We start from the raw sequence: 108,308 nt of genomic DNA, 5'->3' as shown, positions 1-108,308 counted from the left end.
CGCAAAGAGTTGGACACACTGAGTGACTGAACTGAACTGATCATGATTACTCCTGCATTTATGGAACTTGTACTGAAAAGGGAAGTTTTCCATTTACGAGGTGATGCTAGTTATATTAATAAAATCTACAGAAAGCTTTTATGAGACTAGTAAGTGGGATCATTTTTGTGAATACAGTGTAATATTTTCATTATTTTAGATTTCTTTTAAGATAATAACCCAGGTGAGAATGCTGGGTTAAAAAATATATATAAAATATAATAGTTTATATTAAATAAAAATATATAAAATATAAATTATATAGAAATATATATATTTATATACATAAATATCTATAATAAATATAAAATATAAATTATATAAATTTTATATATTAAAAATTATATAAACACAATATAATTATATAAATATAATAAATATAAAATAGAAATTATATGTATAATATAAAATAAAATACAAAATAAAATATATTAAAAAATATATGTTTAAATTATATATATGTAAATAGTTTATTTACATACCCCCTCATATTCCATGGACTGTTCTCAGTGCACAATTACCCCCAGTGGGAATTTCCATTTTTAATATGTAAGAAATGATTCTTCATTGTTTGAATTTGAATTTATGATTATGAAATAAAATAAAATCAATAGACACTTTTTATTCTAGGTTTGCTCTTTTATTTCTAATAAATTAAAGAATTTCTGTTCTTTATTCATTGTATCATTATGGTAGTGCTGTTTTCTCACCAATTTGCTGGTTGTTTTTTTATTTTGCTTTGTTTTAAATGTAAATATTTTCTCTAAGCTACTCTTTTGCCTTAAAAACCCTACTATTATTACTATTATTTTGCAGTATAATCTGTTGCTCTTTTTGTTTGTATTTACTTCTAAGCTTAGGAAGTTATTGCCTCAGAGATCTGGTAAAGTTCCATCTAACATGCTTTGTCATATAGTAAGAGATAAGGGAAAAAGCTTTTTTCTAAATTATCAAGTCATCATTGCTATACTATATAAAAAATACATTCTTCCTTTGTTGTCTTGTGATATATTTTATTATAAATTATTCCATATTTGTCTGTTTCTGGGCTATCCAATCTCTTTTACTGATGTAAATAATTCTTATAGATGTTTAAGTATGGAGTTTTTTTTTTTATTACACTTTAGAGTTTTTGTATGTGGATAGTAGATACGTGATGGATCAAAATATTATGAATTGATCTCAGGCAGAAGAATTGGGGCAAAATAGAAGAAACACTATTAATTTTTTTTTATTTCTTCAATATATGGAACGCTTCATGAATTTGCATGTCATCCTTGCACAGGGGCCATGCTAATCTTCTCTGTATCATTCCAATTTTAGTATATGTGCTGCCGAAACAAGCAGGAAGAAACATTATTTTATGTGGGTTTTTCTGAACACCTGGTTCTGTGTAGTTCTTGCAACATTTACTTAATATATTTCTTTCAGTGCTGCTTCAAATTTTATTTCAAAATTGACAGGGAAATTTTGAAAATAAATGATAAAATGAATAAATTGTATTTGCCTTTGTTAGAAGTGGAATTTAAGGAAAAATTCTGATGATTATGTTTATTTGGGCAGTCTCTTGATATTTATTTATTTACCTATCTATCTGTTTGTTTTATTTTTATTTGTGGTGAATAGTCTTTCCCCAGTAAGACTGCAGCTTTTTTGATTATGGAAGATATTCCTTTCCTTTCCATGGCACTTAGTACTGTGTTCTGTGTATTGACAAATATCTGAGCTTAATAGGAGGGTGGGGCCTTTGGCATAGATGTTATGTAAGGAATTGTCACCTTCTTTTAGAATCAGTCATCCCATGAAGTCAAGAGAGGCAGTAAGGCATAATGGGATAGGAAGTGTGTGTGGTAGGCCTGACTCCAACGCTGATTAATTACCTGTCTGTACCTCAGTTTCTTTATCAGTAGAATGAATCAGTTAGCTTAGTGGCCCCAAATGTCTTTCCCATGCTCATATCCTGTGATTCTTTCTATGAGATTTTACCACTAAGAATCCTTGTATCCACTTTGCCTTCTAAAATAAGCAAAATGGAAAAGACAAGATGAAAACCAGAGCTTAATTATAATTTTGCTGAAGTATAATTCTAGAGAACTATAGCCCTGATTTGAATTTTAACTCCATCACTTACTGTAAGCTGTGCAACCTTGGGAAGGTTGCTCCACCTCTGAATGTTTCCTTATTTGCAAAGTAGGGGTGATGAGATAGCAGAGTCTGCCTAATGGTATCCTTGTAAACACTAAATGAGATGATGCATCTAGATATTCACTCCCTCTCTAGTAAACATGAATATGAACTATGAAGATGATGAAGAGATTGGAGAACAGTTAGGTCTCAGACAAGCAGAAATTAGAAGAAGTAATTCGCAGAGCAAGTATTCATAGTAAGGGTAGGGTTGAGTTTGGTCTGTGTGTGAGCCCTGGAGAAGACGGCTCATTTAGACATTTACAAGCTGGAGGTAGCAATCTCTCAGTGGTTTTGGCTGGTGATGCCGCACGGGATGACAGAGCTGTTGTGTGGGGATCACATACCATTCAGCTGGATCATGTTGGTTATGGTGCCAGATTGGGCCCCAGCAAAGTCTGGGGAGGAAACAGAGATGCTGAAAAAAAGTTGTTTTTTTTTTTTAAATTGGCTGCTTCTGTGTCCTAAAGATCCTGTGTCTGCTTATCCAATACGTAGCTGGAGGGAAAGCAGGAAGGCTTGGTTTGAGCTGGCTGTGCCTGTGTCCCCGGGCAAGTTGTGTGAGAAGGGGACATAATGTCTGATGTGGGGCCTCTGCGTGCCAAACACAAGCGGGAGTGAGGGTCGGGTACATGTGGCCCTCAGTGTCCAGAGCCTCTTACTAACTCTTCTACCTTCCAGGGATGGTTCAGGCTCTTGCTATCATTTGTCAGGATCCCCTGAGAACTCACTCTGAGTATGGTGAGATGAGTGGGGAATATCGAATGAACTGACGGAAGTCTCCAGTCAGATGACAGAACTGAAGATGTAATCCGTGGTAGAGTCCTTCCTTAGAGTCCTTATTTTGGCTCCTGGGGCTAAAATTGTAAGGCTTGTAGAGTAAACCTAATATTAGAAGCTGCATCATCGTGTTTTTCTTTCCGATAATTACCATCTTTGCTTCTATTACTTGTAGCTAAGGATCATCTCTCTAGTCAAATCTTGCCAAAAAGCTCAGCCGTCGTGGTGAGTGGCCCCCCCAGGGTCCTCCAGCACGGCCCTCGAGGATCCCAGAGCCCAGGCACAGGTCTGTATCCACAGCCACCCTGTGGTAATCTTCAGCAGGTCCACGTGCAGGTGCTAGACTGAGGTAAGACGTTAACCTCAGAGGGTGGTGACAGGTTGTTGAATAAGAGAAATTCAACAGACATTTGAGCTCAGGTGTAAAAATTGGATTTCACCTTAGGAAGCGGGTATGTGTAGGTGTAACTTGCTTCAGAGTACTTGGAGAATGTTGATTTGAGAACAAAATACTGCTTCAGTAATCTTTTTCTTAGCTCTTGCAAAATCCTAGGTGTTGTCAGGTAGTCAAGGTCAGGGAAGATAAGGTGAGGGAGTTAACCAAACTGGATAATTTGCTGCCCTTTTAGGCATGTCAATAGGGAATATTTCCTATGGAATTGTTATTTAAGGTACTCCTAATTTGGATAAATATCTCCTTATGCTCTGGTTTTTTATGGACAAAGAATGAACTGTGTTTCCTATTTGGTTCATGATCTTAGATTATTAGAAAAGGTCAGTGATCACAACCGTGGGGAGGATTGGTTTAATCCTCCTCAATTTAACCACAGATTGAAGTTGAGAATTTAAAGACAGACTTGGTCAGGTGCTTAACAGGAAGGTTGAGGGCATTTAAATATCTCTGAAGTTTAGCTTTAAATTATACTCAGGGTAGCTCTGAGATTAGATACAGTGGGCTCTTAAGTAAAGGTAACTTGCCATCTGTGCAGGTAATTTATTAAGTTCAGTTTTCCCTCAGCTTATCTATCTCTTGACTTATTTTCCACTTCTCAGAGAGATTGAATTCAGAAGTCTTTTTATTCTGGAAGCCTTATGTAGAGACAGGCTTCTTTGATTGTGTGTGTGTTCTCTTTTTCCAAATAAAAACAAAGGGAAGGAGGGCAAGCAGTGGACACATTTAAAGCAGGCAGAACCTTTCATCTTTGTTCTTCACCTTAGTCTGCTTCATTGTCACCTGAGGCTTCATCCCTACTGATGCCATCTGATGCCCTTTGTGTGGGACATATATCGGGAGTAGGGTTGCCCAGAGGTAGGAGGCATAGGTCCCATTCCTAGGGGGTTATTCAAACTGAGAAGGCAGAACATAGGCTTAGAAAGAAAGATGATCTAAGATAACCCATGCTATTAATGCATTCTAAATGATTAATATAAGCAGTAAATGGTAGAGAATTTTAAAAATGACCGGGTCTTAGAAATCTGTTGTAAGATTCCTGCCCTCTGGAGGCTCAGTTATCAAGCTCTGGTGATCTTTTGAGATTCTTCTCCCTTGTTTAACCTTTAAAATGAAGAGCTGAGACTAGTTGATGATCGAGATGACTTTAGTTATGAGGTGACGGGGTTGTCTAACCTTTTGTGTTACCAAATAATGGTTAAGAGCCTGAACTCTGAAGTCAGAGTTTGGATCTTGGTTCTATATCCTATTAGCCATGTGACCTTGGATAAGTTATTTACCTATTGTGCTTCAGTTTCCTCATCTGTAAAATATGGATAATAATAGTACTATCTCAGAAGTTCGTTGTGAGGATTAAATTAATAAATATTTGTAAAAGCCATAGAACGTGCCTGACACATGGTAAATGCTATTTAAGTGCTGGTTAAATAAGAGAGTGTTAGTTGCTCAGTTGCTCACTCTTTTCGACCCCATGGACTGTAGTCCACCAGGCCCCTCTGTCCACGGGATTCTCCAGGCGAGAATACTGTGGGTAGTCATTGCCTTCTTCAGAGGATTGTCCCAACCCAGGAATCAAACCTGGGTATCCTGCAAATGCAGGCAGATTCTTTACCTTCTGAGCCACCAGAGAAACTATTTGCTCTTCCTGTTTTCCTGTCAAGACTTAAGACCTGGGATGGTGACCTTCCTTTGGTCAATTCTGAATCTTAGGAAGATGGCCGTCAACAAATATCCGTCTCTATTCCAAGCACAATTGACCCTATTAAAAACTGGTTTCTTATTCTAATCTAGCCTGTCCCTTCATAGCTCCATCCTCATGCTGGTACAGCAGAAGCAACAGCTGGATGAAAAACACCTCAGTTCTCTTTCTGTAAATCTCAGTTTCCTCGACAACAGGGTGATGATGGCGGTGCCAGCTTATCTACTCTGCCCGTAAAATACACAGCTTCATTATGAGGCCCGGATAATTTCAAGTCTATGTAAAAGTACTTGGAAACCTACCAAGTATGTTTTTATTAGGAAGCCCTAAATAAAATTATACATTTTAATAAGTGTGCAAATACTTATTAGTGTCATTATCTGAATAATTTCTGAGTATACCAGGCCTTCTGGACAAATACCTTCTGGTTTTACCTTGACAAATACCAGTTCCTTAGCTTTTTAGAATATATATAATATATAAACTGTTTTCATATTCACGCCAATTAATATGGAAATTAATTTTCAACATCTTTGGCCGTGAATGATGGTTGTGTACCTCTCCTGGTAAAAACAGTGACTTTCTTCTGAGGGGGGTACAACTTATATACTTGGCTGTTCACATTTATTTTAAAAACGTTTGCCTTGGAATAGTATTTCCCCAGGTTATTTTCTTCAGTTTTTATTTTTATCATCTCATTTGACAGTTGTGATGTGAGTGAGTCAGAGTGGAGAAACTTCATTTTTATATTTGTACTTGGCCTGATTGATTCATATTTCTCTCTAGGATGAGTAATATAATTTGCATTAATTCAAATGGGGAAATACCCACAAGGAAATTAAATTCTACATAAAGTTATATAGAAGTTCACTTCCTGCTTGTTGTATAACACATCTTTACTGTAATCCTGCTGTGAAGTGTGGGTTTTATAGATACACTGCCCCCCCCAACCTTTTTAGAAAATATAATTTTTGTTTCAGTGGGGAGTCAGAAGTATGCAGTTGGAATTAGCAAATGATGTTTCATTATAATTTATCCACTGCTTGATGTCTAGATCCACTGCCATTTTCCCATGTGGTTATTTTACAGACAAAATTTTATCATTTTCTACTTTTATTAATAAGAATACCCTAGAATCTGGCACTTCTTATATTCAATACAAATCTTTAATCTTATACTGAGGAACAATGCTTAAGTTTAATCAGAGTTAAAATAACCTACAAAATAGTTTCTTTTTAAAAAAATTTCTTTATTTTTGGTTGCCCTGAGTCTTCTTTTCTATGCACAGGCTTTCTCTAGTTGGGGCAAGTGGGGGCTACTCTTCATTGCAATACAAGGGCTTCTCATTATGGTGGTTTCTCTTGTTGCAGACCATAGGCTTTAGGTACGCGGGCTTCAGTAGTTGGGGCATACAGGCTCAGTAGTTTCGGCTTATGGGGCCCTAGAGCTTGGGCTCAATAGTTGTGGGGCACAGGCTTAGTTGCTCTGTGGCATGTGGAATTTTCCTGGATCAGGGATTGAACTTGTGTCCCTGCATTAGCAGGTGGATTCTTATCCACTGTGCCACCAGGGAAGTCCCAAAATAGTTTCTTGAAGTGGGGTCATGTGTACTCTGAAATTTAGAGAGTGTGTATTCTATAATTTCGCATATCATGTTTTGATAATTTTAGAATTTTGATAATTTACTTTTAGAACTTGCTTTCTAAATCTGGAAAACTTTTTGTTGTTGTTTTTGTAACAAACTGTAAATGGTTTACTTCTAAAACTAAGCAGATAAGGAAGTCTTAAGAGTCTGTACTTTTATGTGATAAACTTTTTATTTTTAGTCTTAGAAAATGAGCATTAGAGTATGAATTAACTTTTGTCCAGGCAGTCTTCCAGCTATAGCTTTCCTTGCCCTTTCCTTTAAGTCCCTCTTTATACACCCCATCATTCTTTGAAAGGATTTTTGTCTTTTTAAATGTATGCTGCCAGAGAAGCTGGATTCAGACTGGGGCACAGGTGCTGTCCAGAGAAGTGTAAGAGAAAGGCCACTGAGGTTGTGTGAATGAACTCATTCTCTCATTTTTATCAAAATGCTGTATTTGGTCCTATAGAAGTGATAGACATCTTTAAATGTAATTCATTTAATTCATTTATAATTCATTTTAAATAGACATCTTTAAATGTATAACAGAAAGCCTACTATTTTAGTAGTTAAGTGAGAATGGGACAAGAAGACATTCTCTCTCTTTTTTAATAGGTCAGTTTATTTTTCTATATTGGAAAAAATGGGCAAAAATGGAGACTGACAGATAGTATCTAAAAAACAAGCCCTCTTCTCCAAACCCTTGCATTGCCTTACCTGGACCATAAGAGCCTCTCAGCTGCAGTCTTCACCTGTGGTTCATGTGAATGCCCTTGCCTCTTCACCCTTCATCCCCCATCAGTTTCAGGAAAGGGTTCAGACTCCCAGAAGCGCCCTTTGCAGCTCCCACCAGGACCCCGCACCTGCCGAGGCAGAGGCAGGGTTTTGCTTAGTCATTCTCAGTCCGCCCGAATGTACACGTGCACTGAAGCCAGCCTCGGACGGACCACGCGCTTCCTGCTCTGGGTGTTCCAGCAGCCGGAAGCATCTCTAATTTAAGATGTTCTCCTCTTTGACGATTTCTGTGAACTCCAGGCGTAAGTGCCGGCCTTTTTCATTTTACTGCATGCGCTGGAGGAATGTGGTTCTGCACTTGTCTGAAGTATTAATAACAGGCTATTTGTAACTTGTATGTAAATGTAATTTTAAACTCTCTTTTATTCAGTAATTTCAAAGTTATTTAGCGGTAATTTTAAATCTTAGTGAAATGTAAGCACCTTGGAAACAACAAGCTCTGAACTTGACTCCAGACTCAGTGAACATGGCTTGGACAAGCGCTCACAATTTTTATCTGTAAAACTGCAACAGTGACACCAATTTTATAGCACTATTTAAAGAATTAAATAACTAATAAAATGCCCCCCAAAGTTATTTAGCATTATAAATTTGGCACATGTAACTCTTATTCTTCATGTAAAATTTTAAGTTTTTACCATTGTAATTTATGTAATCTTGCTCATATGACTTTTGTAACAGATTTGCTGGTTAAAAGTTACTTGACCAAAAAATAAATAATACTTTGACCATAGTAGGATGTGTTGTTTCCTCAGGTTTGCACATAATGTTTTGGAAACTTTAAGTATTCCAGTGCCTTTTTAAACATGGTTAGTACTAAGCCCATTTTATTGTGGAATAGACTGAGTCACTAAATATATAGAATATGTTTTATGAAGGCACACAGGTGAATCACTGAGGACAGAATAGAATGAACAGACTTCAAATACTCTTATTAAATATCTCACTGTCAACAGGGAGAATCTTGTTGGGTACATAAAAAAGACTAAAAAGTGTTCAAAGGAGAAGGCTGCTTGAGGAGGAAAGTAACAGAGAGGGTAAGAGACTCTACTGTTGGCTATAACTTTTTTTTTTTAACATTTCCCCTCTTGTTTTTCAACTTCTTCCAGGTAAAGAAGTTATTTAAATCTATATCTACTCCTTATTTTTTTGCTTGAACTTGGTCAGGTAGGTAAGATTCTGTTTAATATGTAAATTATATCTGCTGACTGTACATTTCATTTAATCTATTGCATCTGGCTTTTATTTTTCTTCCTTGAAGTTTTTGTTGTTCAGTAATCTCTTACCAGTTGATTCCTCTTACCTTTTAGTTCCATTTAGACAGGGCTTTCCACTAGGACCAATCCTATTTACCTTTAGTTTATTATAGTTTAGGTATTACTCTGAGTTTCCTATTGTTGGAATCATTATTTCTACTAACCTTGAGTCTAGTTACAAGTACAGTATATGCTAGTTTTATGGTAACTTTATTATTTTTGCAAATTTGCCTCCTTCCTGGAAAGTCATACCAAATAATATTTTTAACTAAATATAAATTGAGATGTATTCAGAAACTGTGGTAAGGACATGTAAAGACCAGTAGTGATAAAGATCCATGAAAGGGGCCGTTGGAAAATAGTTGCATATGGCTAGAAATCCCAAGGAAAGAAAGGTAGAGTGAAGTAGCCTCTTCCCAGGACCATGGTGCTCAGTTTTTTGTTTATGGGTCAGAAAATCCCAAAGACTCAGCAGTCAAGCATTATGAAGAATCTGATCAACTGCATAGCATCACCATTTCTGTTGTAAAAAGGGGATCCCTCCAGGTCAGGAAGTGTAGGTAGGTAACCTTCATTCCTAGTAGCTTCGGGAAGCAGTCCTAGGTATTTATAGTCTCAGGCCAGTCTCCAAAGGAATAAAATGGCAGAGAAGGGACTCAGCTAGAGAGAGACATGGTAATTAGGACAGAGAGCTCATTTCTAGGGTCAGGAGGTAGTGGTGGGGCAGAACACTATTACCTGATGCTTCTAAAGACGAAAATTCCCTGACACAGAACCAGATAATAGGCCACTTACTGAGTGCCTACTGTCTCACAGAGACTGTGTGGTTGTATACACAAAGTCACTAATACAGGAACTCTGCAAGGAAGTTATTACGTTACATTTCACACATGAGGAAATTGAGTCCCAGAGAGGTCAAGTAACTTCCCCCCAGATCATAAAAGTAGATCTGTAACTTGGACACAGGTCTGTGTAATTCCAAAGTCTGTGTTCTTTCCGTAATACCATGTTGTCTGTCTCTCCTGGCATGACCTTTCTGTTCCTCCATCAGGGAAGACTCTTGCCCCTAAACACTCCATAGTATATGAAAGGAAATCTCAGTAATTAAAATTTCATTTGGGCCAAAAAGTAGCCTTTTTTTTTTTTTTTTTTTTAATTTCTTTATTTCTATGCTGGGCCTTCAGTGATGTATGCGTGCCTCCTCTGGTTGAGGCTAGCGGGGGCTACTCTTTGTTGTGGTGCGCAGGTTTCCTTCCCACTGCAGTGGTTTCTCTTGTTGCGGAGCAGGGGCTGTAGGCACGGGGCTTCAGCAGTCGGGGCTCGTGGCTCTGATGTACGGGCTCAGTAGTTGTGGGGCACTGGCTCACTTGCTTCAAGGTGTGTGGGATTTTCTCTGCTCAGAGATCCAAGCCTGTGTCCCCTGCATTCTTAGCCACTGGACCACCAGGGAAGCCCCCAAAGTAGCCTTTTAAAAATAAAAGTTTTCTGGGAAAGTTAAGTCACTTGCAGCTTGGTGTGAATTAGAAAAAAAGTAATTACAGTAACAAGATAAAGCAAATGAACACATTAATTAAGGATGGGAAAAGAAGGGAGGTAACACTGAAAGTAGATGGGCAGGTTGGATGTACCAAGTGGTTAGGGGGCAGGAGTTGGAAGGCAGGGAGATTGGCGAGCGTGCCAAAAGGTGGATGGGGATCAGTTAAGGCAAGCTTCAACTACTTTGGAATTTTAATTCTGGAGCCACTAATCAGACAGAAGCTCTTTTCTTTTGTTGTATAAGTGGCAATAGATCTGTAGATCCCTGCTGGGAGTTCCCACTCACCCCTTGCTAAAGTCCTGTCTGAGAAAATCTGAAGTATGTGAATTGGGATATGTTGAAACTGTAATTTAAGAATGGGAACCTCTTACTGGATGGTCCTCTGTGTCCTCACTTGTTGATTTGTCACAAATTAAGAAGCTATTGTCCTCTTTTTCACAGTCTGGGCAGCTTGCAGGGACTAATCAGAATTTGTAAAGTCAGCAATTCTTAAAATGTGGTCTGCAGACCTCTGTTGGTGCCTGTGAACTCTGGTGGTCCTCAAGGTCAAAACTTTTTTCATAGTAATGTTGAGATGTTATTTACCATTTTTATGTTTTGACATTTTCATTGATAGTGCAAAGCAATAGTGGGTAAAACTGCTGATGGTTTAGCATGAATCAAACTAGGGATATCAAACTGTACTAGTTTATATCATATTCTTCACCACTACCACACACACAGTGAGAGAAATGTCAATTTTACTTAAGACTAGCCTTGATGGAGTCATAAGCATTATTAACTTTATTAAATCTCAACCCTTTGAGAATAGATCTTTTTAATATTCTGTGTGATGGGGAAAGTATGCATAAAGTATTCTGCTACATGAAGTATGATGATTTTCTCAAGGAGAAGACACTTATGCAATTAATAGTTTGAGTTACAAACTGAACTAGCAGCTTTTTTCATGGAACACAATATATACTTGAAAAAATAGCTGACAGTCAAACTATGGTTATCAAACTTGAGTACTTGGCAGACATTGGCCCCAAAATGAATAAAATGAGTCTGTCTCTTCAAGGATAACAATTGACAGTGTTTGTTGCCAATGGTAAAACTGAGCTTTCACATGAATATTAGAATTTGGGAAGTTGTATCTGCCATATGAACTCAGTAGCTTTTTAATACTTAAAGATTTTTCTGGGACTTACTGGTGGTCCAGTGGTTAAGACCGTACACATCCACTTCAGGGACTCTATGCCTGGTCAGGGAACTAAGATACTGCATGCAGCTTGGCCAAAAAAAAAAAAAAAGTGTAACAGGGAACTCTGCTCAATGTTATGTGGCAGCCTGGATGAGAGGAAAGTCTGGGGGAGAATGAATACATGTGTATGTGTGGCTGAAACTTTGAAGTTCACCTGCAACTATGACATCATTGATTGGCTATACCCCAAGACAAAAGAAAAAGTTTTAAAAAAGACTTTCTTGATGAGGTTAGTGGTACTATTTATGAATATAATTATTAAAAAAAAATATTCTGTGTTGAAATATGCCAACATCTGGAAGATTTGTGTAACTTAGTGAATGAATATTTTCTTAATGATCAATATATGACCTTACAAAGTCACTCATGGGTAACAGAGCCTTTCAAAGTGTAAGACCAATGGGTTTAAATGTGATAGAGCATAAAGACATCATCCACACAGTTTCTGATTCCACCTCGCATCTAACCTTTAATCAGTCACCATTCGTTGAGTTTTGGTGTAGTATCAAAAAAGAATATCCACAATTATCTAAAAAAATATATATTAAATATTTCTCATGTTTCCAACTACTTGTCTTTGTGAGGTTGAATTTTCTTCATACACTTCTTCCAAAACAACAGATATCACAATATAGTGAATGAAGAAGCAGATATGAGAATCATCTTTTTTTAAACCAGACACTCAAAAAAATAGCAGAAAATGTAAAATAATGCCAATCTTCTCATTATATTTAAGAAAATATAGTTATTTTAAATTAAAATATGTTAAGATGTAATGGGTTTATTATTATTAATTTTAAGAGAATAAATATTTTTTAAATGTTTTAATTTCTAAATTGAGTAGATATTGATAAATGTAACCTATATAAACAAAAATTCTTTGGGATCCTCAACAATTATTTAAGAAAGTAAAGGGGTATTGACGCCCAGAGTTTAAGGTCGTGTGTTCCAAGGCAAGGAGGAAGTGTGAGTGTTAATCCAGTCAGTCAATCTGGATTCTGTGAGACTTACTTGTCTGCAGCATAGGAGGAACACGGTCCAACATGTTGGGAAGGGGTGGGCTCAGAACCAGTCACATGGGAGAGTTATGTGATCTCGTTCATGTCTTCGAGAAGCTTGTGATTATGGAGCTGAAATTGCTGATGTGATCTCTTAAGTGCTGGTTTCAAAAGATATAGCTTCTTATCTGTTTCTGCTTGACCCCACGAAGAACCATAGGCATGCCTTTCACACTGGTCTTGGCTCCCGAACCCCTGAGTGCCTGAATTAAGAGTAGATTCTCAAATAATTCGAGGGCCAGTTGGTAGTCGGGGTATTTGGTATAGAATCAGATGGGTGCATTTATTCATCCAGCATGTTTCCTGAATGCTTGCCATGCCAGACTCTATACTAAGCGCTGGGAATACAGTAGGGAACCAGGCAGGTGTGTTATCTGTTCTTATGAAATTTACTTATTTTTATTTTCCCCAGAAGACGCCCTTAATCTTCCTTTAGAATTGAGGGCCTGTGGCAGCCAGTGCTGTGTACTGTCTAACTGGATTGGTAATAGAGTGAGTTCTGGTGTTTGCAGTACTATAAGCTCTCAAAGACAATCAAGAACGGAGGCTGTGCTGGCAGGGAGGATCCCCTGGAGAAGGGAATGGCAACCCTCTCCAGTATTCTTGCCTGGGAAATCCCATGGACAGAGGAGCCTGGTGGGCTGCAGTCTCTGGTGTTGAAAAGAACCCACCATGAGACTAACACTTTCACTTTTTTTTAGATGAATTAGGGGTGTTACTTGAGAACAACTGTCAAGGTGAACTCAGATCTATCAGGGTTGGTATTGGAGAGAGGCGCTCAGCATGGGCAGGCACGGCATTGGCATCTGTGTGTGGGCCGTGGGAATGGTCACAAATACCACCCTCCCTGTGCCAGAGGCTCATGCATGCTCTCCTGTTTCATCCTCAGAGTACTATCTGCGAGGTGGGTAGTGGTACCACCTTCATATGAAGAGGAAGCAAAGCCCAGAAAAGTATTGATAGAGAGGACAGCTGACTTGCTAGTTAACACATTGGTAATTCCTGACCCCTCCCGTCTACTTCCTCTGCCTCCCTCCTCAGAACCTTTCGTGACTCACCCATCCTGCCTTGTGCGTGGTGTTCATAGTACGGATATCATGATAGGTATTCCTAGATGTGAAGATGCTGTTGTAACCGGAGGTTGTGCAAGCTGCCACCGTGACAGCCGTACCTTGGCTCTTCCTGTGTGGGAGCTGCCACTCACAGGGCTCACTGATAGACGAAGTCTTACATCTTGGTCTCGGGTGTCTGCCCAGTGACTTTGATCTGTGTAGCAGACAACATCAAAGTAATCCTCTTAATTTGCTCTGGCAGCTGCTGCCATTCTTTAGCTATCCATGTAGAAAGCAGACATAAAGTCTGAGAGGACATGAGTGACAGTTTGCCACAAGTATGGATCTCGATGCTGTATGTTACTAGCCCAGGGGTTCTGAGATGCGTCACCCTTGTCTCTAGGCTGCTTACAGAAAGCATGGCTCTAATGCCTTTAGCAGAAGGGAGAGGAACTAACATTTGAGTTGTATTGATGAATTAGCATTCCCTTTTCATGCCAGTGTTTCACATCTCTCTCACTGAATCCTCACAATGACCTTGTGAGTCTGCTGGGTTTAATTCTGTTTTGCAAGTGAGGAAGCAGCTGCTCAGCATTTTAGTAGCTTGCTCACCATTGCTATGTCAAGCCTAGGCCTGTCTGGTTCCTCATGCACTTCTTCAGAGATGGCTTGCCTTTAACAAATAAAAGCCCCTTACAGGGACTTTCCTGGTGGTCCAGTGGTTAAGACTCAACGCTTCCAATGCAGGTGGTGTGGGTTTGATCCCTGGCTGAAGAACTAACATACCACATGCTGCCAAAAACAAACAAAAATAAAGCCAGCCCCTTACAGGCAGAGGTGCCCAGGCTAGTTCAGGTCTCACCACTTTGGTCCTGATGCTTATTTGTTCAGCAGATGTGTTTCGGGCACCTGTTTATGTGCCAAGCCCTGGGAGGAGAGGAGAGAATGAGGCACAGTATTGTTCTTTTTTTAAAAAATTTATAACATCCTTCTTTGTCTCTTGTAATCTTTTTTTACCATTTATTTATTTATGTTTATTCTTGGCTGCACTGGGTCTTCATTGCTGCATGCAGGTTTTCTCTGGTTGCAGTGATTGGGGCATCCTCTGTTGTGGTTTGCAGGCCTACCATTGCGGCGGCTTGTCTTGTTGGAGAGGACAGGTTCTGGGCGCTGGGCTCAGTAGTTGCAGCTCCTGGGCCCTAGAGCACACGGGCTTCAGCAGTTGTGGCCCACTGGCAAAGTTGCTCTTCGGCACGTGGGATCTTCCCAGATCGGGGCTCCAACCCCTGTCGCCTGCACTGGCAGACAGATTCTTAACCACTGGACCACCCAGGGAAGTCCCACAGTGTTGTTCTTTAAGGTCATTCTTCTCATTTGTTTCTATCTCCTTTCTGAAGACTGTGGAATCACAGAGTAGCTGTGATAGGGTGTTGGATAGGTGTTCTCCTGGTAGAAAAAAATAGGAAGGAATTCAAGGTCATAAACAAAAACAAGTCAGAAAACATCACGACTTGTTCATTTAGAATGACTATACTAAGGAGGGTCTGATGGAGAGAATGATGAGAGATTAAAGTGTGAAAGTAAAGAGACTTTATCATACAGGAAGTGGGGATCTATGGGAAGTTGTTTTGTTTTTTATGAATGAGGCTTAAATTTTATCTGCAGAAATGTTCATTTTAGAAAATTTAAGAGACTGCAGTATAATAAAATACAAAAATTACATATAGTTATATCCAGAGATAACCACTATTAACATTTTTTGTGTATCTCTTATGTATCCTGTGTACCGTTTTGTTATTAAAGTATTTTGCATGTTATTACAAGTTCTTAATAATTTCTCCATTGTTATACTCCATGTAATATTTTTATTTAGCTATTCCACTGTGGTTGGACATTTTCTGTTGCCAGTTTTTTTGCTATTATGGAATAAGAGGTTAGAAAATATTTTTCTTCAGACATAAAATTTTTGCTGAATATTTAGAATTATTTTCTTAGGATAGATTATTGTAATTAATTTCAGGGTCAGAGTATGAACATTTCTAAAGTTCTAGAGCTTTTTAAATAATGTGTATTAATTAGTAACTCCACAAGTTCAAGTGGGCCTTAGGAAGCATCACTATGAACAAAGCTAGTGGAGGTGATGAAATTCCAGTTTAGCTATTTCAAATCCTGGAAGATGATGCTGTGAAAGTGTTGCACTCAGTATGCCAGCAAATTTGGAAAACTCAACAGTGGCCACATGACTGGAAAAGGTCTGTTTTCATTCCAATCCCAGAGAAAGGCAATGCCAAAGAATGCTCAAACTACCACACAATTGCACTCATCTCACACCCTAGTGAAATAATGCTCAAAATTTTCCAAGCCAGGCTTCGGCAATATGTGAACCGTGAACTTCCAGATGTTCAAGCTGGTTTTAGAAAAGGCAGAGGAACCTGAGATCAAATTGCCAACATCCGCTGGATCATCAAAAAAGCAAGAGAGTTCCAGAAAAACATCTAGTTCTGCTTTATTGACTATGCCAAAGCCTTTGACTGTGTGGATCACAATAAACTGTGGAAAATTCTTCAAGAGATGGGAATACCAGACCACCTGACCTGCCTCTTGAGAAATCTGTATGCAGGTCAGGAGGCAACAGTTAGAACTGGATATGGAAAAACAGGCTAGTTTTTCCAAATCGGAAAAGGAGTATGTCAAGGCTGTATATTGTCACCTTGCTTATTTAACTTCTACACAGAGTACATCATGAGAAACGCTGGGCTGGGGGAAGCTCAAGCTGGAATCAAGATTGCCGGGAGAAATATCAATAACCTCAGATATGCAGATGACACCACCCTTATGGCAGAAAGTGAAGAAGAACTAAAGAGCCTCTTGATGAAAGTGAAAGAGGAGAGTGAAAAAGTTGGCTTGAGGCTCAACATTCAGGAAACTAAGATCATGGCATCCGGTCCCATCACTTCATGGCAAATAGATGGGGAGACAGTGGAAACAGTGGCTGACTTTATTTTTTCGGGCTCCAAAATCACTGCAGATGGTGACTGCAGCCATGAAATTAAAAGATGCTTGTTCCTTGGAAGAAAAGCTATGACCAACCTAGACAGCATATTAAAAAGCAGAGACATTACTTTGCCAACAAAGGTCTGTCTAGTCAAGGCTATGGTTTTTCCAGTAGTCATGTATGGATATGAGAGTTGGACTATAAAGAAAGCTGAGCGCCAAAGAATTGATGCTTTTGAACTGTAGTGTTGGAGAAGACTCTTGAGGGTCACTTGGACTGCAAGGAAATTGAGTCAATCCATCCTAAAGGAAATCAGTCCTGAATATTCATTGGAAGGACTGATACTGAAGCTGAAACTCCAATACTTTGGCCACCTGATGCGAAGAGCTGATTCATTTGAAAAGACCCTGATGCTGGGAAAGATTGAGGGCAGTAGGAGAAGGGGACAACAGAAGATGAGATGGTTGTATGGCATCACCGACTCAATGGACCTGGGTTTGGGTGGACTCTGGGAGTTGGTGATGGACAGGGAGGCCTGGTGTGCTGCGGTTCATGGGGTTGCAAGGAGTCGGACACGACTGAGCGACTGAACTGAATTAAACTGAACTGAACCATAAGTTCAATGAGTTTTCCCTGTACTTGGTATTAAGAAATAATATTAATAGTTTCTTTAAAATTCTTTTTTTGTTGCAATAACATAGTAATGATATTATATTGAATATCTCTTTTGTATGTGAGCTATCTTGTAGTTCCTTTTTTGTAAGTCTTTCATATTCTTTGCCATTTTTATTTAATTGAATTATTGGTCTTTTCCTATTGACTTGTAACTGTAGTATATGTGTAAAGAAAATTGGCTTTATATCTCTGATATGCTGAAATTGTAATACTGGTTTTGATTTAAAATTGAATGAAAAGCTAGGCTGAAAGTGTTGTGCTTAGAGATAAGTTGTTACAGATAGGTGGTGAGGGAGCAGTAGTATTCACTGTAATAAATACGTCACTTTTCCTTCAAAAAATTAGCTTTTGCCAATTTGAGGGATATAAATATGTCTTTATTTCGATCTGTATTTCTTTGATTATTAATGTGGCAAAAAATTCTCCATGTGTTTTATGATATTATCTGAATTGTCTGCTGATGTTTCTCAGGAAACCCTTATGTGGCAATTTCTATGGGCCACTGCTGTAAGCACTTCAGGCGGTAACTAATTTAGTCTTGTTGTTCTGTGAGATAAATATTACTGTTATCTCCATTTCACAGCTAAGGAGTTAAGACACGAAGACGTTAGAGAACTTGCTCAACGTCATACAGACAGTAAGTGATAGAGCTGGAGCTTGACACTAGGGAATGTCTCCAAAGGCCAGGCCTTGCCGAGCTGCTCTCTGATCTAACCTGTGCTTACGCTCTTATTGGTCATGGTTCTCCCACTAACTTCTATGCACACGCATGCACACACACACACACTCATGCACATCTCACACACCAGGGAAGTTTTTACTCCTGTATTAGCACTATTTTCATAAATAACCACTGCTTTGATTGGGCTGTTTATGTGTGCTCTGCTTTTATATAAATGGACCAAGAGGATGGAGGCTGATGGTTGTATAGAACTCACATCAGAATGCATACGTATATAACTTCTATTCAAGGAAATTTCTGTCTTGGAATGAATGCAAGTAGGGAAGCTGATTATCCATTTAAGAAAACAATGTACACAGTTTATAAAAAAGAATTTCTCTTTAAGTAGGAAGTAGAAAATGTATCTTTGTGTTATGCAAACCTGGGTTCCTATCATGGTGGGTGGCACAGCGTTACTCCTCTGAGTTGTTAGAATTAAATAAGATGTTTGTAATGCATCTAAACATGGTGTTTAATTAATGTCCTCTTCTTAATGTGCTGAGATATGAAAAGGATAGATTAAGCTTTTTATAAGGCAAGTAAATCTCTTTTTAATTGCCAGATATACATTCTTGTAAATCGTTGATTCTTTTTTGTTTTTAATAGTTGATTCTTTTAATTCTTTCAACAAATGTTGGAGGGCCTGCTCTTGTACATAAAAGATGTAAGTTCTGCCTTTCGTGGGCTCATGGTCTGTTGTGGCTCATCACTCATCACAAGTAGAGGACTCTGCTTCTCTGAGCTTTTGTTTCTTCATCTATGAAGTGAGGATGTAGTGAGGTTGTGTGTAAAATGCCCATACTGTTCCTGACACATAGTCAGTGCTTAGTAGTAGCTGCTAGTTCATGTAATATTATGCAGCCATTAAAAATGATTCATATAGAGTTTTTAATAATAGTAAGGGGAAATTTTCTGTACTATAATGATTAATGAAAAAATAGAGTTTAAAGTAGTGTTTATAGAATAGTCACATCTTGCTTCAAAAAGTATAGGAAAAGACTGGAAAGAAATGCACAAAATGGGAATAATCACTCTAATATTTGTGCATCTATCTTGCCATGCTCTAGGTACTGAGGTAACACAGGTGAATAAGTGCTGATTCTTCCTTAGGGGAACATTTTATTTATTCTGGGGGAACCTTTTAGTATGGCAGACAGATGATCACAGTTCAGTGTCGGCTGAAGGACAGGGAGAAGTCAGGCAAGCTGCCTTGACCTCTGCTGTGAAGAGAGGGGACAGTGGTTGTCGGTCACTGAGAAAGGGGACGGAGTTTAGACTAGCGAACATGATGACTTTTGTTTTGGACACATTGTGATTGTACAACGTGGATGTATATAGGCTCGTGGGTGTGTAAGTCTAGATGAGGAGGAGATAGAGATTTGGGAAGGTTTAATCGCCAGGTGAGGTTTGAGGCTGTGAGGATAGGTGGAGACACTCAGGGAAAGTTTGCAAAGTAAAGTGACAGTTAGGTCTTGATTACATACAGACGGTGAAATTTTGAATAATTTTGTTTTCTTCCTTTGCTTTATTCATTTTAAAAATTCCTACCATGTCAATGTGTTTCCTATAATGCAAAAGTAGTTTGATTAGAATAAGGTTTGGCCACGTGTGACAGCAGACCTAAAACAACAGTGGCTTAAAGTATATCTAAGCCTATTTCTCTGTCGCCTAAGAGAAGTTTAGATAGAAGCAGCACGTCCAGGGCTTAGATGGTACTCTATCGTGTTGGAGACAATACCGAGTCCTCCTGTCTTTTGTTCCACAGACCTGAGTGTTTGTCTTCTATCTCACGTCCCGAGATGAGTGCCCCAACTCCAGTCATCAGTTGGAAGAAGAGTTGAAGGACGACATGTCCTTTCCATTTGAGAACAATTTCTGAATCTTGCTCCTGACAGTTCGCTTACATCCTATAGGCCGTAACATAGTCACTTACTCATATATTTGTTCAAAGAAGATGGGGAAATGAAATCGTTATTTTGGGGAGCTAAAAATCAAGAATCTAGTTAGTGATACTAGTAACATCTAGGTTTTGCCTGTGGAAAAGCTGAGGTTGTTTGTCTGAAGGAATTAGTACAATAATTTCCATATAAAACATACATTAATCTCCTACTTCAATCATGAGGCACTATACTGAGGTCAAGTGGAAAATACTTCGTCTTCTTAGAAAGGCCAATGACCAAACATTGAACTAGAGGCCTAGTAAACTCACTTAATGGTTAACGTTGAACCCTGTCAAGATGAGTAGGTCATCTAGCTTCCTTTATTGCAACACAGCCTCAAGAGAGTTGCTGAGATTATTGAAAGATTAGGTGACAATTGTAAACCTGTAGATAAAAGAGTTCAGAAATACTTTGGTCTATCCTTAGAATGGAAAAGTTGGTCTTAATACATCTGAGGTTATAAATGAGATGTAGGTCACTTTTAATTCAAATCAGGCTCTGGAGTATTATTTGCCAATCAGGAAGATTCAAGTCTGCTTTATGGGTGACCACACACCTCCACCAATGGCTGGTCATCAACTGTCTTGGGATTAATAATGATAATAAAGTGTATAGTACTTATTTGATCTGTAAGATCTAAAAGCTGTTTACCACTGTTAAATAACACATGAGCCCTTGGCTGGTGGTGAGGGTGACTGATCTCTAGTCTTACAAGATGAAACGTATGAGGGACTTCCCTGGTGGTGCACTGATTCAGACTCTGTGCTGCCAGGACAATGGGGGAGGTTCACACCCTGATTGGGAAACTAAGATCCCACATGCTATGCAGCCAAAAAAAAAAATGAGACATCTGAGACTTGACTTCAGTAAAGCCTGTTCCTCCTGAGGTTCTGCTGGCCAGTTGTTTTCTAGGTTAAAAATGTTTTCTTTCCTCTAGAATTGAAATGGGACACCATAAGACCTAAAACAAATGGGGTGTAGGAAGGGAATGTTTGTGCTTGTTCTAGTGTCTGTACAGTATGCATGTATGTACATGTAATACAAAATGCATGTGCTATTTTTACTATTTTTTTTTTAAGTTCCTCATGTCTTTTCATTTCTTTTACTAAGTTGGTTGAGAAACTTATGTTTTTCTTCTACCAGGGAAAGAACAAGCTCTGAGCCATGAGAATGGATGACTATGAAAAATGACATGCTTAACTTTATACTGCTAATTAAAAGAATGATGGATAGGTTACCCCCTTGAATTAAGTTTTATACAGAGTCTAGTGTAACACATTTTATTTATTTATTTATTTTAGTGTAACACATTTTAAACAGTTACTGTGGGAAAATCCTTGCACTGAGGCCTTCCTAGATTTGTGCCATGCCTAAAGGACATAATGATGATAAAAACAACTCAAATATTGAATGTCTATACTACATTCTGTGGAGAAGGAAATGGCAACCCACTCCAGTACTTTTGCCTGGGAAATCCCATGAGAGAAGCCTGGCAGGCTACAGTCCATGGGGTCGCAAAGAGTCGGACACGACTGAGCGACTTTACTTCACTTACTTCATTCACTTCACCACATTCTGAGCCCTTTACATCTACTTACTCATCTAATTTCCACAACTGTGACATAAACTGCAGGTACTGGTTCTTTTTTTTAAAAAAAATCACCATTTACAGATCAGTAAACTGAGGCACACAAAGGTGATGGAACCTTCCTAAGGGCATGCCACTTGTCAGCAGAAATGCCAGGTTGTGTGGCGTCAGAGGAGGCTCTCATAGCTATTGCTCTGTACTGCTTGTCAGTAGAAAGCTGTCTGAGGCTACGGGACCAGCTCAGATATTCACAGAAGAGGAGACCGAGGCACATTTGAAGGCGGAAGTGCTTAAATATTAAATAGTCCTGGATACAAGAGAAGGAGGCGATGTTTAAGGGATGTTGTGTTCCCAGGTCCATTTGGAATTAGAATAGGTCATGGGGCTGTGGTAAAGGTGAGCTTTACTGTTAAATCTCTACCCTTCTGAGATTGGAAAGAAGTCTGGATATAGAGAGCTGCTGTGCAGAGGAGCTGTAGGAGGGAAAGTACTTTGTACCTGAGGACCTTGAACATTCAGGTGTGTGCTGGAACTGGTTCTTACTAGGTCAAGAGAACCACGGTTAAACATCCAGGAATTTTGCAAGCAGGTCGGTAGCTTGAAATCAGCCTAAGTGGGGGTTTTTATACCATGGAAATTGGCAAATGCTCCAAATAAGGGCTTCCCCCCACTACCATCCAAAGCTGGTTTCCCAGGACACCTTAGACTCTTTTCTCTACTTCACTAACATTTGAAAGCCTGCCATCCTACCAGTTGAATTCAAACCTCGAGTGAATGCCTGCCTGCTATGGGGAAGGCACTGAGCCAGGTAGTAGGGGTGCAAAAACCAGCCCCCGAGTGAAAAAGACTGTGGTGGGGAGAGAAGAACATGGGGCATGTGTCCTGGACTAGCTATCAGACCTTTGGCCACTCACTTATCCTTGGTTTACTCATCTGCAAATGGAGGTGATGATACATCTCCCAGAAGGTTATTAAGATGATTAATGAGAACATGACATGTGAAGCTCCCACCACAGAGGTGCTCAGTAAGCGACAGTTCTGAGAGTGGCAGCCACGTAAACAGAAAGCGTTAACGTAGCGACGTAAGAAATAAAGATGGAGTGACTAATGCCGTGTTTGATCAGAGAAGGCTTCACAGAGATTATGGTCCCCCAACCAGGATTTCAGAGTTTTCAAGGTAGATCTTTCATGGATGAATTCTGACCTGATTCTTGTCAGAAAATTCATCCTTTCTTTTGTCCCTAGAGCATGTTCCTTTTGCCTCTTTTTCAGCCCATACCTCACAATACATTACTGAATAGTAAGAGAAACAGTAGACTTAGAAGTAGGCACACCTAGATTTATATCCCAACTTCAGCACAACTGCTTTGTGACCTTTGACAAGATTCTTAACTTCCTGGAATTTCTGTTTCTTATTTTGTAATATGGTGTAATACTTGGATTATTGTGAGGATTAACTGAGAATGTAGGGGGCAGAGCCATATACTGAACTGCCTTGGGAACCCCAGACTGACCCTAGCATTTATTTTTTGTTTCATCTCCCCTTACATTTCTGCATTTCATGCAAAAACACGCCATTTCTTTTCTACTACTGTGTCTTTGTGATTCCCTCTGCCAAGAAAAATTCAGTTCATGAGGTAGAAGAGCATCATGGTAAGAGCCAAGGGCTAGGTATCAGCCTCAGCTCTGCCATTCATTAGCGAGGTGACCAGGGGAAGATGATTTTCGTCTCTGTGCCTCTGTTTTTTCAGTTGTCTGTAAAATGTCTGTATCTCACTCGTCAGATTATTGTGAGGATTAAATTAGCCATATAAAAACCCAAGTCTATGCCTGGTACATGGTAAGCACTGAAAATCTCTCAGGGCTTCATCCCACTCCGATTCCTACCACCTTTATTATTCCTCCAGGTATGATTCAAATATCACCTGCTTTGTGAAGTCTTCTTCAATTTTCCTACACCTTCATTCACTTGCCCTCTGTGAAGTTGATGGACCACCACATGTTCCAGGTACACTTCCTAGGCATATTGCAGGTGTTATTTTATCCAGATCACCCCATATGTTCTTATTTACTATCCCAGCCACCCTCTGGGGTTGATCAAATTTTCGAAGGTCAAATTCACCTTTATAAGAGGACTGAGAATCTTTGATAGCTGACCCTGTCACGTACAGACTCCCCCCTCCCCTTTTCCTCTTAGAAAAAGATTGAATCTACAAGTTAACTAGTCATATCCCTATTGTACAGATTGAATCTTTCAACAAATAATTATTTTTAAGTATTTATTTATTTGGCTGCACTGGATCTTAGTTGGGCACATGGGATCTTTAGTTGCAGCATGTGGGCTGTAGTTCCCTGGGCCCCCTGCACTGGGAGAACTGAGTTTTGGCCACTGGACCACCAGGGAAATCATTCAACAAATATTTATTGAGCAGTTACTAAGTGTGGGCACTGAATTAAGTGCTGGGAAGACTGTGGGGGACATAAATAATCTCTGCCATATGTGGCTATTTACATTTAAATTAATTAAAAATAAATGAAATTTAAAACTCACATCTGTACTTGTCATATTTTCTGAGCATTAAACAGGGAGAAATCAAATGGAGATGCTGGGAATTGAACCCAGGACCTCATACATGCAAAGCATGCGCTCTACCACTGAGCTACATCCCCAAGTGCTCTAGTTGTGTTTTATTTGCTCAATAACTACATGTGATAGTTGGACAGCGCTGATACAGAATATTTGCATCATCACAGAAAGTTCTATTGGACTAAGCTATTCCAGAGGGGAGGCTGACATTGATCAAATACCCATACATGAAAATATAACTGCACCTGTGGTAAGTACCAATCAGAAAGAATGCATGGTGACACAGCATTTCAGAGGGCAATTTGGCAAGACATGTTTGAACTAAGATTTGTTGAGTGAGTTAGCAAAGCCTATAGTTAGATTAATTAAAAAGATTGAACTTTCTTTGCTACATCTACTGTGGGAATGAACCATTCTCAGCAATCAGACTATTCCAGAAAATGCCAATGTTACTTTGAAGGGACGCACAGTTATTGTGAAGAGTCCTAAAGGCACCCTGTGGAGGGACTTCAATCACATCAATGTAGAGCTCAGTCTCCCTGGAAAGAAAAAGAAGGGGCTCCAGGTTGATAGATGGTGGGGAAATAGAAAAGAATTGGCGACTGTTTGCACTATTTGTAATCATGTACGGAACATGATCAAGTGTGTAACACTGGACTTCTGTTACATGATGAGGTCTGTGTGTGCTCGCTTCTCCATCTATGTCAAGAATGTTTCTCATGTTGAAATCCAAATTTGGGAAGGTTAAAAATACATCCCCTTGGGGTTCAGATGAAACAGGGTGTTGCTTGTTCAGTATCTCGAGCCCAGAAAGATGAGTTGATTCTTGAAGGAAACAACACTAAGCTTGTTTCAAAGCATTCAGCAAATGATAACAGGTAAAAACAAGGATATTAGGGACTTCCCTGGTGGTCTAGTGGCTAGGAATCCCTGCTCCCAATACAGGGGGCCTGGGTTTGATCTCTGGTCATGGAACTAGATACCCCCATGTCTCAACTAAGACCCAGCACAGTAAAAAAAAAATTATTATTATTTTAAACAAGCAAGGATATCAGAAAATTTTTGAATGGGATCTATGTTTCTGAAAAGGAACAGTCCAGCAAGCTGACAAATAAGATCTGAGTGGTCTGGCTATAGAAACAGCAAGATGCCAGATGGTTTTTCTGACTTATTTGTGATATTTAAAGATGCAATAAAAGCTCTTTTGATTTGGGGGGGGGGGGGGGGAGGTTGAAAAAAAAAGGCTAATGGCTAGGGCATAGAGATGGAGAGATTTGGGTGACTCTCTAAAGAGGTAGAAGGACCACAGAAGACCCTGTAGAAAAAGAGTGAGAAAGCTGAGAGGCTTAGTAACTTGACTCTAATCAGTGATAGAACCCAGATTTGACTTAAGTCTGTGCTGCATAATGGAGGTATATTCAAAGGACTTTACCTCTGTAATTTACAGATCTCATCTTGCTACTTTCCTCTTTGGAAATCACCAAATTTCCCTAGATTATTTCTTCAGCAAAAAATATGCTGTAATAATTTGCTTCTTAGACAAAACAAACCCAAAAAAAACCTTCCTACATCCCTCTTTAGCCACTTTCCCATTTTTTTTTCCTTCTTCTGTTTTTACAACAAAACTCCTTGAAAGAGTTGGCTATACTTATTACCTCCAGGTAGCTCAAGTGGTAAAGAACATGCCTGCCTGTGTAGGAGATGCAGGTGACTCAGGTTCAATTCCTAAGTCAGGAAGATCTCCTGGAGGAGAAAATGGCAATCCACTTCAGTACTCTTGCCTGGGAAATCCCATAGACAAAGGAGCCTGGTGTGGGCTGCAGTCCATGGGGTTGCAAAGCATGACTGAGTACACATGCATTACCTCCATGTCCTCTTTTGTTTTTTTCTGTTTCTTGTTGAACCTCCTCTACTTAGGCTTTCCTCCTCCCTCACACATCCTTATCATTTTCAATGAAGTCAGCAGTGACTTTGCTGACTCAATGCTTGTCTTGCAGGATTTCTTAGCAACACCTGATATAACTGATCTTCCTCCTTTTTGAAGCATGTCTTCCTTGGCTTTTGATTTACCACATTCTCTTGGTTTTCCTTCACTGCCCTCCAGTTCCTTCTCGGCCTCCTTTGCTGGACATGTCTCCTTTGCACTTTGCCAGGGCTCAGTCGTGGACTGTCTTCATTTCTCCAAATACATTAACTTACTAGGTAATTTCATGTAGTCCCATGATAGCTGATTTTATGGTACCCAGTTCTTTGATCAGACTCATACCAGTCTAGATGTTGCTGTGAAGGTGTTTTTTTTTTTTTTTTTTTTGACGTGATTAACATCAAAATCAATAGACTTTGAGTAAAGCAGATTACTCTCCATAAAGTAAGAAAGCTTCCTATAATCAGCTGAAGACCCTCCAAGAAAAGATTGAGGTCTCCTGCAGAGGAAAAAAAATTGGGCCTTCATGCTCAAGACTGCAACATTAAAGACTGCTGGAGTTTCCAGCCTGCTGGCCTATTGTATAGGTTTCAGACTTGCCAGCCCCGACATCCTGTGAGCCAAAAACATCTCTCTCTGTCTCTGTTGCTTTTGTTTCTCTGGAGAACCCGACGTTATATACAATTCTATATCCATGGCTTTAAATATCTTTTATATTTGACTTCCACTTTTTATTTCTAACCCTGACTTCTCCCTTGAATTCCAGATTTGCGTACCAAGTGCCTACTCAGAACTCTCTATGTGAATAGCAGCAGGTCTCAAACCACACCATGGATTTGTTCAGAACTGTTGCTTTCCATCTCGCCCATCTTTTCTCCTCCTCCTGAGCGTCCCGCTTTTAATTAAGGAGTACCCACATCTACCAGCTGAGGTCAACACCCTGGAGTCATCATTGATTTTTTTTCTTTCTTTTACATTCCTCATTCCATCCATTTGTAAAACTAATTAGCATTATCTTCAGATAACATAGTCTCACCTCACTAATGCAAACCTTTGTCATCTCAGCTTGTAGCACCACAATTTCCTGACTGGCCTGCGTTCCTCCACTCTTGAGCCTCTATCTTAGTCTGTTCTCCACACAGCAGAGCAATCCTGTAAGGGTGCAAATTAGATCATTTCTCTCTCCTCTCTTGTGACACTTTGGCTTCTTATCACATTAAGAATGAAATCCAAAGTCCTGACTATGGCCTTTGGGATCCGACCCCTGGCTACTTCTCTGACCTCCCTCCCTACCACTTTCTCCCTCACACATTGAGTTTTAGACACACTGGTTCCTTTGCAGATCCGCAGGCAAATCAGGCAGTCTCCCCATTTAGGAGTTTAGCATACCCTGTTTCCTCTGCTTAGAAAGATTTCCCTCTTAAGTCTTGCTCCTTCATTTCATTCTGGTCTCTGCCCGAGTGCCGAATATTTAGATCTTTCCTGACCGCTCTACCCTACTTTATTCTCAGGGTACAAAGAATTCTTTCCAAAAAGTTGTTTGTTTTTTCCCCTCCTGTGAGGGGAGCAGTGAAGTTAGGCTGGTAACTGCAGGGATTGGGCATATGGGGTCATGGGAGATTTAAAAAAATGGGAACACTACCGTGTGTTTGTGTGATGGTGGGAATGATCAGGTGGGAACAAAAAGCTGATGATGCCCGAGAAGAAGGCTAATTTGAGGAGTGAAATTATCGAAGATTGAGAAGTCAAGAAAACATGAAAATCTGAACACAAGTGGAGAGGTTGGCCTTCATTAAAACAAGGATGAAGGCAGGGAATATGCCAGCTTGGTGGTTGTGTTGGAAATAGGTGGGGGTTCTTTCTGGTTATACTATTTTCTTAAAGTAAAAAGCAGGTCATGAAACAATGGCAAAGTGTGGGTGTTGTTGACTTAAAGAAAAACACAAGAGTTGGAGTTTATTAAGTTTTATTCAGGATCTTACTGAGAACTATAGCCCAGAGACAGTGCTCATGATTTTTTTTTTTTTCCCTTTCGGCTAGGAAGTCAAGCATGTGTGTGTGTGCTTAGTTGCTCAGTCATGTCCGACTCTTTGCGACCCCATGGATTATAGCCTGCCAAGTTCCTCTGTACATGGGATTCTCCAGGCAGGAAGACAGGAGTGGGTTGCCATGCCCTTTTCCAGGGGATCTTCCCAATCCAGGAACTGAACCCAGGTCTCTTGCATTGTAGGCGGGAGCCACCACGGAAGCCCAGGAAGTCAAGCATACATCTTGATAAAAGATTACTTCTTATCACAAAGGACAGGTATCTCAACTTAATGAGTATGGGAAGATGCAAAAATCTGGGGTCACTGAAATTCTTCCTGAGACATGCCTCTAACTGTTTAAGGACCTGTTTATTCAAAGCATAGAATGCTTCATCCTGCTTCCATCCCGAATTCCTCTCACGTTTGTGGGCAGTTGAATTGGGTTGCAACTTAATCCTTACAGAACTGGGTGTTGAGTGTTGAGGAGGGGGAAATTTCCCAGTCTGACTCTCTTGAGTCCTTGTGGCTGGACTAATAATAAAATTGACACAAGACAGATTAACAGGAGAAAAAGAAACAAATTTTAATTCATGTCCATGGAGCACCCATAGAAATGGGATCCATGAAGTGGCCAAAGGAGGCAGCTTTTATATTTTTTAGACAAAGAAACAGTACCTTTGTGAGGAACTGATAGGACAAAGAAACTGAGGTTCTCGGTGCCCAATTAGTGGCAAATACAAACAGAATGTGGGCTTGGGGTATATTCAGTTCAGTTCAGTTCAGTTGCTGAGTCGTGTCCGAGTCTTTGTGACCCCATGGACTGCAGGACCAGGCCTCCCTGTCCATCACCAACTCTTGGAACTTGCTCAAACTCATGTCCATGGGTCGGTGATGCCCAAACAGGTTTGCTTCTATAGGCGTCCTGGCGCCACATTCCCTATCTTTGGTGATGAGGGTGTCCTTCTGCCTGCAGGTGCAGGAGTGGCTTACTTCTTGCCCTCAGAGAGGCAGAAAGGAGAGTCAGAGTGTCCTCCTCGCACGGGGGCCACTTCTTTATTTTTGCCGTGCTGTGTCTTCTTTGCTCTGCACGGGCTTTCTCTAGTTGCAGTGGGCGGGGGCTGCTCCAGTGTGCGGGTTTCTTCTTGCAGTGGTTTCTCTTGTTGCAGAGCACAGGCTCAAGGGCGCATGGGCTTCAGTAGTTGCAGCTCATGAGCTTAGTTGCCCCAAAGCATGTGGGATTTTCCCACATCAAGGACTGAACCCGTGTCCCTTGCATTGACAGGCAAATTCTTAACCACTGGACCACCAGGGAAATCCTGGGGCCATTTCTTAAGTAATTAGTTAAAAAAAAATCAGTGTTGAGGCACATTTTGGGGTGGCGTAACCTGGGCCCCAACTTGAGTAATGCTCTTTATTTTCTTTTGTTCACAGTGTGTTAGAGGTTTGGTATGAAAGAGTCACTCTGGAAATTGGGAAAACAAACATATCAGTGATACAAAGGACTGCTGGGCAGCTTTGGAGACACATTGAGATTAGTGGCCTTGACTTTAAAGTGAAATTACTTTTAATTTCTTTGTTTTCTCCAGCTGTGTTTTCTGGTTAAGTAGGGTACAGAGTATGTGGATATCTAGATTTAACAAGGGTGGCCCTTGCCAAGTCAGTACAATTGAGGACTTGGACCTTATTTGGAGGTTCCTAGAGAGCCACTGAAGGTGTGAACAGAGAAGATTTGAGAGTCAGAAAGGTGACTCCAGGTCTGTGTGTGTGTGTGTGTGTGAGAGAGAGAGAGAGAGAAAGGCTTATTGAGGAACGGTAGTTTAGTGCAATAGTACCCTTGATCAAATACTTATGTAGACCCATTAATAGTGTGCTTAGACAACAGCTCAGGAGCAGAGGGTCTTTTCCAGCATTTTCTGCACACTTACTATATATAACAGGTTCCAGGAGGGCACATTCAATCAAGCAAGGTTTTGCCTTCTCAAAACTCTGTTGGATTTAGATGGTTTGTGTAATTATTTTTAGGTGTTTGGGCACACCAGTTGGATACGACTGAGTGACTGAACTAAACTGAACTGAAGAGGGAAGGAGTGATAAACCCTCAGGTAGAAATCAGGCAAGCCCTCCCAGAGGAGGTGACATTTCAAATGAGCTTTGAGGGAGGAGGCCCTTAGGGAGGGAAGATAATTTTAGGCAGGAGGAATAACAGGAACCCAGTCAAGAGAGGCAAGATGTACCACTGGAACAAATGCTGCCTGATGAGAGGTGGGGGGCAATGAGGCTCTTTTCTCATTAACCAGCGACTAAATAGAACTAAGGCATTCTCTATTTCCCAACAAGGATAAGATACCTGGGCCTGGAATTGCAGCAAGAATCGTTTGAAAGCAAAGTGAAACTTTTTTAAATGGTGATTTAAAAAAAAAAAAAACATGAAAAGTAACTACATGGGGCCAGCTACTCTTGGGATTTGCGTTATTAATATAATCTGCTCACTTAAGAACAGTGTGAAGGGGACTTCCCTAGTGGTGTAGTGGTTGAAACTCTGTGCTTCCAGTACAGAGGGGCATGGGTTTGATCCCTGGTCAGGGAACTAAGATCTGCCTGCCATATGGCCAGACAAACAAAAAACAGTGTCAAGTTAAAAATGCCTTATCTAGCCTTTTCTGGTAATTCTGCCTGTCTGTCATATAAGTCAACCCTTATCACTTGCTTTTAGCACATTAAGTTAAATGATTTTAAAGTCCTTCTGTATCCTAAGATGTGCTTTTGAAATAAACTGTAGTTTCTGAAGATTTTTAAGAATTCAGAGTCATGACCCTGATTCATGGGTTGTTTTGTGTAGCTTGAATGAAACAAGGCAAATACATGGTTAATACAGAGCTCAACATCACAGCCAGGAGTAAATGTTATGTTTTCTCCCTTAATCCCAGCTTTCTTTCCTTCACATTTTCCATTCTTTGCTCTCTTAAGTCACCTTGTTTCCTGAACACTTATGTGCTAGATCTATCCTCTCTTCTCAGGACTCCAGAATTGTCGTGGTCCATGCGTGGGTTGGAGAAAAATTTCCAGACATTAGACAGAATGAGAGGGAAATAAAGTTTATTAGAGTGGGAGACTCTGTTAGAACAGCGGGCCAGCTCAAGCGAGAACTGACGTTGAACAGGGGTCCTTGGTCCACTTTTATACCCAGGTACAAGGAGTGGGACGGGGGTCTTGAGGGTCACTTGCTGATTGGATGAGGCACATATACTAGGTGGGGGGTGGAAGAGTAAGGCAAATACCTTCTCCCTGTGGCTCAGGAGGACCTGAAATCCATTAACAGTTACCACACGGGGGAGGGAAGGACGATAAGGGTCTGGTTTTTCTGTTCCTGTATTCCAAGACCCTCCTTGGTTTTATCTGCTCTTTGGTCTTTGGGTCACCGCAAGAATCAGGTGAGACATGCACATAAATAACCACCAAACAGAGAGAGTGTCAGTTTAGCGTCTCGTAGGGGAACAAAACTTGTCACCCAAAATGTGTCTCTTTGGTTTGAGGATTCTTTGGGGTCGATTATTTTTAAGAAACAAAACCTCAGGAAGAACTTTTTACCTTGTCCCCTTACCTGCCAACAGGGCCTATTCCAGGAAAAACAATTATCGTCATAGAAAAGTACAGTGTGAATTAGGTGTGGTAGACTGGGGGAATTCAGCAAGGCCTGTTTGGTTGAGGTTCTCTCTGGGTCCCACTGTGCCTGCGTGCGTGTGTTCTCAGTTGGTCCGACTCTTTGCAACCCCATGGACTGTTAGCCCGCCAGATTCCTCTGTCCATGAGATTCTTCAGGCAAGAATACTGGAGTGGGTTGCCATGCCCTCCTCCAGGGGATCTTCCCGACCCAAGGATCAACCCCAGGGATCAAACCCGCATTTTTTTTGTCTCCTGCATTGGCAGGTGGATTCTTTACCACTAAGCCACCTGGGAAACCTGAATGACCCAACAAATGTTTATCAGATATTTGCTCATTTTCTTCTTCCTGTAAATTTCCTTTCTTGCCTTTGAAGTCCCAAACCCTTTACCTCCTTCTTCTCTGGGACAGTATACAAGCTTCAACCTGCCTAACTTTTCCTTGGACCTCATATTCTCATGTTAATTTCGTAAGTGTGTAGTTAAATTTTATGTTCTCCTGTAATTTGTCTCATGACAATTTAATTCCTAGACCTCTAGAAAAACCTAGGAGACTGGAGAAAATGTTTTTTCCCCTCCCCTAAATGTATAGTGTGTGTGTGTGTGTGTGTGTGTGCATGCACACGTGTGCATACATTCAGAACCGGAGAGGCTTCACTAAGCCTCTGCCTTGCACTGGGAAAGGGACTCAAAGGAGCAAATTGTGGCTTCATGGATTCTTTAGAGACCCTCAACCCTTTCATCTGAGCGTGCTTCAGTCAGGCAGTAACCATATGGCACAGTGGGGAAGGTTATTTATTTATTCAGCAAATATTCATAGCCACCTACCAGTATCAGGTGCTGAGTAAGAACATGAGTAAGAGCAAGGAGGTATGAGAGAGTGGGGCTCACCTGGGCAGCTGGCTGCAGGTGGCTGCCACGGCTGGAGTTAAACATACTCTCAGTTTTCCTTAAGACAAACATGACAGACTGAAATCTGAGTGGGATAAGAAGAAGTACTACAAAGCGAAGTTACGCTTGGTAAGAATTTGTCACTTTTCAGAATTAGTCAGGATGGACTGGAAGTTTCTTTTAAAAGACACATCACTTCCTTTACAGAATCACCAGACTGACTAATCCATTACCGTAGGGTAATGGATCCCAAACTGCTGTTCACTAGAATCATTCAGGGAGTTTTAAAAAACCTCAGACGCCCAGGTCGCAGCCAATACCAATTATTAATACATCGGAATGTTTGGGAGTGTGTACCAGGTGTCAGAATTTTTTGAAGTTTCTTGCCGGATCACAATCGGTAACACAGTTCCAGAGTCACTGCCTGAGGGCATAGTCCAGTTCAGTTAAGGCACACTCTTTTGGTTCCGGTTCTACACATTCCTTAAGTTGCGTTTGCACCTTTTTTGGGTTGGGGGCGCTGTGAGCAGGAAGAGCATGGGCTGTCACCCAATTAGGAGATCCCACTTTGCTAAGCCCATCCGCGTAGGCGCCAGCGCTGCACGAGGAGTGGATTTTTGCTTTGTCATTCTGACTCTGGCGGTTTGCCCGCCCATTTAAGAGGAGGGCGTGGCTTCTCGGAGCCACTTGGAGCCCGCGGACCTTTCGCTCAGTTCGCTCCAGTCCCGCATTGCACCCGGAGCTGAAGGCTCTGGGACGTCCGGAGGACCGCCGGGTGTCCGAGGGCTCGCGTTCGTGTAAGCTTCGGGTTCACTGGAAACGGAGGAAGCCTGGAGCCCACGGGCGGTGAGCTCGCCGGGCCCAGAGCATCCTCCTGCCGGATGCCTTGGGGATGCAGGGGGAAGGGAGACGTTTGAAGGCGTGTCTGAGCAGGGGTGAGGCTTCTCTAAGGCGGGGGAGTTTTTGGCGTCGGTCATTGTTTCGCCCAGGTCGGTGAAAGCTTAGCGCGTCGGTAGGTGAGACCGGCCCTCTGTCGACTGGTAGTTTCCTGTCTCTAGCTTTTCTTTATAGGGACGGTTTGCAGAATATTGGAGAAAAATGGGGTTTTGTATCATTTCGTAGAGCACGAGTCTGGAAATGTAGGTGCAAATATGATGAATAGTTTAACAGCCTTGTCAGCCGTAAGCGAGTATAACAATTTAAGGATGCCTTTCGAGTAATCTTCACACCACTGAATCTTCAGAAATTGCGAGAGGTTGGCAAGTCGTCTGTGTCTCCGTGTGTGCAAGCGGGGAGACCACGCTCAGACTGCTGTGACTCCCCAGGCTGTTACAGGAGACGGCCAAGAGGAACGGGTGCTCATCTCACTGGATCAGGCCGGGTAGGCGTTTAAAGGCTACACTGCGCTGCCGGGTTTGAATCCTGGCTCAGCTGTTGAGTAGCTTGCTTGAGTTTGGGCAGGAAAGTGTTTCTGTGCCTCTTCCCTATCTGTGAAATGGACCTGATAAAACATATTATGAAACGGTAGTGGTGAATATCTAGTGTTGATATATGCAAAGCACGGCAGAATCGGTCCTGCTATTATTGTTATTATAAGACTGTACTTTTGGATGCTTGGGTGGTTTTTGTCTGATGAATGGACCTGATGTCAGGATAACTGGAGTCTATTTTTAATTCTCACTGACTCATTCTCTACCTGAGTTCATCCGTTTGCACCCAGGCTGTCATGTAGGGTGTTGCTTTATTATTTCAAGGCTCTTAAATAAAGGCACCCTCAGCGGGCAGAGTGTCCTTAATCTTGCCCCGTGGTTTCAGATTTCAAAGAAACTTTGGAATTTGGTTTTCTGCATGCTTTAGCGATGCAGAGTTCAAAGGAAGATGAAGTTGGGAGGTGTTTTTTTAATAAAAACTGAGGTAATTGTGCCTTAGCCTTCTTTATGAGGCTTTTCTGAATTCTGGACTTGCCGGGAAAGTCGGACGCGTATTTTAGCGAGACTTGTTTATCTTCGAGTCCGGCCGGAACCCGGGGGTTTGTGGCTGGCCGCGATGCCACGTTTCCAGGCCGCGTGCAGGTGCGCGGGTCCGAGACCCGAGCCGGCGCGCGGCCGTGGTCAAGGTCAGGGCCGGGCCGGGGCCGGGCGGTGGCCGGGGGGAGTGCAGTTGGGGACGCGGAAGCCCCGCCCTCGTCGCGCACTTCCCGCCGCGGCCCCGGGGCGGAAAGACTGACCGGCTCCGCTCTGCTTTTGTGCCACAGAGGACGGGCTGGGCCTCGAGGGAGCGCTGTCCGAACGGACCTCCAAAACCCTGTGAAACGGAGAAAGATAGGCCGCCATGGTCCGACCCTGAAGGTAGGTGGGGGACCTTAACGTCTCTTTCACCCGCCTGAACTGGGAACAAGCCCCCCGAGCCGGTCTCAGAGCCAGAGTGATTGTGAGCGAACCTCCAAAAGGAGCACATCCTTAGACAAACGACGGAGAAACGCGGGCGCCAGCTCACGTGTGAATCGACTTGGATGAGACACATTTCAGAACAGGGAAGCTTGGAAGGGCAGAGGGGCCTATTTTCATCCCCTTTCCTTCCTATTTCCCTCCCTCTCTCTTCCAGTAAATCTAAATAACTTTTTTTTTTTTTTAGCAGCAGTGTAAAACTGCTGAAAGTGAGTTGTTTAGAGAAGTACCGAGAAAAGTGGGTCTGGCAATGGTTATCTTTGTCCGACCCTATCATCTTCCTTTTTAATTCTTAGGGAGGGAAACCCAGAAACCCAAGTCTCAGGGGAGAGCAACCTCAGACTCCTGGAGTGAGTTCATTTCCCTGCAGTGATCTTTTTTCCAGCTCAGAGTTAACCTGGTAGAACCAAGGGAAAGAAAAAAATCCTTGCTTTGGGTGTTGGTGAGCTGGTGACAGCCCTCCCTTAGGCCCATCTACTGAGGGCTGGATGGGTCATGGCCTACCTCACTGGCCCAATGCTGGCGGGCAGGGTGCCCCTTTGGAGGGATATGCAACATGGATGGTGTTCTATTAACACATCAGGTGGGGGAGATACTCACAATCTTATCACCTTGATATATCTACTTTAATTTTTGCTGATTTTTTTTTTTGGTCGTCCTTGTTTAATTGTATTTGTAATTTTTAAGAAATGGAACTCATACTTGACCATTGCCGTCTTAAATAAGCTTGAGTTCTCAGTTTGACAGTGTATTTAGATATGTTTGCCTTCAGGATGACTGGAACAATTAATTTGCATTTTTATTTACTATCTTTTTTTCTAAAAGAATCATTTATTACCTTTTTGAAGAATGGGTACAGAAAATGGCGATAGACTTCAAAGACACAGTAAATAATGGAAAATAATTGAAATAAAAAAGGCTTTTGTTGTTTGTTGTTTAGTCACTTAGTCATGCCCTACTCTTTTTGCTTCCCCATGGACTGTAGCCTGCCAGGCTCCTCTGTCAGTGGGATTTCCCAGGCAAGAATACTGGAGTGGGTTGCGTTGCCATTTTCTCCTCCAGGGAATCTTCCTGACCCAGGGATCAAACCCATATCCCCCCAGTCTGCATTGGCAGGCAGATTGTTTACCACTGAGCCACCCCTAAAAAGGCTTTTAGCTTGATATAAAATATATTGTGTTACTCAGACCTTTATTTTGCAAGTAAAATGAAACAAAGTCCTATTAATATTCCTTTCTGTCTGATCTCCCTACTTGTGTCATAAATTTGCACTTAAAAAGCTGTATAGGCATTTGATCTTTATATCAATTCTATAGATAATCCTGGCTTTAATACCAATGGGAGTAAAAAGAACGTTTATGAATTTTTTAATAAGCTTTGCACCCACTTAATTGATAAGATCTGATGTTCTCAATTCTATATGATCATAGTTAATTTTAGCCATTTAATGAAGTGCAGTGCCATGAACAAAAAGCCTACTGCCAAATTATAATTAAAATTAAAAAAATTATTTAGCATATCTCTTCCAAGTAAACTTATCACTCTCCTTTGTATCATTTGATTTGTTTTTGGTTTTTAATGAGTACTAAAAAATGGAAGAAGACGGCTAGATAAGGACTACTGCTTTGAAATGTTTATGAATTTGCAGCAAATTGACCACATTTGGGGCTAAATGGTAAGTCCTGAAATTCTTAGGGAAAATTGGGTTTGAGTGGAGAAAGGCATTTATTTAGTGGAGAATTGAGTGCTTATGGGATTATTGCTCGGAGAAGGCAATGGCAACCCACTCCAGTGCTCTTGCCTGGAAAATCCCATAGATGGAGGAGCCTCATAGGCTGCAGTCCATGGGGTCGCTAAGAGTCGGATACAAGTGAGTGACTTCCCTTACGCTTTTCACTTTCATGCATTGGAGAAGGAAATGGCAACCCACTCCAGTGTTCTTGCCTGGAGAATCCCAGGGACGGGGGAGCCTGGTGGGCTTCCGTCTATGGGGTCACACAGAGTCGGACACGACTGAAGCAACTTAGCAGCAGCAGCAGGATCAGTGTTATATCCTAAAGTCCACACCTTAAAGGTTAAGATTTCCTGCTTTAATTGCAACCTAAACAATGAAGTGGGAGTTGATAAAAATGCCTGCTTTTCTTTTCTCCTCTTAATATTGTTTCTTCATTTGCCTTCCTTTCCCTCAGTAAACAGCAGCAGCACCAAAACCTGCCTTGCATTCACCGTGAACTGTAGGAGACCAGGGAGCAGGGTCCTACTGGAAGGACCTGATAAGTTTAGACTATGTGATAAAGGCTTTAAAGAAGTGTCTTTCAAAAAAACTGCAGTCACCTGGAATGCTTGTTAAACATTCATGCTGGGCTATATTCCTTGAACTCTCTGGAAGGGGCTAGGTTCTGCCTTTTAATTTATTTTAAACAAGCCCCCTCAGGTAATTCTTATGATATATATCTCGTTTTGAGATTTACTTTAATGTATGAGGTAGTTTGGTCAAGATTAGTTGCTAAATAATTAGAATTGAGGAAAACCAAACAAAAGATTATGACTTTAATACCCGGAAGGTATTTTAGTTAAATATTTTAGTATAAAGGTAAATATTTTAGTTCTTAAGAGCAAGTTTGCAAATTTTCTTACAGGAAATCTTATATGTAAATCAGCATCTCCTGGATTCCAGAGTTTTGAAACCACTTGTACAGAATGAATGCCTGTTGGTGGTGTTGAGAGGAAAAGCACAGCGAGTGGAAAAGCACTTGCTGGAATACGAAGGGCCAAACATAGTTAGCACTTAAGCAGTTTGAGAGAATAATCTGGGGAGATGAGACTAAAACTTGCAACATGGGACTTATTTTATTCCAGGCAGTAACAGGAGAGGTGACACGGAGCAGCGCTTTTTGAGGGACATCCAATGAATTATGGAACCAGTGTCGGGCAAGCTCAGAGATGATAGTGTGGTGGTCCGGCTGCAGGGCCTGGGGCGGGGGGCACTGAAATAGGCAGGTCTCCTTTCAAGCTGAACTTCTGAAGTTACCAGAAACCAGAAACTCCTGACTGAATGGACATCAGGAAATGGAGCGGTAATTTAATAACTCTGACTAGTCCACTTTCTTAATACTCTACTAAAAGGAGCAGAAAACTTGATTCTCTCTGAGACAATCCCTTCTGGGGAGATTAGTAATGTCTGTGCTTTTCAGCCTAATTAAGGTTGAGGCCTAAGGAGTGTTGAAGGACTGCTTTGACCCTGGTTTCTTAAGAAGGTAAGAGGTAAGGACTAACAATGTTTAGAAGGGGCATAGATTGTTCGCAGTGCAAATACATTTATCTGGCGCTGATTCTACAGTACAGTTTTTAGTAGCTGTGACTCTATAGTGAGACCCAATGCCTTCTCCCCTCGCTTTAACCAAGAGATGACTCAAACCTCTTCGCTGTCTGTCCTTGTACAATGGTGTCACTGTTCTGGTCCAGGCTTCAGATTTCTTTTCGCCTTTATGTTTTGTGTTCATTTCGCCAGGCCTGACTGTTTCCCACGTAGGTGCCTTCTGCCTCTGTTAACTCTTGCCCAGGCTGCTTCAGGTACTCACTGCCTCCTGCCTCTGTAGTCTCTAACTGGCTGCCTTCATCTCTCTTCCTGCCCTTCCTGTCCATCTGCTGCATAGTCATCTTCCTGACTGCTTGTTTGCTGCCCCCAGATCTGCATCCAGGATAGAGTGTACATTTCTTAATTTGGTTTTCTGTGTCCCCAGGGTTTGGCCCCAACCTGCTTTTCGGGTTGTCTCTTGCTCCGCTCTGTTGCCTATACTGGAAGCTTGTGGGAATACTGTCGCAGCTATAGTCCCTAACATTTCCCTCCTTTGGTCTGTTCTCTATTTCATTTCAAAAGTCATTTTCTGACTTTTCTTCCTGCTCAGGCCCATTTTTCCACCTGCCCACTTGGGTCAGAGTACAAGGCCAGATTTGCCTCTTTCCCCTCCTCTGTGCTTCCTCAGTACTCGCACAAATCCCCATCTCTGGGAATAGAGGAGTCCTGCCAATATCAAGAGTGAAGAGCTAGACTTATTCTTAGTGCCTGTGTTTCCAGATCTGTCTTAAGATCTCATCAGATATTTAAATGAGCATGCCTATCAATGAGAGTAGCTATCATGTATTGAATGTGTCTTCTGTGCTAGCTTCTAAATGCTGTGATCTCTAGTTGATTTAATCCTCATCCAGATGACAGGGTGGAGACCCTCAGAACTTAAGGAGTACGCCCAGACGACACAGCGGCAGAGCCAGGATGGAGCGCAGGGCTGTCTGTAAAGCTCACTGAACTGTTCTCACACTTCTGGCACTTGGCTTTGTGTTTCGTCTTTTGGGATGCGTGCCTGATCTCTTGGGTATGACTGTATGCTCATGACTCACGGCCGAGCCCATGCACATCTTGGTATTCCTAGCATAGTTCTGGCAAACTGGCGTTGGTGTGCAGCATACTTGCAGGCTGGAATTGCATTCCTCTGTGCCTACTACGTTGTACCTTCCTTTAGGACAAAAATGGTTTATTTTTGTGTCTTCCATGTGTTGTGTTAATACCTGGTATGCACTTAGTAAATACTTGTGGAATGAATGGTTGATGGCAGAGCCAGAGGACTGACTTTAGTGAGGGATTTAGCTATGAGGTGTCTGATTTTGTGGAAGTGGACTGTCTCTCTCAGCAATTATCCCCAGAATGGTTCAGGAGAGGTTCTAGGCAGCATATAATGCAGTTCAGACTTTTAAGGAGCTGTGTGATTGGAGCATTGTCCACTTAAACAATTTATGTAGCTGTGTCCAGGTCAACTGAGAAGAAAGTCACATTATGTCTATTCAGCTAATGCTTATTGAGCCCCTGTATTCTTGCTGTTGAGTTAGGCCCTGTCTTTGTCATCTGTAACATCTGTAGGGCAATGTATATATTTAAAAATACATTTGTCACCTGATGTTTGTAATACGGTTTTTTTTACAAAGAGTTATGGCCACTCTGTATGACAGAGAAGTCATCTGATGGGTGACATTTACAAATGAGGAAAGTCAAACTCTGAAGAAAGCACTACTTTTAACTCTGGCCTCAAGGGCTGAGTTTTTCCAAGGCTGCCTCCTTTAGAAGCCACACACCCAGTGCTTCCCTACCCCTAGTCTATCAAAATGATGTTCCTGGTCATTGCTGGCTTCTGAGATGTCCCAGGAGAGTTGATAATGGCTCTTATAGTGGAAAATGTTCTCTTTTCATCTCACAGCCTTGTTTATGTTAGTTGTTGGGGCTTGGCAAGTCAGCCAGTACTTGGTTTTCTGAAGTGTCAGTTAAATGTATGACTTTAAACCACAGAGCAAGGGCGGAGGTTTTATGTACTCTGAAGTATCTCAATGGGTGGGTCCAAGTTATTTTGTGGGACGTGACTGTCATTTTATCTTTTTACTTCAGCTAACAGTAAAGCATTATTTGAATAGAACAGTTATTCAAAGCCTGTTTTAGATACAGAGTATTTTCAAAGAATCTGCTGAAATCCATTTATAGAAAAATACACATAAAGAATTCTGCGTATAATTTCAGACTCACTTTGTGGCCCAGATTTAGAATATCTAGTAGAGTGGTTTATCTTTCAAAGTGCTATACACAACTGTCGCCTCAGTTGTGTCCAACTCTTTGCGACTTTATGGACTATAGCCCATCAGGCTCCTCTCTCCATGGGATTCTCCAAGCAACAATACTGAAGTGGGTTGCCATGCCCTCCTCCAGGGGTTCTTCCCAACCCAGGGATTGAACCTGCATTTTTTATGTCTCCTGAATTGACAGACGGGTTCTTTACCACTGGTGATACCTGGGAAGCTTAACTGAAGCCTTAGTAGGTTTTAAAATTTTATTATATAACAGATTTCACTGGTTTCATTATAGTGAGATATATTTCTGTTTTCCTCCTATTGATTCAGCCTTTAAAACATTTTTCTGTTCCTAAAACAATATCCAGGAGTGAAGCTACTGGTTTGTTACATTTTTTTCTGTTTAGTGTTTTAATGTTTATTAAACATTTGCTACCTTTGGGATAACTTTTTAATTTAAGTAACTACTCAGTAGTTGGGATAACTTTTTAATTTAAGTAACTACTCAGTAGTTGTAAATATTGTCAAATCTATTATGTAATTCTGATTCATTCAATACTTATAGTAGCTTTATGACAGAGTAGTAGTATTCATATTTTACAGATGAGGAGACCAGAGGCTGACAGGGTTAAGCAGCCTGTCTAAGGAAATGCTAATAGGTCATGATTGGCCTTCCCCCATGGCTCTAGTGGTGAAGAATCCACCTGCAATGCAGGAGACACAGGAAATGTGGGTTCAATCCCTGGGTAGGAAAGATCCCCTGGAGGAGGAAATGGCAACCCACTCCACTATTCTTGCCTGGAGAATCCCATGAACAGAGGAGCCTGGTGGGCTATAGTCCATAGGATTGAAAAGAGTAGGATATGACTGAGCACGCATGCCTTCCACATGATTGGAACCCAGCTTTGCCTCCTTCCACTGTCCATGGAGTTTTCAGAAGCTCATTTTAAAAACAGATAATCTGCCTTGATCATTGCAAAGTTTAATATGAACAGGCAAACAAAGCAAAAACTTACACCTAAAAACATAGCCTTAAAGGAGATGAAAATGAAAAAGAACGTGTATACAACACCCAGCTACTCCAGCAAATCAAACTAGGCCTTCAGCACGTCTCTTCACAGCTTATCCTGGCAGGATGAAGGGAGAAAAACTGCAAGAAGGAACAGGAAAGTATCAGGAGGTAGCTAATAGCAGGGTATCTTTTAGCATGCAGGACTAACCTGACTGGTTCCTGGCTTGGCTCAGAGGTCTCTTAGATATCTCTCTGTTATAGATTAATCAGGCAATAAAAACCCACTGGAAAAGATAGTGAATCCTGTATGACTTTTAAAATTTGACCATAGAGAGACCTGTAGCACACTGTAACATTCATCCATCCCATTAGGTTTGTGTTGAACACTGAGGGTTGTGGAAGGAGCTTAAGAATGCTTGGAACGAATGAATCTGAACTCCTAGCAAAGGGACTGAACAGTAACATTGGAGAAAAATATTGAAGAAAAGAAGAAAGGAAATAAAGGCCTTATGGAGCCTTTAGCAGCAACTCCGTTCTTCAGATGATCAGGGGAAATCATTAGATTTGAGATTTTTGCTTTGTAGCCACATCTAAACCTTGTGCTCTCAAGGCACATACCAAAAGGCAGACCATAATGCAAGTGTGACTTTCTGAGGATGCTATATGTTACGGAGGTTCTTAGGAGCAGGGATCTAGCAGAGAACAAATTTAGCACTGGAAATCACAACTTAATAACCTAATGCTTGTCTTGATATGTGCTGTTGCTCTGAGCAAGTTGTGTGGGCTGTTATCTCCTGAGAAATCCCTGTAAATGGTATTAGTAATACTTTATAAGTAGGTTGGGGAAATTCATTTACTTTTCTAAAGCATTTAAAAATTCTTTGATGAAAGGCTCTGTGTGGAGCAAATTGGTGCTAGCCTGTTTTCCATGCTCTGAGCTAGGGGTAGATAGACACCTTAGGGTGGGAGGATTGGCTTGTCTTTTGGAGTTCATCTATAAATTGCTTTTATTGAATTTAAAATAGATATCAGAAAGTCCCCAGAATATGGTTTAACTGTAAAACCAAACTTTTTGGGATTTGGAACTTGGGACTATGAGTTTTCACCAAAGATATAAAACAGGTTAAGTATTAGTTTGTACTTGGCCAGGCTTGGGGGTAAAATATGGCCCTTAGATGATCCTGGGCCCCAACTTTGTTTTCCTGTTGCTTTTTCTTCGTTTCAGAGAAATAAGCCTGAATTATGCAAAGCAGTCAACTTTCATTATCTATGTGTGAGATTTATTTCTTTGACTAGAAGAAGTTCATCTTTGCTGCCAAATAAGTTGCAGTAGGTTCTGGAACAAAGTTTTTCATCTACAATTACACATTGAAATGTGTCTACTCAAATATATCCATGTGAAAATAGCTTAGCTTGGAAGATTTACAAATAAGTTCTTGCTTTAGGGGAGCTAACAGTTTAATTTGTTGCTATTCAGTCACTAAGTCACCTTCAACTCTTTGCAACCCCATGGACTGCAGCACCCCTAGCTTCCCTGTCCTTCACTGTCTCCTGGAGTTTGCTCAAACTCATGTCATTGAGTCACTGATGCTATCCAACCATCTCATCCTCTTTGCCCCCTTTTCCTCCTGCCTTCAGTCTTTCCCAACATCAGGGTCTTTTCCAATGAGTCAGTTCTTCACATCAGGGGGCCAAAGTATTGGAGCCTCAGCTTCAGCATCAGTCCTTCCAATGAATATTCAGGGTTGATCTCCTTTAGGATGGACTGGTTTGATCTCCTTGTGTCCAAGGGACTCTCAAGAGTCTTCTCCAGTACCAGTTTGAAACCATCAATTCTTTGGCGCTTGTTTATGGTCGAACTCTCACATCCATACGTGACTACTGGAAAAACCATAGGTTTGACTATGCTTACCTTTGTTGGCAAAGTGATGTCTCTGCTTAATACGCTGCCTAGGTTTGTCACAGATTTTCTTCCAAGGAGCAAGCGTCTTTTTAAAAATTTTCATGGCTGCAGTCACTGTCCACAGTGATTTTGGAGCCCAAGAAAATAAAATCTGTCACTGTTTCCATTTTTTCCCCATTTGCCATGAAGTGATGGGACTGGATGCCATGGTCTTAGTTTTTTGAATGTTGGGTTTTAAGCCAGCTTTTTCCCTCTCTGCTTTTACCTTCAAGAGGCTCTTTAGTTCCTCTTTACTTTCTGCCTTTAGAGTGGTGTCATCTGCGTATCTGAGGTTGTTGATATTTCTCTCTGCAGTCTGATTCTAGCTTGTGAGTCATCCAGCCCGGCATTTTGTATGGTATACTCTGCATAAAAGTTGAATAAGCTTGGTGACAATATACAGCCTTGACCCACTCTTTCCCAATTTTGAACCAGTCCCATTGTTTGAACAGTCTAATAGAACAGGATGATATATATGTACAAATAACAGTAATGCGTCCTGTTTTTGAAAAACAGATGTTTCTTTCTGAATTTTAACCCTACTTTAAAAAAATAATGGTGAACAAAAATAGTAATATAACTATTTTTGAGTAACTTAATACTAGCCTTGCTGGCATATCGAGTGCAGCACTTTCACAGCATCATTTAGGATTTGAAATAGCTCAACTGGAATTCCATCACCTCCACTAGCTTTGTTCATTGTCACGCTACCTAAGGCCCACTTGTCGCTTGCTCCTTGGAAGAAAAGTTACGACCAACCTAGACAGCATATTGAAAAGCAGAGACATTACTTTGCCAACAAAGGTCCATCTAGTCAAGCTATGGTTTTTCCAGTTGTCATGTATGGATGTGAGAGTTGGACTGTAAAGAAAGCTGAGCGCCAAAGAATTGATCCTTTTGAACTGTGGTGTTGAAGAGTCTTGAGAGTGCCTTGAACTGCAAGGAGATCCAGCCGGTCCATCCTAAAGGAAATGAATCCTGAGTGTTCATTGGAAGGACTGATCTGAAGCTGAAACTCCAATACTTTGACCACCTGATGTGAAGAACTGACTCATTTGCAAAGACCCTGATGCTGGGAAAGATTGAAGGTGGTAGGAGAAGGGGAGGACAGAGAGAGGATGAGATGGTTGAATGACATCACCAACTCAATGGACATGAGTCTGAGTAAGTTGGTGATGGACAGGGAGGCCTGGTTTGCTGCAGTCCATGGGGTTGCAAAGAGTCAGACACGACTGAGCGACTGAACTGAACTGAATACTAGCCTTTGCTGTTCATGCATTTACAAGAAACTGTGCTCTCAGTCGTTTCAGCCCTGTCTGACTCTTTACAACCCCATGGACTTGTAGCCCACCAGGCTCCTCTGTGGGATTCTCCAGGCAAGAATACTGGAGTGGGTTGCCATTTCCTACTCCAAAACTGTGCGCTAAAGTCAAAGAAAAATGAACCTGTAAAGATGCATTGGAAGGAAGGTAGGGCAGATACTTGCGGATGCAGGAAACCAGAACTTGAGCTGCACTGAGGTGTTCTCTCTCCCTCTCCCTCCCCTCTTGTGACTAACGAGCTGAGTCCTTTCTCCAACTTTACATGATTCCCCCCGTGAACTAGTGGCAGTATTTTCCTACATAAATTTGTCTCGTGACTTAACAGCGTTCATGTTCATATCCTCCTAACAGATGGTGTTTAAAGTCTTCACAGGTTTCTCACCTTTTAGAGTTCAGATTTACTATCCACTCGGGTTGTGTGACCTGTACTTTTGCAGTCTTCCAAATAGTTCCTTGGCGGAGACCCTGTCTACTTTATTCTCGTACTCTTGGGTGCTGGAGAATCAGAGATCAGTTGCCTAACACTGGGGGACGGGGTAGGGGTGGGTAGGCAGTGCACCTTTGCGCCTGCGCCAGCCCGGACCCTGGCTTACCCGGTCACCCGCTCCCCTCCCCCATGGGGTAGGTTGGTGCGGATTTGGCTTTTGAAGGCCTTCAAAACACAATTTACATTTGTATAATGAAGACCGAGTTCCTAGCAACCACTTTGCAAGTGAATCTTGGGAGTTCAATCTTTCTGCAATGGAGATAGTGCAGGCCGCGATCCTTGGCTTTGTTAGCAGTTTGTAATTTAGCCAGATTTTATTTTTTAAAACAAAAACATCCCCCCACCCCATCTTTTAATGACAGTATGCTGCAGTATGTGACAGCCAGTGTTTTAAAGTACGGGGCGTTTAGTCTCCCCATAGTTTTGTCGTTAGCTTTTCCAAGCGATTCTTTGAAAGCTAGATGACAGTGTTAGTAAACGCCAAAATAACGGCTGTGGCTTGAGCCAGCCGGCGTTACTCCAGCGTGGCGGCGGACCGGCTTCTCGGCGGCGTTCTACGCGTGTTCGCGTTCTACGCAGCGGGGGTGCTTATGCGCTCACTGAGGGGGCGGGGCGCTAGGCCGCCGCTAGTGCGCATGGGCGGCGTCCTCCTCCGCCTTGGGGGACCCCTGCAGTTTACGTTGTTGTCCGGGACGTCGCGAAGACCGTTACCTGAGTGCCTCCCGTCGCCGACATGGCCGATGAAAATGGTTCCCTGAGGGAAGCCGACGAGACGAGAGCGCAACCGGCGGTGACCATCCCGGGTAGTGCGTACTCGCGGAAGCAGGTGGAGGAGGAGGAGGAGGAAGCTTTGAAGGTGGAAGCGGCAGCGACGTCTGATGCGGAATCTGATACCTCCTCTGACGACCTGAGCTGGGGGGAGGCCGACATCCACCCCAGCCTGCTGGAGCGGGTGGATGAGGAGAAATGCCGCAGTATCCGCAAGCAGTACCGGCAGCTCATCTATTGCGTCCAGCAGAACCGAGACGACATAGTGAACACGGCGAGCGACTCCTTAACCGAGGCTCTCGAGGAAGCCAATGTCCTGTTTGACGCAGTGAGTCGGACAAGAGAAGCGGCTCTAGACGCTCAGTTTCTTGTTTTGGCTTCTGATTTGGGTAAAGAAAAAGCAAAGCAGCTGAACTCTGACATGAACTTTTTTAATCAGGTGGCATTTTGTGACTTTCTGTTTATATTTGTGGGTCTAAATTGGATGGAAGATGATGGACATGATCCGTTGAACAACTGTGACGATAACATAGCTCTTTCCTTCTGGGAGACAGTGCAGAAGGAAGCGACATCGTGGATGTTACAAGCTGAAACATTCCACTTTGTTTTTGGCTCGTTCAAATCAGAGTCTGCCGCGCGAAAGCCGCGACTTGATCACCGGAGAAAAGTTCAGAAAATGGAAGAAAATGGGGATATGCCTACAAAGCTGAGGAAGCTGGATCTGAGTGGTAATCAAGAAGCCACAGAAAAAGAAGTAGAAAGAATCTTGGGATTGTTGCAAACGTACTTTCGAAAGTATCCTGATACTCCTGTGTCTTATTTTGAGTTTGTGATTGATCCACACTCTTTTTCTCGTACTGTGGAGAATATATTTTACGTTTCTTTCATTATAAGGGATGGTTTTGCAAGAATAAGGCTTGACCAAGACAGGCTGCCAATATTGGAGCCAATTAATATTAACCTAGCCGGTGAGGGAAATGATCCCAGTTTCCACAGCAGGAAACAGGGAGTTATATCTTTGAGTTTACAAGACTGGAAAAACATTGTGGCAACTTTCGAAATTTCAGAGGCTATGATCACAAACTCATACTAAAGATTTTTGTTCTTAGCACAGATGCGTTTTATTTTCTAAAGCATAGCGTCGTGGAGAGTAAAATCCAAACAGAAGCACTTACTGTATTTCTTGTGAAAAATATTTTCAAGAAAATAAGTTGTTTTACTGTGCGTTGTATTTTTCTTGGTAGTTTTATAAAGTTGTCATGATAAAGTTGTCACTGGCTGTTCATGGGAGAGATTTTTTGACTGCTTCTTAAGACTTTATCAATAAAAACTGAATTCCATAAAATAAAAAGTGTTTGATAATTTGAAAAAATGAGTTATGATGCTCTGAGATACTACATTGCTTTCTCTGCTACAGGGACCCAAGGCAATCCCATATGGGGCTCTTGACCAGGTTGGGGGAAAGAATGGGTGAAAAAAATGGTCAAGAAAGACTGTAGGGCAGTGCGTAAGTCATGTTAATCCTGTATTAAAAAAATTCAGATGCCATGCTTCATTTCAAAGAAGACTCATAAGATGAATGAGTGGGTGTCCTTGTTCTAAAGAATTTCTACTGTGATGTGGGCTTAACAAAAGTAGACTGACTTCTGTAATAGGTGCGCTATCACCTAAGTACTGTATGAGTAGGAATGGATCAAAGATCGGGCAGGGAAATATGGATGGTCAAATAGGTGACACTGTGGGAAGTTATGGCTCCAGAGAGATCTATATTTTTTTTTTTTTGAAAACTATTCTATCTGAATGTTATACTAGGCAAAAATTGATTTACCTCATCTGTTAGTGCCCTCTGTCAGATTATTTCAAACACAAAATCTAACATCCAGTTACAATCTTTATCTACTTGTTCTGTTTCTTTGGCCCCTAGTTTCCCTTTGTAATTTCTGCTAGTACACAGAGTGTTCCTCAGAATTGGTGATGTTTCATTATGTACTGGCCTTGAATATTTGTTCCCAACTCAATTTTGATTTCTTAATAGGACTTTGAATGCCTGGAAACTCTCCCTGTGTAAACTGAAATATCAGTATATGATTAATGTATCCAAATTTCCTTCACTTCATATAAAGCTCTAAAGGCTTTTGTTGTTGCTTGTATTAAGAATATAAATTACAACCTTATTTGGATGCTACTGCTGAAAATTTTGGTCTCTAAGGAAACAGTTTTTGAAGGTGTAGTGAGCATCCTTGCAAGCTGTTTTTCTTGATCTCTGTAGAAACAGTCTTTGGTAGTAGTGAGTCTTGCCATTAAACCTTATCTGGCAAGTGGATCTGCTTTGTGTAATAGGAATAATAAAATTTTCCTATTAAGTCTGCATGTAGTACAGGGAAGGGAAATCCAGAGAGTAAATGAATGACATCTAGACGGAGAGGAGATTGAGAAGTTCTTCAGTAATAGTGGAAGTGTGTTTTTTTTTTTTTTTTTTTTTTGCAAGAAGGGAAGTTTCTCAGGAAACCGGGCCAATTATTTTCTAAAGTAGTCACTTCTTCCCCTTTTCTTATGAAGGGATGCTAACCCTTCCCAGTGCCTACCACCTTTTGGTCCAGTGGTTGTGGAAATCTCTCTGATCCTCCCTTTAGCATGCCTCTACCGTCCGGGTTCCTTAGGTTTTTCAGACCTTTGCTTTTTGGGGAAAAGATAATCTTAGAGATAGCAAAAAGATCTTGCCTCAGGTCTGCTTACACACCAGGTGTCTTTAGGAGTATTTGAAGATGTAAGTGTTAACTAAAAGCAGGAATGGAGAATGTGGAGGTTTAGGAGGAAAGTAATCTTTTGGGTCTTCTCTAAAGTTACAGCTGTTAAAATATAAATCAGATTGACCACTTGTTTCAATTTAAATTGGTTGTTAAATGACATATAGATTGGAAATTAAAGCCAATTATTTTCTAAAGTAGTCGTTTCTTCCCCTCTTTACCCTGAAGAAAAAAGGGAAATTGGCTAATAGATAATTCATTTATCTATTATAATGATAATGAATAGATATTCATTTATCTATTAGATTAGATGTGACCCAAACTACAAGTCTGCTGGCTTCTCAACAATATATTTAGAGTGGCTTTAATTTCACAGGTTCAATAAAATCAGCTGATAGGAAAATATCATGGAAGTTTTTTAAACTAGGATTTTGTTGTTTAACAGAACCACTTCTGATCAAAGGATCTGGGATCAGATCCTGCCTTTTTAAATTCTAGTTAGAGACTTTGCACAAATTATTAAACCTGCAGGCCTTAGGTTTTTTTATTTGCTTAGTGGGAATAATGACCTATTAAATGTACAGTATGTGACAAGTACTTTGATTTACTGGGTATGATATAGTGAGAAAAGCAAGAGATTTGTAATCATTTAGACCTGGGTTTAATTCTTATGGACAAGTTTCTTAATCTCAAAAGATGTCTTGCCGTTTCTGAAATGGGAATGACATGTGCTTAGAAGACGATTGTGAGGATTAAGTGGGATGATATGTACAAAACATTCAGCACAGTGTTGGGCTCATTGTGAGCACTCACGTAAGTGCCTCACGTAGTAGATCAGTGTCAGAATGCAGCTGCTGGCTCCTTCCATGGTGACTTCTCCATCTTGGTTCATTCATTTTAAGTCTAGACCTGGCTTTCTCAAATTCTTGCCCTTGTTTTGTGGAAACCATTATCAAGTGATTAGAATTAGCACTTGGTTAATTCAGCAACTGTGCCAGGCACTGCACTAGCACAGAGGGGAAGGTGATAGATTGAAAATTGCCCTACTCTCAAGGAATTTATATTTTAATATGTGTGTTAGTTCCCTATTGCTGCTGTAATGAATTTACTGTTTGGTGGCTTAACACAAATTATCTTACAATTCTGGAGGTTGGAAGTCCAGAATCAGTTTCTCAGGGTGTGCAAGGTGTAAAATCAAGGTGTCAGCATGGCCAGGTCCTGTTGAGGCTCTGAGGGGAGAATGCTTAGCCTTTTTGGAGGCTGCCTGCATTCCTTGATTCACAGCCTGTTCCTCCATTTTCAAAACTGCCAGTGCAACCTCTCTGTCTTCATTGATTTCTGTGGTGTCTCCGTGTGCCTCCCTCTTATAAGGATACTTGTGAATAAGTTGGGCTTTGTGGGGTAATCCTGGGAAATCTCCCCATCACCAGATTCTTAACTCACATCTCGAGAATCTCTTTTACAGATAATGTATTTGCAGGTTCTAGGGATTCGGACTTTGATGTTGGGACTATTGTTGAGCCTGACACAGAGTGGGAGACCACAGTAATTTTGTCAGTGATGACTGCTCTGAAGAAAAACTACCTGGAGAGTGGTTGAGATGCTATGTTGGGGGTGTGTGTGTGTGTGTGTGTGTGTGTGTGTGTGTTGGGGTGGTTGAGATGCTATGTTGGGTGTGTGTATGTGTGTGTGTGTGGGTGTGTGTGTTGGGGAGGGGGTTGGGGTGTAAGGCAAAGCCCCTGGCAGGGGGCATTGAAATGGAGTCTGTTTGTTGTAAGTAATTTGCCTGGATGCTTGATTTAGAGTCCTTTAAATGTTACTGATTATGTGAACGTGAAAGTCGCTCAGTTGTGTCCAACTCTTTGTGAGTTCATGGAATTCTCTAGGCCAGAATACTGGAGTGGGTTTAGCCTTTCCCTTCTCTTGGGGATCTTCCCAACCCACGGATCAAACCCAGGTCTCCCTCATTGCAGGCAGATTCTTTACCAGCCGAGCCACAAATGTTATTGTGGCCCTTAAGTATTTCAGGCACATGTTATCTGAAGGTCTAGATAACTGGTCATGGAGAATCAGTGTCCCTGGTTCTCCTGGAAGAAAGGTAGCACAGCCAGCATCTCGACTTCGTGAGCAGGAAGACAGTTCTTTGATTTATGCTCACCCCTTAGCATTACTGTAGGGTACTTTTCACCCAGCACCACCTATCAGTGCTGATGAAAATTTCCTCTAGGCCAGCAGTTGGCAATTTTTGTCCTGCAGAAAGCCAAATAGTAAATATTTTAAGCTTTGTGGCCCATATGGCCTCCTTGAAACGAATCAACTGCGCTCATGTTGCAGAAACAGCAGCCATAGACAGTTGCAACAAATGGGCCTGGCCTTTTTCCGATAAGATGTTACTTAATGGATACTGAAATTCAAGTTTCATATAATTTTCATGTATCATGAAGTTTTACTCTTGATTTTTTTTTTCTTGCTTACAACTTTAAAATATTAAGAAGAACAGTTCTTAGCTCAGGGACTGTTTAAAAAGAAAAAAAAGAAAGAACTGCAGGCCTGCTAAATTTGCCCCTCAGACTGTAGTTTGCTAATTGCTGTCATAGGCTTTGGGGCCCACTGGGCTCTTCTAGAAAGTCTGTAGCATTTTAAACCATCACTTAGTGTTATTTCTTTCCTGCCCCATGGTCATCCAAAGCACAGAGGCTTGACTACATCCCCTAGTGGATGCTGCAGTTTGTTGGCAGCAGCAGCTGATACAGTTTATATAACCATGCAGACAAGGAGCCCAGGCAGGAGAATTTAAGCAGTTTGCTCAGGATCACATAAATAGCAGAGTCAAATTCAGATGTTGACTAAATCTGAGCTCCTAACCAATATGCTACACACCTGGTACCTTTTCTAGTGTTTTCCCACAGTTTTATTTTCATGATGAGAAAACTGAACTGAAGCCCAGCCTCTCAGTACATGTAACAGCAGGAATGAGCACTCAGATCTTTTATTCTAAGAATGTTTTTGAACATCACATCACAGGCATGTGGAGTTGGCACTGGTGATGCCAGGATGAAAGAAAAGATGCTGTCCTTATGGAGTTGATGGGATTGTGTTGAAGATACCAGCAGGGGCCTCAGGAGAGGAGCCAGTCTGCCGTCAGCTAAAGGCTTCCAGCTAAATCTTGAAGGACAGGAAGTGGCTGGGGTGGAACAGCCTTCACTGAGTGCTCTGAGAACCTGTATTAATGCAGTTGTGAGAAGAAAAAGATCATGTTGTTTGGGACCCTTAGGGAAACAATGGAAGGAATAGTCTTATGTTGGGATCTTCAGATATTGGTAAAAGAACCTAAAGGGATGCTTTAGAAAGGGTGATATTTTGTTTACATTGAATAGAAATAATATAACCTGCCATCAATGTACTGGATCAGAATTTGGTGGGAAGAGGGCATTTCAGGTGAGCGGTGATGCAGGGAAGTGTAGAGGATAATGTCTGCAAAACACCAGAGCTTTTTGACTTAGCCCCTTGGGCAGGCAGATTCCCTTTTGTAGGAAGGAGAGAATTAGTGAATCTAGGGATTTTTTCTTCTAGCCACTGTGCTATAATATGCATTATCTCAAACTCAGTAGTTAAGAGGGCATGCTTATTTTACAGAATGTAAAAACAGACTACCAAGGATTAGGTGATAGCCAAGATCACCCAGCCTTGAGAACGATAGAGCTACTATTTTAACCCAGGTCAGTTCGACACCAGAGCTCATGTATAATGGGTAAAAAACCAAAGACCAGTATACGTCTGCCCAAAGGGTAGAGTCGTGTTTAGGGGGAGAATCAGTCAGTATCAGTTAAATTCAGTTGCTCAGTCGTGTCCAACTCGTTTGCGACCCCAAGTCTGCAGCACGCCAGACTTCCCCGTCCATCACCAATTCATGGAGCTTGCCCAGACTGATGTCCATTGAGTCGGTGATGCCATCCAACCATCTCATCCCGTCATTCCCTTCTCCTCCCGCCTTCAATCATTTCCAGCATCAGGGTCTTTTCCAAGGAGTTAGTTCTTGCATGAGGTGGCCAAAGTATTGGAGTTTCAGCTTCAGCATCAGTCCTTCCAATGAATGTTCAGGGTTGACTTCCTTTAGGATGGACTGGTTGGATCTCCTTGCAGTCCAAGGGACTCTCAAGAGTCTTCTCCAACACCACAGTTCAAAAGCATCAATTCTTTGGCCCTCAGCGTTCTTTATAGTCCCAACTCGCACATCCATACGTGACTACTGGAAAAGCCATAGCTTTGACTAGATGGACCTTTGTTGGCAAAGTAATATCTCTGCTTTTTAATATGCTGTCTAGGTTGGTCATAGCTTTTCTCCCAAGGAGCAAGCATCTTTTAATTTCATGGCTGCAGTCACCATCTTCAGTGATATTGGAGCCTGATTTTGGAGGGAGAGAATAAAGATGACTTACTCTAATTTTAAAGAAATCTTAATTGCTTTCCGTATTGTGCCTTTCTGGGGAGTCTGGAGCAGTGTTTACTAGGGGTGGGGTAGAGGAAAGACATTGAGAGGCAGATGGAAGAATGTCCATTTTGTAAGCTTCACCAACAGCTGCTGGGGAGAGGAGGGTATATGTTTACATCTCTGTGGGTAGTTCTCAAAATGTGGTCCAGATCCCCACCCCCACTCTTACCCCTTCAAGTAGTCCTTTAGGTCAAAATTATCTTAATAGTAACTTGCTCTTTGTCTTTTTCACTCTGATTCTCTGACAACTCTGCCATGGAGTTTTCCAGAGGTTACATAGCAGGCGATGTGGTGCAGTGGGCTGAACACAAAAAAGACGTGCACTGTCTGTTATCAACAGACATCAGAGAATTATGAAGATATAAAATAATGCCACTTTTCTCACTAATTAAAAATGTTTTTAATCAGTTGTTTATGTTTAACAGTAATGTTTTTATTTAAATTTTAAAGATATTTTAATAGTTTACATATTTTTATATTTAAGATATTAAAATTGTTTTCTTAGTTTTATTTTCTAATATTCAAAGCCCCACCCACATTATTCAAAGCTCTTTGTGGGAAATCCTAAATAATTTAAGGTTCTAAAGGCATCTTGAGACTGAAAGTTTGAGAACTCCTGTTCTTTATCAGCTGCTCTGGTCAGTGGCCACTGTTTCTAGCAGTAATTGGAGAATGGGGGACATTTTTCTCCCATCTCTCCTTACCCCATCTGTGTGCTTCTTCCTTATGCTGTAGAGAAGGAGATGTCTGTCTGTCTGTCTTACCTCTCAGGTGGGCAACCTCCTCCTTAGAATTGAATGACAGCAACTTCAGTTTTAAGTTGGACTATAATTTTAAAACATCATGTGTAGTTCTGGGGTCAGCTGAATACCTCAATTCCCTGTCCTTCTGATTTTACTTTACAAAATTAAAAATATTCAGGTTCACCCAGATTGGTGCACTGGTTGATACAATTTTTCTTAAACTTGAACCATAAGAACCCAGGTCTGAAAAAAAAAAAAAAAAAAGAACCCAGGTCTGATACAGAATTTCAGTAGAGAGCAGGTCATGAAGGTTGGAGGAGGGAGCGTGCTTCTCAGCATGACAGTTTCGTGCAGTTGTTTTATTCAGTAGTAGAGGAAGTAGTTATAGGAACTGGGTGGTTTTTATTTAGGCAGCCAGTGATTGTGTTCTGGCACCATCTGTGTTAAGTGCATGGAGATAAAATGAGGCTTAGATTAAAAATGGTTATTTTCCCAGAAGAACATCTAGCTTCATTTATTTGTTAATTCTTCTAAAGCAGCGCGTCAGCCCTAGATCAGCTAGAGAGAGTAATGCTTACGACCTGAAGCTCATATGGATCCTTTGATCTGAAGGGCTGTTTTTCTCCCCACAGTGCCTTGCATTGGAGGAGGAAGCTCGCCATAATGCCACTTGATGCACACTGGCTGTGTTTACCAGCCTTTCATGTTAGGCCTTTTGTGCAGACGGTCAGGATGACGCGGTCCTGCCCCTGCTGTTGCTGGTTCCCGGGTGTCCTCCCTTTAGTCCCTGAGCCGCCCTGCACGCCTGCTTCACTGCCTGCGGGCAGCCACAGTGCCGCGCCGCCTCCACCTTTTCACACCGCACCCCCTTCCGCATCCCAAGCATCCTCTTCTCCTGACCCTAAGCTCTGCCTTTTGCCCCCCACATCTGACGGTAGGCAGGAGGAAAATGTGCAGTCTGGGCTGGTAAGTCTGTGGGCTTTTTTCTGATTATGGAGGTTAAAACTTGATTTAAAAATTTTTTGTGTGTATTTGGTAACAGCTGTTTCAATCATTCTCTGATGTTAGATTTTTGTTTTAATAAGAAATTTTAAATGCATTACCAAAACAATGTTCCACCCAAATGTGAACTGTAACTAGTGTGTTTTAAAACTAGTAGAATCATGTCAATGTATGACAAAAACCACTACAATATTGTAAAGTAATTAGCTTCCAACTAATAAAAATAAATGAAAAAAAAAGGCAAAAAAAAAACACACTAGTAGAATCAAAGGATTTTGTAAAATTAAAAGTTTATATTATAAATGCCAGATATATGGAAAGTAAATATAGGTAACTTCATGCATAGGCAGATTAAATAAATGAGCTTTAAAGGTCACTTATTTATTTAAATCCCCCCCTCCCGCCCCTGTTTATTTAAAATGTCTTGTGAAAGCAGGGACTTTTAACTTTTCCTGCCCGTAAATGGCAGTTAATGATTTTCTTCTGAATTTCTGGATTTTATGCTTTACCTAAACAATGTAGAAAAATAAATACTTGGCTAACTTGTTTCAGTTGTCATTTGCAGGGTCCTATCTTACTCTATAACCTTAGTATACTCATTATTCTACCTTTGACTAGAAAGTATAAATGTTTGCCAAATTGTATTGAGTCTACTAAAAACATACAGTACAGGTGTTTTTAAAACCTAATTTGAAGCATAGTTTAAAAATTCTAGGAAAAAAGAGCTGACCAAACTTAACTCAGGGGTAAGCTGATTCTTTGGGCCATCAGGACCTTAGCTTCCTGTCCTCTGCAGACACGCTGCAGTAGCTATCGCCACGTGGAGGGGCATGAGGACAGCCCTGCCACAGCGCGGGCGACTGGTCCCCACTCGAGGGAAGGGTGAACTCTCCCATCGTGTGCGGCGATGTGTCAGACTGCGTTTCTCCTTTGGACGTGCCTTCTCTTTTTCTTCAAGGAAGGGTCCTTTCACAGAACTTTCCAGACATTGCTGCTTTTGAGTTAAATTGTTTTCTCTTCCATTGTTTTTCTTCTTTAGGCTTCTCAGGAAAGCAGACTTCAAAATCCAGTGAAAATGAATGGCTCCAAGGATCTCCCGGAGCCCTATGACTACGACCTCATCATCATTGGAGGGGGTTCTGGAGGACTGGCAGCAGCCAAGGCAAGGCTCCTTGTGTGTCTTGGGATATGGAGAAAGTAGTCAGATCCTTACAACTGTAATCTGCATGTTTTTAGAGCTACCGTTGTTTAATTTTTACATTGGAGTTGCACTAATCATCTTGGTATATGAAATTCTCAGGTATTAATAATTGGCTATGCTTTAGACATTACAACTGTGTTAAAATAGCATTGTTGTTTTTTTTTTTTTTTTAATAGCATTGATTTTTAATGGTCCGTTTCCAGTCCATCATGTTAACCATTCCAACTCATTTTAATAATTTATTTTCCAGGAGGCAGCCAAATATGACAAGAAGGTGATGGTTCTGGATTTTGTCACTCCAACCCCTCTTGGAACTAGATGGGGTAAGCTTTTAAAATACCTTAGAAGTCAATTTGTAGGAGCAGATTTTTCCCTGGCTTTGGTTTGAATGACTTCTAAAATCCAATTTTGAAATTAAATAAATTTAAAAAAACAAACGAAACACCTCCCCCTTTCACTTGTGCTAGGTCAGAATGGACTCCAGTTAAATGTTGAATACTCAGGTTCCTTGGCACAGAGTCCAGATAATACAGAACCGTGTCCACAGCTGTTTTGATGATTGAAAGATAAATATTTGAGTAACTTAGTATATTTAGGGGCTTAATCAGTGAAAGTTTAAAGTCTCCTGGATTTCTGTTTCAAATCTGTCTCCTGTGTCCAACAAGAACTGGAATTAGATACCTTAATGGATAGTCCTTGCTTCTTCTTAGTCTTGGTGAATTCTGTGTTCATTATTTATTTATTCAATAAATATTTATTGAACACTTACTATGAACGAGGACTGTGGAGATATAGCAGTGAATGCGTAGACCTGAAGTTCCTGCTTCTGTGGAGTTTACACTCTCGTGGAAGACAAAAGATGAACAAGAACTTTACCGATTGTGATATATGGTACTGAAAAAGTTACTTGGTGGAATAGAGAGGAACTGGGTAAAGAAAGGAGTTTTAACTTTGAGACCGTTATCAGTGGTGATCTCTGAAGAGGTGGCTTTTAGATGAAGAATAAGAGAGTAACAATGAGCCAGCCCTGCCAAAAGCTGAGGAAGAATCTTCCAGGCAACTTTTCTCTTTCTCACAAAAAGGCACATACAAAGGCCCTGGGGTAGGTTTGGTGGTTGTGGCATGGGTAGTAGACGCTGGAGCTGAGATTGGAGAGGAAGGCAGGTGTCAGACTGTACAGGTCCTTGTGGACCAAGATGAGGGATTTGGCCCTGATAATCCAAGCATAATGGGAAAGCTTTGGGAAGGGGAGTAATGTGATAGGCAAATTTCATCAGGATGACTTGGCTGTGGAAATTAGGAGGAGGCAGGAAGGCTGGGTAAGCCAGTGTCACAATTTCTGATTCACTCATTCCTCAGGTGCTTGTTAAGGTGTCACCTCTTGTCGGGCGTGTTCTTGTGCTGGCTGCAGTCCCGCTGGCCTGTGGAGCTCACGCCCTCTGGTGACACTCGGCCAGCGCTCTCCTGGAAGGCTGCTGGTTCCCAAGCGATGCAGTCCTCTGCCATCTTGCACTCTTGGCATTTTGGCTGCCTGCCCACCTTCTTATATTATGTTCTAATGGAGACAGGTTATCACCGTGTTCTTTAAGTTCAGGGACACTAAATCTTTTTAGGGATGGACAAGGTGTTATGAATCCTTTGGTGAGAATCAGTGAAGGCTGTGGACCACCTCTGTAAAACATTGCTCACATTCACTAGACTTTTTTATTACTTTTTGACTGCATCGTGTGGCTGTGGGATCTTAGTTCCCTTAGTTCGACCAGGGATCAAACCCATGCCCTCGGCAGTTAAGTGTGGCGTCCTAACCACCGGACTGTCAGGAAATCCCCTATACCAAACTTTGCATGTGGTTTCAGACCCACTGCAGTCCAGCCATGCCCTGCTCAGCAACCCCATTATCACTTCTATTCATGGATTTAGTGGCAAGTAAAAGGTTGTACACAAAGTAAAACCTCAATATCTGGCTTTTTTATCAGCAGTCAGTTAATTATGAATTTTTGAAGTACATGGAAGTTGTGGAAGTCTGCTCCTTTTCGTTTTAGGGTTGTTTTGCTGTGTTTAGTCTGTAAGGCTCTCTGATCTTAGAAATGTTGTGAGACTTAAGAATAAACTCATGTAAACAATGTTGACTACATTAAACAAATAAATTGTGATGTTTCATAGAATAGCATTGGAGCTTGGAGCAGGCCACCCAAAATATGCACTATGGCACGTTGATTATTTTGAATTAAAATTACTTAAGAAATGACCAGTGGGACACTCTGGCCCTCCTTTCTGTTGCCTGAAAGCAGGAAATCCATCACATGAAAGGTGCACTCCCTACATCAGGAAGTAGAAAGACACCCTTATCACAAAAGATACGGAATTCAGGGCTGAGAAGCCTAATGTATAGAAAACTGTTACTTCTTTACCCATTATCCCAAACCCATACTCTGTTTTCATTCTTAAATAATTGAGCACTCAAAACTGTCAGTTTCTTTGTCCTGTCAGTTCCTCATAATGTATTATTTCTTTGTCTAAAAAATAGAAAAGCTGTCTCTTTTGGCTACTTCTTAGGTCCCATTTCTATGAAAGCATCCTGTGCACAAATTACAATGTATTTCTCTTTCTCCTGTGGATCTGTCTCATGTCAGGTTTGTTTGCCCAACCACAAGAACTGAAGAGGGGTAGACGGGGAAGTTTCCCTCTCCCTTATAATGGTAATAACTGTTGGCCCTTTTCTTTGGATGATTGTGTACATCAGGCTATAAACTGATTTTGCAATGCTTTTGCAGGTCTTGGAGGAACGTGTGTGAATGTGGGTTGCATACCTAAAAAACTGATGCACCAAGCAGCGTTGTTAGGACAAGCCCTACGAGACTCTCGAAACTACGGGTGGAACGTCGAGGAGACAGGTATGTGGGGGAAGCTTCTCTTCCATTTGTGCTTTTGAGGGGCTTGAGCTGGGATCTTGCAGGGCACCATCCATTCTTACGAGACTAGCATATAACCTGGAAGTCGTTTCCATCGTTTGTTTTTTTAATGGATAAAATCAGTGTGGTTAAAAAAAACAGTGTGGTTATCCTGTGTCTTGTTGGCTGTGTAGTAACTATTAATGGTAAGAACAGATATTATACTTGGAGTATCTTTTTATAACAGAAACCCAGAATTCTTTCAAAGAAATTCTCATAATTCTAGAGTTTCCTATGGGAATGCAGATTACATTTGCTTTCCCTTGAAGCTGTTATTTTTCTCTCATCCAAGAAGTCTTGTTTCATGAGCTGATATTTGGGAGGGTTATTTGTTGAGAAGGGGGTTTTGTTGGATTAAAAATATTTAGAGTACCATGGAAACCACATCCTTTTCTCTTGCCCAACAAAAAAGGCAGTGAGGAGACTCAACCTAATGGAACATGAATTTATCGTGTAATCTGCTGGTAGTCTACCTCTCTTCCTGCTTCTACCCCCCACCCTGCAGGTTATTTACTCCCGTGTCTGAGTGCCTGAGTCTGCCCTTGGTCCACTCTTTGCCTTCCTGGGAGCCTACGTCAGTGTACCCAGTTCACAGCAGAATGTCCTTTAGTTAATGAGTTAGATTTTTTCAGTAGACTTTTCAGAAATCCTCCTAGTGAAGTTATATAATATTACTACTGCTCACCCACTGTTTGCACTTGGTTCTGTGCTGGGGAAGTATATAACTAAATAATACGAATCTCTAGATACACAGGTTGTGTTTTCATCGACATGCTGATATCATTGATATACCAGCTAAGTACCCTGGGTGCCCAGAGTTGGGGTCAGTAAATGATTTAAGAGGTGACTGGAAATGACTTTTTAGATGTTTTGTCCTTGACAATAAGCAGAGGAGCGGATAGTTCATTTAGACAGTGAGAAGAAAAGGAACAAGGTTCGCACTTGGAGAATAGTAAATACGTTGGTGTCTCTAGAGCAGGGAGCATGTGGGAACGTAAAGCAGACAGTTGCTGTGGGCTGAATGCCCTGGGCGGTTTGGGATGAGGGTAGGAGGAGGAATGTGGACCAGCTTAGCGAGCTGCAGTTGTGCTGAGGGCAAGTGGGACCAGATGTTTCATGGTTCTTGGGATAGCAGGAAGAAGAGGGGAGAGGAGGTAAAGACCATAGCTGTAGCAGAGAGGAAGCTCCCGTCTTTCCTCAATACCCACCTCATGGCTTCACTGGGGTCCTGCAGGTCAGGAGTCATGTTAAAGTCAGATCATTTTCCTTATTCTCCATTCCATCTTACTGCAGTACATATATGAGCCTGCTGTCCCTGGAGGGGGAACCTGTTGTTCCATTTGGCAGACAAGCAGACTGGAGCTCTGGGGGGTGAAGTGGTGCCCCCATATCATAGCTAAGAAATTGGCAGCACTAGGGCTTCCCTGGTGCTCAGCTGGTAAAGAATCTGCCTGCAATGCAGGAAACCCTGGTTTGATTGCTAGGTCAGGAAGATCCCCTGGAGAAGGGATAAGCTACCCACTCCAGTATTCTTGGGCTTTCCTGGTGACACAGATGGTAAAGAATCTGCCTGCAATGCAGGAGACCTGGGTTTGATCCCTGGGTTGGGAAGATCCCCTGGAGGAGAGCATGGCAACCCACTCTGGTATTCTTGCCTGGAGAATCCCGATGGACAGAGGAGCCTGGCAGGCTACAGTCCATGGGGTCACAAAGAGTCGGACATAACTGAGCAACTCAGCACAGCACAGAATTTAGATTGAAGTCTCTCTGACCTCAAAACACATGGGATTTACACAAGTGGTCTTCCTTCAGCCCTCGTGGCTTCAGTGGCAACTCCTCTAGGGGACCAGGGTTTTGGGAGCTGTTGTAGAAGCTAGTACTCTCAGAGCTTTTGACCTCGGTCTGTGTGTACCTCTCCTCACCATTCTCTCCCCAAAAGGGGCAAGTTCTGTGTGCAGTCTGCAGGCCACACTTGAATTTCCCTTCTGGGTCTTCGGGAGAAAAACCCAAGAACCACTCATTTTACTTGCTAACCACTTTCATAAGATCTGAACCACCCCTGTCCTTTCACACATACTCTTTACGAGTATTCTCAGGGAGACTTCATTCCCTGGGGCCCCCAGGGGTAAGATCCTTTCTTCACCTCACTGAAGTATAGGTTAGAGTAGAGAGATGTGGGTGGTAATTCTGACTTTGCTGTTTACTGCCTGTGTGGTAAGGATTAAATACAGTTCAGTTCAGTCGCCCAGTTGTGTCCGACTCTTTGTGACCCCATGGACTGCAGCACACCAGGCCTCCCTGTCCATCACCAACTCCCGGAGTTTACTCAAACTCGTGTCCATTGAGTCGGTGATGCCATCCAACCATCTCACCCTCTGTCATCCCCTTCCCCTTCTGCCTTCAATCTTTCCCAGCATCAGGGTCTTTTCCAATGAGTCGGTTCTTCACATCAGGTGGCCAAAGTATTGGAGTTTCAGCTTCAGCATCAGTCCTTCCAATGAATATTCAGGACTGACTTCCCTCAGGATGGGCTGGTTTGACCTCCTTGCAGTCCAAGGGACTCTCAAGAGTTTTCTCCAATACCACAGTTCAAAAGCATCAATTCTTCGGCGCTCAGCTTTCTTTATAGACCAACTCTCACATCCATACATGACCACTGGAAAAACCATAGCTTTGACTAGATGGACCTTTGTTGGCAAAGTAATGTCTCTGCTTTTTAATATGCTGTCTAGGTTGGTCATAGCTTTTCTTCCAAGGATCAAGCGTCTTTTAATTTCATGACTGCAGTCATCATCTGCAGTGATTTTGGAGCCCCCCCAAATAAAGTCTCACTGTTTCCATTGTTTCCCCATCTATTTGCCATGAAGTGATGGGACCAGATGCCGTGATCTTAGTTTTCTGAATGTTGAGTTTTAAGCCAACTTTTTCACTCTCCTCTTTCACTTTCATCAAGAGGCTTTTTAGTTCCTCTTCACTTTCTGCCATAAGGGTGGTGTCATCTGCATATCTGAGGTTATTGATATTTCTCCCAGCAATCTTGATTCTAGCTTGTGCTTCTTCCAGCCCAGTGTTTCTCATGATGTGCTCTGCATAGAAGTTGAATAAGCAGGGTGACAATATACAGCCTTAACATACTCCTTTCCCTATTTGGAACCAGTCTGTTGTTCCGTATCAGTTCTAACTGTTGCTTCCTGACCTGCATACCGATTTCTCAAGAGGCAATCAGGTGGTCTGGTATTCCCATCTCTTTTAAGAATTTTCTAGAGTTTGTTGTGGTCCACACAGTCAAAGGCTTTTTAGATACAATTGTGTGATTAAAATACCTGCCAGCCTTAGTTTCAGTCCCTCCCTCCTGGACTTGGTTCTTCTAATTTTTCCCTTCAGAGTGTCAGCCAGTTGGCGTAGACTCTGCCCAGCACTTTTCTTGGTTCTTTGTTTGATGGGTTGTAGGGAAACATCTATGGATATTTAGGAATTTGTATGTTTGAACCAATTTATTTCCCTCAAAGAGAAGGACATGTAACAAGAATACTAATCTGAAAAAATCTAGAGTGTGTTGGAAAATGTATGGTTGTTCCAAGCAAAATTTGATTTATGCTGGTAATATAATTTCCATATAGTGTCTTCTTCATAGTGAATGTCAGTGGCCCTTAAATTTCAATAATAGTTCTGGGGAGCTACAACTCATGATCATTGAAATGTTGTTAATTCATATAAGGTCTCATACTTAAATTGGTATGTAGTTCATGTTAGCTTTAAACTGTCAACTCAAGAAAAATGAAGTAGGTGGAACAGAATAGCTTAGTTTGGTAAGAAAGGTAGGAACGGACATGTAACAGGTCTTTAGAATCTTAAAGAGATAAGTATAGGCGTCTGCAGAATAAATTTTAATAACAGGGTCAGCAAAGTATAATTCTAGTAAGTTCAGTAATCAAGTGGGTGATGAAATATAACTTGATGAATTGACAGATCTTCTTTCCAGCAAAAGAATATGTTTATAGTGGTCATATAACAATAGTAAGAACTGGTTTTACTTATTTACCCTGACTTTATTTCTAAATTATGTAAGAAACTAATAAATGCAGAGATGAGGTGAGAAAGCAGCCACTACCCGTGTCCTGCAGCTCTGCACGGTAAAATCAGCCGGAGCTCTCTGAATTTTAAAACGTAAACCAACTCAAAAGTTATCTTACTTGTGTATCTCTAGAGAAGTTATGTATTCAACTAGTTTAACTGTTTTAGCTCTTTCGTGTTCCTTCCCCTTTTCCAGATTTTAGGATAGAAATATATATCTTCGTATTTTTATACCTTACACCTCTTGTGTATCTATGTCAGGGACAGTGATCCCAAAGTCTCTGACGGGAGATGTGCCCTCTGTTTAAATCCCTTCCCTTTTCCTAAGTGGAAGCGTGGTGGCTTCTTTATTGTTGTCTCATTACTCCTTGTGCCTTCTGAAGCAAGCTTTGGCCTCCCTGTGGGGACCAGAGCTGGGTGCTGTGGGAGTGACTGGCCTGGCCTGCCGGGATCCACCACCCAGGAAGCAGTCATCGCCTCCCTCCTTTTTGTGCTCAAGTGTTGGTGGTGAAGGATACAGTGGACTTAGACAAACATTTTATCATTAGATCTTTGAGGAAGAACGAAACTTGGAGGTATATTTTTCCAATCAGAAGCCCCTAGAGGCTGCTGCTCCGGGTTCCCAGGAGATGAAGCAGGCGTGAATGCTTATTGTGCATTTTTCAGATAGAAACACATCTAATCTCATGGCCTTGAGCAAAGAACAGTGCTTCTGTTTTCTTGGAAGACTGTCTTCTCTGACACTGCAAATAGCTTTCAGTGTGGTGAGGGAGGAAAGGCCCTTTGGACCCGGACCAGGCAGTACAGCTGAATCTTCCTGGTGATGGGGTGGGAGGCGGGGGGGAGGGGGGGGTGACATGTCCAGGACTCAACCTGCGATCTGCTCTTCTCCTGAAAGCTCCAAGATGAGACTGTGATAAGAAAAAAACTACGTGAGCTCAGTTATGTAAACTGGAGGAAGTGGTCCTTTCTGGAAGATTTACTGGCTTCGTATTTTTTTCAGATATATGTTTGAATTCTCTTGTGCTCAAGAATTAAAATGTACCTTTTAAAAAATTGAGCATTTGTGAAGTTTTAGGATCCCATTGTCCTTAGAGAGAAAGCACAATTATTGGTTTGCAGTTGGGGGCTTGCAGAGTTTCTGGATGCATGTATTCTCCTACCATACTCAGCTGACGGTTCACAAACAGTGTGTCTGCACTGCTGTGAGTTCCCGTGTAGCTCTGGGCAGGTCATCCATCCATCCTTCATTTCCCTGTGTATATACTGGAAGGAATTTGTGCCCCTTCAGGGTATTTGAGGTATAAGTGAGCAGGTGCAGTGAAGATGAAAGGATGCTAGTAGCTCTGTTAGTCTGAATGCTGATGTTGAACCTAGGGGTGTATGGGAGTGGGGGGCGGTTCAGGAGCATGAGAGAATTGGCTTAAGACCCAGTTGCCAGGGTGGGCATAAGGGTGCACCCATGTGAAAAACAGTCCTTGCCTAGGTAGCTGGAATCGACATTGCAGAGGCTCAGCATTAGGTTACAGCTGGTGGACCAGGCCAGTGGAATCAGGAATCCTGGGGGAGGTGCTGGGCTGGGCCAGTGGGTGGGCTGTGTAGGAACAGGAAGTGTCCAGGTGGTATAAGAATGCAGGGGATTTGGGGCATTACTGGAAAGCAGGGCAGCCCTGGAGAACTGGGGTTCAGGGTATGTAACCACCCACCGTCCAACAGGGATCCAGTTACCACCAGCGGCATGTAAAGTAGGAATTTGGATTTTGTGAGACCGAAACTCAGTTCTCAGAGTGAAATGCAAGACCAGGACCATAGGAGCAGCTAGATTATCTTGATGCTGAATCCCAAAGTAGTGGGCTGCAGCTTTTTTCATTTCTTCTGCCTGAGCATAACCACACTAGAGATTGGTGCCTGCCTACTGTACCTGAGGATGAAGAGACTTTGGTAGAGAAAAAGGGATTTGAGGAGTTTGGAAATCACATGGGGCCTAACAGTTACAAAGCTTGCCCGTAACAATAGAATTAGTGTTGAATTAGGTCTAATCATTGAATTTCTGTCATTGAAGTAATTTTTTTTGTACAGTTACTTAGTCCCAACTGTGTCTTCTTTTCGAATATGTTATCTCTTATAGGATTGGCAGAGCAGAATCCACTTAGTACTTCTACCACTGTAAAATTTCAGAGTTCATCCTGCCTTTGATCTTGTTCCTCCCTGGGGGTGTTATTGGCACGCTGTGCTGGACAGCTCCTAGTTGTAAGGAACCGAGGTGGAGGATCATTAGCATCACTGGACCTCCCTGCACCAGTCAGTTCAGTCTCTCATGTCCGACTCTTTGAGACCCCATGGACTGCACCACGCCAGGCTTCTCTGTCCATCACCAACTCCCGGAGCTTGCTCAGACTCATGGCCATCGAGTTGGTGATGCCATCCAACCATCTCATCCTCTGTCATCCCCTTCTCCTTCTGCCTTCAATCATTTCCAGCATCAGGGTCTTTTCCAAGGAGTTAGTTCTTTGCCTCAGGTGGCCAAAGTATTGGAGTTTCAGCTTCAGCATCAGTCCTTCCAATGAATATTCAGGACTGACTTCCTTTAGGATTGACTGCTTGGATCTCCTTGCAGTCCAAGGGACTGTCAAGAATGTTCTCCAACACCACAGTTCAAAAGCATCAATTCTTTGGTGCTCAGCTTTCTTTATAGTCCAACTCTCACATCCATACATGACTACCGGAAAAACCATAGCTTTGACTAGATGGACCTTTGTTGGCAAAGTAATGTCTCTGCTTTTTAATATGCTCTCTAGGTTGGCCATGGCTTTTCTTCCAAGGATCAAGTGTCTTTTAATTTCATGACTGCAGTCACCATCTGCATTGATTTTGGAGCACCCAAAAATAAAGTCTGCCACTTTTCCATTGTTTCCCCATCTATTTGCCATGAAGTGATGGGACCAGATGCCATGATCTTAGTTTTCTGAATGTTGAGTTTTAAGCCAACTGTTTCACTCTCCTCTTTCACTTTCATCAAGAGGCTCTTTAGTTCTTCTTCGCTTTCTGCTATAAGGGTTGTGTCATCTGCATATCTGAGGTTATTGTTATTTCTCCCAGCAATCTTGATTCCTACTTGTATCAGAGTGACAACCAAAACCACTACCAATAAAACCACCACTGATAAAACCACATCTGGGATTTGCTTAAAATATTCTAGTTAAAAAGAAGACGTGTTATGTAATAAGATTGATTAAATGTTGGTAGTTGTTAAATTGTTTGATAGTTTTCTAAAGGGAAAAAGTACTTGAAAAGGTTGTTTATGTGCTTGAAGTGAAGGACTTGCTATTTCAGACCAGTTCCTGGGAACTGATGCTTGTCAGGCAGTTGAGAAGCTGAGCATGGTGTCCGTCTTTCTCGTGCAGTTAAACATGACTGGGAGAGAATGACAGAGGCGGTCCAGAACCACATTGGCTCTCTCAACTGGGGCTACCGCGTGGCTCTGCGGGAGAAGAAGGTCACCTACGAGAATGCGTACGGGGAGTTTGTGGGGCCTCACAGGATTAAGGTAAGCGTGTGACTGCCTCAAGATTTTTTGGTTTCGTATCTTTAAGCTTTTGTTGGGGGAGGAAAAGTGAAGGTGACTATCCTAATAAAAACATTAGTGACCCAGACTGTCCAGTTGGGTGATTTTGCGGTCACTTCTTAGGGGCTTTCTCTTGTGGTGTAGTGAAGGATAAGAGGACTGGGTTTGGGGCCGGATTATCAGGATTCGAGTCTTGGCTTTGTGTCTGCTTCCTAGCGTTGTGTCCTTGAGCAACCTCTCACTGCATTAGCAAATTTTTATGAAGATCAAATTGGTCACTGTAGTAAACAGCTTTTTTAATTACAATGTCGACAATTCTAAAGGATAATAACTTATTAAAAATTGACAAACTGATTCCTTTGTAGGCAACAAATAACAAAGGCAAAGAGAAGATTTACTCAGCAGAGAGATTTCTCATTGCCACTGGTGAAAGGCCGCGTTATTTGGGTATCCCCGGTGACAAAGAATACTGTATCAGCAGGTAAGGACAAATTGGGGGAGAAAAGAGGATTTCTGCTTTTTCTTTTTTCTCCAAATCTATTTAATCCTTTTCCTAGAACTTAAGTTTTTCACCATATTTTTGCTCAAAGGAACGGGGAATTAGGAAAAAGAGAAAGGAAAAAAATTTTAAACCAGAGAACATTAAAAAAATTCAGGATTATAAACATTGGTCATCTTATCACCCAGAGTTAATATCTCTACTCATATGTAGATTATGCTTACAATATTTATATTTCAAATTTATATGTATGTGAGTATGTCTTATAAATGTATACTATGTAAAATCCAGATGGATATTTACAGATATTTTGGAAAATAATTGATACGTATATCTGTACCTTTTTTTTTTTTTTTTGCAAAATTAGGGTTACATATCCCCCTTTATTTAGATACTATACGACTTGGAGGATAACAGGCCATTTAGGTTTCCCAACCCTAGTTTTTCCTTACTCTTTGCCATTTGAATGGGTGCAGCGTCAGTGCAGAGGGACCTTCTGAAATCAGTGAGTCAGGCAAGGATTTGCAGTGTGGCTTATTTTTGCCCATCAAGTGGAAATACTGGTGACGTTTTATTGTTCAGGAGTTTTGAATTATGAAGTTATTAAGATAGTCTCCTTGGGTGCTCTTTGCCCAGGAGTTTCTTGTTTTCTGATTATGTTGTAACTACTTATTTTTAGGCTTTTTTCCTTTGTAATATGAGTTTATCCTGTGAACCTTTGCCCGGAGGCAGCTCAGTTGGCATCTTTCATTTTCACTGTCTTAGGTGAACCTCCTTGTCACATTTTAAGAAACTCGTCTACCAACAATACTTTTAGGATCTCCTATGTCTGATATCCTCACTCTACTAGAAGATTTTGTCAGGCTTTACTTTGAATGGTTTTCTTATTACAGAACCCACACGTTGACGGCTTTTCTCCACCTCTCTCCCCACCCTTGGCGATTGGTGTGGTGGTTGAGGAGAAAACATAGGTTTTCCACCTCAGAGAGAGCTGGAGTGGTGGGACGAGGGTGGGGGTTTGGGTTTGCACATGTGCGATTTTAAACACGTAAGTGGAGAATTACTCCAAATAGTACTAAATAAACTTGTTTGACCGGGAGCTGGACTAGTGTCAGAGTTGCTGTGGTTTGCTGTGCTCACCCGTGGAAGCTCAGGCTGCTCCCACAGCAGTTGAGTGGTGAGAAAGGAGAGTGTCTAAGACCTTGCAAAAATTTCTCAGATATTATGTGTGTAGCTAACTGGGATGGTTTTAATCCTAAAAGTGTCTTGTTCTTAAGAAAGTAAAAATACCTACTTTAATTTGAGTCATTATACGCATATGGACATTTTTCTGTTCTTTTCTTCCTTTAAAAAATTTTTTTCTTTTTTTTTTTCAGTGATGATCTTTTCTCTCTACCTTATTGCCCGGGTAAGACCCTGGTGGTCGGCGCATCTTATGTTGCTTTGGAATGTGCTGGATTTCTTGCTGGTATTGGTTTAGACGTCACTGTTATGGTACGGTCCATTCTCCTAAGAGGATTTGACCAGGACATGGCCAACAAAATTGGTGAACATATGCAAGAACATGGTATCAAGTTCATAAGACAGTTTGTACCAATAAAAGTAAGTGGGGTTGCCTGGAGGTTTGTTGATTCTATACTCACATTAAAAGGTGAGAGAGAGTTGGGGTGGGTGAGGGAAGAAGCCTCCTTGCAGCATTATGAACCACTGGGGATACTGTCATTCCTCAACTGTGTGATTTAGGTATGTAAACTATTTCTACCTGAATAGGTCCAACCACCTAAATAGCTTTGTTCTTATTTGCAGATTAATGATTTCCTTCCCCTTTCAACTTTACCACCTTTTATTCTCTTCTGTTGAAATGCTTTGCTTTATGTGTTCCATTATTTTATTATCTTTGACCTGTTATCCTACATACCAGTGATTTAAATAAGAGTTTGAGACTAGACTGATTTTTTTTTCTTTCTTTCAAAGACGTTTCTCCTTAGTATACAGTATAGTCCACAGATGCACTGTGTTATTCTGGCTTCCCTGGAAATGATTATCTAATTTTGTTATGTCGGCTGGCCTTGTTTTGCTCATTTAATCTTCTTTTCATTTCTTTTGAAAATGCTGAATAATATACCAAATTATATTTGGTACTTGTTAACCACAAATGTTCTGATACACAAGAGTGACAGAATCGATCACTTGACATATCTCTAACAGATTCCTTTAGGGCAAGTAAGGATGAAACTATATTGTTTAAATTAAGGAATTTTAGTTGTAATATTGTTTAAATTAAGGAATTTTAGCTATTGTTTTTAAAATTGCTTAATGGGCTAGTAACTTGGGTTTTTTTTGTGGGAATATGAATCTCTTGAATGCTGGTAAATAACAGTATATAAGTGTGGGGATTAGAAAGACACGAGTTCAAATCCTGTTCTGCCAGTCTCTTGCCATGTGACTCTGGGAGAATGACTGCTCCAAGCCTCACTTTCTTTTGTGAAATGATCATGATAACATCCATCTCACAGTTCTCATGAGGATTCCACTAGCATTAGGACTGTGATTAGAAGAAACAGCAGTGTATATATGCTGTTCTTATAAAAAGTAGCATCTTCCTTTCTAGTCTCTGAACATTTTGGATGTTGTGGGCCCTTTGAGAACATGGCGGACTGTCCCTAGTGAAATAAGCCTGTGTCTGTGTACATACCATTCTGCTTGGTTTACCAGGGTGATATAAAGATTGTGAGCTTTCCTGGTGGCTCAGACAGTAAAGAATCTTCTTGCAATGCAAGAGACCCAGGTTCAATCCCTGGGTCAGGAAGATCCCCTGGAGAAGAGAATGGCTTCCCACTCCAGTATTCTGGAGAATTCCATGGACAGGGAAGCCTAGTAGGCTACAGTCCATGGGGTCGCAGAGAATCGGACATGACTAAGCAACTAACTTTTTCATTTTTTTCCCAGAGATTGTAGTGTGCTTTCTCTGACTTTTTTCTTTGCTGATTTGCTCTCTGAATTTTATTCTATTTGAAAATTATTTGAAGGAAAGCCCCTCTAACAAACAGTAAGCAATGAGAAAGAAGGGAATAAATAAAAGAATCTCATGTCGTCCTAAAGATGTTGATGTGAGGGAGATGGGACATAAAAGACCTTACAAGCCAGATTTTGTATTTTAACTTTGGGTTAACCAGCTAGAAGGAGAGGATAATTATCCACCTTGATGTTTATATGTGTCTTTATTGTGGAGTAAAACCTTGTATCGCTTTCACAGGTTGAACAAATTGAAGCAGGGACACCAGGCCGACTGAGAGTGGTAGCTAAGTCCACTAATAGTGACCAAACTATCGAAGAAGAGTATAATACGGTAAGGAATGGTCCTCAGTCATGCTTCATTAGAAAGCAAATCATGTGCTTATGCTATATTTGCTGGGTTGCTGTTTCTAAACTGTCGGTTCTGTTCCTATTCTAAGACACCTTTATTACTTACGATATTATAATTTGTTTTGGTACAGGGATGGATTTAAATTTTTTCTACTCTAACTTCAATATTATTTATCAAATGGTTATTGAAAAGTATTAGCTTGTTAAAATGAGCTAGAATTTCTCTGTCTCATGTTCTTGTATTTCCCCAGCCCACCACTTTAAAAAAAACAACTTCAGTGGTAGGCTATGCTTTGTCTCTATACTTGGCTAAATTTACTAAGGAATTGTTAATTCCCTTTTTCTTAAGAAATGTGTATACTATATCATGTTTAGAAGATTTAATTTAAATGATTTTGATTTGTTTAAACTCTTGGCATTATTTTCTTAATAGAATATTTCTCTCCAGGTCTGGAAAATGAATCAGATTGGCTTAATGGAAAAAAATCTAATGAAATAACTCATGCAGAACCTTTTTATTAACAGTCAGTATATATTAATGATTTTTCAGGTATTGCTGGCAATAGGAAGAGATGCTTGCACGAGAAAAATTGGCTTAGAAAACGTGGGGGTAAAGATAAATGAAAAGTAAGAAAAAATCTTTCTTATGTTTTATTAAATACTACTTCAGTGATTTATAAGGCTCCTTAGTAGTGGGGTTTTAGGTGTTCTGTTTGCTTGGGTTCTCTTTTGTTTGGCCATGCAGCACTTGGGATCTTAATTCCCTGACCAGGGGCTGAACCCTGGCTCCCTGAAGTGGAAGCACGGAGTCTTAACCACTGGCCCACCAGAGGAGTCCTTGGAGTTTTAGATTGTTAAAGTTAGTTTTTACCACAGTCGGAGCATTCCCTTTTTAAGCTTAGAGGACTCTTCATTCAGTGCTAATCACAGTCTTTCCTGTTTGTCTTTTTTTTTCTTTCCCTTTTTCGAAATCTAAATGAGATTTCATTTTGTTTCTTTAGTATGCATCTGTACAGCAAAAGATCCAGCTCCTCACTGGATTGCAGTTATGTGCTTTACAAGCTTCATTGAATATGCAGATTTGAACCAGGTTTAAAGCTACCAAGTCTTAGAATCACTAGAGTGGTCACTATGTTTCTAGTGCCAGCGGCAAACACGAAAACTTCGCTGTTTTATATATATTAGCTAAAATCCTTCGCACTGTGCCACTGCTCTGGGTGACTGGGGCTCTGTTTTCTGCTTCTAGAAGGGGCATGGGATATTTTCCTAGTACCACCTTTCCTACATCCATTTGAAAACAAGTGCTGTGAAAGGCTAGGTGCCTTGGAAGTTGAAAATAGAGAGTCCCCACTACCGCCCCCTACCTCCCTTCCCTCTTTCAGGAGGAACATTTATTCAGAAGAGATTTCTTAATCTTAATATGAGGATTTTTGTTTTGTTCTTTTCCCCCTTGGTTTGGAGAGACAAGGGAGTTAAGGAGGTCTGGTAAGATTTAGCGGACCAAGTGTTCCATCACCTTGAAAACCTACTTGCCTTTGTGCACTTGGGGCCAAGGTTTAGACTTCATGTAGTGTTAATAGCTCACATTTACTCTGTGCTTACCAGGGTCCACAGACTGCTGTGCTGTGTTTTGTACACATTTCCCATTCAGTCCTTACAACCCCTTGAGGTAGATGATGGCATTTTTTACTTCTGTTATTCCCATTATCATCATCCCCATTGATAGGTGGAAAAATGAGGCTTAGAGATGTTAAATAGCCCTCCCAAGATCACAGAGGTAATAACTAACAGACCTAGTTACTGCAGTTCAGAATCCTCCTTGGTTCTTAACCACTGTGTTCTACTTTTCCTATTCCACAGTTTCCTAACAATTTTCTTATTCCTTTGATTTTCAAAATAGTTAGAACGTCTAAGCTTTTGGCTCCTCTGAGCTTTGTTTTTGTTGTTTTGGTAATACATTAGAACATTACCGTCAGCTAGACTCTCGATTTTGGTTCCTTTGGGAGAAAGGGGATTTTGTTGGACTTAATTAACAGTGGTAATGGATGGTGCTTTTAACTGAATGAATTTGCAGGACTGGAAAAATACCTGTCACAGAGGAAGAGCAGACCAACGTGCCGTACATCTATGCCATCGGTGACATTTTGGAGGGGAAGCTGGAGCTCACCCCCGTGGCCATCCAGGCAGGACGGCTGCTGGCCCAGAGGCTGTACGGTGGTTCCACTGTCAAGGTGAGTGGGGGCTGTCACCACTGAGACGCTGCTCTTGTCCTCCTGCTGCTCTGGGTAAAGTGGCTGTGAAGTTTTCCAGGTCGTGAATAATTTAGTTATTTTGATGATGCCATCCCACATGTGCTTTAGTCTAGCTGTTCCAGGGAAGACGTTGTTACGACCTCTTTACTTTTGTGGTTTATTATGGACGTTGTCACTCTCTGAACCAAACGAGGAGTAAGATGAGTTTGAGTAAGTCAAGTTTCAGCCCTGTTATATTCTGTAAATTCCTGATAGTTGCATCTTATATCCATTCATTATTACCAATTTGTGTACAAAGTTCTAAATCTGTTTATGGCACCTGACTAGGCTATAAAAGGATTTGAGGATGTAGGTAAATAATGTCAGTCTTCAGAGCTGTTTGAAGTGATATTCAGGCTTTATTCCCCCATCCTTTCTAAAAATAGATCTCCTGCTCTTGGAATGTTGAGAGTGTGTTATATTAATGTTCCAAAATGATTTTAAAAGTCAGTGTCGGAAATTAAAACTCTTATTTGTATCTTATGAGACTAGATGACAAGAAAAGAATAAATATGCTCAATTAATTTCTTAAGACATTTTTTAAAGAACAATTTTAGCTTCACAGCAAAATTTAGAGGAAGTTTGGTGGCTCAGCGGTAAAGAATCCTTCTGCAATACAGGAGATGTGGGCTCAGTCCCTGGGTCGAGAAGGTCTCCTGGAGAAGGAAATGGCAACCCACTCTAGTATTCTTGCCTGGAGAAGAAACCCATGGACAGAGGAGCCTTGTGGGCTGCAGTATATGGGATGGGAAGAGTTGGACATAACTGAGTAACTCAACCACCACCACCGTAGAGATTTTCCTTATATCCCCTGCCCCTAATTATTATCAATGCTCCCTTCCTAATTATTTTTTTAAAAGGATTCTGGAAATTATTTTTTAAAAAAGGATGGTAAAGAATTTAGTCACTCCCCGTTTTCCTTGTGCATAAATCATCATGGGTTGATTTAGTTAGGTTATAGCAATGGTGCCTCAAAGAAAACTGCTAGTAAAATTTGTGACAAGCATTTTAAGTACATGTGGGTTAGTCTGGATTGTAGTGTAATAAATGTTAATATTTTGAGATTAACAAGGTTGAGGCTGCAGAGAGCTTTTAACACAACGTTGTTTGATCATGCAGGGAATACTAGTTGGTTCATATGACTATTTGGAATAAACTTAACTGCCTCTTTAAATGAATTTGTCTTTTATCCTTTTTGGAGTTTTTGAGTTTATGGTAAATCAAGAAAAGTAATTCACGAAAAAACACCCTGTATATTATCTATGGTGAAACAGGTCACCAGCCCAGGTGGGATGCATGAGACAAGTGCTCGGGCCTGGTGCACTGGGAAGACCCAGAGGAATCGGGTGGAGAGGGAGGGGGGAGGGGGGATCGGGATGGGGAATACGTGTAAATCTATGGCTGATTCATGTCAGTGTATGACGAAACCCACTGAAAAAATAAATTAATTAATTAAAAAAAAAAAAAAAGAAAAGTAATTCAGAAATATAATGAGATGGATGCATTTAATTTTTTTTTTGAACTTTTTATCTTTGTGATTTCCTAAAGTGGAAAGAAAAATATTTTTATACCAATAATCAGAGGGAAAATATGCAAAAAACTGCTAGTAAATAAGTGTGAAATTACTGTAGCACCAGTTTTCTTAAAAATCCAGTGAATCCACCTACTTTGGACATACCCTTCTTTGTGTGAGCAGAGTACTATATTCTAGCATCTCCCAGGTAGAGCAAATACTGTCTTAAAGTGTCTTTAGCTTTTATCAGCATCAGAATTAATGTAAATTGAAATTAAAGGACTCTTTTTTGTTGTTCCTTTTTCCCGCCCTGTTTTTTAGTCTAACTAATAGGACAGGTACTTTACTGAACAGGAAAATAAACAAGTGCTGCTAAGTCCCTGAGTTTGAAATCTCGTCAGTCTGTTTGTCAAGTATAGTAAACAAAACTGCAATACTAATAGATATCTAGGTTAATTGTATTTGGAGGAATTACACATTGTTTTGTTTAAGAACTGTGTAATCCTTTTAATTTTGCTCTGTGTGCATTAGTAGATCATTCCCATATGTCTGAGAACATTAGTGGATCCACATCCACATGCCTTCCTTCTGAAGGAGCAGCTAGCTATCTGTTGAAAACTTCAGCTTAACATAAACACCTGCCTAAATTAAATGTGTTGTGGGATTTTAAGAGAACCCAAATTGAATAATGGGTGTTTGTGTCTTCCTCCAAAATTGGTAACATATATGCATTGCCTTAGAAGAGAGTTTGGAGAGAAGAGGACCGAGAGCAGCTGTGTCTGTCCGTGCCTGGCGTGTGCTCAGCGCTGTGTGTGCACGCACCTAGCTCCACTGCAGGGCAGCTGTAGAGATGGATGACGTGTTACAGGGGGTTAGGTGACTGACCAAGGTCACAGTGCTTGGAGGCAGCCAAGGCCAAAAGCCAGTCCATATCTGATTTGTAGGCACTGCTGTCTTAACTGGGAAAATGCATCTCGTGAAGACGGCTCAAATGGTAAAGAATCTGCCTGCAATGCGGGAAACCAGGGTTTGATCCCTGGGTTGGGAAGATCCCCTGGAGAAGGGAACGGCAACTCACTATTGTATTCTTGCCTGGAGAAGTCTATGGACAGAGGATTCTGGCAGGCTACAGTCCATGGGGTCGTAAAGAGTTGGACACAACTAAGCAACTGACACAAAGACATAAGGAAGATTTGGGAAGTATCAATTATAAAAGGTGATGAGGGTAGAAAAGATGTCTCAAGACTTTAAAGACTACCACCAATACAGAGGTGCTTGTACTAAATGAAGTGGAAAATATACTGGAAAAGTTTAAATGAATCTTTTTAACAGTAGATTAAAGTCATTTTCAAAGCTGCTAAACATATTTGCCCTTAAATATTCTGTTATTTTGGGGAACATGAGGAAGGAGAAAAATATTTTTATCATTTCAAAGACAGAGAACAGATCTTAAAGCTGAGTCAACCTGCAGGTGATGGACATCCTAGTAAGGTCTTTAAAAAGCCAGATGACAAGACATATGTACCAGCTTTAAAAGATTGTAATGGGCACTCATTTGAAAAGACCCTGATGCTGAGAAAGATTGAAGGCAGGAGAAGGGGACAACAGAAGATGAGTTGGTTGGATGGCATCACTGACTCAATGGACATGAGTTTGAGTAAACTCTGCGAGTTGGTTATGGACAGGGAGGCCTGGCGTGCTGCGGTAAATGGGGTCGCAAAGAGTCGGACATGAATGAGCAACTGAACTGAACTGAATGGACACTCCAGCTGTTTTCTCCAGGGAGCAGTAGATTGTTTTCTCCAGGGAGCAGTAGATTTCTTGGATCTTTTTTTTAGAATTGCTCTCAAACAACTGAAATAATTTTATTGTTACTTAAAATGGCGCTTTGTAAGATAGCTCAATTTTACAGTAAATATAAAAATATTTTATGTCAGAACTACAGAGAAACCACAGTACACATCTTTGCAACTTGAGGATGGATTGTGTTCTAAAAGCTTATTAAATTGATTATCCAAATAGAAGTATTGAAAAAAAAGGCTATATTTCTCAGGCTAGGCCACAATAGTCAGTTAAGCCGATTGGAAACAGTTTTGGGACCAAGGAGAAAAAATATCTTTAATTTGGATCCAGGTTTCCATCTGATACATTATTTTCTGCCATCATTTAATGCACATCTGCTTAAGGTGAATTCATTGTGGGGTTTTTGGTTGTTGTTTTAGTTTATTATGCCTTCACTTTATACTTTTTGGAAGATATTTTTGCTGAATAGAGAATTCTAGATTTATAGTGTTTATTCAAGTATTTTAATAATTGGCCCATTGTCTTCTGGTTGCATAGGAGAATATGCTATCATTTTTATCTTTGTTCCTCTTAAGATTTTCCCTTTCACTGCTTTTTAGCAATTTGATTATTGCGTACTTTGCCATGCTTTCCTCTATAATTATTCTGCTTATGGTGTGTCAAGATTTGGGGATTTGTCTGTTCATAGTTTTCATCAAATTTGGGAATTTTTTTAGCTGTGCAGTTAAGTTTTTGCTTTCCTCGTCTTTTGTCCCCCCTCCAAGCCTCGAGTTGGTTGACTGGTGGTTCACTTGATATTATCCCGTGGGTCTCATGCTCTCTTCATGTTTCCCCCTGTTTCTGTGCTTTATTTGCTCAGAGAGCCTATTGCAGTGTCTTCAAGTCCACTGATTTTTTCTTTTGTAGTCTTGGGATGTAAATCCCATTCTGTGTAATTTGCATTTCTAGTAGTTTCATCTCTACAAGTTACATTTTCCTTTTCTGTCCTCAGCAGACTGCATTTTTATCTACCTTCTTGAGCCTACAGAACATGTTTTTAATGACTCTTTTAATGTCCTCTGCTAATCCCATCATCTCTTTCACAGTGTCTATTTCTATTGATTAGTTTTATTCTTGATATTAGTTTGGATGGATGAAGACTTTGTACCCTTACACTGTTGGGTGCTGGGTTTTGTTGAATTCCTTTATATAGTGTTGGAGTTTGTTTTGGTGGCCCGTTAAGTTACACAGGAGTCATTTTATCCTTGTGTAACTTGCTTTTCAGCTTTTTTTGGATGTGTCAACGCTAACGTTTCATGTAGGCCTAGTTTAGTTTTACTGCTCAGTGGAGGCCCTTCCAAGGGATCGGTCCCGTCCCTCCTGCTGTGAACTCGTTCCCCACTCTGGCTTGTAAGAGCTCTGGTCACTTGGGGGTCACTGCTTCCGGTGGCTCCTTCCTCACCCTGGGTGCTTTCCTCTGGCATCGATTCACAGATGAGTGCTCAGCCCAGACCTCAGGAGGCCCTCTCTGCGGTCTCGCTTTCTCTCTACGCAGCCCCACCCGCTGTGCTGTTCCGCCCTGCAGCTTCCGGCCACCTTGTCATCCCTGAGCCGGGATCTCTGTCGCTGTAACTCAGAAAGACCACTCTGCGCTCTCCTCCCCCTCCTCACCAAGCCCTGGAAACTGCTCTGGGCAGGAAACTCGCCTCATTTGTTGCCCTTCTCGTTTCCCTTCTCAACAGCAGCCATGAACCTATGGTCCAGTGTCTAAGAAGTGTTTCATATTTGTCTGTTTTTTTTTTTTTTTAAGTTGTTTAAAGCAGGAAGTAAACCTGGTCCATTATGTGTGTAAGCAGAAGTCTGTCTTTACTTTTGGATCAGAATTCCAAGGATTTGTATTACCAAAAAAAGACTATATATTACTAATTCTAGAGGGAGGCACCTTTTAAAGAGTCCACCCTACTGTGTTAGAGTGAGAACTGTGTTGTTCATATTTTAAGTTCAGAATGATTTAACCTCTTTGTCCAAATGTGACTGGGTAGGTTTTTACTAACTGGCGTTTGCAAATGTATTTGGCATCTCCATAATTATGTTTTTCAAAATTCACATCAGCATATTAAAGCCTCTGAGAAATCTGATGGTTGAGAAACCTATTTGCTTAATACAGCATTTTACAAACACGCTTGACTTCAGAACCCTTTTGTCACCTATGACTATTGAAGTATGCTTTGGAAATACTGTCATAGTCATGAACTTTTTTTTTTTAATAATTGTGTTTACGTATTTATTTTTGACTGCTGGGTCTTTGTTACTCCACAGGCTTTTCTCTCGGTGCAGCCGGTGGGGGCTGCTGTCCAGTTGGCGGTGTGCAGGCTTCTCACTGTGATGACTGCTCTTGAGCAGCAGAGGCTCCAGGGCACAAGGGCTTTGGTGGTCACGGCTCCCAGGCTCTAGAGCACAGGCTCAAAAGACGTGATGCATAGGCTTAGTTGCTCTGTGGCACGTGGAATCTTCCCAGATCAGGGATCGAACCTGTGTCTCTTGCATTGGTAGGCAGATTCTTTACCACTGAGCCGCCAGGGAAAAGCCCGTCATGAACGTCTTTTGTTCCTTGGTCTTCGTCACCATGTTAGTGGCTGTGTAAGATTGCATTGAGAATGTGTACTATAGAACCACTTTCTTACTTGGATCTTAAAGCTACTCTGATATTTCCACTATTGATGAGGACTGCGACATTGCTCAGTTAATTTATGTAGCTTTTTCTGTATATTAAATTATTATCATAGATTTCTAAAAGTGAGGTTATTGGGCCAAAAACTGTAAAATGTTTTTATGGCTCTTGATTTGTATTACCTAATTGATTTTCTAGTAAAGTCTGTTAACTTCTGCATTAGTAATAGACTTTCAACATCGGGTGCAATAGGATTGTTTTTGCTTTATTTAAGGGAGAGAAAGCATGTGCTTGTCAACACTAGTTGGTAGCTGGATGAGAAGTCGCATGAGTCTCTTATTATTCATGACTAGTCTTGACAGAATGTAAACCTCTGCTGAGATATTATCACATCAGTTAGTGGGTCTCAATACAGTAGGCTTTTATTAGTCTACTTTTCTCTCAGTTTGAAGTTTTTTGAAATATATGTTCTTTTGAGTTATAATCTCCAATTATAACTCCCCTCCTTCATTTTGAAACAGTGTGACTATGAAAACGTTCCAACGACTGTTTTCACTCCTTTGGAATATGGGTCTTGTGGCCTTTCTGAAGAGAAAGCTGTGGAGAAATTTGGGGAAGAAAATATTGAGGTGAGTTTTACTCTTGACTACTACTCTTTTCCCCAAAATTTAAAATAATTTCTATCATAAAGAGAAGCTGAAAAATAGTACAAAGGTCTTTTGTATAGCCATTTTTCAGATTCATGTATTAGTAACATCTTGCTCATCTGTTTTATCCTCTTCATATTCTCTTTATCTCCGTGCATCTGTGCATTTCTTTTTTCTGAACCATTTGAGAGTAAGTTGAATGCCCCTTTACCCCTAAATGCTTTAATACTATGAACAAGGACATTTTCCTGTCTAAACGCACGGTGGTTACTACTTTGTAGACAGCTTACTGTTGATATAATATTGTTATCTGACCCACCTTCCGTTCATCAGTTTCATCAGTTGACCCAATAATTTTTTTTTTTTCATTTATGTTTATTAGTTGGAGAAACAGTAATTCTTGGTTCTGTTTTTCAAAACCACTTTTACTGGTTTCTTTTTATTATTAATATGGTTAAAAATACAGGGGAAAAAACTAAAAAGTACCTACATTTCTACTGTTATATTAGCTTTTTTTTTCCCCTACCATTACCCTTTAATTTATAGCTAATGTTGCCAGTCACTTTTTATCCTATATATAGTCAAGGAAGGGATTCCCTTGTAGCTCAGTTGGTAAAGAATCTGCCTGCAGTACAGGAGACCCAGGTTCAATTCCTAGGCCGGGAAGATCCCCTGGAGAAGGAAATGGCAACCCACTCCAGTATTCTTGCCTGGGAAATCCCGCGAAACAAGGAGCCTGGTGGGCTACAGTTTATGGGGTCACTAGAGTTGGACACAACTTAGCTACTAAACCACCACCAACGTCAAGGAAACTGCACATGAAGTAAACTACTTTTGTATACACAAATAATGCTACACAAAGGGTCTGCTGTTTTAAATCAGTTGGGAAAAAAAGTTTGCAGTAAAACCTAAAAGACCAGATTTGTGAATCAGAGTACATTTTGTAATATGAAAGTCTATTTTAAATTTCTCAACAACTTCTTTTACTCTCTATTTTAGTAATACATGTAACATTGATCTATCAGTAACACATTACTAGCATTTTTTTTCTGGTTATAAGAATAGTATACCCTCATAGGAAATTTTCAAAATATTAAAAAAGGAAATTTTAATTCATGAAAAGATAACTGCTATTAATATTTTTGCATATTCTAGTCTAAGTTTCTGTTTTATATATGTATAATTTTGTGTTGGTATACATAGCTTAATTTTTTTTTTAATCTTAATTTTTAAAGTGTGATTAAGTTACATGCAATTTTCTGTTGTACTTGACACAATTAGTGTTAGGTCACAAGCATTTCCCTCTAAAAGCACCATTTTACAAAATGACTTTTGCAATGTTTCCTTTCCTTTCAGGGGTGCTACTATACAGTAATTTTTAAAAGCCATTTTATTAGATTAATTTTTCACTATTATGAATAGAATGATGAACATCTTTGTTACTCATTGTCTGTTTCTCTGATTATTTTCTGAGGATATATTGCTATCAAAAAATAACTTCTGACCAGGTTCTTATGTGTTCCATGAATTTTTTTGTTTAATGAAAGTCTGATTATTAAAGATCATCTACTGTCTTCACACCGCAAGTAGTGTTTGGCAGACATACTTCTTGAGACAATGGGTCTAAATTGTGCTTCTGTCTTCCTAGGTTTACCATAGTTACTTTTGGCCATTGGAATGGACGATTCCATCAAGAGATAACAACAAATGTTATGCAAAAGTAGTCTGCAATATCAAAGACAATGTAAGTGCTATTCATATTTACTCCTTTCTACTGATTTCATTCTATTTTTACTAGGCAGCTCTGTTTTGATCACATGATACACACATTGCATTCTTTTAGTATTTCACCTGTGAGTCTCCCTAGCTGTGTGGACGTTACCCTAGGGCGAGGCCCGTGATGACACGGCCTGACTCCCCTCTGCATGAATGTGTTGTGGGCAGGCAGTCAGGACCAGTGAAGCCATTGACTATCTAAAAATAATGAGAGAACAAGAAAGGAGTAACCCAAGTTTGTATCCTAAGCAGCCAGCACTAATGAGAAAGCCGGAATGGGGGAGCTCTTAATTGGGTTCTGATTTAAGATTTCATTGCTTGCTGCTTCGTGTAACAACTAGTAACAGAGACCTAAGGATAAACGCTGTGACCTTACAGGCTTTGTTTCCTTACCTACAAAGTGATGAAGTCATTGGTTTCAGACTTTTCTGACTACTGCCCCCATCTTCTGTAATGTCATCCAGGACAAGTGTGTGTCTGTGCACGTGCTCTGTAAGTGTCCCGTGTGTGTGACGAGAACTCAGGATTTACTCTCTTAACAACTTTCATATCTAACTGTCAGCAGGGTTAGTTACATTTATCCTGCTATACATTATACCGCTGGGGCTTCCCAGGTGGCTCAGTGGTAAAGAATCTGTCTGCCATTGCAGGAGATGTGAATTTGATTCCTGGGTCGGGAAGATTCCCTGGAGAAAGAAATGGCAACCCGCTCCAGTATTCTTGCCTGGGAAATCCCATGGGTGGAGGAGCCTGGTGGGCTGCAGTCCACGGAGTGGCAAGAGTCAGACACGACTGAGCACACATGCATAAACGTTATACCTCGAGTGCTTATTTAGTCTTAAAATTGGGATTTTGTACCTTTTGACTAACTTGATCCACTTCTCCCTTCCCGCATCCCCTATCTCTGGTAACCACAAATCTGATCTCTTTTCGTGAGCTTGTTTTCAAAGTATTAATGACTTACAGCACTGTGTTATTTCCTGGTGTAGAACATAAAGGTTTGATGATTTGATATTTCTGTACATTTCAGATGATCACCATGATAACTCTAGTTACCATCTGTCACCATTCAAATTTATTACATCATTACTGTGCTCCCCACACTGTACTTGACTGTATGGTGACTTATTTATTTTGTAGCTGGAAGTCTGTACCTTTTGGTCTCCCTTACCTTTGTGGGTTGAATCTTAATGAGCATTGGTATATTTTTAACTTAGTTGAGATCTTACTTTTTCAAAAAGTATCCCCAGTAGAAATATAAACAACTAAAAGAATCCATATGTTAAAAGCCTAATGAATTCATTTTTTTCATTTTGGGATTTGAGTATGATTAAGTGATGTATTGGTTTAGTAACTACTGCTCTACACAGTAAGCCAGTTGCAGATTGCTTTTTTGTAGAGCCCAGGGTTCTAGAAAAACCTGGATTCCCTACAAAAAAGGTCATCAATAGATGCATTTAATAAATGGACATACTAGGATTACCTCAGCAAGCTATACAGAATTGACATAGAGAACAGTTTTATGTAGAGTTTTGTCCTTTTAGACATAGTTTTAATAGTCATTTGTATGAGTATGCATTAGATACCATGCTACTACAGACGAAAGGAGAGAATGTCAGACATTCACGCTGGCAGTCTGATGTCTAGTAGGAGATGCTTCATTTGCATACAGCAGTCAGTGAAACCTCAAAAGTTTCCTTTCTGTCAAGCCAATCTATTTTAGCTGTACCCAGTTCTCTGGTTCTTTTTTCTTTTACTGCTGTGTCATTTGTTCAAATGGCATTTTTTTATATAATATGAAAAATAACTTACACTACCAGTGAAAACTCATTTTAATTAAAATAACTGAGGATGGTATTGTTGTTGGATGGTATTGCTGTCAATTATTTTCATAAACAAAGACAGTATTACAAGAGATGAATACTTGTCATTGCTCTTTTGTCATAAGCCATCTTATATAAAAGCTTGCTTCTGGTTTTTGACCATCCTTGGGGCAGGCTATATTCATTTTGAGTTCGGTCACTTCAGAGTGACTGAATGTGCTTGGTTTTAAATAGTACTTGCTTGCTAGGCTTTTATTCTTTTTGTATGCTATGCTTTTTATACACAGTATGTTTGAAATTTGCAGAAAGGAATAAGGCAAGTACCTACTGCAGACTCTGACTGTTAACATGTTGGTGTACTTGCCCAAAACTTCTCTTATGAGAGAGAGACATTTACGTCATAGAGGCAGTTTATAATGTGTATGTGCTCAGTCGTGTCCTACTCTTCGCGACCCCATGGACTATAGCCTGCCAGGCTCCTCTGTCCTTGGAATTTTTCAGGCAAGAATACTGGAATGGGTTGCCATTTCCTCCTCCAGGGGATCTTCCCCACCCAGGGGTCAAACTCTGATCTCCTGCCTTGGCAGGCAGATTCTTTACCCCTGAGCCACTGGGGAAGCTCGCAGTTTATAATAGGCTATATTTACTTATTGAATATGTAAAATGTGCCAGCCATTGCTTAATCATCTTCAAGTACTAACTTATTTAATCCTTGTATAATCCTGTGAGGTACTGTGCTATTGTTATCCCCATTTTATAGGTAAGGAAGCTGAAGTGTGGAAGTTAATTGTGCTAGGAGCTGAAATTCAGTCCAAGGCAACTAGAATCCTTGCTGTTACCTCCAGCCTAGTCGTCTTTCACATTCCTTCTTGGTCCTCCACCCCATTCCTTCCCTGCCCCAGAGGCCACACTCTCCTCAAGTTGGGCTATCTCACTGTTCACACTTTTATATATTTGCTGCCTATTATGTCCCGTAAACATCATACATCATGGTTTAAAGAAAGGTGGTATCCTCAGCTAAATAGAATCCTGTACCTTTTCCTTTTTAATCTTGCTTTTTGAGATCTATCCATATTATTGCATTTAAATCTAGTTTATTTTAAGAGCCAGTGTATTTTGTGCTTTATTTATCCATATGCACAACTCCTGATTGCCAAAATGAATAAAGCAAGAGTCTAACATAAGTGGATTACATACAGAAGGCCCTTCCTGACTGTTTTCAGGGAGCCACTGAACATCAGATAAGGCTCTCTGCCTCATTGCCTGACCTGCCTTGTCTGTTACAAGAGGGTTGGATTGGATGGGCCAGCCCAGAGCTCGGAAAGTCTGCACAGTAGAATGCAACAGGTTTCCCTGCTCTTGGCAGGGGAAGCCTGAGTTTGGATTTAGCATTTATCCAAAATGATTCCCACATAGGTATTTCAGAATTGCCAGATATTTTTCTCTTGCTTTCAAAAATGTTTTCACATTTGGAAGGCTCTCAGGTTCTTCTGTCTACGCCCCAAACTTCAGTTTAAATGGTTTTTTAATTTGAATGGCTGCTCTTAAATGTTTCAGCTACCACAGGTAGTTTACCTGGAGCTTTGAGATAACCTGATAGAGATGAGGGCACCACTGAACAGCCCTTTGAAAACACTTTCCAGAACATTTTGGTGCTTACGGGATTGCACACACTTCTGCTTTTCCAAGGTGTTTTTCCTCATCATCACCTGTGGCTGGTTCTTTCTCTTCCTTCTTGCTTAATGTGACCACAGTTCTGTATTAGCCCGTGTTGCAGTACCTCAGCCTACACAGTTTTCAGCAGCAAGCATCAGTATCTCTGAATGGGTTTTTTTTTTTTAGATTAGACTGAAAAAATATTCCAGGCTGTTAAGGAGGGAAAATTCTACATAATTGTCTCACTTTTTGTATCTTAGGAACGTGTTGTGGGCTTCCACGTACTGGGTCCAAATGCTGGAGAAGTGACCCAGGGCTTCGCAGCGGCGCTCAAATGTGGGCTGACCAAAGACCAGCTGGACAGCACCATTGGAATCCACCCCGTTTGCGCAGAGGTGCGTCTCCACACTTTCAGTTAAGGCTAGATAGTGCCTGTCTGTGTGTGCTCAGTCGCGTCTGACTCTTTGTGACCCCCATGGGCTGCAGCCCACCAGGCTTCTCTGACAATGGGATCCTCCGGGCAGGAATACTGCAGTGGGTTACCATTTCCTACTCGAGGGGATCTTCCCGATCCAGGGATCGAACCCGAGCCTCTTGTGTCTCCTCCACTGGCAGGTGGATTCTTAACCACTGCAGCACCTGGGAAGCCCACTAGATAGTACTGTCGTGCTGCTGAGCAGTAAAAACAGTGAGAGGGATTTATACGGGTGTGCTAAAGATCGTTTATTTATCATGTGTCATAAATCATTTGCATGGCAGTCAGCTGATGATGACATTCATACTCAAAAAGAGCACCAGTCCTAGTTGTCCCTGAGCTCCCTGGGGCCAGTGACGTTGTCCCCTTGTTAGCTTTCAGCGTCAGAGAGTGAAGGTGAAAGGGAAGCTTGTGAAGGATGAAGCAGATGACAGTAGGACTGGGATTCCCCTGTGGGGCCTCTGGGTGTCACTGTTTCTCCGCGCCTGTCAGTGCTCATGCACCAGCCACTCACTCACTGTGCTACTGCTAGGTAGGCTTGTAGGCCAGAGACATGTCTACACTGGAGAACCTGGAGGCTGGGGGGGTTACCTCATCCAGAGGCTTAGGTACCGAGCTGAGAATTGCAGCCTGGAAGAATGTTCTCGTTTCCTTTTGCTCTGTCTTTTCCCTGAGTGTCTTCCTCTATACTAATATGCACCTGTTTAGTGACCAGGGCATTATTCACAGAAAACTTTATATATGTTGTTTTGTTTTGTTTTTGAAAATTTGTTTTTGTGAAGTAAAACTGAATTTCAAAAATGATACATAAAAATTGACAACAGAATAGATTTTAAAAAGCTCTTGAAGATTGTGCAGTGTATGTTTTATTCAGTGTCAGGAGTAAGACCGTCTAGGGAAGGAGAGGAACCAGTTAGTTTCATTCTTTTTCAAAAACAGCGTGTTAGTTTCTTGGGGCTGACATTACACACTGTTGCAGCTTAGGCGTTTGGGAACAACAGAAATGTCTTCTCTAAGAGTGCTGGAGGCCAGGGTCTGAAAGCAGGGCCGCGCTCCCTCCAGGGCCTCTGGAGACGAGGCCTGCCTTGCCTTTACAGACCCTGCGGTTGCCGGCAAGTTCTGACTTTGCTCAGTCTGTAGACGTATTGCTCCAGCCTCTGCCTCTGGCTTCATGTGGCCTTGCCTGCTGTGTGTCTGGGTCCAGATTCCCCTTCTACTGTCAGGTCATGGGTTAGGGCCCCGCTGATCCAGCATGGTTTCATTTTCACTTGGTTACATCTGCGAAGACCCTGTTTCCAACCAAGGTCATGACGTTCACCGGTTCTGGGGCCTGGGACTTGAGCTTCTCTTTCTGGAGGACTTTATTCAACCCACGACGGTGGGTATGGTTAAAAGTCTAGGATAGTTTAAAACAAGTCATGCTCAACTGGGATAAAGACATCCCTTCCCAGCTTGGTTTTGCGAGGGTCTAGGTTTTTAATCTGAATCTGGTTCTCAGCAGACTGGTAGAAAGGCTGCCGTGAGCATGGCTCCTGCTGCCTCACTGGGTCGTGTCGTGTCGTGACCCGGTGGCAGCACGCGGCGCTGTCTGCAGGCTGACTGCCCGCTGGGCAGAGGTGCGCTGGAGAAGGCAGGCATCCTCCTGAAGCCCAGGCCCGCAGAGGGCAGCCAGAGGCCTGTCCCCGCGGTGGCCGGGCGTGCGGGAAACCCTCTTTAAGCCTGTGCCGCTGTGCATCTCCATCTGCTGTTTCTCTTCTGACTTTGAAGCTCGGAGGTGAACATGCACTCTTTTCACAGGGCTTTTCTCTTCGTCTTGTCTCCAAGGTGGCGACTGGTCAGTGAGATTGAGACCTGCTGCCGCTGTCTCCTGAGTGCGTTTTCCACGCAGCCGCGCGCCTCGCTCCGGGCTGGGTGCTGGGGGGCAGCAGGGCTTGGAGTCGGAGCAGCGAGGCTGGCGGGGAGGGCCGGGCACACGTCTGCGTGGTGGGTCCCAGGCTCAGGACAAGTGCACAGGGGCGTTTGGGGCAGGAGGGCCGCAGGGCAGTTCTCGCACAAGAGAAGAACGCGTTCGTGGCAGCCCGTCCGAGGGAGCGCGGAGTATGAGAAGCCTCTGCGGCCGAGATGAGGGTTGTTCGGGGACCTGACGGCCCTCAGGACTGCTGCCGCAGTGCACACCAGCTGTGGGTGTTTGTGCCATTTCAGTAAAAGAACTGGGTGATTGATTACACAACCTTTGGCTCCGAAGTAGTTGCCTACAGGAATTGATGCATTCCTCAGTGGAGGCTTTGCTTTTTTGGAGGAAAATAGTTTGCACAGGGTTTCCTTCCGGAGTTGCTGTGGGAGGAGGAGAGACTGCTGGTGTTTTGACTGGACGCCCCTCGGGGTCGGTGAGAGGGGGCGTCTCAAGGCCTGAGGCGTCATTGACGCACGAGTGTTATTCAGTTTGAGGCTGGTGTGGTGGTTATTTATCCTGGACATCTAAGCAGTAGTAATTGAGGAGGAAACTGATCACATGTGATTTTGAGTAGTAATTTCAACTAATTAAGTTTATCTGTAGAGAAAAAATAATGGCTTAAGAAGAAGGAGCATCAGAGACAAGACCTGTGAAATGTCTTAAATGAATTTGTGCCAAACGTCAAAAGTTTCGTTTCATTAACAGTCAACATAATCACAGTCTACAGTGAATGGGGTGAGGGGATCTTGTAAGGCTCAGAGCGGTTGGCGGGGTAAGAGATGTATATGCCTCCCACAGTGTTTATTTACCCTTTTGTGAGAGTGTTCTTTGTCCTGGGATCAAAAAGCTGCCTCTGCTCATTTTTTTAAAGTATATTTTTAGGACAATTGTAAACCAGGTCTGTGCGTATAAGACCCGTGTAGGAATTGACCCTGTTTGTTTTTTTCCACATAGACTAAGTTTTTTTCCATATAGACTAACCGCCAAATGGCGGTTTGGCTTCCCCTGTGTCTTTAACATGTTTCCAGTAGAAGAGAAATAGATAAGAGCTCTTTCTTTCTCTTTCATTTCTTTCCATTTTTGATGGGTTTAGTTTTTTATCCACACATCGTACAAGTTCTATTTCTAAATTAATTCCTGAGAAATAAAACATAAGCTTGCAAATTCACAAGCGTGAAATTTGCTTTCATATATTCCCTTGCTCATTATTTTTCTTCCTTTAAAAAATTGGAAAGCGAACTTGCTTGATGGTATTTTAAATTGCCTGTAATACCAGCATCTGAACACAGCTATTTTCATTATTGCATATTATCTTGCTGTTCTCATCTACAGTCACACATTTTTTTTAAACAAAGGAGTTATATTGCTCTTCAAAAAAGAGTTGTACTAGTTTACAGTGTCATCAGCTTTGAATTGGAGTGCTCATGAAAATGTTGCAAAATTCAGTGTAATTTTTCTGTAATAAGTCTAAAAGAAAGGACTATTTCAAGCTTTTTCACATATCTTTGTTAATAAGGATGAACTTCTTATAATTATTATTTTTGGGAATGTGAATTGTTCTTACATTTTCTTCTGGGTTCATACTTTAAATGTTTTACTAGCCATTATTACTTGGGTCTGACTTTTTTGCGGTGCTGCTGATAAATTGGCATAGAGGGGGAAAAAAGGCTTTGTCACTGCTTTAAGGCTAAATAGACTAAGGATTTTTCCCAGTATTGTTCCTCCTTTACACAGAAGTGTTTTCCTCTTACTCACAAGTGTTTTTGATGCTGATTCCTATTGCTTTGACCTTTAGAAGTCGAAATGGCCTCAATTTCTTGTGCTTTCCTTTCTGTATTAAAAATCAGGAAACTAGATATTTCTTGAGAATCAAAGATGCAGCTGACCAAAGAGGGTGTCCAGGTGTGCTGACATTAAGTCTTGCTTCACTGGGGACCCTCCCAGATCAGCCATGGCTTCTTGTCTCAGTGAGACACTCACTGGCTCGGTGAAGTGAAGTGAAAGTCTCTCAGTCGTGTCCAACTCTTTGTGAGCCCATGGACTATACAGTCCATGGAATTCTCCAGGCCAGAATACTGGAGTGGGTAACCTTTCCCTTCTGCAGGGGATCTTCCCAACCCAGGGATCAAACCCAGGTCTCCCACATTGCTAAACACAAAATTACTTTATGTTTTCATGCCGCAGCAGTGTGGATAGTCAGTTTGGGTGTGGTTTTGTTTTTGCCCGTATGCCTGGTGGGGCTTTGAAGTCATCACGGATCAGCTGCAGCCCAGCTCCCATGCCGTTGTCACTCCAGGACCCAGCTGGTGGGACAGCTTCTGGGGCCACTGTGGCTGAATGGCAGAGGGACGGGAGTGCAGGAAAAGCGCCTTGGTGCTCAGGGCTGGTGTTCACAAGTGATGCTTTCCACTTCCCCACCTTGGCCAGAGCAAGCCCCTGTCCCCACATCCATGTCCAGTGGGGCAGGAGTGGATAACATATGTCCATACAGGGTCATCACAGGGAGGTGAAGGCACCATTTGTTTTGGAAACAGAAATATCACAGTAGTGTGAACACGAAGAAGGCTCAGATTTGACAGAGAAGAAGCAAGGTACTTAAGACTTAGGAATGGATGATGTATCAGCAGGGTGTAAGTAGAGGGACCGAGAACCAGTTCCAAGCGCACGGCCTGAGCAGCCACGTAGCGGTGCTGCCGATCGCCGGGAGGAGCTGGTTCCGGGAAGACGGAGGGTCAGTGCCGGACAGAGTCAAGTGAAGAGGTGTGGGTCCGGGCTCACTGTCATGGCGCTCAGGAGAGACAGTGGCTGGGGAGGCCCAGCCTCAGGGGATCTCTCCAGCTGACTCAGTCTGCCTGAAAGGGAGTAGTCGACTGAAGGAGATCCTGATAAGCGTGTCTCAAGGGAGAGAGCTGAGGATCAGCTCAGGAAGGGGGACACACGGGGCTGTAACCACATCATGAGGCTCTCTGAGCTGGGTGGGCACAAGGGTGTTTGGAATAGTACACTTTATTCCCTTCTTTGTATCCAGAATATTTCATGGCATGTTTCTTGTAGAGAATTAATAAGCAACGAGGGAGATTGTTTTAACCACTTCATAAATCGCATGCTAATAAGTGCTTTATTAGCTAGACCCTGCGTTTTCTCTGTTTGACCTAGGTGAAATGCTTGCCTTGGTCGTATCGCTCCTCTCTTGCATACATTCTAAGTACTCGGCCACGTCATTCTTTGTACGAGTGCTGTTATCTCAACTCCCCTGCTGACTTTCGTCCCAGTGTCTGAACCTCTCGTGTTGTCTCCACCCCTGCAGGTGTTCACGACTCTGTCGGTGACCAAGCGCTCCGGGGGAAACATCCTCCAGACCGGTTGCTGAGGTTAAGCCCCAGTGTAGATGCTGCCGCCTAGACTCCAAACCACCGATGTGTTTCTTGCCCAAGTCCAAGGCGAAGTGCTGCAAAAGGCTCTCGGGTTTGGCACCTGCGTGTCCCGTGCTTACACTCCCCAAGGCCCCCTTGGATCTCACGGGTGGGAGGTGATTCGTGGAAGGCAGGCAGCACTTCATTGGGGTCACCATGATGGACTCAAAACTGGCTTTTGGCAGAGCATCGGAGCGATGCGTCCATGAAGTCACCAGCCCCAAGCCCCTCGTGGTGGGTGGTGATGGAACCGTCAAGGCAGTTTTCTCTTGGCCTTTCCTTTGTGGGTTTTCTTAGACTCACCGTCAAGCTTTCTAATGTTGGTTCTTTTTTTCACTTTTTCTCCTCGGTGTTAGTGATACTAGAAATGATAGCAAACAGTTTTGGTCCAAAAGCAAGTCATGGCTACCATGTGCAAATACAAGCGTCTCGTCGCCGGGAAGGCATGGGGAAGCTCCCAGGCTTGTCCCTGGAGAGACTGCCCTGTGGCCCAAGTCTCCTCCCAGAACAAGGGAAGCACGGCTGGCCAGTTTGCTCACGTGCCACACCACTGGTGATTGCTTTTAGTTCTGTTTAGAAAAGGCAGTGGCTACCTGGCCACCCTATTTGAAGGAGTCTTGCACTGCAGAGAACTTGGTAGTATAGTGTGATTTCCACCGTTCCTCATCATGGAGGCAGATTACACCTGAAATGGGGAAAAACAAAAAAATGTCATTATTTAGTCTGTTGTGTGCTGGTCTAAGTGCGCTGAGATGTATTGCAATGGAAAACATTTAGCGCTTGTTTAAAACTGTTTTGGGGAGTAGCTTTTGCTTTAAGCTGAAATTACAAGATACCACAGCTTTATTTTCCATGTGTGTTAGGTATCTATTCCTTCGAGAACTACGTTCATAGGAAAAAAGTCTTTCTACACTTGACAATTTAACTCTTGTGGTCATTGCTTTGTTTTTAAAAGGAAGCTGTTAATATCATAATTTATTATTTTTGAACACAGGTGGATGTGAAGGATTTTCATTTAAAAACCAAGTGGTTTTGACTTTTTCTGCTGACCATACTTGGTGGAATTTGGGCAGAAGTGTTGATGCTCTGCCAGCATTCCAACTCGGATTATCGCAAAGAGGTATTAACCCTGCAGTTAGAGATTTCCGGCTACAGCTACTGACAGTGCGTTACACCTAGGCCGTTTCCCCTCTACAGAAGTAGGGTGTTAAACGTGCTGTGGACGGCAGGCCTCCCACCAGCAGTTCTTGTAGGCTCCCAGCCCCCTTTCGGGGTCTTCCCTCTGTGTGTGTCTCAGCCACAACACTGAGCGGCTGATTCCAAGGACATTTCTCAATCACCTCAGGGAACTCGGTGTCCGCCCAGCAGTCGGTCAGCAAGGGCCCCTGACCTCGTCTGTCCCACGGCCCTGCCTCACCCCGCCCCATCTGGTTGTGTGGAGAGAAGGGCAAAGGAAAAAGAGAGGGGAGTTGAGGCAGCTAACTGTGTTCGGTTTTATTTATTATTTAAAAAAAATTTTTTTTTTCCCCTTTCCAAGTCTGCCAATCTCTGAAACTAAAACACAGGCAGTACAGGGTGATCAAGCCTAATCATGTTGTGATTCTGTCTTCTTCGTGGAATGGAATATTCTGCCCCCACAAGAAGAATCCCACTTTATAGACTTGTCTCTGTAATTGCCTGGTGTATTGAAACTCTTTAAATTCCATGTATTTTTGTTATAAATCTTCTGGAAGAAAAAAAAAGAAAAACAATGTGAAACATTAAAAGGTATTAATATCCACTGTGTTGTGCCTTCTTACTGAATGGTAGTTTCGGGCTCATTTGCCTGAGAACTGAATGTACTTCAGGGCTCATGTTGGTGATGCTGAGAACTCAGTGCTAAGTTTCACTGATGCTGTGTTGTTGGGCCTGGTCGATGTGCAGAGGTGCATATTTTAGTCTTGTTGACCCCTTGCAGGTGGCAGGTAGCGTGTGAGACTTCTCAGCCTCCATATCTGGGGCTTCCGCAGTGGCTCAGTGGTACAGAATCTACCTGCAATGTGGGAGACCCAGATTCGATCCCTGGATCAGGAAGATCCCCTGGAGATGGTCCACTTTATCTAGACAACTTGGACCAAAACAAACAGATCTCACCTCTGAAGGTGTATGTGGTCAGGTAGGGTGGGTGAATCTCCTCCACAGATACTAGGTACCAGGTACTGTTCTAGGTGGGAGAGTTCAGCAGTCAACAAGAAACATCAGTAATCCTCGTCAAAAATTATAGAGAGGGAAACAAGCAAAAATAACTAACTAGGTCAATTGTATTGAATGTTAGATGGTGTTAGGTACCCTGGAGAAAAACCTAAGCAGAGAAGGGGAGAAGTCTGTAGGGCGTGGGGAGTGGAATTTTAATGAAGGTGGTGGAGGTCGACCCCATAGAGAAGGTGACATTTGAAGACAGAGGTGAAAGGGATTCCGGGGGAAGGAGCATTCCAGCAGAGGTCACCAGGTGTAAAGGCCCTGAGGCAGAGAAGGACTGGGTTGGGGAAATGTCAAAGTGTAGCATGGTGGGTGAAGCAGAGAAAGAATGAGTCAAGGTCAGAGATAACAGGAAGGAGCGAATCAGATAGGATCTAGAGTGGAGCCACTGGAGGGCTCTGAGCAGAGGGGGCTGGTGGGAGCACTGGGGTGGCTGGGCTGAGGGCGGGCTGAGGCTTTGTGCTGGGTGGAGGGCGCCGCAGTGATCCAGGGGAGAGCGGATGGTGTTTTAGCTGAAGGTGAGAGGAGAACCAGTAGGACAGACGGACTTCATTTGAGAGTAGAACCAAGAGGACGTAGTGTTGGGTTGAATGTGCGGTGGGAGAAAGAGAGGATGATTCCTCCATTTGGGGCTTCCGCACTGGAAGGACTGAGGCTAGAGGTGCCATTTCACTGAGATGGGAGAACTGGAGGAGGGGCAGGTCGGAGGGGGATATCAGAAGCTCGAGTTTGGGGTGGTGGGTCTCGGGTGCGGGAGGCAGAGGTGGTGCTGGGTTTGAGTCAGTGTCTACACAGCGGGTGTAATGGCAGCCGTGAGGTGAGTTGCTGTTGCTGAAGGAGGGAGGGGTGTAAGGGCAGTTTTGGGCCCCGTACAACTCTTGAGAACTATACACCCTCGGCTCCTCACTTTTATCCACTACGTACTATGAAAAAAAGACCTAGTGTTTATAAAGACATTTGAGACCTTTTACAAAATGCTTCAAAATATGAAGGAAAAAAAAAATCAATGCAGCAAAATTCTAATGGATAAATCTTCAAATGCTTCCCACAGTATTATTTTAGCCAGTCAGATACCATTGGATCTGTTGCCCCTACGTTTGTTTTTGTTGTGTTTGGTTTAATTTTCTGGTTTTGGCTGCAGTGGGTCTTTATTGCACTGCGAGAGCTCCAGAGCATGCTGGCTCAGCAGTTGGGGCCTGTGGGCCTAGTTGCTCCCTGGCACATGGGATCTTAGTTCCTGACCAGGGATTGAACCCGCATCCCCTGCATTGGAAAGTGGATGCTTAACCACTGGACCACCAGAGAAGCCCCCACTGCTCGTGTATTTGTAAATGTTAGGTCGAACACAGCAAGGGCTGCATTCATTCATTATATATGGAATGATGCGGGAGTAATTCAGGCAAGCACCAGGGCATGGGGGGAGCAAAGGCCTTAAATTGGCCCTGAGAGGAGCTGTAAAGCGATGAGACGTTATTAATGAGAACTGCAGTCGGGACATAGAGCTGTACCTTCAGGTCACTTTCTGTGCAGTGACTTGTCCTGTTAGTCTCTGTAAGAACCCTCAGAACTGTGGTGCCTGGTTTTCAGGTGAGCAGAGTAAGGTTGGGACTCGCTTGGTCTTTTACGCAAGCGCCCATGGCTTGTAAAGCGAAGAAAGAGGAGGTGCGCCGCCTAGTGTCCGCCTCTGTGAAGAGCAGGCTGCTGCTTTGCAGCCCTGTTACTTTGCTTTAAACACAAGCTACCCTCCTGAAGAAACAAAGCCACAGAGCTAAAAAGTTGCAGAAAATCAAAAGAAAAAGAAAAATACCTTAGCAGATAATGCCAGAGAAACTCAATTACTGTATGTGTAACTATAAAACAGCATCAAAACTAGGCATAAAACAGTAAAGACCTAAATATGTATCGTACAACCATAAAGTTTATACGGTAAATACTAAAAATATCTGTAATGTAGAGGTGGAGAAAAGCTTCATATACCATGGCCTCAAGGTATAAACCATAGGGAATGTCCTGGCAGTCCAGTGGTTAAGACTCCATCTCTTACTGATGTGGGCCTGGGTTCAATCCCTGGTTGAGGAATTAAGATCCCACAAGTTGCATATTGTGGCCAAAAAAAAAAAAAAAAATCCACAAAACATAAGGCAAAATGACTGCATCAAAAAGTCTGACCACAAAGACCATCATGGAAAAGTTATTAGACAACATCAGGTGACAGCAATTTCAGTGTCTAAAACTGACAAGAGGTTTAGACCCAGGAGACAGCGAGGAATTCTAGGTCATCAGTAAGAAGACAGGAGCCCCAAAGGAAAGGAGGCAAAGGACACTGACTTGGTTATTCCTCGCGGAGGAAACCCCAGAGTCTTAACAAGAGGGCTGTGTGTATGCTCAGTTGCTCAGTCACGGCCAACTCTTTGTGACCGCATGGACTGTAGCCCACCAGGTTCCTCTGTCCATGGGATTTTCCAGGTAAGAATACTGGAGTGGGTGACCATTTTCTGCCCCAGGGGATCTTCCTGACCCAGAGATCAAACCCACGTCTATGTCTCCTGCATCAACAGGTGTATGCTTTGCTACTGTGACACCCGCGAAGCCCGATATGAGATATGTGCAAACTCATGAGTGATTAAGAGGTGAATGTAAGTAACAAGAGGCCACTTCATACTCGTAAGACCTGAGACAGAAGGCTGTTTAAGGCCGAGTGAAGGGACTCCCAGGCTCTGCTGGTGTGAGAGTAGACGGCTTCCCGGTGTTCAGACAGATGCAGCATTGTGCAGGGTGATCCAGCAGTCCTCCTCCTGGGCATCAGCCCCAGAGAAGTTGATGGATCGCGCATATGTGTCCGTAAGGGAACGTGCATGAAAATGTCCTGTGGCATCATTTGTGGCGTTGGGAGGTTGGACCCAATCCTGACATCTCTCACTGAGGGATGGACCAGTGGACCAGGAGGAGGCAGGATGATGAAACAGTGTTATGAGATGTACCATGATATGGGCGGAAAAAAAACAATAGGGAAGAGAGTGAACCCTGCAGCCACTTGTGTACATTGCAAAGATGCTCGGACACCCACCAAGGACCCCTGCAGACAGCACACTTTGAGCAGATCAGAGCAGCTGACTGCGGAGCATGGAGTAGGGAACCATGGCAGTGAAGGGAAGTTGAAGAAAAAGAGGACACCGCCCTGATGCTGGCCTTCCTGCAGGCGCGAGTCCCTGACAGGTGAGTCTTAGCTTCTCAGTGCCCCTCTTTTCCTCCCCATTAAACAGGGGTAATGACGGCTCATCTCCCAGAGTTGCCGGAGGATTAAGTTGTTTACGCACATGGTCAAACGCTTAGAATAGCAGTGGGCACAGAGGGGGTGCTGGGTGAGTGGGCGCTGTTACTATTATCTGAACATGAGTGATGCAGTTCTCAGCATATGCGATCTGAAACTGTGAACGGGCAGCATTGTCAAGTTCAAGACAATTCCCTGTCCCTACCCCAGTCTGGCTCCCTGCTGCCTACAACAGCCTCCAAATGTCCTTCCAGGGCCCCAAGCCAGGGAGTCCCTTGGGAATTGGGGAGCATACTCCACATTTTGAAATACCTCCCAGGGGACCCTGAGCCCAGCTGGTGAGGAGTGTGTCTCAGAGCCTCAGCTGATGCTCAAGGATGTGAGGGTGACCCCGGGGAGAGAGTGGGGTCAGCCGGAAGGAGTGGCAGACGGAAAGGCCCGCCTCTGCCTCAGGGCCAAGTGCAGAGAACAGGAAGGAAGACCCCTCCGTGCACTGGGCCCATGGTCCCAGGAACCCTCACAGGCCTCCTCTGAGTGTGTGTGGGCTGTGTGCTCAGTCGTGTCCGACTCTGCAATCCCACAGACTGTAGCCCACCAGGCTCCCCTGTCCATGGAATTCTGCAGGCAAGAATACCGGAGTGGGTTGCCATTTCCTTCTCCACCTCATCTGAGAGTAGTCACAAAATTAAACAGAGGAAAACACAGCTTTGCATTGTGTCTTCCCCTTTAGGAACCCTATAAGGTGATGGGGTGTTATCAGGAGCCAATACTCCCCACTCTCCCCCAAAACCCTAGTGTGGGAAGGGGATTTTGTGGGGAAGCTCTAGGGTGTGTGTGTATGTGCTGGGGTGGTTGGTTCTGTCACAGGTACCTCCCTTCCCGGCCCCTTTCCTGCTGTAGTGAATTTGAGCCTAATAGTTGGTGAAATGAATTTCTCATGGTGAAAATGAGGAGACAGGAACATGATTTGGAATGCAGTTACCTTGCCTCCTGTGTGGCTGACGCAGCTCAACAACTGCCTTCTCCTAAATTTCTTTTTATGATTCTTGTGGCATTCTGCTGGAGTCCACACTGAGAGCCATTAAGAAAAGGAAGGGAAGAAGAGATCAGGGCTGGGCCAGCCCGGGGTCACTTCTGGTGTCTGTGGGGTCCCCCCACCACCCCATGCGAATTTCAAGAGCCGTGTTTCACAAGGGCTTAGCTCGCTGTCACGGTTATAAACTCTGCTCCTTCCCTGAGCCTCTGAAATAAGGATGTTCTAATAAAAACACCCACTCTGCCTCACACAACGAGGTGCTTACATGCAGTGTTTCATTTGGCTCCCAGGTGGACCAGAGAGCTGGGCATTATTGTCCCATTTTCCAGAAGAACCTCTGGGTGGTAACATGTGCACAGAAGGGGGATAAACAATCTGGTTTCAGCCAGATTGAAACAAGAAGGAAGGACCCAGGCAGGGTCCCTGGATGGCCAGCCCCAGAGGACCCTGCCCACCTCCATCTGCTGAATGAGAGAGAAAGACATGTGTGTTTTATCTGGACCACTCTTTGAAGATACAGCACTCTGGGGTCTCTGATACAGCAGCATAGCTGTCTGTACTTTGACTTATAAAGCTATTCATTTTTTTTTTCCCAGAAAAGATTTAGTGATATGAGAAAAAGCTTATAGGTTATAGCTCAGGGGGAAAAATCAGTATATGAAAAGAGGATTCTTAAGGAAAAAAGAGAAGATTCTTAGGGCAGTGAAACTACTCTATATGATACTGTTATGGTGGATACATGTCATTATACATTTCTCTAACTAAACCCTAGAATGTACAAAACCAAGAGTGAATTCTAAGGGAATCCATGGGCTTTGTGTGATAATGATGTGTCTGTGGACGGTAATGCATGTGCCATTATGGTGGAGGTGCTGATGGTGGGGTGGCTGTGTGTGTGTGTGTATGTGTGTGTCTGTGTGTGTCTGTGTCTGTGTGTGTCTGTGGCTGTGTGTGTGTCTGTGTGTGTATGGCTGTGTGTGTGTGTGTGTGTGTCTGTGTGTCTGTGTGTGTGTCTGTGTCTGTGTGTGTGGTTGTGTGTGTGTCTGTGTGTGTGGCAGTGTGTGTGTGTCTGTGTGTGTATATGTGTATCTGTGTGTGTGTGTCTGTGTGTGTGTATATGTGTATCTGTGTCTGTGTGTGTGTATATATGTGTGTCTTTGTGTGTGTGTGTGTCTGTGTCTGTGTGTGTGCGTGCGTGTTTGTGGCTGTGTGTGTCTGTGTGTGGCTGTGTGTGTGTCTGTGTGTGTCTGTGTCTGTGTGTGTGGCTGTGTGTGTGGCTGTGTGTCTGTGTCTGTGTGTGTGGCTGTGTGTGTGGCTGTGTGTCTGTGTGTGTCTGTGTCTGTGTGTGTCTGTGTGTGTGGCTGTGTGTGTGGCTGTGTGTGTGGCTGTGTGTGGCTGTGTGTGGCTGTGCATCTGTGTGTGTCTGTGTCTATGTGTGTGGCTGTGTGTGTGGCTGTGTGTGTGGCTGTGTCTGTGTGTGTGTGGCTGTGTGTCTGTGTGTGTCTGTGTCTGTGTGTGTCTGTGTCTGTGTGTGTGGCTGTGTGTGTGGCTGTGTGTGTCTGTGTGTGTCTGTGTCTGTGGCTGTGTGTGTGGCTGTGTGTGGCTGTGTCTGTGTCTGTGTGTGTGTGTGGCTGTGTGTGGCTGTGCATCTGTGTGTGTCTGTGTGTGTGGCTGTGTGTGTGTGTGTCTGTCTGTGTCTGTGTCTGTGTGTGTCTGTGTGTGTGTGCTGTGTGTGTGGCTGTGTGTGTGGCTGTGTGTCTGTGTGTGTCTGTGTCTGCGTGTGTGGCTGTGTGTGGCTGTGTGTGTGGCTGTGTGTGTGGCTGTATGTCTGTGTGTGTCTGTGTGTGTGTGTCTGTGTGTGTGGCTGTGTGTGTGGCTGTGTGTGTCTGTGTGTGTGTCTGTGTGTGTCTGTGTCTGTGTGTGTGGCTGTGTGTGTGGCTGTGTGTGTCTGTGTGTGTGGCTGTGTGTGTGGCTGTGTGTGGCTGTGTCTGTGTCTGTGTGTGTGGCTGTGTGTCTGTGTGTGTCTGTGTCTGTGTGTGTGTGTGTGTGTGTGTGTGTGTGTCTGTGTGTGTGGCTGTGTGTGTGGCTGTGTGTCTGTGTGTGTCTGTGTCTGTGTGTGTGTCTGTATGTGTGTCTGTGTGTGTGGCTGTGTGTGTGGCTGTGTGTGGCTGTGTATTTGTGTGTGTCTGTGTGTGTCTGTGTCTGTGTGTGTGGCTGTGTGTGTGGCTGTGTGTCTGTGTGTGTCTGTGTCTGTGTGTGTCTGTGTCTGTGTGTGTGGCTGTGTGTGTCTGTGTGTGTGTCTGTGTGTGTCTGTGTCTGTGTGTGTGGCTGTGTGTGTGGCTGTGTGTGGCTGTGTCTGTGTCTGTGTGTGTGGCTGTGTGTCTGTGTGTGTCTGTGTCTGTGTGTGTCTGTGTCTGTGTGTGTGGCTGTGTGTGTGGCTGTGTGTCTGTGTGTGTCTGTGGCTGTGTGTGTGGCTGTGTGTCTGTGTGTGTCTGTGTCTGTGTGTGTCTGTGTCTGTGTGTGTGGCTGTGTGTGTCTGTGTGTGTGTCTGTGTGTGTCTGTGTCTGTGTGTGTGGCTGTGTGTGTGGCTGTGTGTGGCTGTGTCTGTGTCTGTGTGTGTGGCTGTGTGTCTGTGTGTGTCTGTGTCTGTGTGTGTCTGTGTCTGTGTGTGTGGCTGTGTGTGTGTCTGTGTGTGTCTGTGTCTGTGTGTGTGTCTGTGTGTGTGTCTGTGTGTGTCTGTGTGTGTCTGTGTCTGTGTGTGTGGCTGTGTGTGTGGCTGTGTGTGTCTGTGGCTGTGTGTGTGTCTGTGTGTGTGGCTGTGTGTGTCTGTGTGTGTCTGTGTCTGTGTGTGTGGCTGTGTGTGTGGCTGTGTCTGTGTCTGTGTGTGTGGCTGTGTGTCTGTGTGTGTCTGTGTGTGTCTGTGTCTGTGTGTGTGTCTGTGTGTGTGTCTGTGTGTGGCTGTGCATCTGTGTGTGGCTGTGTGTGTCTGTGTGTGTGGCTGTGTGTCTGTGTGTGTCTGTGGCTGTGTGTGTGGCTGTGTGTGTGGCTGTGTGTCTGTGTGTGTGTGTGTCTGTGTCTGTGTGTGTCTGTGTCTGTGTGTGTGGCTGTGTGTGGCTGTGTGTCTGTGTCTGTGTGTGTGGCTGTGTCTGTGTCTGTGTGTGTGGCTGTGTGTGTGGCTGTGTGTGTGGCTGTGTGTCTGTGTGTCTGTGTCTGTGTGTGTGGCTGTGTGTGTGGCTGTGTGTCTGTGTGTGTCTGTGTCTGTGTGTGTCTGTGTGTGTGTGTGTCTGTGTGTGTGGCTGTGTGTGTGGCTGTGTGTCTGTGTGTGTCTGTGTCTGTGTGTGTGGCTGTGTGTGGCTGTGTGTGTGTGTGGCTGTGTGTGTGGCTGTGTGTGTGGCTGTGTGTGGCTGTGTCTGTGTCTGTGTGTGTGGCTGTGTGTCTGTGTGTGTCTGTGTGTGTCTGTGTGTGTCTGTGTGTGTGTGTGTGGCTGTGTGTGTCTGTGGCTGTGTGTGTGGCTGTGTGTGTGGCTGTGTGTGTCTGTGTGTGTGGCTGTGTGTGTCTGTGTCTGTGTGTGTGGCTGTGTGTGTGGCTGTGTGTGTCTGTGTGTGTGGCTGTGTGTGTCTGTGTCTGTGTGTGTGGCTGTGTGTGGCTGTGTGTGTCTGTGTGTGTGTCTGTGTGTGTGGCTGTGTGTGTCTGTGTGTGTCTGTGTGTGTCTGTGGCTGTGTGTGTGGCTGTGTGTGTGGCTGTGTGTGTCTGTTTGTGTCTGTGTCTGTGTGTGTGGCTGTGTGTGTCTGTGTGTGTCTGTGTGTGTGGCTGTGTGTGGCTGTGCATCTGTGTGTGTCTGTGTGTCTGTGTGTGGCTGTGTGTCTGTGTCTGTGTGTGTCTGTGTGTGTGTGTGGTAGTGTGTGTGGCTGTGTGTGTGGCTGTGTGTGTCTGTGTGTGTCTGTGGCTGTGTGTGTGGCTGTGTGTGTGGCTGTGTGTGTCTGTGTGTGTCTGTGTCTGTGTGTGTGTCTGTATGTGTGTCTGTGTGTGTGTCTGTGTGTGTGGCTGTGTGTGGCTCTGCATCTGTGTGTGTCTGTGTGTGTCTGTGTGTGTCTGTGTCTGTGTGTGTGGCTGTGTGTGTGGCTGTGTGTCTGTGTGTGTCTGTGTCTGTGTGTGTGGCTGTGTGTGTCTGTGTGTGTGGCTGTGTGTGTCTGTGTCTGTGTGTGTGGCTGTGTGTGTGGCTGTGTGTGGCTGTGTCTGTGTCTGTGTGTGTGGCTGTGTGTCTGTGTGTGTCTGTGTCTGTGTGTGTCTGTGTCTGTGTGTGTGGCTGTGTGTGTGTCTGTGTGTGTCTGTGTCTGTGTGTGTGGCTGTGTGTGTGTCTGTGTGTGTCTGTGTGTGTCTGTGTCTGTGTGTGTGGCTGTGTGTGTGGCTGTGTGTGTCTGTGTGTGTCTGTGGCTGTGTGTGTGTCTGTGTGTGTGGCTGTGTGTGTGGCTGTGTGTGTCTGTGTGTGTCTGTGTCTGTGTGTGTGGCTGTGTGTGTGGCTGTGTGTGGCTGTGTCTGTGTCTGTGTGTGTGGCTGTGTGTCTGTGTGTGTCTGTGTGTGTCTGTGTCTGTGTGTGTGTCTGTGTGTCTGTGTGTGGCTGTGCATCTGTGTGTGGCTGTGTGTGTCTGTGTGTGTGGCTGTGTGTCTGTGTGTGTCTGTGGCTGTGTGTGTGGCTGTGTGTGTGGCTGTGTGTCTGTGTGTGTGTGTGTCTGTGTCTGTGTCTGTGTGTGTCTGTGTCTGTGTGTGTGGCTGTGTGTGGCTGTGTGTCTGTGTCTGTGTGTGTGGCTGTGTCTGTGTCTGTGTGTGTGGCTGTGTGTGTGGCTGTGTGTGTGGCTGTGTGTCTGTGTGTCTGTGTCTGTGTGTGTGGCTGTGTGTGTGGCTGTGTGTCTGTGTGTGTCTGTGTCTGTGTGTGTCTGTGTGTGTGTGTGTCTGTGTGTGTGGCTGTGTGTGTGGCTGTGTGTCTGTGTGTGTCTGTGTCTGTGTGTGTGGCTGTGTGTGGCTGTGTGTGTGTGTGGCTGTGTGTGTGGCTGTGTGTGTGGCTGTGTGTGGCTGTGTCTGTGTCTGTGTGTGTGGCTGTGTGTCTGTGTGTGTCTGTGTGTGTCTGTGTGTGTCTGTGTGTGTGTGTGTCTGTGTGTGTGGCTGTGTGTGTCTGTGGCTGTGTGTGTGGCTGTGTGTGTGGCTGTGTGTGTCTGTGTGTGTGGCTGTGTGTGTCTGTGTCTGTGTGTGTGGCTGTGTGTGTGGCTGTGTGTGTCTGTGTGTGTGGCTGTGTGTGTCTGTGTCTGTGTGTGTGGCTGTGTGTGGCTGTGTGTGTCTGTGTGTGTGTCTGTGTGTGTGGCTGTGTGTGTCTGTGTGTGTCTGTGTGTGTCTGTGGCTGTGTGTGTGGCTGTGTGTGTGGCTGTGTGTGTCTGTTTGTGTCTGTGTCTGTGTGTGTGGCTGTGTATGGCTGTGTGTGTGTCTGTGTGTGTCTGTGTGTGTGGCTGTGTGTGGCTGTGCATCTGTGTGTGTCTGTGTGTGTCTGTGTGTCTGTGTGTGGCTGTGTGTCTGTGTCTGTGTGTGTCTGTGTGTGTGTGTGGTAGTGTGTGTGGCTGTGTGTGTGGCTGTGTGTGTCTGTGTGTGTCTGTGTGTGTCTGTGGCTGTGTGTGTGGCTGTGTGTGTGGCTGTGTGTGTCTGTGTGTGTCTGTGTCTGTGTGTGTGTCTGTATGTGTGTCTGTGTGTGTGGCTGTGTGTGTGGCTGTGTGTGGCTCTGCATCTGTGTGTGTCTGTGTGTGTCTGTGTGTCTGTGTCTGTGTGTGTGGCTGTGTGTGTGGCTGTGTGTCTGTGTGTGTCTGTGTCTGTGTGTGTCTGTGGCTGTGTGTCTGTGTCTGTGTCTGTGTCTGTGTGTGTGGCTGTGTGTGTCTGTGTGTGTCTGTGTCTGTGTGTGTGGCTGTGTGTGGCTGTGTCTGTGTCTGTGTGTGTGTCTGTGTGTCTGTGTGTGTCTGTGTGTGTCTGTGTCTGTGTGTGTCTGCGTGTGTGTGTGTCTGTGTGTGTGGCTGTGTGTGTGGCTGTGTGTCTGTGTGTGTCTGTGTCTGTGTGTGTGGCTGTGTGTGGCTGTGTGTGTGTGTGGCTGTGTGTGTGGCTGTGTGTGGCTGTGTCTGTGTGTGTGTGGCTGTGTGTCTGTGTGTGTGTGTGTCTGTGTGTGTGTGTGTGTGTGTGTGTGTGGCTGTGTGTGTCTGTGTCTGTGTGTGTGGCTGTGTGTGTGGCTGTGTGTGTCTGTGTGTGTGGCTGTGTGTGTCTGTGTCCGTGTGTGTGGCTGTGTGTGTGGCTGTGTGTGTCTGTGTGTGTGTCTGTGTGTGTGGCTGTGTGTGTCTGTGTGTGTGTCTGTGTGTGTCTGTGTGTGTGGCTGTGTGTGTGGCTGTGTGTGGCTGTGCATCTGTGTGTGTCTGTGTCTGTGTGTGTCTGTGTGTGTGTGTGTCTGTGTGTGTGTGTGTCTGTGTGTGTGGCTGTGTGTGTCTGTGTCCGTGTGTGTGGCTGTGTGTGTGGCTGTGTGTGTCTGTGTGTGTGTCTGTGTGTGTGGCTGTGTGTGGCTGTGTGTGTGTCTGTGTGTGTATGTGTGTGTGGCTGTGTGTGGCTGTGCATCTGTGTGTGTCTGTGTCTGTGTGTGTCTGTGTCTGTGTGTGTCTGTGCTGTGGCTGTGTGTCTGTGTCTGTGTGTGTCTGTGTGTGTGTGTGGCTGTGTGTGTGTGTGGCTGTGTGTCTGTGTGTGTCTGTGTGTGTGTCTGTGTGTGTGGCTGTGTCTGTGTGTGTGGCTGTGTCTGTGTGTGTGTTGGGGCAGGGAATATGTGGGAAATTTCTGTAACTTTTGTTCAATTTTGCTGTGAACCTAAAACTGCTATGGGCTTCCCTTGTGGCTCAGCTGGTAAAGAATCTGCCTGCAGTGCAGGAGACTCGGGTTCAATCCCTGGGTTGGGAAGATCCCCTGGAGAAGGAAAAGATCCCACTCCAGTATTCTTGCCTGGAGAGTTCCTGGGCTGTGCGCAAAGAGTCAGACACGACTGAGCAACTTTCACTTCACTAAAACTGCTATAAAAAATAAAATCTTTTTTTTTTTAAACCCCAGCTACATAGGTATACACTAAATGTGGGAGACCCACATGTTTTTCTGGGGTGTGGCCGCGGCCTTCTCACAGCTCACTGAGAGACGTTTATCGAAGGCAATGCTGGGACTCCGAGCTCTGTGTCCCAGGGAATAACTGTCTATGTAAGATGCTCAGGTAGGTTCCCCCGGGTTCAGCTGGCCCTGAGGACCTCAGCATCCCTCCAACCAATGAGTGAGCAAGAATCCAGGGATCACAAGAAAATCAAGCCTGTTACTACGTAAGCGAGCAGCACATGACACATGGTATATCAGAGTGAGTTTATGACAGCTGTAGGCATTTCTGTGCATGTTTTTGAAATTAAGCTTTGCGTCCTGTGCAATGGTGAGCATGCCCCACCTTTTTTTAATTCAACACAGCTCCTAAAGCTATTTATAAGAAATACATGCTTCGAGTTACAAGGGCTGATTTTGAGGGTCTGTGGATATCTCCTAGAATCTGAGTTTAGTTATGGATAATGACAGGATGTGACTGTCTTGAAACTTTGTTCATTCGATTCACGAGGTGTTGTGTCTGAGAAGAGTAAGAGCGTTAATTGTATTTATAATGAACTTCATTAGCGCATAAATAAAATGCATGAATATTTTGTTCGTTACAATGAAGGGCTGCAGGGCAGGCCAGTGCCGTGCCGGGGGCAGGGAGTTTGAGCTTGCTCCATTTCAGCAGCGTCCCTGCTCCTTTGTTCAGACACACAGGGGCCCGGGGTCACTCACGCAGGCACGCGTTTCTACACGTCTACACTGAGGCCCCTGTGCAGCAGGAGGAACAGTGTCCACGTGACGCTTCCTTTCTGGAAGCAGACGCATGTCGGGCGTGATCTAATGGAACCTCCGTTCCTTGGCTGTAACAGAAACAGAGAGACCCCAGGTGGCCTGACGCTCTGTGGGAGCCGGGAGGCCCAGGTCCTGCTGAGATGCCCTGAGTAGCTGGGAGCCTTCTCGGTAGGGTCTGTGCCCTCTGCCTGGGTTCCCCTTCCTTCAGGGGAGAAGGGGTAGGGGAAGGGGCTGCTCTTGAAGCTCAACAAAGCACCTTCCAGCCTCCCTCATGGGGGAAGGAGGAGGAGCGGGTGGAGACCCTGCTCCCACCCGCTGTCCGGAGATCCCCGTGGACTTCCTGTGTGTGTCATCTCAGCCCCAATGCACATTTTTGTCACCTCTGTGTATTGGTGGCTCAGTCAGTGAAGAATCTGCCTGCAATGCGGGAGACCTGGGTTCGATCCCTGGGTTGGGAAGAGCCCCTGGAGGAGGGCATGGCAACCCACTCCAGTATTCTTGCCTGGAGAATCCCCATGGACTTCAGCCTGCCAGGCTCCTCTGTCCTTGGGGTTGCAAAGAGCTGGACATGGGGTTGCTGACCGACTGACCACAGCATACCTTAAAGTGGGCTTCCCTGGGGGCTTCCTGGTAAACACAGTTATTTGAAAAAGAAAACATATGTCAAAATCATAGATGGGAACCAACCTCATTTGCCATAGAGATCAACTTTTTAAATAAATGCTTCACTTGAATATCCGAGCTGCCAAGAGGACAAGTGAAACTAACCATCCTAACGCAGTCTCCTTTCCCCTGTTTCCTTGTCAGAAGGCTTGGATGCTAGTTAAACCATTATTAGGCAGTCTCAGCATTTGCTTCAAAACCTCTTCTCTTGTGATCCTCCTTGTTATGTTCGTTTTTTGTTCTCAGTGCGACCGGGACCAGTCAGTTCTCTCTGAATAAAACCAGCGAGAAAACTTGCGTGTACGTTCCAAAGCATTCAGGGCACAGAGAATGCCGGCTGGGCTGAGGTGTGTTAATTCATCAACCGGGGGAAGAAATCTTGTCAATATTTGCAGAGAAGAGACGTCTCCACGAAGTAGAAAGGCCACATTATGGAAATGGAATGTTTTGTGCGGAAAGACGTTTTAGAATCAGAGAAGGTCAGTGCAGAGGCTCAGAGGGCGAAGTGCTTGTCCATAAGAATACAGCAAAGCCCAGTCTACTGACTGAGAAATAAAATGAGACTTTGTAACCTAGCCCTCCTCATGGCCCCAGAGTCCCATGTGAGGAGACAACAGGCATTTCCCAGGGATGGTTTTGTGGAAGAATCTAGATGTTTATGCCAGAAGGACCTCGGGGAGAACCACCGCTATGAATCACCACAGTGACCTGTGTTCTGAAATGGATGGGCTGCTTCGTTCCTCTTCAGTCAAAAAGGATTTAAGAGAGGGTGGCTGACCCAATAGCGTCTATTTTTTAAAATGGAGTTATGTATTTGTTTGCTTGTTTGGCTGTGCTGGGTCCTAGTTGTTACACACGGGGCTTTTAGTTGAGGCGTGCAAATGCTTAGTGGCAGCTTGTGGAACCCAGTTCCCTGAGCAGGGATCAAACCTGGGTCCCCTGCACTGGGAGCGTGGGGTCTGAGCCACTAGAACCACCAGGGAAGTCCTAATAGCTTCTTAAATTTTGGACAAGCTGTGTTCAAATCCTAGCCTACCATTTGCTGCGTGACTTTGGGCTTGCCATTTAACCTCTCTGGGCCTCAATCACCTCGGCTGTGAAACGAGGTGGAAACAGCAGTACCTCCCTCATGTCGCTGTTCCGAGGACTAGATCAGCTAACCTGTCGGTGGGGTACTGACAGGGCTTCCCTGATGGCTCAGAGGGTAAAGCATCCGTCTGCAGTGCGGGAGACCCGGGTTCGATCCCTGGGTCGGGAAGATCCCCTGAGAAGGAAATGGCAACCCACCCCAGTACTCTTGCCTGGAAAATCCCATGGATGGAGGAGCCTGGTAGGCTATAGTCCATGGGGCCACAAAGAGTCAGACACGACTGAGCGACTTTAATTTTCTTTCAGGGTACTGACAGGGGCTTCCCATGTGGCTCTAGTGGTAAAGAATCCACCTGCCAGTGCAGGAGATACAAGGACGTGGGTTCAATCCTTGGGTCAGGAAGATCCCTTGGAGAAGGAAATGGCACCCCCCGTCTGGTATCCTTGCCTGGAATAAATTGCATAGACAGAGGAGCCTGGTGGGCTGTGGTCCGCAGGGTCTCAGAGAGTTGCATGCGACCGCCTGCACATACACGGGTACTGACAACCGAGCTGGCCTTGGAAAGTACTCCACTGATGATGTTTCTCAGCCTCTCAGTCATGACTGACTCTTTGCAGCCCCGTGAACTGCAGGACGCCAGGCTTCCCTGTCCTTCACTGTCTCTGGGAGTTTGCTCAAACTCATGTCCGTTGTCGATGATGCCATCCGACCAACTCATCCTCTGTCCCCCCTTCTCCTGTACTCAATCTTTCCCAGCGTCAGGGGCCTTTCCGATGAGTCGGGTCTTCACATCAGGTGGCCTTTGGTGTTAGTGGTCATTATTGCACATGAACCATTGGTAGGCTCAGACCTGGCTGTCAGGAGACACTGGCCTTTTCCCAGCCATGCTCGTGAATGTCTTGTGTGATCAGTCAACTCAAACATTTCCTCTTTGTTTTCTCTTTGGTAACCGGAGCCGTGATTCTACAAGCAGTTGTGCATCCTCAAGAAGGAGGGCGTGAGAGACGGGGGTGACCGCGTGCTGATACATGCCGTAGCGCAGGAGCTAGGAATTCGCACTTTGCCATCAGACACGTTGTGGCTTGAACTTGGTCACTGCTACTCACCAGGGAGATCCTGGAGATGT

The 108,308-nt window shown here is 43.0% G+C and overlaps 2 protein-coding genes, 2 non-coding genes and 1 pseudogene across 7 annotated transcripts; 3 read left to right on the top strand and 2 right to left on the bottom strand.

Moving 5' to 3' along the window:
- Nucleotides 1-1,279: 1,279 nt before the first annotated feature.
- On the bottom strand, nt 1,280-1,386 carry LOC122680965. The gene has a single exon (XR_006336872.1). It is a non-coding gene; the product is annotated as a U6 spliceosomal RNA (small nuclear RNA).
- Nucleotides 1,387-24,238: 22,852 nt separating this feature from the next.
- On the bottom strand, nt 24,239-24,310 carry TRNAA-UGC. The gene has a single exon. It is a non-coding gene; the product is annotated as a tRNA-Ala (tRNA).
- Nucleotides 24,311-24,642: 332 nt separating this feature from the next.
- LOC122680126 lies at nt 24,643-25,342 on the top strand (annotated as a pseudogene).
- Nucleotides 25,343-33,389: 8,047 nt separating this feature from the next.
- TXNRD1 (thioredoxin reductase 1) lies at nt 33,390-92,738 on the top strand. 4 transcript variants are annotated; one of them, XM_043881120.1, is made up of 15 exons: nt 33,390-33,526; nt 34,984-35,077; nt 56,341-56,463; nt 56,753-56,825; nt 59,277-59,396; nt 66,932-67,074; nt 67,458-67,573; nt 68,968-69,193; nt 70,848-70,940; nt 71,508-71,584; nt 73,032-73,188; nt 79,736-79,843; nt 81,510-81,605; nt 85,377-85,511; nt 90,853-92,738. In XM_043881120.1, exons 3-15 carry the CDS (start codon nt 56,377-56,379, stop codon nt 90,913-90,915), a joined length of 1,494 nt encoding a protein of 497 aa, XP_043737055.1. In that variant the 5' UTR covers nt 33,390-33,526; nt 34,984-35,077; nt 56,341-56,376; the 3' UTR covers nt 90,916-92,738. The 4 variants fall into 4 exon arrangements, with proteins under 4 accessions (XP_043737055.1, XP_043737053.1, XP_043737052.1 ...); XM_043881118.1 differs by having other exon boundaries at nt 33,426-33,575; XM_043881119.1 differs by lacking the exon at nt 33,390-33,526 and adding an exon at nt 33,991-34,110.
- EID3 (EP300 interacting inhibitor of differentiation 3) lies at nt 44,887-47,682 on the top strand. The gene has a single exon (XM_043881121.1). It carries the CDS (start codon nt 46,283-46,285, stop codon nt 47,408-47,410), a length of 1,128 nt encoding a protein of 375 aa, XP_043737056.1. The 5' UTR covers nt 44,887-46,282; the 3' UTR covers nt 47,411-47,682.
- Nucleotides 92,739-108,308: the final 15,570 nt, after the last annotated feature.

Source organism: Cervus elaphus, chromosome 22 (genome assembly GCF_910594005.1).
Source record: "Cervus elaphus chromosome 22, mCerEla1.1, whole genome shotgun sequence".
NCBI classification, from domain to species: Eukaryota; Metazoa; Chordata; class Mammalia; order Artiodactyla; family Cervidae; genus Cervus; species Cervus elaphus.
The sequence above is the reverse complement of the archived record's forward strand: the minus strand, read 5'-3'. Positions and strand labels throughout refer to the sequence as shown.

Coding starts and splice junctions, on each gene's coding strand:
- EID3 (XM_043881121.1), top strand. CDS start 46,283: ATGGCCGATGAAAATGGTTCCCTGAGGGAAGCCGACGAGACGAGAGCG.
- TXNRD1 (XM_043881120.1), top strand. CDS start 56,377: ATGAATGGCTCCAAGGATCTCCCGGAGCCCTATGACTACGACCTCATC. Junction 56,464..56,752: donor GAGGACTGGCAGCAGCCAAG/GCAAGGCTCCTT, acceptor TTTATTTTCCAG/GAGGCAGCCAAATATGACAA. Junction 81,606..85,376: donor TCTGCAATATCAAAGACAAT/GTAAGTGCTATT, acceptor TTTGTATCTTAG/GAACGTGTTGTGGGCTTCCA.